The following is a 144,179-nucleotide window of genomic DNA, read 5'->3' as shown; positions in this document are numbered from 1 at the left end:
AGTCTAGAAATTTGGGTATTGCAAAGATAAGGCTGGGTGAATATAGTTCTTTTTCACAGGAAATAAAGCAGAGCTATGTTTGTCAAACATTGAAATTAACAAGGTTATCTAGGCCCAATCAGAGAGTGGTTTGGCGATCACAATGTAGGTTGATCAAGGTTATTGATCTGTGAGTTGTGATGGTTTATGTGGTGCAAGGCTTGTCAAGTAAGAAGGGATAATATAGTGTATACTGTCATCAGCCAAATTTATTGGATTGGTGGTCAACTGGAGCTGGTCATTGATGTATAGAAGGAAGAGGATGGGTGAAAGAACAGAACCTTCTGGTACCCGAGAATTAGTTGTATAGTTAGAAAGTCGGGAACCATTCACCACCATCAAGCAGAATGTGCATCCAATAAAAAAACTAGCAACTCAGTTACAGAAGTCACAGGACAGACCAAATGATGGGAGCTTCTTAGTATACCCTTGTTCCAGACCCAGTTGAAAAGAAAGCCTTCGAGACATCAAGTGCAACCACCTGGTAGTCACCAAACTTTTCCATGGTATTTATACAGAGGTTTGTGAGCTCCTGTTGATTATCATTCATGAAATCGATACTGGTGGTCATTTGTTAGTTGGGTAACTTTAACATAGTAGTTGTGTGTTGATGGTTTTCTCCATTACTTTGGAGAGGATTGAGGTGACAGAGATTGGTCAGCAGTTTGATGGTAAGCATTTTTATTTATCACCCCTCTTGGTAATGGGTTGCCATGGTTTGATTTTTAGGGTATAGGGTAAGTAGATACCAGTGGAGTGATAGACCATAAAAGAGTTACATAGAACAGGGATCAACTCTATCTTCAAGACTAATCTTCAAGACAGTTGGAGGAATGCCATCAGGCTCAGTGGACTTTTAGTATATAATTTGGAAAGGTTTTTCTGATGGCTTTCTGATGAAATGTCAGAGGAGGCATTGAGTATTGTATGTTTGGAACAGTTAGGAGACAAAATCATCCATGCATACATCAGAAGAAAAATACAATGCTGGGAGATTTATTTTTTGTTTAGTTTTGTGCATGATGACACAATAAATAGACCTAGCTCGGTGCATTAGCAGTGTTAGGCAGAAATTATCACTAACTGCTTCGGCAAGAGACCAAAAGGCATGACTGCCTTTGGACCATGACAAGTTTCCTTCTTCTGGCTCTTTGGAAATGCATTGATAATTTTCTTGCAGCCACTTCAATCTTTGGTGTAAGCAGTGAAGGAAGGTGGAGTTCTTGATAATAGCCAGTTGTAGCATGCTTGGTCTTCATTTGTACAGCCTTCGTGCATCTTTTGGAGAAACAAAGCTTACTTATGAAATGGGAATTTAGTGTGAAATGGAAAATATGTGCTTCCATACTAGAGAGGATTGTTTTCGTCATTCGGCACATATTTGCGTGGGTTGGAAGGCCAAAGGATCACTGCATCAAAAACTGATTTTCAAATAATCCAAGGAGAATGAGGCATAGAAGTCTCAGAGGTTATCGCACTTATTGTTTTTATAATATCAAATTGATCCACCTCAACCACTCTCCAAATTCTCTGGACGAGTAGTTGAAGAGTGGTTGAGGTTATCTGGTACTCTGGTGGGCATGTAAACAATTTGTATAAGGTCATTTGTAAAAGTAAACATTTAAGGAAAGAAAGTTGAAAAGTTCAGAGTTGTTTATGGCTTTAGGAGAGTAATAGACAGCACATATGAATTTGACAAAATGAAGTAGAGAGAGTTTTTCAGCCAAAGAAGATCATAAGTGGGAGATTCCAAGTTGAATGCCCTTTAGCATGGCATTACAGAGTGAATGTGTGTGTTCCAAATGCCACTTTTGTGCTGAAAGGAGTCAAAGAGTGCTCACTTGGAAAAGTTGAAATGAATAATGCTCGAAGAGAGAGCAGTTGAAATTTGTGTTTCTGTCAGAAAAAGCAGGTAAGCAGGTGGGATTTTGCAGACTGGAGTTGGAAGTGGATGCCATTGAGGTTGGAGCCAAGGCCATGTACATTGGTTAAGTGGATTTGGAAGTATGTAGAGTTTATTGTTGACCAAATAGGTCATATATCTCTATGGAGAAATTGAACTTCTCTTTCCAAGATGGCTATTACTGGCACTGGATTTCTGATTGGTATTCCTCTGTTGTAACTGATATTCCACATTTCCTTGCCTCTTTCTCTGAAGGTAAAGTCTCACTGAAATTTGGAAAGAAGCAACTTTAAGGTTGTTCACAGCTGTAATTAATTCAGATATGCTCGCCGGTGTAACACAGATTACTTTTACCACTCACAGGGAGGTTTTCCCATGCCACATTTTTGGGTTTGTGGGTTTGAAAACATGGCCCCTGGTGTGATTTTCCTGGGATCGAAACTCGATTTTTTGTTTATTTTGATGATGACATTCTTTAGCATTTCGGAAGTGACAAAACACTTTCAGGGACATTTTCACCTTTGATTGAGTTCTGCACTGTTGACATGATGAGGCTACAGAGCTTGTGGTATCAATGGATGGTGATTTTTTATTGAGGTGCTGATCTTGGATGTTCTAGCTTGGCTTGAGTTAGTTTGATTTTGTGGGAGAAAGTTTTATCGATAGCAACAACGTGCTGTTTCAAGCTTACAGTGCATTTTTCTAAGCTCAGGAACTGTTTTACTTAAGGGAGGCAGAACAGACAAAAGAAAGGCTTGTTCAGAAAGGCTTGTACAAGAACTTTATATATCGCTTCATCGATTTTGGTCATATGTAATATGTAGCTGTCAGCCTGTGTACTTGTGAAGATACTTCACGTACAAACTTTGTTTGCTTACACTTGGGTAAAGGATTAAACAAGAATACACTTTCTTGGTAATTATCATTTAGCTGCTGGCCTGTAAAATCATTTTACTGCTATACCCTTGAAATGGAGGAGGGTAGGGGGTCTTTACAGTGTGTTTGGTTTACTCATGAAACTGCCACCTACACTATTATCTAAGATGAAGATGGGGGGATATGGCGAAACGTTCCTGTGGGAACCAAACATAGCAGCAGCAGCAGCAGCCAGCCCAGTTGGCCAAACAGTTAACATATCTGCACTCCACCCAACAGGCTGCAGGTTCAAATTCCGCCATTGCCATGGCTGCTTGTGATTGCCTTTTAGGTGAGAAAAGTATTTCATCATTTGGTGTAAGACCACCTCCCTACTTATTGAGGCCTGAAATGGCTTGAAAAGTTTCACGTTTTGTCTCTGGAGCAGAGTTTCCAGACTATGTAAAAAGAAATAATAATAAAATCTGCTAACACCTTTTATTCCCTTATAAGGGGTAGGCAAGGCTGTTTTAGCACTATCTGACTTTTGTAGACTGACTGGACAGTTCAACCTACACTGGTAGCCAATCAGAGATAACTAGCAGAAGACTGTTACTAATTTTAAGCAGCTTCCATTGAAGAGACTGGCGAACAAGTGCTGCCATCTCGTGGTCTATAGCTGTAACACTATGTTGTCTGAAGTAGTGTGGGTTCTACTGTCTATTTTGTTCAGTTTACAGGATGAAAAACCTGAGGTTCCAGGAGAAAAAAACTCTCTTGCCCTTGTCAGAGACAGACTAACTTGGGAACAAGTCCAAGAGAAGCTTAGAGAAAGGTCCTCTGTTTGGCGACTAGGATTGAACTTAGGTATTTCTTTGAGCTGACTAGCGCTGACGAAGGACATGCCACTTCTGCTGAGCTACACAGTCCTAAATAATAATAATAATAATAAATTCTTAAAAATCCATAGCCGTACTGCAGGAGTCATATATACAGTATATAATAAATACTTGATGTTGTTTGTGGAAATGGGCCACATTCTAGAAAGGTGAAGTTGGCTTTGCTGAGACAGACATGTTTTGCATCATCAGCCAATTAATGGTCCGTTTCTGGAATAAAGAAAGAAAGAAAAATTTGTCACTTACATAAGAGACCTGACTGGCTCACTTTCACTTGAAAAAGGCTTATGAAAGTTGTTTACATTGATTAGATTTGAATCTAGGTTTTTCAAATTAAAGAGAAAATGCTGTGTGACCTATTCAACTCTACTGCGACACTTTCTGAATTTCTGCATCTGTTTGTGAAAATCGTGATTTATTAGAGTTGTTCAACGAAATATATAATTATTTATGGTTAGGAACACGAGGTAGTAGCAGTTGCCCGCCACACTGTTATCACTCGGAAGTTTGCAATCTTCTGTAGCCTTTAATACTGGTTCTAAGAATTGGAGGCGGCTGCTTTATGATTTCCTAAACGGCTAAAACAGTTCTACTTTCTACGGGGAAAGACATTGGCATTGGTGAATCTTCTTATTGATTAATATTATAGTCATTATTTATATATTTCTTTGAGAATATGCATGCAATTTTGCTGTGGAAACAATCCATATTTGTAGATAACTTGTTAAAATTAACAGGAAACTTAGCACGGAAATTGAATTTACTTGAAACGGTTAGTAGAATTAACAGTGGCAGCCGTACATGAGCACTGCGACACTGCACCACCCCCAAGGCTAAAATGAAAAAATTAAATTTTGTTTGTGTTCATAAAGAATTACAATGCTTACAACATTATATAAACGCAGTACAACATGTTAAAGGTTACAGCTTATGTTTTGACATCGATTGAATAGTTAATAATTGGAATCAGGGCCGCCGAAAGGGGGGGGGGTGACATGTGAGACTTTTGTCATCGGTCGGTATCGAAAAGGGCCCAACCATCGGGTCCCGACGTGTCACATAACTATGTTTATAATCCATGGTTTTAATTCTCGTAATAATACAACAATGATAAAGGATAATAGCGTATCGAGAATGATACTGTGTTTTGTTTTAGACAGATTGCATTCATAGTAATGTTCCCTGCCAAAAAGCTTCGTTCTTGTTAGTATTTTGGTAGACGAAGGTTTTGTGATTATTTGTAAAGTGTGCAACTGTATAGCGTAGGCCGTGCGCTAAAAAATAAAAGTAAGAATTCTTATTAATTTGATTTTTTAATTATTAAAATTATATTTTTAATTTTATTCGTATTTTGTGTGGTATGTATTGTATCGAATTTTGAATTTATTGTACACTTTTTTTTAAATAAACGTTTAATGTTTTATATGACTTTTTTTTTATTAAACAAAAGTGATGCACTTTTTTAAGTGGGGCCCGGACCACAGACCTGTCACGGGCCCGAAAATTTCTCCTGATTGGAATTGTTTGATTAACGCTTTAGATTACGAAACAAATGCACTGCGATCTAACGCTGATATTCGTTTGCTCTTGTCATTGCACGTTACGTCATTCTCAACGGTAACTGTTCAAACGGCAGTGTATTTTTGGTAAGCTTACCACCTTATTTCTGTGAGATATGAAACTTTTATTATTGGTGCTGTGCCTGGTGAACTATTTTTTGTAAATCTTATTTTATTTTGTTAAAATAACATATAATTATTTATTTATTATAAATACAAGGCTGAATTATGACGAGTGTCACTGTTGAAAATATGAAAAGAATAATATTTTTTTCAATTATCGTTACATGAAACAAATGCACTGGGATTTAACGCCGATATTCGTTTGCTGTCGTTGCACCTTACGTCTTTAGATACACTGCCGCTTGGCCAGTGTATCTTATGCCTGCGCTCATTGTTACTGTGAGATATGAAACGTTTATTATTGGGCATGTTCGTGGTGAACTATTTCTTTGTAAATCTTATTTCATTTTTGTTAAAATAACATATAATTATTTTTTTAATTAATAAAATATACTTGATATGCAAAAATATACTTGACTTTGAAATTATTTATATTAAAATATTTTCATATAAATATATGAAAATATGAAATAATTATATTTTTTCAATTACGTTACAAATGCACTGCGATCTAACGCCGATATTCGTTTGCACTTGTCATTGCTATTGATACGAAACTTTTATTATTGGTGTTTGTTCGTGGTGAGAATGAAATATTTTTAATAAAGCAATTTTTAATATATAAATTTATTTATTAATAAATTCGTTACTGATTAAGAATTTTTTTTTTTTTTTTTTGGTATATGCAGCACCCCGACTTAAAATTTTCACCGCACCGGCCGCCACTGAGAGTTAACTACATTCTGTTTAAAGTGTATATTGTATTTAGTCCATTAGCAAAAAAAAAAAAAAGGATGGTACCATATAGAAACAACACAACTGTGTACTTCACAAGTGTGACTGAAGCCTAGTGCTGACAGGAGACAAGCGATCTGTATTACTCCCTATTCACAGGTCGATGATTTTTAACACCTAAATTTAGTAACATTTCCAGCTGATTATCTGTTTTCGGCTATAAATTTTTATAGCCGAAAACAGATAATAAAATGCTGAGCAATAAACTATTATCAGCTCGTATTTATAATGCCAACATTCAAAAGATTGCTTATTTTTCGAAACGATAGTTGCGTTGAAAAAGTATATATACTTGACTTTGAAATTTAGCGATTATCAGACAAGAAGCAACTGTCCTTTCACATAAAAAAGTAATCGCTTTTTTTTTTTTTCATTGGAACATCATCTTCATATAAGGGTGTATTTCGATTGTTGTTGCTTAACACTGTGATGAATATTGAAATGCCACACGAAAGATGAATTCCTTCATCTGTTGTCCTCAAACAATTTTAAAAACGGTATCCTTGTGATCAATATGTCTAAAAAGACACTATCTTGACCATTTAAGTTAAATTTTGAGAGAACTGCTGTTGTGTATTCACCATTGCGACAACGTTAAATATGTTACTTGATGTACACATACTGGCTACTGAATTAGAAACTTTTATTTAATACCGTGTTGGAACTCCTTTTGCCAGCATTACAGCATAGATTCCACAAGGTATTGAACTGCATCTGCGTCTAACACACGCACACGCTAGGCGTTCACCAGACAGTCCTTTAACGGGCTCAGATTTGACGAAAGAACTTCGCTTCCGGATCTGTTTTTTTAATATATCCCATACATTCTCAATGGGGTTCAGATTCGGGCTGTGTGGTGGCCAGGGAAGATGGTGGAAGTCGATGTCATGTTTGCTGAACCATTCTTGCGCGATGGACAGTAACATTATCATCCATGAAACAATGTCACCTGCTGGATAAAAAAGTCAACATTGCAGGATGGACTTGATCGGCAACAATGTTCAGATATTCCTTGGAGGACACCCGACTCTCTAGCATTATCGGAATCCATTCCTTACCAACAGAACATTCCCCACGTCATCACGCTACCCCTAGTTATCTTGAGTTATGTTTACATAAAACCTGGTTTCTTTGCTTTATGGGGCTTCTTCCAAGTTCTCTGCCCACCGTCGGTAGAGAACAAGATGCACTGTGACTCGTCGGATCACATGACTTTTTCCCACTCACAGTGTACTTGACGTGTTCCAGTGTAGACGAACTTTCCGATCTCTTTGCAGAAATCAGTGGTTTCCGTAGAGGCATGCGACTGCAAATACCAATCCTCTTCAATTTCCTGGCATAGTTCGGTGAAATATGGGTCAGGAACAGACTTCATGAAATGTTTCGGTCAGTTGTTGCACACAAGAAGTTCTGTTTGTTCACATACAACAGCTTTCTCAGACGATGTTGATCTCGTTCCTGACAGACTGTCTTAGGACCACAGTTATGTCTCAGACAAGCAAAGCAATTTATTTTTCCACTGATTAAACACCCAGGATATCTTACTTTTTGAGAAACCAGTCAGCTCTGCTGTTTTCAAAACTGTGGCTCCAGCCAAACGGTCACCCATAATGAGCCGTTTATCGAACTCCGAAAGATCCTTTGTTTCCCATTGGAATTGATATTATTGACAATTACTATCCAGCTACATTCTTAAACAGTTGCCTAGAATATATGGTGACGCACGAGACCAAGTACATGTTTATAATTCAGTGGCCAGTATGTGTACATCTGATGTATGAATTTAAAAAAAAAAAAAAGTTCTGGTTATCTTTAAATCAGATGGTCTATCTCGAAAGTCGAAGGTGTTATTGTAGACATTCCAAAACTTTTTGTAGATGATATTTAAGGCAGAGAAGATAGTAGCATTTAAAGTAGCGTAATACTAACATAATTTCAATTGTGATCCAATTAAATAAGGTTTTTCTCAGCAGTATGCATTATATTGTGCTAAACGGTTTCAGATGCTTAGTTTCAAACTAACTGTTCATAGGAGAAATTTGTTTTTCATTTCATTATAACAAGTCAAATATTCTGAAATAATCTTTTATTTAGGGGTTGATAGATAAGCAGTGATTATTCGAAAAAATAAAACAACTATCCATTTACAAATATCATATTAGCAGATTAAAAATTTGTGACTTTACTTATTGGCAGAATGAGTCGCGCTGCCGCTCAAAGCCCTTAGTTGTGAGTCCGAATGCCACTGTGGGAATTGATGTCTTCGAATGTCTGTAGATGAATTTTTATCCCGATGTGAGATCGCTCTCCAGTTTTATTGGAGGCTTGAAGTTTCTCGAAAAATTTCCAGCTATAACAGGGTGTCCCAATTATCTAACCCTTGGCTTACCCACGGTACTAATGTACGATATGAATACAATCTTTGTAGGCGAGACTCACATAAGAATTATATTTACTTGCAGATTCTATGTGTAATATAACATTCTAATTCCAAACGATATTGTCTTATACTTTGTTCTGAGTTACCTCGATATTGAAAACCGTAAAAAACATATGAACCGAAGCAATTCATTTTTGCCTTTTATTAGTATTAGTACCACGTTTTTGGAATCTCAGACGAATTTTCTACAGTAATTAAACCAACATTTTGATCCTGGATGGAGACACTTGATAAAATTAAACCTGCAATATACATCCTTTTGAAAGAATGTATATTGCATTATTAAAGGATAGAATAATGCAATATCTATCCTTTCGATGCTGTTAAATAAATGAATGTTAAATGTTCAAGATATTGAATACCATAGGGATGAAGCCTCAGCTTTGTCATGTGCTTTCTACAGCTGACCCAGAACACGCTTTGCAAATGAGACATCAGGTGTTAGGGATAAATCGGAACTGTTACACGGTTGCTATGATATAACGGAGAGAATAATCTGTGACCTTCGAAAATGGCATTACATCCTAAACATCTAAATACAGTAGTAACCCAAGTGTGTCAACTTGTCTGAATACACCCAAGACCTCATTAATCACACACATGCACGTGAATGTGTAAACATGCACAACGTTCTAAACAATGCAACATAATTGCATAATAGTTGTCACCTTTGTTAACCCTTACTGTTTTGACTGCTAGAGCATGTTTACACCTGAAAACGACCTGTGCAGTTAGGATGAATTGTCGTGTTGTCAATTAAAATAAATATTATCTTATCCCGGTGTTCTCCATTATAAATTCTTAGTCAACATACGGTCACGTTCGGCGAGTGTGATGGGTCGTTCACTCCAGGTAGCACCTGCAGTGGACTCTCTCCTTCTGCTTCCATCTTAGTATGGTATCGTTGCTTGTTGACCTGGCATTGCCCAATTTGTTAATCTGGGTAACATATTACACACACAAACACTGCTTTGAAAGAAATGAACGGACAACCCCCATGAGTAAGGTGCCATGTAACCAGTCACGTTTTTGGAGGTGGTATAAACTGGAGGATTACGATGCTCCCAAGTCGGTGCAACTGCGTCTGAGTGAAATGGCTGCGAGAAGAGAACTGACGGAATTTGAAAGAGGCGTGATAGAATGCCATGCTGCAGGCCTGTCTGTTCTGCAAATTGTTGATTGACAAATTGGACCATCCCAGGTCAATAATCAGTGATACCATTCTGAGATGAACGCGCAGGGATTCAACTGCATTTGCTACCTGCAGTGGTGTGTGGGTGGCGCTTCTAATCCACCATACTCACCGAACGTGACCTTAGGGTGCTACGAAGACTAATACATAAACACCACTATTCGTCAACCGACACATTAATTGCAGAGTTCCGGGCATAGACTGGAAGATGAATCTGCACAAAAATTCAGAACCAAGGCTCACAACATGGGTTTCCATGATAGGACTGCAATATGCATGCTCTATATTAGCTGAACCTACATGGAGTGTTGTCTTCAGTGGTTCAAAGAGCATGTATAGTGGAAGCTTGAAAAGCGTGTTATAGAGCTACGAATCCCGCTGTACCCTCTACTGAGCAGATGGATGTCTGTTACCAGAGTGCGCAGAACGCACTATGAAATTCGGAAGTGGTGGTTTGATATGGTCCTGTTTTTCTTTGTTTGACCTCGGACGTTTGTTTGTTGTTTCACGAATATTGAACTCCGAGGGTATCATAAGGCTGCTGCTGTGGCTGCCTCGTTTCTCTACAAGAGAAACTTGACTGGCCTCCACAGAGCCCTGATCTCAACCTTACTGATCATCCGTGAGATGAACTGGAGCATTGGGTGAGGTCAAGGGATGTCCTCCCCACAACAGCACATGACCTCATAACATGCCTACATGAAGAATGTTCCAAACTTTTCATTGATTTTTAGCCTACGCTTGTGGAAAATATTCCCTGTAGAATTGCTGCAGTCATTGCAGCAAAAGGAAAAGCTACATCTTAAAAAGGTGAGTGCCATAGCTGTTTGTTTCTCACACTGTAGTGTTCTTTAACTTCTTTCCAAGCAGTGTATATACATACATATCACAAGCACGAGAAATAGCAGAACGTATAGTTTTTTTTTTTTTTTTTCTGTGTGTATGTGTCTGCTTTGTTACTTGTTTTCACTTTGACTCGTTGAATGTGAATTGTCCATAAAAATGGAAGTCAACTTGGTAATTAATTATAACCAATATTACAGCGAAAGAAATAGATAGAAAGAGAGAGTTAATTTGCTTTCATTGGGAATAGAGCCAATACTAGTATCCATGTCCACGAGGAAGGATTCCACCACCTCCATATGAAACCGGTTACTTCAATTTCATCTGAATTCCCTTATAAATGTTCTTGTTATCTTAGATGCGATTCGAGCAGGGTGTACCAATTGAAGAGCAAACATCGCGAATTCTATGGAGAAACTAAAGATAGGATAACAAAATCTAACTGCATTGAACAATCGGACTACTGATTTCGGAAGGTCTCTCTCTCTCTCTCTCTCTTAAATGGTCAAATTCTTATTTTCATGAGATTCGGCAAAGCTGTGACTTCTAGCATTTAAGAGAAATTAAACTTTAACTTTCGTGTGTAAAATTTCATATCTCATCAAAATGTTTAGTTTCCTTTGAAAAAAGAGACGCTGTAATGAGATTTCTTGCTTGAAAGGAAAGACAAGATATGTGTATATATTAACAAATAAGAGAAATTTATTTTAACATTCCTTCATTTCTTGAGTACAGCACAAGAAAATTTGTTTCCACCAAATTTAATTCAATCGAAGCTTTCATTTAGTTTGTAACGAAATCATCACTTATTTAACTGCAAAAGTGGGTTATTTATCTCATCTTACAGTTTAACAAGGTACATTACTTTTGAAATAAAGATATTTAATTTACAGAAGTAACATTCAATGAAAACATTGAATGATTCATGAATTTCATAAACTTTCCAACTTCCAGTTTAAAGCAAGAAAAATCCAAATGTTTCGAAATAAGACTTCTCCAGCATGGCTGACAGTCTTCCATAATCTTTGATTGATGTTACTACCGTACTCATCGATGGTATCCCAAAAATATTGAAGAGCAGACTGCCCAGAAGTCCGTATCATTTTATACAGCTCACGAATGATATCTTCACTTGTAGAACTCTCAATATTTATTGAATACCGAATCCATGTTTCTGATTCCGCAGTTTTATTACTGATTGTGTCCACCGAGGGTAGTTTCGTAATCAATTGAAATATGAGGGAAAAGTGATAGGTAATAGCATGACTCGCCGTAGCTAAGATACCCAGTTTAAAATTAACACCATATTTCCGAAAACATCGCTTTTTCTTTTTCATTCTGTGTATTAACTTCTCACATACCGCTGCACTTTCGGCGTAAGAAAAAATAATTATATGTTTACCAGATGCCAATGTTCTCCGCGTGCAGATGTTCATGATTGAAACCAAGGAATGTAAATTCTGTAGACAAGGAAACCGACTGTTCATCTCTTTCGCAAAGGCGGACAGCCTTCGTAACTTGAGAGTTATGTTGTTCCATAAATAGACTGTTAGCCATTCCGATTTAAAGCAGATGGCGCACCAAATAGAAACTGTTAAAAGCGCCCCTCTATAACATGCAATTCTCCACTCATTAGTAGTGAAGAATTCTCCGCATGAACAAGTGATCTTCAACAGGTTTATTGTGAAGGATTCGGCTGTAGAACAAGATATTAACCATATCTTGCTTTGGAGTGCTTTACTTCCTTCTTTTGCCACTGTTGAGAGTAAGTTTACAGCTGAAGAACTCGTTGACGAAATTGCCTTGGGCGCATCCTTTGTTAACAAAGAAATGTATCCAGTATTTGCAATGGTCATTTTCTGTAAACTGCTCTTGAGAATATCTTTGTACAAGTGAACAAGTCTGGATTTCTGTTCGTTGAGAAATTCCTGATCTGCGCTAGAAAATTCCACTTGTTTTGGAAACTCTTCTTCGTTTAGATTTACTAACCTCCATAAACTACCACCGAGTATTTCACTTCGTTGGCAACCTGCTATCCACGCACTTCGCGTCAAAATTTCACCACTTCTGCAAGCCATTTTCCATATTGTAATATTAACTTCTTCTCCTTTTGAACAGGCACGAGTCCAAACATTATAACCAAAATTCTCACAGCACGTACAAGTTGTTTTCCAAACAGTATCTGTAAACGATTTAATGGCGCCTGCTGCATTTAACATCCGAGAATCGAGTCGCACTAGCAAGACTGTATTGTGAGCCAACACTTTCCAACAAGTGTTAGCTGTCCCCCATAATCCATTATTAAAAGAATCTCCTCTAAAATACACCTTTTCCCAGATTCTACTATTAAGGAGCTCTCCCCTGCAGTACATAACTTCCCAAACACCATTGATGACGTATTCTCCACCTGAATATGTGAACTCCCATACTTTACCATTTACGTATTCGCCTCCAGTGCATGCTGCACTACACACAATGCTAATCAGTTGCTCTCCTTTGGTAAACACCAACTTCCTTATTTTATTTTGAAGAGCTTTATATTTTTTACGACTGTTCCTTATAGAAATCATGCTGCAGAGTTCTTTATGTATATCACCATGATTAATAATAATAATATTCCACTAGTTAATGTAACAGTTTTGATTTTAAGGCCTATCTGGAGTTAGATCCACGTAAACGGATCCCACATTCTGATTGTGGAAAATATCAGTTCTTTTTCTTCTTTTTTTACGTTGAAGAATATTTGGAATTCACATTACCGAGAATGTATTTAAAAGTGTATAGCACACCTTACCTGTTTCAAGTGGGAAAACATTAAACTGCTACGAGTGCGTTCAGATCTAAGGCGATATCCAACCAGAGCGTAAAATCAATATATTCAAATTCTCTTCTTACTGTACGTAGTTAAATGCCATAGTCAAGGATACGTTTTAAACTCTTATCAACTGAGAGTTCTCTAAGAGAAAGTTTTTAAACACCTATAAAAATAAATTTAGCAACTGTTCACTAAGGGGAAGTACGACTAAAGGGATGGGTTTCATTTTTAGAGAACACAGATGCAATAGCACACGGGTTCGAGTAAAAAGTTCTTTAAAAACCTACTTTAAATCTCTAATTATATCTGCCGTTGTAGAGGCGTGAATCCAAGCACGATGACGTTGCTGTGGTCTTTGAACCATTACCTTTATCCCGTTCCTTTCTTTGTAAAACTAAACATAGATTGTGATTTTGTAACAATGTCATTTTGTAAGTCTGCTGTCACTTCTGCTTTGGACTTTACACCACGTACTTTGATCATTTTAATGGTGCAATCTCCTCTTCCATTTCCATCTGTTTCGAAAAACATTCCACCTATTTTACATGTCTGTAAGCAATGATGGTTTTCATCCAAATGATGCAATCATAGCTGTAAATTGCCTACTAGGAAAGATTGTTGTTTATTTATTTTATTTTTTAAATAAAACCAATAGCGCCTCGAAGCGTTTCTTAAACAAAACCAGATGACTGTTGGCAGGAATAAAGCAGTTTTATGCATTACATCATTACCTACATAAATTATCTTCTATATTAATGTAACATTAATATACAAGGTTACAGTATTTATATATATTATTATTACAGTATTAATATACATTATATTAACTACCTACATTGCATATTCGAAATAAAATTATTCAAAAGTGTTTGAAATAGAAAAGAGCCAATCAAAAATACTTAGAATTTTATACATAACTATGTAGGATATTGGGGTAACTTCACGTCGCCTACCGGAAAAGGTGGAAATATAACTCATTCTGAGTGCACTAATCTAAAGTATAAGAAGTGGCGGCTCGTGGCTTGAAATCGTGGGGATGCTGCAACTTTCGAAATATACGTACATACTGTAAGTACGTGTATACGTGTTTGGATAAAATATCAAAATTATGGTAAAAATTAGAAAAAAATTAAACATGAAAAAATATTGTTTATTATCGATAAAATTATACAGTTTGGTATAATTCAAAATTACTTAAAAATAAAATCCATTATCATAACCCCAATAATGTTCTAAAATAAAAACTATAACAAATGTTATGTCTTTAATTATAATCAGGGGTGTAGTCGGGCCAGGGCGACGCCCTGGTACTTTTTTAAAACTCTCGAAAGTTTTTTTACAATTCATTATAATAAATTATAAGAATTATAATAATGAGAATTATAATGCATTTCCAGCGTTCGGTCAAAAAATAGCAGCTTGTCGCTCATGTCATTTTCGTTTCAGAAAACAAGGCAATCTCTGTACCACATGACCGTCGCAATAATAATAATAATAATACTGCACATCGTGCTCTGGATTTTTGTTTCCGAGGTAGAGCCCTGGCACTATTTCTTTTAGGACTACACCCCTGATTGTAATGTCCAAATATTTAAAGAGACGGAGTAAACACGATAAGCACTACGAACACTCTACTACTGACGCAAATTGCATATAAACAACAGTGGAACTGCGCGACGGCCAGTGCCGCATTACGTTAATAGCTCGCATCTCACTATGACGTGCATATGCTTGCGCGCGTAGTAGCAATATGACACTGTGGAAAATACAGTGCTGTTAGCGTCCTTCGCCCTCCTAAGTGCTACAAGATGGATCATTATTTTTTATACAAAATAAGAGAATTGTATAGGATTGTTGATGATAAAATTAAATATTACAAGCAAATATAAATAAATTAATAAATATATTTATATATCGGGAAAAACTAGGGGTGCTGCAGTTCCGCAGTGCCTATGCACGAGCCGCTCCTGAGTATAAGCATATTTTATCCTCCGTTTCATTGTGAGAGAAATGTGTTAAAGCACCAAAAGTTGCACACTGAGTTCTACAAATTTAGTATGACGCCATAGCATCATATGAAATGTCATCATGCATCCCAAGAAATAACATGGAACCTTCCAAGTGGATGATATTCGAATGTCACGGCAACTCTGGTCACTATCTTTAACGTATAGGGCCTTGGGTATCTGGAATTCATTCATCAAAGCCAGACCACGAATCAGAGTGTGTACACAACTGTTTTAAATGGTCTTCCAGTATTTCATTTCTGTAGCACAACAATGAACCTTGACAAGCGGCCCTAAACATGCAAAGATTCGTCTAAAACACCGCCTTTCTCTAGTTTGATACCAGATTTGACTCCCCATCCTTCCTTTTCCCGGTGCATTTAAATACCGAAAAAAAAAAAAAAAAAAGGAACGATGTAAAATCAGATCGAAGAAGAAACTATTCCTATTTGTACTTGATATACAAGTGAATTTACCATAAGTGTTGTGCACCTCGAAACAGACTTACCAGTGAAATCTAATAGTATTTCTGATGTCACTCTTCATAAATATGATTTTTTTAATAAATTCAAATACGAAATGATTTAATAGAATGAAAGGTTATTTTTGTTTTCATTTTTTTTTTTATTCGGAGCTCGTTTGTTCAAAAAACTACACACCAATAAGCGTTAATATAAATTTAAAAAGCTAATTATTATTATACTTAGACATGTACTTCGTCTCTGAATTTGCAGATCACTGAGAGGGAAGAATGAAACATAGATTTAATCTACAACAATTAATAAACTTGGTATTACTAAACTGCTAATATGAAATACGGCAATCATAAAATTGTGCTTAGCAAAATAAAGAGCCAAAAGGCTTCAGTTCGGCGATTCAAATTATGTAAGCAAACTGGATATTAGATCCAGCATTATTTCAAAGTCGAATGTAGAAACCATGACAGTTTCGTAAGGTAAGTTGACCGGAAAGCTTACGAGAATACACTCACTCCCCGGCATTCACGAGTTACCTTAGTGTGAACTACTTATAATGTAGGTGCCGCTCAAGCGTCTGTATATTCGCCTTTTATTAGTCTATTTTGGACGGGGTTTCACTAACTTGTCAGCTGTTTCGAACTGGTTGGTTCTCTTCAGAGATCAGGTTGAAACCATAAGAGAACAAAATAATCCTGGATCTAATATCCACTTTGCTTATATAATAAAACTGTGCTTAAAATGTTCATATCATTTCGGTAGTGATATGGTCCGATTACAATTAAAATTCAGGTGGTTTTAGAACTTAAATCATAGTTTACAGACTTTAAATCTCGGCATGGTTAACGAAGATGATAACGCATCTGCTCCCCAACAAGTGGTAGATCTCGAATGGGTGCGAACGTCTGGAGATGGGAGAGGAATCTCATTGCCTGGTATGAGACCAACGACCTTTCTTACTGGAGGCCTGAAATGGCTCGAATTTCCATGTTTGATTTCTAGAATAGGAATTCCAGATTATCTACCCATTAGCTGTCCCACAATACTAATATACTATGGGTTTATAATCTTTCGTGCAAACTAAATATTTCAACATAGTTATACGCATACTTACAAACGAATTTTAAAAACTAAACCATTTTTATTTAAATTATTTCAACATATAAAATGATCAGTTTCTGCCTAATCGTTATCTGCAAGTTCCATGGTTATACATCCTCCCCTAACTTTATCAAAGTACTGAAAGATATTTTATATAAGATTAAAGTTGACGATGTTATCATAACTGAAGATATGAATAGAGAGTTGCTAAGAAACAGAATCTGCTCTGAAAGTTCTATTAATTTACAAAACGTTAAAAAAAACTGTATTGGAGTTGATCCGAGAACACAGAAAATAAAATTTGCATTATTCTCAGTTTACTCCATTTCTGAGTTACCCCTTCTGCAATGAAACATTCAACATATCATTTCTTCCACTGCTGGGGTTTAAAAAAACGTCGAAATCAGTTATTTAGATATCCAAATATCGTTCAAGTTTGGTAAACTTTGGAACAAAAACTAATTAATAAAATAGAAAAAATAGCGCCTTTTATTTACAATAGGGAGTAAATATAGTTCATTTAGTCCCGAGAAACATTTTGAAGATAAGTGTGAGTAGTCAGTCTTTATCCTTCAGCTTTCACTCATAGTGAGCTTAAGTCATTCAGTTGAACATACTGGCTGTAAATCCTAGCACTCGTATATGGCTTGTAATTGTGCGAATTCTATGTGTGATTTTTGCGATGTGGGGTTAAAACCGAATTTCTGGGAGAGAAACTGACTTTCCCTGCCGATGATTTCTTAACTTGGAAAAGTTAAGAAAGCGTAGAAAAAGTTCATGTAGTCGGCAGTTACAAACAAAGCTACAGTGATCGTTCTTCAAAGCCGCCCAGAGCTGTGAAACCAAATATTTTCACAGAGCTAAACAGGTACCAAAAAGTAAACAAATACCATAAAATTAAAATATAAAAAATAAACCATCTCCTGTCGAATCGAATAGTTAATCCTTAGCCCTGTAATCTGTTATATCGTTTATTATGTTTATTTTCGGATCGGTTTGTCTATTATCTTATTAAATGAAAAACCTTATATTCCTTAAGGAAAACATCTTTCCATCTCCATATGAGAATATGAGGCTAACTTACCTTCAGTTAAAAAGCCTTAATAAACATTCTTTACGTCCTAGATTGGATCGAACCAAAGTCCAACCAAACGATGTTATCAGTAACCCACGGAGGTTCAGTCTACAGACGTGCATTATCATAACAACAAAACTGACATCGATGGATTCGAGCACCTTATTTCAGCCAAAGATGTTAATTCTTGAGGACATTCTCGACCAGAAATGTCATATGGGTGCAAATTTCAACGGCTATGGAGCCGTGGCTATTTGACCATTACTTTATTCAACTTGATAAAATATATTTATCGGAGGAAATACACCCTTTGTCTAAAAAGAAACCGAACTTTCGAAAATAGAAGAAATTAGTGACGCCACCTGTTGTATCTTTTTGATGTCGAAAGCCGCAACCTTCATTAGTGTTGTGTCAGCTGTTTATGACATTTGTTTCATTAGAAGCTGAGTTATAGTGCCAAGAGAGACAGTAATAAATATAATAAACGTTCAAAAAAGCCACGGTCAGTTTATTATTATTATTACGTGATACCTCCAGGGAGTCCAAAGACTCATCGAGGGAGGGCATCTACTCCACAACTCTTCGTCTCCACCACTCAATCCACCAACTACAACTACGTTCATCATCTACACCAACGCCATATACTGCCCACAACCACCACTAGTATTTTCACAGACAACCACAAACATCCATGCCCACGGCGGCATGCGAACCCACAGCCTTTTGGCTAGAGAGCAGATATGCTAACCACTAGGCCAACCAGGCCGGCGAGTTTAGATGCACATTCCGACTGGTTGAGATATAAAAGTAATTTCATCTTCACATTTACCATTAGGTCGGATTCTCGATCCCAGTAAATCATAACTTTCAACTATTTCTATTTTATCTCCTTGTAATTATAAATTCATTTAAATTGCCAGAAGCTATCACTTTTGTTTCGTTGATGATTAAATTAAGTCCGGCTTTGTTAGTTTCCGTCTTAATCAATGGAATCAACCGCTCAAGATCTTTTCTGCCAGTAATCTTAATTCTATCTGGCTCTTTGTCTAAATCAGCCATTCTCATAACATATTCACCAGTGGTGTAATTAGAGTTTTTGCCGCCCGGGGCGGTCCCTGAGTTTGCCGCCCCTCTCAATAGACACCAGAAATACTACAAAAAATCAAAACGACGTATAGGGAAATAAATTAAAACACTATGTTTATTTTTGAAGTAAAACTTTAATTACGACATTCTAAAATGTTATTTTTCTTTCTTTGCTGTTAGCAAAATGGTCGATGTCATTGGCGAAGTCTATTTCATAGTAATGTAGGTAATTCTTAATCAATTGTATTTAGAAAAACTCCTCTCACGACTAGCAACACAATTGTGAGGAAAATTCGCAGTAGTATTACAATATTTTGAACTGAGTTCTCCAGACTGTATTTTAGAATTGAGTGCAAAAGTCCAAAATATTTCAAAGGAGGGGCGGACCGCCCCTCCTCTAGCTACGCCTCTGATATTCACTATACTTGTAAATATTAGGAAGGTAGGGCGACAGTATACAACTCTGCCGCACCCCTTGTTCCACTCGAACACTGTCTGTTTCTCCAAAAAACTTTTTACTGAAGCTCTCAAGAAGAGTTGTCATACAGTTCTCTTGAGAGAATTAAATGTTTAGGTATTCCCATTAATCTCATTACAATCCACACTCTATTGTGATCCACATAATCAACAGCTTTCTTATAATCAATAAAAACAGATGAAGACCTTCTGAAATTCTCTTGTTCTTTCCATAATCCATCTCATGAGTGCTATTTGGTCTCTAGTTCCTCTACCTCTCCTAAATCCTGCCTGTTCTTGTGGCATTTCTCTCTTCATATATAGCTTCAACCTTTATTGGATGACTTCCAGCATAGCTTTAATTTCATGTGCAATTAAAGCGATGGTTCTATATTTCTCACAATTTCTAGGATTTGATTTTTATGGGATTGGGATGAATACTGATGTTTTTCAATCTCTAGGCTAATACATTCTTTTCCAAACCTGTTGATCTATCTGCTCTACTTTGTTCTACTTTTTTTTCTGCTTGAAAAACAAATCACAGTGTATAATTTCCGGGCCGACTCTGGACTCCCACTAAGTAGCAAAGGATGTACATCAAAGATGCAGCATGGAATAGGACAGAAATGTATATTTTAAAGAACAAAACAGCCTCATTATCATCGTTAGTTTTTGATACGTCCCCTCACGGAGAAGGGTCTTAAAAGACCATTGAAGGACCTTGAAACCATCGACTTGCGATGGTCTTTTAAGGTCCTTCTTAATGCCTCAGTCCATCAAGATCTTGCGCTTTCTCTGACTCTGTAAAAACACATCCCCAAGACGCGTTTTTCTAAAAATTAAAATTTGGCCATTTCTATTTTAATGTTTGGGATTACTTGGATCCCACTCGATTTTTATGTTTCAATCACTAAACTGAAGAGTTGAAGCCAACACATTTAACAAAAGGAGCCTTCCTAAACGTACTGATTAGGGATCCGTATTGATAATGAATAAGAGTGAAGATAGTGTGTACACGCCTCTCACACCCGATTTTACATCAAACTATCTTTCAGCATCTTTTTAGATTCTAATTACTGACATATCACTTAAATATAGACTATATTCTGTTGTATAATATGCATTTACACCATATAATTATAGGATTTTGTAGTAATAAATTAAAGACTTAATTCGGTATGTTAGTCAAGTAAATAATTGGAATAACTTGGATCACACTCGATTTTTATGTTTCAATTAAATAATTGTTTAATTTCCGACATGTTTCACTGACTAATATCTGTCAGCATTTTCAGGGATACACTGGTAAGCAATGGAAAGTAACAAAAACTAGGAAACTAACCGACAATTCTAAAAATTATATAAAGTTATCACTGTGAGTGATACAATACGCGTGTCCCAAGTACATTTTATTTGTTGAGATATTTATTGTAATTTTCATGAAAGTTCATTTCTTTTTGGTTAAATGATCTGATTAGAGTTTTCCATATATCTGGTAGGATTAGACCTTGATTCTTATTTAAGTTACCTGTTGAACTGGTGACTGTAGCTGCTTCTTTGAATGTTCTGGAATGGTAGTTCTCTTCTATGTAGGGCATATGACTCATATCCCATTCAATATTATGGTTGGTAGAGGCGAAGTGGGAAGAAAGTCCTGATATATCTTGTCTGTTATTCCTTACATAGCCTATGTGTTCTTCTTTCTTATTTCAAAATTTCTAGATGTCTGTCGATGTAATTTATGCCGCATGAACAGGGTATGCTGTAAACTCCAGAGTATTTGTAGTAAGGATGACTATCTTTCAGGGATCTTATAAACTTTTGAATGGTCTCCATAGGTTTGAATGTTACTCTGATATTATATGGTTTTTAGAAGAAGAGCTAATTTTTTGGATATGGCACTAACAAATGGGATTGTTATAGAACCGATGTATTGGGTTTCATCTCGTTGTCTTTATGGTATGTCATTAAAGAGAATCTTGTTGATGAGTCTTGTAGAGTAGCCATTCAGCGATAGATCTCTGGATATTTTCATTAATTCTTCTTGCAAGTCGCCAGAGTTCTGTGGTACACTGTATAGCTCTTTTATTAAGCATATGGATAATGCTGAGTTACTTGGATATGTGGTGAGAAGAATCGAAATGGAGGTAGCGTCCAGTGTTGGTAGGTTTTCTATATGCCGACAGGTTGATGCTGTTGTCAGTTTGTTTCTTAATAAGGACGTCTAGAAATGGAAGTATTATCTTTTTCTAGTTCCAATGTGAACTTGATAGTGTTGTGGAAGCAATTAATTTTGTTTATATAACCCATTAATTCTTCTTTTTTGTGATTCCAAATGATGAAGATGTCGTCCACATACCTAAACCATGTGGTTAGTTTAGGGGTAATTTGGGATAAAATTTGAGTTTCCAAATTTTCTAAGAATAGGTCGGCAAGAAGGAGAGAAAGGGCTACCCATGGCTTATCCAGTAATTTGTTTGTAGTAGGTTTTTTGCCATGTAAAATACTTCGAAGTTAAGCAATGCTTGAACAACTTGGTGATGTTTGGTGGGAACAAGTTTTCTAAGATGTCGATGACTTCTGAACTGGAATATTTGTGAATAGGGATGTGACATCCAGGCTAGCCATAATATTATCTTCAAAGATATGGGTGTATTTTAATTTCTCCAAGAAATGTTGGGAGTTCTTGATATAAGAATCCGTGTTGTTAATGTGTTCCTGTAACAATATCCAGAGATCTACCCCTAAATGGCTACCCTACAAGACTCATCGACAAGATTCTTTTTGATGACATATCACAAATACAACGAGATGATCCCCAATACATCAGTTCTATAACAGTTCCATTTGTTAGTACCATATCCAAAAAATTAGCTCTTCTTCTAAAACCATATAATATCAGAGTAACCTTCAAACCAATGGAGACCATTCAAAAGTTTATAAGATTCCCGAAAGATAGCATCCTTACTACAAATACTCTGGAGTTTACTGCATACCCTGGTCATGCGGCATCAATTACATCGCACAGACACCTAGAAGTTTTGAAATAAGAAAGAAAGAACACACAGGCTATATAAGGAATAACAGACAAGATATATCAGGACTTTCTTCCCACTTCGCCTCCACCAACCATAATATTGAATGGGATATGAGTCATGTCCTACATAGAAGAGAACTACCATTCCAGAACATTCGAAGAAGCTGCTACAGTCGCCCGTTCAACAGGTAACTTAAATAAGAATCAAGGTCTAATCCTACCAGATATATGGAAAACTCTAATCAGATCATTTAACCAAAAAGAAATGTACTTTCACGAAAATTACAATAAATATCTCAACAAATAAAACGTTGTACTTGGGACACGCGTATTGTATCACGCACAGTGATAACTTTATATAATTTTTAGAATTGTCAGTTAGTTTCCTAGTTTTTGTTACTTTCCATTGCTTACCAGTGTATCCCTGAAAATGCTGGCAGATATAAGTCAGTGAAACACGTCGGATATTAAACAATTATTTACTTGACTAACATACCGAATTAAGTCTTTAATTTATTAATACTAGTGGTCAAGAAAAAAGGTCATAATAATAAGGATTTTGTATAGGTACCTTGTTATATACCTTTTTTTTCCCCCCAGACATATGCAACTTGAAAAAAAATCTTCTTATCATCTTGATGAATTGTGGACTATTGTTCTTAAAGTTAACTTTAAGAACAATGAAATTATATGACAGAATTTATTACACCTGTGGCCTATCAGCCACAATCAGTGCTATGACTAGCAATGTGCTTGGTGGGTCCAGCTTATTCATCCCCAAATTTCTCTCTACAAAGGGAAATTTCTCTCTAAGGATCACATTAAATTAGCGTTTCTTTATTTTTGTGAGAACTCGGGGAGCCTACATTAAAGTTATTATATGACTGAATTTATTACACCTGTGACCTGTCAGCCACAATCAGTGCTTTGACTATAATGGAATTCTAGAAACAACACTAAATGTCTGATCGTACTTGGTGTTTCTGATTGCTTTTAAGCCTGTCTTAGCTGTTGCACATCTTGGTGACATTTTCCAACGACAACAAATTACTCATATGACATCAGATAAGTTTAAGATTCCACTGATCCTAAATGTAACTGATTGATGACCTCTAGTGTCCCTCGGTTTAACACCTTTTTATTGTTTTACCTCGATCATTCCTTTTGGAGAAGTGTTCCATCATATTTGAGAATATAATGCGCAATATTTAGCACTTCCTGGAGACGGATAGAGTACTGAAAGAAGAAATTCAAGGCAACGAATTCTCCTAATACCGTACAGTGTAGCCATCTATTAAGGCAGCAATGTCATCACTCTGAACATGTGCTTAGTGAATGCCCAGTGCTAGATAATAAAACACTTTTCGACTTTGCACCAAATTCGCTAGATCATAAATCTGTTAGCAGCAGTTTCTTTGAACTATTTATAGGAACAGTGAGAACCCATACAGATATCACATGTCCAGTAATTATATGCAGTGTTATATATTTAGCCATAATTGCTTATGCTGTCCTCACCTTGAGTATCTAAACCGCACGTGGCATGTAAATTATGCAGAACCATTTGATACATTGTATCATATGACATTTCACTTCTTCAAAAAGAGTGATGGGTGTTTGACAAAATACAATCTGCAGCTCCAGCAACTCAAATAATTTTTGATAATGAATAGCTGAAAGGGATAGCAACGAACCCGATGTCTGACTGACTAAATGCATTAAAATCAAACTGTATTTGTATCTTTGACTGTATTTGCAAGATTTTAATTACAAAATTAATAAATTTATGCGTACATGAGATGAAGAAGTCCTTTTCCTCAAAAAATATGTGTGAAATGCAATCCCGAAACTACATCACAGATCTCTTTACGAACAAAGATGTGCTCTTTTTATTATAGGTTCTTTTTTGGTTTTTGCACTTACTAAATCTGCAATATGGCGACTATGGCAAAAACTTCACTTATGCTTGTGTTCCTTAAAGCAGAGTTTCAAATTGACTTCTACTTATTTCTTTATAATACTATGTGGAACAACTCTGTTAAGCGTTATCGAAGAGCATAATCCAAAATACTTCGTTTAGATGCCACACTTTCGATCTGTGAATGGTCTTCGTCATACACTAAGCCATTTCCAATTTACTTGGAAAAGCGTTTAGATTATGATGCCCTCTGTGTGTCGACACAATAACTTCTTTTTGCATGTTGCTAGCTTTTACAAAGCGGTTTGTGACAATAATGTCGAAAATCTACCAGGCCTCAGCCCAATTTGCTCTTAATTCCATCTTGCAAAACTGGAATGTTTCGTAGCATAAATCAAAGCACTCCTGCGACTACCGTACTCTGAGGAAAAAATATTATTTCACGGAAAAAAATGCAGTAGCGCGAGATTCTCACATATGATTTTGGTATTAAACTCCATGGAGAACTGACATTAGATTTTACTTTAAAAATTTATTTCAGTGTTGGAGATCCTGTGCATACGACCTGGCAAAAATGTTGATTCGACTTCTGAAATTTTAGCGCCAATCCTGTCTAGGGTTGAATGCTTTGATCCTTTGTTATTTTTTTGAGGAATACGCTAAATTGCAACTCTTTAGCTTCTTCTATTTACTCTTATTGGAGAAGCTAAATTTAATAACCAATGTCCTTCACTTAGCCGGTAATGCTGAATCTATGATAACGTTAAGTTAAAGTTGATGTATGTAACCAGGTTGCTTCTGTCCATATCATTAGCGTGTGGGAATTGGCTCACATTTGGATTCCAGATGAGAAACAACAATATAGAATCAATTCGAAGATTGAATTTAAGCGAAGCGAGACATTTTGACCAGAACAAAACTATAGTGATTCTAAAGTATATAATAAAAAAAAAAATACAAATCGTTAATAACTGACAAACACCCAGCATAGCAAAATTGAATTCACAGTTACAAATAATGGCTTCAGAATTTTTCTAATGCATAAAAAGTAAGTGTATTTATTTAATAAATTAACCTATTTTAAGAATACATTGTAGAGTTCACTTATATATTACGAGAGGACCTGAAAAGTTCTCGGCCTCGAACATAGATGGCAACACTATCGGCAAGATTTATTTTTTCAAATGTGGTACACCTGTCATAAGCATCCATGTGAAATTGCAAGTCATTCTATCAAGTACAGTAGTTTGTTTTATACAGCTGTCTGAAGCAAAAGGGCTGTCTGTATCCCTTGGAATGGATAAAATTGAGTATCGTGCGCTTATAAAATTCTTTGTAAAAGAAGGTTTAGGCCCAAAAGAAATTCATTTCAAGTTCATAAAGGTTTATGGGCACTCTTCTTCGTTTTCGACAATTAAGAAATGGGCTGCCGAGTTTAAATGTGGTCGTACCAGCCTTGATGATGATCCACGTGAAGGACGTCCAAAAAGTGTAACAACACTTTTTGGACGTCCAGAAATCATTTATTAAGTGCACGATGTGGTATTGGATGACCAGCGAGTCAAAGTGCGTGAAGTTGCTGAGAATATTTCAAAATTATGTGTAGGATATATTTTGTATGAAGAATTTCATATGCAAGATGGGTGCCACGCTTGCTCACAGCAGATCAAAAACGCACTCGCATGAATATCTCTGAACAGTGCTTGGAGCGTTTCGTGCTTGGAGTGCTTGGCCGCCCACGCTTCCGAAGGCGGAAGCGTGGGCGGCCAAAGAAGAGATGGAGGGAGCTGGTAGAAGAGGACTTGAAGATGAAGAACTTGGATGTGGTGACAGCCCAAGACAGGAAGGTGTGGAGGAGACTCATAATAAACAGTGACCCCACTTAAGTGGGAGAAGCTGCAGAAGAAGAAGAAGTGCTTGGAGCGTTTTAACAAGAATAAAACTGATATTATGCATCGATTTATTACTATGGATTAGACATGGTTTCACCATTACACATCAGAATCCAAACAGCATTCAAAACAATGGGTTTTGAATGCTATTTGGATTCTCTGCAGCGTCAAAGAAGCCAAAGTCGGTTCCATCAGCTGGAAAGTTCATGGCATCGTTGTTTTGGGATTCTAAAGGTATTTTGTTTATTAATTATCTTGAAAAGGGTAAAACAATAACCGGGATATATTATTCCGATCTTTTAACCAGACTAGACGAAAAAATTCGTGAGAAAAGAACCTGTTTGCAGAAGAGAAAATCATCTTTCATCAGGACAGTGCACCTGCTCACAAAGGTGTCTCGATAATGGAAAAATTAAGGGATCTGCACTATGAATTGGTGAAACATCCACCCTATTCCCCAGATTTGGCTCCCTCTGACTTCTATCTCTTCCCAAAACTAAAACTCTTCCTTGCTGGTCAGTGTTTTTTCTTTGAATCAAGAGGTGATTGCAGCTGTAGAGGGGTATTTTGCAAATCTTACTGAGAACCACTACAGGGACGGGATAATAGCGCTGGAGCATCGAGGGAATAAACGTATTAGTCTTAAGGGAGATTATGTTGAAAAATAAAACTAATTTTGAAATTATAAATTCTTTTTTTCATTGTTAGGCCGAGAACTCTTCAGCCCTTCCTCGTATGTTATGAAATCATGATGCTATTTGTCTTATGCTAGTATATTGTCTAAATAGTTGTGCGAGGGGACACTAGATGGCGAAAGTCTCTTTGTAAATTAAAAGCGTATTGGAGAATACCGGACACGGGTATAGAAAAGGGGTAATGACCATTTGTTGAAATCTATCACTCATAAACCGATTTAGGCAACGAAAAGATATTGCATTTGGAAAACTGTTGAGTTAACTTTCGGCTGGTTTCTGAGTTGGTCACTCTTTTCCTCATGTAAGCGGGTTTTTTTCATGAACGGTTTTTTTTTTTTTTGACACTCAGGATAAACTGTAAAAATATATTAACACATAATACTATACCATTTACGATTAGGAACACAGTATGACAGTAGTTGTCTATCTTGTCCAAGTGCATTTTTGTCTGTGCATGCCAACTAGGGATCGCACTAGTCTTCTAAATATCACGAAGGTGGGGATATGCTGCCAATCAGTTTCTACCAAGTTAGGACTGGAGAGTGCTGTCTACTTCCTTAGGAAGAAAATCAGAACAGAGGATTTATTTATTGAACTGGAGTTAATTGTGAACCTCATGTAGCGATCGCATATAGTTACAAAAAGCAAATCAAACAACTGTCCCACATCAGGTGGGACATTGCAGAATTATGATCATTTTTAATAGAAAACACGAAACTCCCAGGAAATATGCCACATTTTCAGACTCAGTCACCCTTATTCGCTACTATTACATGCCCATAGCTGAACTTCAGTGCCGGATTACCAAATAGGTAGAGTATGCACCGGCTATGCGTCCCACACCATTTAGGGACCCAGAGACAAGGATCAAAATAATATGGATTTGATATTGAAAGAAAATTACAATCCTCAAAATTAATATCCTCAAAATATCCTGAAAGATTTGAACACAAAAAAAATTTAGGAGAGTGAATGTTTAAAGTTTTGTTTGCTTATTAAAATTAATGATTCCTTACTTTTTGTTTAATAATATTTAATAATTATTGTTTAATAACATAATGTTTATTTGTGTAATAATAATAATAATAATAATAATAATAATAATAATAATAATAATAATAATAATAATAATAATAATAATAATAATAATTGTTTGTTTGTTTGTCTTGTGTAATAAAATTGGTTTATTAAAATTGTTGGTTGATAAAATTAAAAACGTATTAGGAGAAAATCTGCGAGGGGTTCCCCGAGATTTCAACTGCCTAAGTGCCTCCACAGCATTTAATCCAGCACTGCTGAACGTCACTTACATTTGACAGCGTTGGATGAATTATTGGAAAGAATTTCATTCTCACCGTAAAAGGACTACATTTACGAAATTCTTTAACGCCTTTTTTATTCCAAAAGAGAGTAGATGGCGCTGTTTTATTACTAAATATATGTATTAAATATATTGGAATTCTTCGGATGTATTTTTTAAGCAAACTGTGTTTATAAATAGCATTTCTTTAATATTTATTTTATTTTAACAAACAAACATTCAAATATTAAGTTATTACTAAATATTTGAATGCGATGTCGCATTTTGTTGACTTAATATTTACAGTTATCAGTTCTTATTAATTCGAACTTGCAACAGTTAGCTACCTAACACTGCACAGACACCATTCCCACGTGATTCTTTTCATTTAGAGTCTTCCGCGAAGACTCATGATGAATGTCTGCAGAGCTTCCGTTACATCATGAAAGGCCTGAGCAGTCAGTTGAAAATGAAAATAAAATAGCTAACAGCTGGAGTTTCCTTATTTCTTGTTTTCTCATTAAAAAATGACGGTATTTGATGAGAAAGACAAAAAGAAATAAATGCATAACAAATATCTGTAGGACATTTTTAGTCAGTTCGATTTACAAGAAATAAAGCATTCTGTTTTTTATGAAAACTAAGCAGATAAAATTAAATAACATTTTGCTGATTTTTTTTAAATAAACGGAAGCTACAAAACTAAGAATGGGAATGAATGGGAGTTTTCTACCTTGTTTCCAATTCAAAACAGCAAAGTTTAAATGTTCAAAATTAGTTTCTGAGAAAATTATTTCAAAAAATAAATTTTCTCCTAAAGTCTTTATTCCTCATAAAAGTACGCTAAGGTTCGTTTCAAGTATCCATTTGATGACAAGGGAAAAGTCTCCATTCTTCACTGATAGTGAGCACAAGCCATTGAAGATCAAGTTTTTTTATGGAGAGAGAGAGAGAGAGTACTACAGACTCCAGTTTATTACCCTAAACACTAACATTTTCATTTTATTTTCTGTAACAGTGTAACTTCTTAGTCGATTTTTGAAATATGTGGTTCAAAACTCGAGTTTAAAAATTCTGCTTGCTTATGTGCCAGACGTTGACTAATTCGGAAACTTGCCGAAGAAAGGCTTGGAAAAAATTCCTTTAAATCGACTACTAGCATTGAACCTGTAACCATGTCTTCCTTTCAGGGATCTATCTCTGTAGATGTAAGAGAGGTTAACAGGGCTATAGAGCAAACTGAGAAAGTTATTAATCATATACTCTAATATTTCTTTTGCTTCTTCAAAGTTGGCTTTGTAATTGCTCGTTTTGTCATCTTTCGTTTGCTGTGAACTTTAAAAGTTCCAAGATTGTGCCATTACAGAATGGACGGGGAACCAGAAAAAGAACAATAAGTCAGATTTACAAAAGTTTTAATTATTTAATTAATAACAAATTTAAAATTTACAGACGACATTGCTTTACTTGCAAGCACGGAAGAAGATCTACAACGAATTTTTGATAAAGTAAAGGAAGATGCATGAAATTTGGATTAAACCTAAATATAAACAAAACAAAAATTATGCAAATAGGAAAAAGAAACACTAATATGAAAATTGAAGTTGATAGTAAGAATCTTGAGCAGGTAGAAAACTTCAACTTCACCGGAGGAGTAATTGAGTACAATGGTGCAATTACAAAAGATGTAAACAGACAAATTAGGCAAGCATCCCAAACTTTTGGACGACGAAATAAAATATGGACGTCAAGAGACATCAAACAAGCAACAAAAAGCAAGAATCTATGAGACATGAGAAAAAAATGATTAACTACTGAAATGGGTTGGCTAAAAGATTACTTGGAGTATCTCTGCTGGATAGACTAAGAAACGAAGACAAGGAAACGACTTAAACAAGAAATAACAATAATAGACAAAATTCAAGAAAAAAGACTACGTAGGTTTTGCCATACAATGATGGAAAGTAAAAGATCCAAAGGGTAGCCCAGAATTAGATGGACAGACAAAATAAAAGAGGACCTGAAAACCAAATCACAAAAAAGCAACACCAAACTGAACAGAATTGTTCGGACTCCCCAGGGACAGACAGAAGTGGAAGAGTTCAATCATCCACATAGATAATATAGATGATGGAAGAGAGAAGAAGAAGAAGAAGAAAAAGAAGAAGAAGAAGAAGAAGAAGACAAAAGTTTTAAAAACAGATCAATTACAAACCAGGAATAGTAATAATGTTGAGTGTAAAAATTCCCTCATCTGAAAAGACATGGATAATAAATTTTTTTGTGTAAAATAATTTGGAACAGATATAGTGGATCTGTATCCCTATAAGAAAAATAATCCTCTAATGTGTTTCTCTTTCTCCAAGGCAAAACTCAAAACTCTTCAGCTGCAAGTAACTTTGAAACTTGCCAGATAACCAGATTCGTCATCAGAGTTTGGAGGACAACGATCGCCATATTGTGAGGCTAAACTCTAACTGGTATTATTGTGTGAAAGAGTTGCAAAAATTCAGTTGTCAAGTTAAAACGAATTTAAAAAAAAAAAAAAGCGTTGCGTGCTCAGAAAACTGACTAACTCAGTATCCCGGTAAAAATTTAATATTAACATTTCTCTTCGTTTTTAGTAGATTCTAATTCAGGTCTTTTTCGATCGAAGGATACATATCTTATTGTTCTTCCATCTGCGGCAGAGGCATTCATCAAGGTAACAGCTATTTATAGAAAGAAAAGGTAGAGAAGTAAATGGGATATAGAGATCTGACATACTAGGCTTTAGTATGCAATGATTATTATTTTTCTGATACAAAGAATAGAATGCAAACATTTCAAAAACCAGCATTCGTGCTGATGACGTAACAATTCTGTAGTTTAATTGGACATGTTGAGGAAACATTAGGCGTGATATTTAATTAGTTCAAAGGAGGAAAAGAAGGTAAGAGTGGGTTGGAGTTGGATTTTAGCCAATTAGGTAATAATGCGAGGAAGAACAAGTTAGTTAAAAGGCTATCATGAAAGGTCCACTTGAGTTAGTAGAAGTGGCTGAATAACTCATAACGTCATCATAAATATATTTTAGATAGGCTATAGTTATAAAAGACAACAGAAAAAAAAAAATTAAAAATTAAATCCCCGTGACATATTGAAAACCTATAGTTCATTAGTTCCAGGACCGGCTAAAGAATAGACAAACTGAATATCTTGTTCTAGAGATCAAATTTTTTTAAGCTATTTCAAGCCTCCAGGGTTATGAAAACCATAACACTACAGATATGTAATAGAGTGGAAATGTTTGTAAAGTTACCTCACAGTTACTGGATGTGCTAATATTGCTGTTTGGCTAATGATTACAAACATCTGCCCAGATTAGATAATTTATTTATTATTATTATTATTATTATTATTTTTATGACAGCGGACTCGGCAATATCAAGTATTTATTTCAATCGAATGTTACTTCTGATACACCAGTGATGACGTCATCACAAATATCTAGCATTCGAAATATTAACTGCTTTATGTCGGGGACACGTGATAAAAATATTTGCGAGTTCTGCTTTGCAGCTCACTTTATAGGTGTCTGATTTTCCAGCAGGTAGCGCTCATCTAAAGTAATTCGAAGTCAAAAACAAAAGCATTAAATAAAGCAGACGAAAAAGCAAGCAGCTGTAATTTCAGCTGTCTGATTCGTTAGCCATCGTTAGAGGGTGCGGAGTCATTGCTAGAAATAATAACGTCGCTATTCTGAATAATGCGTGTGTCGGTGTACAAGTTATGCTTCGAAGCTAGCGGCATTGATGTGATTAAAATTCAGTGTATGGTATTTAGGATCTCTATTAAACTATGTTGAATCATTTTTCAATTTTGTTTCAGTGTAGCCATCTTATGGAGCAAAATTGTCTGCGTGCTACGCTAAGTTCAGCTGTAATAATGGTGTGTTCTATACAATAATCTATTATTATTATTATATTATTATAAACCATGTTCTTTATGATTGGTTGGTATCAGATTATGTATCTGGTGCTTTTTTGATAAACATACGAGTTATTATTCTGAAATATATAGAAAATAGAGAGCTGTCATGACATGTTCCCCCCCCCCCCATTTCCTTTATCTATTTACGCATGTTTTTATCTGTAAACTTGTCAGCCTTACTCACGCTGCCGTACTCAATACTATTGAATACAATAGTGCATGCGAAGTTGTCTGATAATCAAATTCAGACAATTAATTTTCCCCCCCGACTTGTAGGGTTGCCTTCATCGCGATTAATGTGTAGTGATGAAATCCTTCTGATACGTCATGTCCCTTCTTGTCATGTGACCTGGTTACGCAACCATCAGCTCGTCGATTGTACAACGAGGAGAAATAGTTCTTACTCCCAAAGCCGTCATATAAAAATAATCGAATTATTTTCTCCTTTTCAAGTGTGTTTTGTATTTTCAGTCACAATGAACCTGTTCGACGTCTACATTCCTAACTGGACTCTGTTTCTTTCCATCTTGCTGGTTATTCTGACAGTTTTGTATTTGTAAGTAGAACTTTTCGTAGCTAATGTTATTATATGCATTTTAAGAGACCGCATTACGGCTTCTCACTACAGCGTCATGTAACATATTAAAGTGTAGCACGGACTGCTCATATATAAAGATTAACCGTTTTGTTTATAATATTTATGGTTACGATGGGGGAAAAAAAATCGGAGCATTTGAAAATTTTCGTATATAGTAGTCCCCTTTTATCCGCGGGCGATACGTTCCAAGACACCCCTCGGATACCTGAAGTAGTACCGAACCCTATATATACTATGTTTTTTTCGATGCAACATCATCATCATGCTTGTCAAAGATTTAGGCCTAGAGTGGCGTGTTTCGGCCTTAGAAATAATCATTGAATATCTTCAGAGGACGTCCTGGTTTTCTTCTTATTATTATTATTACTAGGGGGCGGAGCCCCCCCCCCCCCCCGAGTTCCGGACTGGTAGACCGGTTCTCCTTGAATTCTGATGACTCGAATTTTGAAGACTCGACACTCAGGGTAGCCCCCGAGTTTCAAATAACTTGACAAAAAACGTGACACAGAAACGTTACAAAAATAAGGCTTATCATTTTATATTATAGAGTAGATATAATATAATATAATATATTATATTATTATATAAGAACTTTACGGCTTCTCTTTGGCATATCCGAACTGCCGTCTTCACTACTCTTTTGGTTTGGGGCCATTTATTAATTAAATTAGGGTTACTTAAACACAAGCACTGCGATACCGCGACAGTCGATCTGATAATCGAGTACTCAGAACGGCGCACAATTTAAAAGTTATGAATTGTCTATTACTAAAAGAAAGAGCCATACGGCTTAATTTCGGCGATGTAAAATTACATACGCAAAGTGGATATTAGATCCAACATTATCTGAAAGCCGAATGTTTGTAGAGCCTATGAAAGCTTTGTAAGTTGAGCTAAGAGCTTACGAGAGTCACCTTAGCTATTTAAGTCAAATAGTGCAAGCTAGGGCAACTAGATCCCATTGGAGACAGAAGTTACATATCTCGGAGTGAAACTAGACAACAAACTCCTATTTAGCAACCACATCAAACTAACAGGAGTGAAGACATCCAAAGTAATTGTACAACTCTATCCCCTGATCAACTGCAAAAGCAAATTAGATCTACTAACTCTGTACAAAACTGTAATTCGCCCAGTTATCACCTACGCTTCTCCAGCATGGAGTCATACTTCAGAAACCAACATACAAAAACTACAAAGAATCCAGAATAAGTGCCTAAGAATGATCCTGGATGCTCCATACATAAGAAACTCCCAGATTCATTGAGAAGTAAACATCCCTTCTCATCTCCGTGATTTAGCTGAAAAATTATTTTCCAAGGCAACCCTGCACTCAAATCCACTGATCAAGCACGCTAACAACTACAGTGAAGCAGTACACTGCAAATATAAAAGACCAAAATCAATTCTAGTCATACAAATTTTGTAATGAGGACAATAATGCAGGTATTACAAGCATTTTAACATTTAATTCACTAGAATTTTTTATTTATTTATGGCAATTTAAATGCTTTGCATGTTCACCTAGAATCAGTTGCAGTATAGCATGTGGAGGGTGTCTTGAGGTGTCAGGAATTCGCTATTTTTGTGATAAGAAAAACCCAAATTTTGTAGTTGTTCCTTCTTTAGTGAGTAATATGTGTTCAAATCAACCAGGTGGGGTGCCGATGAACGCAAAAAAAATCATTTTTTATCCAGGTTAGAATCATTTCCAGCATCATCCCCAATACAAAGTTGAAAGGAGAATACTTAAGTGTAAATAAGAGATAACTGAAATACAATATCGCCATATTTCAACTGCCACAATGATGGCTAGTATTAGAGAGAGGGATGCAGAAGTAAATTAAAAAAAAATAAAAACCAGCTAACGCCTTTTATTCCCTTATAAGGAGTAGGCACGGGCTTTACACCTCTAGCTTTTGGAGACTGAGTGGGCAGTTCAATCTCCAGCGGTAGCCAATCAGAGATAGCTAGCCCATGTCTATCTAATTATAGAAGTCACCGATGAAGAGGCTGGCAAACAAGTGCTGCCATCTCTTGGTACCTAACCCTGACAAGACATAGATGTCATTGTCTGAAATAATGTGGGTACTATGGTCGATTTTCTTCAGTTTACGGGATAAAAAACCCGAGTTTCCGGGAGGAAAAACCCGCTTGCCCGTGATCGACTAACTCGGGAACCGGTTGAAGAAAGGCTTAGAAAAATTTCCTCCAGTCGGCGACTAGACTTGAACTTAAGTCTGACTTCGAGCGACCAAGCGCAGAGGACGCAAGTGCCACTTCCACTGAGCTACACAGGCCTCTAGTAAATTTTAATTAAATCACAATTTATTAATAATGATATTATTTTATCCGTATTATTTTATAAAGTATCTACATAAATACTGTAGATGAGAGTTTGATGACATTAGATACCTTCTAACTTTCATCCTCTGTCGTGCGGGAGTGATTTAGAGTCAAGAAATGGCGGCAGTTAATACAACGAATTCTAAACAGCTCTATCCACATCCAGTCATGAGCCCAAAACATTGTGACCCCTTACTAGTAGCTTGTTTTGCGTCGTTAGGCCGAGATGACCACTTAAACCCTTGATATTGACTCCACTGGACAACAGAAAGTGTCCCGGAACTCTGTGGATCAACTAGACAGAATAACGCCCTGGAGGTAAACGTCCGAGCGAGTTACTAGCATTTACCGACGGATGCTAAGCCGCCATGGGAGCACACGGAATACTTAGATATGTGCTCTTCGACTTATGATTTTACAAGGCAAGCCTTGTGCGACTGGGTGTTGTTTGGTTGGAGGAATCCAGAGAAATAGGGTCACCTTGTTACTATGCAGGGCAATAACTGGTCCGAAATAGTTGTCAAGCAAAACTTACTGGTCAAGGTGTGTTCAGTGGGGATGAGAGGACACACTGAAGTCCACGAAAACAATACCCATCAGTAACGTCACTTCCCGCCTGTTTCCGGTCAACCTTACGCTCTGGTTGATCAGAAACATGCCGCTTGATCATATTTTGGCTTATGATTATGCACTATCTACCAATAATTGTCCGGACACCCCTGTTATTCGAAGTTATGGAACATTCCAGGTTTGTTAATAACATAAAAACCGGTGTACAGATAGTAGGAAACAGTATTTCATCATAGTAGTAGTTGAATATCGGTGGTATGGCAACACGACATGAACTCAGTGACTTCGAGAGAGGTGTCATCGTGGTCTGTCACATTGGTGGCATGCCCATACATTGCCGCACAACTGGAGCATCCAAAATTAACGGTTGGCGATGTGATCAACAAATGGAGACATTCTGGCATCACTAGTGCAGAAAAACACGCAAGGCGGTCCCCGAAAGATGAGTATTAAAACAGGTGGCATGCAAAAACCCACTACAATCAGCACAGACCATCCGTGATGAGTTCCAAAGTGCCAGTCACACTGTGGTTTGCACTAATACTCTACAAAAAGAACTACATTTACTGGGTTTCCACGGAAGAGCAGCAGTACAGAAGCCAAACATCACAAGAACGAACAAGGCGGTTCATCTGGACTGGTGCAAAGAACGTGTGAACTGGACAATTGACCAGTAAAAACAGTACTCTGGAACGATGAATCAAGGTCACCTGTTTCCAGTCTGATGGCAGGTTGTGGGTGTGGAGGCAGCCTGGTGAACGCTTGTTACGACAGTGTGTTGTACCCACAGTAAAGTTTGGTGGAGGGGAGTAATGGTGTGGGATGCATTCAGCTGGTTTGGAGTGGGATCACTGGTCGTCCGTGTTTCCACGAAGACAGCTGAATACCTTGATATTTTGAATAATCAGGTGCGACCTACATTGTGGAGTGAACCCGTGTTACTATCAAGACGTTAATGCCCCATGCCACAAAGCTGCAGCTGTTATGGAATGACATGAAGAGATGGGTGTTAAGCAACTGTCCTGGCCTCTGCAGAGTCCTAACCTCAACCCCATCGAACACCTGCGATGAATTAGAGCGGCTATTAAGGTCCAGAGTAGCACGTCCTCGATCTGTCACTAAACTCAGTGCTGCTGCGATGGAGGAATGGAGACAAATTCCACCTGATGTCTGTTGCACATTGGTGGAAAGCTTTTCTCAAAGTGTGCAGGAGGTGATCAAGCCAAAGGTGGCCATACCCGATATTAGGGTTCGTCTGTTGGTATCAATTGCAAATTGCTAAAGTGTCCGGACAGTTATTGGTAGATAGTGTATGTGAGTGAGATTGAAGGATGCAGTCTTTTTTTCTTATACTTCTCTCCAGTATGTGGCGCATGTGTTCAATGGCATTCAGGTGCACCAGGACTTGGAACAAATCCTGAATCATTTTAGAACCTTTCTAGATGGATCATGGATGAATGCTATATGATTAGACATGAATCATGGGGCTTTCGAGGAGTGAACCATTAAGAGACATTACAGCACGTTTGCCCTCCTCCTTCCTTAATAAGAGCATCCCGTGACTCACAAGAAATCGGTCACCAACCTGAACAAGGAATGTATTCTTGGATGCGCTTTTGCTGACACATTAAAATGGTACCGTTTTTAGGAATGTCCATGAATTGAGTCTGTTACTCTTTCTCTACTGCTCGTGGCAGATTGTTTTTGTATGAATGCTGTTCATTAGTAGTAAGTGGGGTTTATTGAGATAATCCACCTTTTTTTCCTGTCTAGACACTAATGTGCTTAGTTGTTAATAAAATTAACCAGTGGTTTTATTGTTAATAATGTGTATGTGATAATACGTGTATAAATATCAAGGAATTCAATTTTTATTTACATTGAATCAAGTTATTTGCTAAAAGATTTTAATATCTGAGTGTACAATGGAGTATAACTCCAGAGATCTTTTCATAAAAAAACTTTACATCACCTAGTAATTAAATTACTAGGTGATGTAAAGGGGGGGGGGGACTTTCCCCCTGGGAACGAGTGGAAAATTCCAGAAATTATAATCGTAAAAGTGATTGAGATGTGTAACCTTACATCCCTGACCATGGGACGCTTTGTCTATCTTAAAATTTTATTACAGGTTGGCCGGTTTCGGCCCTCGGCGGGGTAACCATAGAACACGTGTTTCATCTATTGCAGCAATAAAACACGTGTTCCTGTTTTTGGTTCATCTTTTTCTGATTTATGAAAAAATGTTCATTACTGTTGTGAACAGCGATGTTTCAATACATAACAAATGATTGTTACACTGCGTGATTCAAAGAGTTCTGCAAAATGGCCATCGAAATCATATAATATATGTCAGGCGGGATTGATATGTATGGCTTCAATTGCTTTGACGTACAGTAAACAACATCAAAATTGAAAATAAGTAGGACTAACATTCTCTTTAATTACAGAAAAAAAAATCCAAACAATTAGTTTGATAATAATTTGACAAAAAGTACTACTTAATTAAGGCTTCGAATTATTAATAATGCGAAACCTTTCTCACAACAAAAGCACCTTTCGATCAGGTATAATTAGTGTCTATCAGGAGATTTGTAAGCTAATATCTAATGATATTAGCTTATTTTTTCTGTGAATGTAACGTGATTTATTGTAGATCCACAACTGAGCAAACATTAATGTAACGAACACTGTCACCATCTGGGAACAGTGTTCAAGCTAACAGTAGAGAATAAAATGCTCAGTTTGCATTTGAAACTTTAAGAAGTCGAAGTAATAGTTTTTTTTTTTTTTTTTTTTTTTTTTTTTAACGAACAAAACTGCTTTAAAAATGAGACCTTCCTCTTCTCTGGTTTCATAAGAATAGTAAGAGTAATTATGAAATATAAAATTAACGAAATGTTTTGAATTTTGTCTTCACACAGTCATTTATGATTTACGTCCAGTTGGATATTAAAAATTCTTTGAATTTTACCAAGACGGTTTATACATTGTTAGCAAACTAACAAACTGTTTCTCTAGATTTACAGAAGGTCATTGACCTGTAAATTTAGAAAGTTTCAGCTGAAACTGACACTTGGTTTTCACGAGGAAGAATAGTAGAGTGGAGTGTTGGGATACTGAAGACGATAAATCCAGCACTATCTTATACTGTATATTCTTTCTTCACCATTGGACATTGTAGTCTAATCCTTTTCCTGGAGATTTAAACATTACTAGAATCAACTAAATCCCCAAACGAATGTGGACAGTTACGATATATGATTTTTTCTTTCAGTTATACCACGCAGAACCATGACTACTGGAAGTCAAGGGGCATTCCTTATTTAAGACCATATCCAATAGTAGGATCGATCTTTGAGATGTTTGGTCAGGTAAATTTATTTTAATTCTTTGAAAAATTACATCGTGAAATTCTGTATGACCTTGAAGGCATTGATCTTGCAGTATCTGAATTATTTTTTTCTAATATTCATTCTGATTCACTTTTATTTTGCAGCTTTTACATGAAAAACATATGAGCTTGTATAAAAAACATGGGCGGCTATTTGGGTAAGTTGAAGCTTCAGTTTATTTCATGAAAGTAATTAACGTGAAACTAATTATCATTAATGAAAATAATTTTTGAAAAGAAAACCTCGTTTGTAACGATGGTTCCTGCAGTCATGATAATGTCTCCTCTTGGCAAGCGCAGAGCATATCAGCATCGGTAATAATTCCGTACCCTTTGCCACTCAACAGAGCTTATCCCTTCCATCATCAGATAACTGCATTGCAGTTATCTTGAAAAAAAAAAAAAAAGCCTCCAGAACACAGCTGAAAGAAGGAAGGACTTTTTCCTTTCTTGGTATTGTTTTTTTTCAACTGGAGATGAATTAGCCTATGTCATCAGGGTAGCAAGGTGTTTCTCTCGGAATGTCGGGTTTATCATATCGCACACAGAAAAATCAACGAGAGAACACACGCATTTAAACAGACAAAATTACTATTAGTGGATGATAATGCAATGTATTGGTTGAGAGATAATGTAAAATGGATAGTGATTTATGTAATGTGTAAGTAATTTACAGTGCCCTCGCATGGTGAGTCCTTGGACTCCATGGAGGTGTGACGTAATAATAATATCCTTTTGTTATTGGTAGTAATTGGAGTGTTAATAGATGGGAATTTGAAGTTCAGGGGCCATGTGGCAAAAATTGCAAATACAACTCAAAAGATAATTGCAATGCTGAAATGTTCACATGTAAAGATAAGACATTTGGCTTCTTTACAAGGCCTTGATAAGACCTCACTTGGACTATTGTGCGCAGGTCTGGTCTCCTGGTTTCCGTTGTGATTCTGATGTATTGGAGAGAGTACAAAGAAGAGTTTAAATTGATATCAGGAATGTGGAATATTGGTTATGAAGACAGATTGAGAATTTGTATACTGCAGACACTAGCAAACAGAAGAAAGAGGGGTGATATGATTGAGACTTACAAACTTCTGAAAGGGTGGTACAGGATTTCAATTTTTTTTTTTTTTTTCTTATGTTGGGTCCATATACGAGAGGTTGGTCTGTCAACCTATACTTCGTTAGTATCGTATGTGGGTGGTGGGTTGGTAAAGGAGAAATTTGTTTACATTTGATTTAAACACCTGCATATTGTATTCCTTGGGAAATACATCAGGAGGAAGACTGTTCAACAGTACCGCAGTACAGGATGAATGAGGAGGAAAATAAACTTTTTCTGTGGGTTTCAAATGTAAAAGGATGGTTGGCGGCAGGTGTACGTGTTTCAATGGGCTTAGTACAGAGTGGGGGAATTATTGATGCTGTTTCAGATGAACATTTCCCATGAAAATATTTATAGAATATACAAATTGCAGAGACCAAGCGTCTATGTGAAAGTGAGGGGAGCGAGTTGGTGAGCGATGGGTCATTTACTAGTCTAATTGCTCTCCTCTGGATTGAGTCAAGGATTTTCAGGGAGCCTTTAGGAGCTCCACTCCAGATGTGAGTATTCGATAGTTGGGCGGATCTGTGATTTATATAGTGTTAACAGCTGTTTAGAGGTGAAGTAGCGTCTTGAGCGAAAGAGAAAACTTTGTTTTTTGGAAGCTGAGGATGCAATGGTTGTGATGTGTTTATGCCAGGAGAGGCTTGATGTCAGGGTAATTCCGAGAAGAGAAATTTCGTCTTCTCTGTGAATTTGAGTGTTATCGAAAACAGTGCTGGGGGAAATTGGTTTTCTTTTTTGTGAGAAATAAGACAGAACTGGGTTTCACTAGCGTTGAAGTTGACGAGGTTATCTGAGCCCCCATTGGCGGATGGCTTTGAGGTCGGAATTAAGGGCAGTGGTGGTTGATGTTCTGTGGGTCGAAGTGAGTTGTGTAGAGTAGGGTTTGTCAAATGAAAGGGTGGAATGCAATGTGCTGTCATCTGCAAAACTGTGTATTGGGTTGGAGGTCAACTGAAGTAGGTCATTGATATATACAGAAGGAAGAGGATCGGTGAGAGAACTGAACCTTGTGGGACCCTAGCATTAGTTGGATAGGGAGCCGTCTACCATTACACATAGTGTGCGTCCAGACAGGAAGCTGGCAATTCATCTGCAGAAGTCCTGAGGCAGTCCAAATGATGGGAGTTTGCTTAGTAAGCCTTTGTGCCGGACTCGGTCAAAGGCTTTGGTGATATCAAGTGCAACTACTTGGGATTCACCGAATTTCTCCATGGCGTTTGTCCAGTGATGGGTGATGTATGAGAGTAGATCTCCTGTTAAACAGCTTTGACAGAATCCGTACTGGTGGTCGCTTAATAGCCGGGTACCTTCAAGGTAGATTAGGAGTTGAGAGTTGATGGTTTTCTCCATTACTTTAGATAGGACTGAAGTGAGTGAGATAGGGCGGTAGTTAGATGGCAGTAATTTGTCACCCTTTTTAGGAATGGGTTGAATATAGGCCAGTTTCCAGGCTTTTGAATATATACACCAGTAGAGTAAGAGAGTGTGTACAGATGGCATAGGATAGGAGTCAGTTCTGGTGCGTAGACCTTCAGGATAATTGGAGGAATGCCGTCAGGGCCAGGAGACATTTTTGTGTCTAATTTTGACAACAGGTTTATGATATCTTTTTGGCAAAAGGATACAGTGGGCATTGTATGTTGGGCAGTTGGAATGACTGGGATGAATTGATGGAATTTCAATTTATAGCGGGAAAAGGACGAGAGGGCTTCCTTGGAAGCTGAGAATGAAGGCCGCCAAGAAGGGTGTGAGGGATAGATTTTTCTCTCAGAAGGTAGTGCATGGTTGGAATGGATTGGCTTTGGATGTTGTGAGCGCAAGCAGTGTGAATGAATTCAAGAATAAGTATGCCAGCTGGTGTGTGTAGTATGTGGCCTCCTCGATAAGTCTCTGACTCCTTGGAAGTCTCTCTTAATAATAATAATTCCTTCAAACATGCTGTGTATATTTATTATTATTGTTGTTATTATTGCTGTACTACTTCTACGTCCACTACTACTATACTGACACCTCCGAGGACTCATTGCGGGCGAAGTGTCATGTAGTAATAAAGAACTGCCTGATAAAGCGATGAGAACAAGAGTTTAGGGCATCTACAATAGGCTTTGTGATGTCTAACAATGGTCTTCTACGATGAGTTTTCTGACTCCATGAAGATCATGAGCAAAAGAATAATTCATTTTAATAATGAAATTTAAGTGAAATCTAATGTAATTTCACTAATTTAATTTACTAATAATGATTAATTAAATATGTATAATGTGTATTTTTTATAATTAATTTGTCAATTTTTAAATTTCTATTTATTTTACCCCAGCTGATAATTTTCACATAAATTGGAAATAAATATTTTTAAAAAATTATTTTAAAATACGAACATTTTCAACGTACATTTTTTCGTATAGAGGGCGGATTTCCAAGAGATATTATCACACAAGTGACGCACGAAATTGGTTGTTTTATTTGGGGTGAAAAATAATTTCTGTTGTCAATCATAAAATTTGATTATATTGTCAAAAAGCATGGATAAAAAAATCTAGAAAACTTGTCATTTTTTAATATTATGTTAAACATTGACTGTGGGTGATTCAGGTTAAAGGATGCTCTGATTTTGGAAGTGATTTTTCGGCTTGCAGTGTACTTCATTGTGGAATCCATGTAAATGAATGCAACAAAAGGAAAGTTCACTGAGCACAGTTCACTTAGATTGAAATGAATAGAAACTGAATCCTCAAACACCGTTTATTCCCACAAGGAAAGTGGAGCTCTTTATGTCCAAACTAACTTTTTCGAAGAATGATAGCCAGCTGGACTCTACCTTTGCAAATCCCTGGCTTATCAGTGATATCATATTCTCCTGGATGGGGAAAAGACCTTCCATCTCCTGGCCTAAACCCCAACACGTATATGTTATCACACCGCAAGAAATATGAATTTCTTGCGGTGTGAGTTGGTGATAAAATAAAATAAGTCTACCTGCCAACACTAACGAAAATCAACTGACTCCCGAAACTAGCTGAAAAAAATCCCAAGAAAGAATTCCATAGTCGGTGGCTTGAACTATGAAACTAAACGTCATTTCCACATGGCTGTACTACATTTAATTTTGTTGTGAGCAACTCCACAACGCTCAATTTATTGTCAGAATGTTGGAAGTTAAGCCTTCTTGGGCTGGTTTCCCAGATAGTTGATCTCTGGCACTGGCAATTAGGGCTTTTTTGTTTGTTTGTCTTTTCCACCCAAGCTCACACTATTTCATATAATAACGTATAGTATTAGGGTTAATGCCAGAAATGGCGGCAGTTGTCTGCCCTACTCTCTTGAATGCTTATTAAAACAAATAAGTCTTAGACCAACTGTTTTGCGGTTGTAATGTTGGAGCAAAGCTGTTCGGTTAGTTAGGGCTAAATGGCCTTGCTTACTCTCTTTGGAGAATAAAAGGCGTTAACTAATTTTCATTTTAAAATTTATTTTACCATCGTTACTTATTTTCGTTTACATTTCATATTGTTCACTGAAATTTTAGTACAGTCATCCCTCGACTTACGTCTGGGTTCCGTTCCATCCGGCAGGACGTCAGTCGGTCGAACGCAAGTCGATACATTAAATCAACAGAAGGGTTAGGGACTTAACCGTATTAATTATACTGTCATTTTAATTTTTTTTAAAACCTTATAAAACTGTACGGTACTTTACTGCCACTAAAAAACAGGAGAATAACCAAATCTTCCTCCACAATCACATCTTCATTACCTTCCCTATGTGATGGACCAGGCTGTGGATCTTCTGGTGTAACCTTTCTTTGTTTTTTTGATGAAATTGTCCAATGTGCTTTGCTTATTCCTCTTTTTCTTTTCATCATAAATTTGTTCATAGCAAGCAAACGCATCATGTACTTCCTACTAATAAGTAGCGTTCAACATTGGGGTCCATGTCTTCAGCCATTTTGAGAACATCGCTAACTACAGAGAACAAGACCCTTCACAGTGAATTGTTTACTACTGCTTCTTGTTTCACATTTCCCTCTTCCTTTTCTCGTTCTTCCTCTTCTGCAACATTGTTCCTCCAGTTCGACCAATTCTTCATTGGTCAGCTCTTCAGAAGCACTTTCTGTGAGTTGATCGATGACATAAATCATTCACTCCAAGATACAGATTATTTGTTAGGCCCACTATTTCTTCACTCAATTTACAGAGGTCTTCATTTTTTTTCAAACCTTCCAAAATCGTGCACGAACCTTTTTAATGTATTTTCCATACCACTCGAACATTGAGAGGTCACTTCGTCCCAAGCCACAACAATATACTTAATAGCATAAATATTTAATTTTCCAGAATTGCATGAGAGTCTGGTAATTTCCTTCAGTGACAGGAATGACTTGTGAAGAAATTATACGTAGATGATAAGCCTTAAACACTTCAAGGAATTCCTTGATCTATCGGTTGGTTCAATGAAATAGTGTTTGGAGGGAGAAAATATGACCTCGATCTTGGGGTGAAGATCACCGATGTAAGACGCATCTAGAATTAAAAGTTTCAATTCTACATTTTCTTTCACACAATAGCTTTCCATTTCACTCTCATAACAGTTGATAAAGACATCCGCAAACAATTTTTGAGTCATCCGCGACTTCTTATATCTCCACTAATTAGCTGGAAGAGTATGCTTCCTAATGTTTTGAAGGCTCGTGGATTCTCGCTGTGCCTTATCACAAATGGTTTCAGTTTATATCCAGTCACATTAACCACTAACAGAATTGTAATACAGTCTTCAAGAGCTTGAAACCAGGCATAGATTTTAGCTTTCTTGCGAATGAATTTTCCGTTCAGGTATTTTTTTCCAAAACAAGGAGGGCTCATCCATATTAAATATTTGCTGTGGAATTTTCTCCCGCAATAATTTTATCCAGTTTCTCCACAAACTCCTTGGCAGCATTCTCAGCACTTGCAGATTCCCATACATTTTCACGTTATGCAAAGCAAATCGCTGTCTGAATCTCATGAACCAACCGGAAGACGCGTTAAATTCGTAGTTATAATCCGTCCGAATGCCGAGGGAGGTTGCCGCTGAACGCGCTGTTGCCACAGTGCATGATGCATTGTTCTAAATAGAAACCTTTTTATTTTACGCTTGCGTCTTGTTCGAAAGTATAGTCGAAAATGTTATTTATTCTCTTATGGGATCACGGACGTATCTTCGAAAGGACGTAACTCGAACGGACGTAAGTCGAGGAATGCCTCTATTTGTTTTTCTTTTTAGTTTGTTTGGAATTATTAAGTGTAACGAAATATTTTACACATGACCGTGTGTTTTAGTCACAAGTTACTTGTGACAATGTTTTTGTACTGAACTGCTAAAGAATATTACTAAAATAATTTGCATGAAATCAGATTTGTATGCAAGCAAAATTCACTTCAGGAAAAGACAATCGTATGCACTCATGACACAGACCTTATATCTAGCTCTTCTGCAGCTAAACTAAGTTTATATAGTTAGCTTCACTCATTAGTGCAGATCGCATCCACTTTCTGTTTGTCGTTAAAACAGACCACCAGAATAATGAAACCCCTCTTTCGGATAGGTGTACTTTTCTATTTTCTTCCTCTTTCTTTATTTTTATCCATCATCTTTGCAATAGACCAGTTGAAAATTTTTCAGCGTTTCAGATTTAAAACCAGTTGCTTCCAAACATTAAAAAATAACATTTTATAAAGTTTTTCTTTGCACTAAATAATATGATATGGAACACTTCTAACATCTCCCCGATACCTAGCTGGTAGACCAGTTTCAGCATCCTACAACTTTTCGTTCATTTTTTTATTCTAATATTCAGGAGAGGGTTGCAAGGGCTATTGAGAAAGGAAATCAGAATTTTATTTTGAGCGAAGATCCTGTTCAGTACTTAAAGATGCTTGATTTTCTTCATGTTTTCAAGTATAATAAGAAATTACAATTTTTAATTAAAAACCTGTGTTTTCTATCAAAATTACTTCTTGCGTGAATTTTGGGACACCCTGTACAATGCCCTTTCTCCCCAGTCGAAATCTTGAGTTTGGTCCCCCATACGTTATGTATTCGTCCATTTTGTGCGCGCGCACACAAAATGAACTCTCTGAGACATTGCCGATGTCAAGTACCAGAGGAACTCCACATTGGCATGCTAAGATACGTTGCATAAAATGATGGCCACAGACGAATTTAAGCTTAAGTACATAATATTTCGTATGTTATCTTTTAATTGTGAAATTTGATGCACTGGAAACGATCAACTTGTTAACTTCCAATTCATACCTGCTTCTCCCAGCTCCATACATTCCCGTACTTTACAGAAAACATTGTTACTATAAGCAGATCTTATTTTATTTTTTATATTTTTCTAGGGCCTACGAAGGGTCCAAGCCGACTCTTTTTCTTGCTATACCAGACCTTTTGAGACAAATCTTGGTGAAAGATTTCAATTCCTTTCCAGGTAGAAGGGTAAGTTATTTTCTATTTTTTTCTACATGCTGGAGAATCTTAGTTATGGCAATATCAATCAATTAAAAAAAAAATAGAAATTTCGGATAGAATTAAATACGAGGTAATTGCAAGTGTTGCACACCTGCAATTACCTCGATACATGATATTTTTTATTTATTTATTAAACGATATTACTACTATAATGTAGCAGTCAGAAGATGAAATTGTGTAGTTTATTATTTGCTTATTTACATTTACAAATATTAGGAATTCACTTATAATAAAGTTTTGATTTTTAATTTAAAAATAAGGAAATATATAATACAAAGCATGCGTTGGTAAAAACCAACTATTATGAAAATATGACAGCCTCTGTAACACTAAAAGAAGATAGGTGTCGTTAAAAAATTGGAGTCAAATTATTATTACCATAATTCAAAACGAATTTCATTATTAGTTCGTTTTTTGATTTAAGGATTAAAACGAGTAAAAATATATATGCCTACATGTTATGATGTTATTTGTCGGTCTATATTTTCTTGTCTGTTAAGTTTGGTAGCTATGGTGTATATGGGAATATACACCATCCTGGTGTATATTTATCCTGGTTTAAACCAAGATATTTTCTCGTAGTGTCTGGAAAAAAATATCAGCAAACGTTGTATTGAAAATTTGTTGTCTACACTATAGCGGTTTTATGGAAACGCCCCAGTTACTCCGTTTCATAGACAAGATGAAATGGAAACACAAGGACTGAGTAATACATCTTTGATTTGAACTCCATCAGCACCTATAAAGAATTAGAATGCCAGCTGAGGGTAAGACCAGCATATCTTAAGTCAGTACAGGAACCTACGGCGACTCTGGTCAAATATTTGTCACGCATATCAACAGTTAGTGGGAAATACATCTAGGAGGATGGCATTTGGTATCTGTCAATGTTGGACCAAAGAAAATTCACCATATTAGAATTTTTTTTAACTTATTGAATCCGTTGATAAATAGTGCCGTTCTTGTTCTTTTCGAAGGGTATTTTAACCTTAACCTCTTTTCCAACCTGTGAGATACTCCTTAGTACAGCTCTAAGGGGAGATCGAGAGAGAGAGAGAGATTGGGGGGGGGGTTATATTTCTAAGATATTAAGAAACAGGTTGAATACATATCTAAGAAAATATGTCTCTGTCATAAACGAGTATCAAAAAGTCATCTCATTGTAATTATTTATAAAGCTCTAATATTTCTATTTCTTATGAGGACATCGTTATCCCTCTGGGAGTGCTGCTTGTTTGAGAGTTTCAGTTTGGGATTTATTTGTTTCCGGGATTAAAATCCTTGCTGCATTTCAGATCGTTTGGTGAAGATCAGAAAGAGATATCTGAATAAAACTCTATTTAGTCATTATTAGAGGCATATAGCCTGCAGAGAACCAAAAACCGGTTAATCCTGTAGATAAGATTATGTTTACAATAAAGAATAATAATAAAAAAAAATATTTAGTCATCATGATTATAAAGAAGCTTCAATCCTATCTATCTATCTATCTATCTATATATATATATATATATATATATATATGGTATATATAGGAAGTTTTTTACCTTGGTAATAATATATGTTAAAGATGCCAAGCTATTTTAAACCTGGTTTTACTCCATTTCCCTAGTAAGCAAACAGACAAATAAGTCAAGTTTGCGCCTGCACGTAGTGCAAGTCTAAGTGACCTGTAAAGTAGTGCAAGTCTTAGGCAACTCGTGGTAAAGGTAGAATAAGCTCTGATCACTAATCTTAATATTTACCCTTAATGCAAAACCCATTTCCTTTAGGAGATGTATGATGCTATGCATCAAATGCAAGGGGCCACTACCCAGACCGGTTTCGGTCTGGGTAGTGGCCCCTTGGTAAAAAAACTTCCTACCCAAGGTGAAAAACTTCGTACATCTATCTTTCATCCTGAGATTTTTATTTAATAAGGTCAAAGCACCTTATGGTAACTAATTTGTTTTGATAAAATACTTATAAGCTCTGTATTACTTAGCATTATTATTAAAATTATTATTATTATTATTTGACACCTCCAGGGAGTCCTAAGACTCATCGAGGGAGAATGTGTCAACAGCGTCGAACGATTGGTTCCCTTCGAACTACTGGTATTCCTAAGCCTGGCTCCCACTGATGAGACCTCAATAAAGGTCGAAACCGGTCTGGGTAATGGCCTCTTACCTTGAATGCAGAGCATCATACATCTCCTAAAGGAGATGGGCTTTGCATTAAGGGTAAATATTAAGAATAGTGATCAGAGCTTATTCCACCTTTACCACGAGTTGCCTAGCTTGCACTGCTTTACGGGTCACTTAGACTTGCACTACGTGCAGGCGCAAACTTGACTTATTTGTCTGCTGCTTACTTGGGAAATGGAATAAAAACAGGTTTAAAATAGCTTGGCATCTTTAACAAGAAGATGATTCCAACCCTATCACTCATATACAGTTACCATTTATCAACTCTCTTACCCCAAAACTATCTAGAATTATATATATACACCCCTCAAAACTATCTAGAATTATGAAGAAATTCAAAATAAAGACCGACTATACTACTCTGCCAAAACTTCGTTCTTTTCTGAGTCGACCAAAACCAAAACACAACTAACTGCATTTTACTGGTGTTTATAAAGTTATGTGCGACTGTCGTCGGCCTTATTTTGGCCAGACAGATAAATCTGTTTCACTTCGTCTTGAGGAACATAGACGTGACATCTCCTACAGTAGAACACGAGCGAGTGCCCTTTCAAGTCATGTTCTCTTCTCCGCAAACTCAAACCTCGAAGAACGGCCACACCAAGTTGATTGGGACCGCACAACCAATTTATATATATGCAAGGATGAATTTGAAAGACGAATTATCGAATCAAAAGAAATAGTTCTGGACCCTTAAAACTTGACCAACAATCTAAGCTACAATTTGCCTAATTCCCATAGCGCAGTAATCCAGTACTAGCGCTCTAAAATTAGCGGTCACACAAATTCAACGCATGCCAACAGTAGCACGCGGTCACCTATTCAAATATGACTCTTACTATTCTGCTTCTTCTTTTTATTAAGCTGGAAAGTCCATGTTTTTTACCTTATTATTTTTATAAGTCTTATGTTATTTCTTTCTCACCTGAAGAAGTCGGAACACCAATGAAACTAGTCGTGATGTATTAAAGGTTTTTGTTATACTTTCTCGGGTTCTAGTCAGTTAAATTTTAATTTTATAAATAAATAAATAAATATATATATATATATATATATATATATACATGTATATATATATATATATACATATTTATTTATTTCTTAGATTGGTTAGATTCCTTTCTTAGATTTCTGAAAGCGAAGTATGAACATTATAACATTACCGCTACTTTAATATTTATTTCAAATATTTTCCTTCTAGAAATGACATTTTTCACTTGATTTTTTTCTTTTACAGCTCTTCAGCACTGGAGATCCCTTACTGGACAATATGCTGCAAAATTTAAATGGAGATCAATGGAAGCGAGTAAGGACTATTGTAACCCCCTCTTTCACTTCCGGAAAGATGAGAAAGGTATTCCAATGAATCTCTGTTTAGTCGGTATGAAAATAATAAAGCAATACGTATGTGTCGATGTTTTCTATTTTAAATTAGTATTGAGAAAACCAATAAAAGTTGTTAGAATAGCTCGGTGATTTAATTTCATCATAGATAAGCTCATGAAAAGCATAACATTTAATAATAATAAGCTAATGCCTTTTTATTTCCTTATAGGAAGTAGGCTAGGCCGTTTAACCCTATCTAGCTTTCAGAGACCGAGTGGGTAGCTCAATCTCTACTGGTAGCCAATCAGAGATAGCTGGCCCGTGACTGTCACTAATTATAAGCCGCCACCGATGAAGAGAGTGGCAAGCAAGTGCTGCCATTTCTTAGGGTACCTAACACTAATAGAATATATTACTGTCTGGATTAATGTGGGGAGAAAAACCCGCTTGCCCGTGCCAGAGATCGACTAACTCGGGAACCTGTCGAAGACTGCCTTAGAAAAAGTTCCTGCAGTTGGCGACTAGACTTGAACTGAAGTTTATCTTCTGTTGGCCTGTTGCAGAAGATGCAAGCACCACTTCTACTGAGCTACACAGGCCTTGCATAGTATTTGTACAATGTTTTTTTATTATAGTTCTTTTGTATATTGTATCGTGTAATGGACGAAGGTTTAGTCTTGAGTCTCGAAATTCCATTGAGGTATCATCTAATAATAATAATAAATCCTCTGAATGCCTTTTATTTCCCAAAGGGAGTAGGCAAGGCCGTTTATCCCTAACTTTGAAAGACTGGAGAAGCCTGACCCACCTGTTGGTCACAGATAGTTGGCCGAAGGCTATTGTTGATTTCAATAGGTATCCTGGGAGGAGAGTACAGAAAACAACTGGCGCCATCTAATAATCCTTACCCGTCTTCTAAACAACTTAAAATATCATTTCAGAAATTTTAAGTTACTTTGAAGATGACTATACGTCAAGGATTAAGGATTTAAAGAATTTATAAAAAACTTTATTAAGTTTGTTTGCATTTTGAATTAACGAACAACATTTAAATGCTTAGTATGACACGTACTTTGTCGTGAATATTCTTTTTTCATTTGTAGCTTATTTTAATCGGAAAAATTTATTCTAGATGACCGCGATTATAAATGACTGTGCTGAGACTGCTGCGAAAAATTTCATGGAAGCTGCAAGAAAAGGAGACTCTGTAGACTGCAAAAGGTGGGTGAATAGTTTCTTTACAAATTATCTTAGCTGAGATTTTTGACTGATAAACTGTTTACGTAAACCAACTCTTTCTTATCATTTAGATGCAGATGACGAAATATAAATATAAATTTGGTAGCAAATCCTTATTGTTTAAATGCAACAGACGATCATAATAGGATACCAATACATTTTAATTTCGACTTGAGGCGCCTCTTTGGTGTGTAATGATTTCGATATTATGATTGTCTGTTTTAAAAAGAACCAAATGAAAGTAGTACGGTAGGTTAATCCAAGTGATTTGCAGCCAAACACGACCTGTACCGTAGTTTCCCAAGTAGCGGGCTGAGTCGATTTCAAGTGGATTACGAAAAGGTTAAAATAGATGCGGAAATGTTTCCAAATGACAGTTCAAGTTTTCATGCGATTTAAGTGGCATGTATCATTAAAAGTTGAAACTAGGGATTGTTCCTGTACAGTTTAATTGAGAGACATCTGTAGCTGAATTGTGACATCTCTTTGTAGAGGGTAACATATCTGGAAGTGCTGCCTGTCTTTTGAAATGAAAATTGTTTCGACATACTCGTTAAAAGGGGTTTCATTACCTATAAGAGTACGGTACTGTCATGAGCTCAAAAATAAAGTATTATTTAGAAAATAAAACGAATGCGAGAATTTACAAGTAAATGGGGTTTTTATTTACTATAAAATGTGTGTACAGATACAACTTGTCTATGAGGACATTTTTCTTGGTCCAAATCACCCCGTGATCTTGATTTTGCGACTTAACGAGATCCGAATAATAAACTAAGTGGACTGATTTTCCTGTAACATTGGTGGCAGCAGTGATATAAATGTACGTATTCGATAATGACTACATAAGATGTAATTAATGTAATGATCACGAATTTAAATTGTTTTCGGATGATTTTATAGAAACAATTTGCCTATTTTCTCCTCTAAAAATGGATAACCAAGTTTCAGAGATTGCATATTGACTTGCGTTATTAGGTCTGTTAATTCAGCTAGAATTGAAAGGCCATGACTATCTTTGGAGTCGAGATGGAACGACTGCTAGGACTTGGCAACGTTTTACTTCAGTTGTTGTGCTAGTGGATGCACTGGATGAAGGAATGGAGCCCAACTTCTGTTGCTTGCTATGGCGATATTTTTACTAACTTAATTGCTCTTTTCAGAAAGTTCACAACATTATTTGGTTTGTTCATGCAATTTACCAAGAACCACACGAAAGTTTGAAGAAAATACGGGAGGAAAAAATGGTTTCATAAATGCATCTATTAGTTATTCCTGGATTCTAACTGGATGGATTTTTTATTACTTTAGTATTTGGAATCCTTTAAAAAATTTGTCAAGCTATTTCAATTTTTGTTTCTTCTGGATCATTTGAAAGGCTACAAAAACTATCAAAATGATATATAATAATTCCACTCTCTGGCCTGATGGAATTTTATAGTAGTGACAAAATTGGGACAAACAACATTTTATGTGTAAAATGCCACAAGTATAATGTTTGACACATTCACCGGATTTCTTCACAAGTACAACTGATGAGTAGAATTCTTGGAATAATGAAATTAATCAAAATACCCTGTTTTATAAGCTTCACCTCAATACTATCATGGACGGTGTTCGCACTGATTAATAAAGAAAATAACGAATATTAATTTAACTTATTTGCTGATATTACATCTTCAGAGTACAAAACAGTTTTTCACAGTACACGAAGAGCAACAATTTGCATAACATGTCATAATTGATGCCATCTTTGTTGGATACAGAAAGGGAAAAAAAAAGTATTAATTTATCTTAAAATGACTGTCTCCCATATTTTGAGTGAATTGATACAGGCATACTTGTTGAGGTTTGAGGGTGTTTTAAAGTTGTTGTTAATTCCAAAAACAATCCCTGTGACTTATAATGACTTCTGTGTAGCATTTTTGTTTTTTTCCGTTTGATCCTATCTGAAGGAGCATTCAAGGCATAGTCTGCTAGTCCCGACTTGCCATAACGATAGTGTCGAACGTATTTTGTATGTTCTCCAAGAATGCTGCTGTTTTTAAGCCCACTTCCGTACTGCCGAAAAAATTTTTTTCATAGGGGCTTTTCAACCAAATTTTGTCATACACAAAGGGATTTTCCTCTCCCACAAACTTTACTTTTCTTCAAAAAAAAAAAAATTGCTCTCAAATACAAAAAAATATCATTCTGGAGATACTCACTTAATATCCCAAGTTTCTTTGTCATCGTCCTAAACCAACCGCTGTTTTCCGTGTCTAAAACGTCTCAAATGTCTTATTCAGTTAATGGTGTCAAACTGCTGATATGTCATTAGACATTTGCAGTGAGCTATTTTGCACCATGGCAATTTTACATGGAATACTAAAATTAATTCGGTATCTTGATAAGCTGTACTAGAGGCCGTGATATTTTAAATTAAAACCATGCTCTCATACTAATTGCTTTTTTTTTTAATCATTATTATTATTATTATCATATGACGTCTCCATGAAGTCCCACCTACAAAATTCATGTTCTATCTGCACCCCGTCTCCGACGCACTACACGGCATTTTTCTCCATGCTTCTTAGACAGGGAGGAAATGCCTTGATGATGTACTTAATTCTATCTGCATAGTGTATTATGTTCTGTAAATTACGTGTGTTCACCTTGCCGGTTTTCCTGTTTTACGGTATGAAAAACCAAAATACCAGCAGGAAGATAATCCTTCTACCTATGATACTGCTAACTCATCTTCAGTTGAAAACTCCCAAATAATGGTCATCTGCATCCTAGACAGGATTCGAAGCCAGGTATTTCCAGTCAAAGGGCCAGTGGCGACTTGTACATAAGCACTGCGACACTGCATCATCCCGAAGGAAAAAAAAGGAAAAAGTTAAATTTTGTTTGTGTTTATAAATAATAACAATGCATACAACATTACGTAAATGAAATACAACATGTTAAAGGTTACAGCTTATGTTTCGACATTGATTGAACAGTTAATAATTGGAATTGTTCGATTAACGCTTTAGATTACGAAACAAATACACTGCGATCTAACGCAGTGCCGGAATTATCACGTTCGGCCAACTGCAGCTAGACTCTCCGATATTCGTTTGCGCTTCTCATTGCATGTAACTAATGAATCCGACACTGCTCAACGAGCAGTGTCGCTACAGATAAATAGTACGCGTGGGCGCGTTATTTCTGTGTACGAAACTTTTATTATTGGTGTGTGTTCGTGGTGAGGGTGAAATATTTTTAAAAAAGCAATTTTTTCATCATCATCATCAAATTCCACATCAATACTAACTTCCTATCTACAATTTTCTGTCAAATCAGTCTGTTACTTGTCAAGACTCCAACCTTATCAGATCTTATATTTCTATCTCTTCTATGGCACCTTGTACCGTATCAATCCTCCTCTATCTTGGTCTTCCTCTGGGTCGTTTTCCTGCCAACCTGGCAGAGAACGCTTGTTTTGCTAATCTTTCCTCGTCCTTTTTTTTAATGTATAAATTTTTTAGTAATTTTTTCAATATTTAAATTTTTTTATTAATTAATTGGTTACTGATTAGGAAAAAATTTATTATTTTTCTTATTTTGTATATGCAGCACCCTCATTTAAAATTTTCACCGGCTGCCACTGTAAAGGGCATCATTCTCACCCTGAGCTACCGTGGCCTCTTTACACATTTTTTTTTTTTTTTAATCTCTCAGTTGTGTGCGTGTATTCCCTGTTTTGTGGGAGTGGGAAAAACTACCTCGAGTTTACTTGAATCAAAAACTATGTTGCCGTCAGATGAATTTATGATAATTGAATTCACTTTCTTTTAAAAATGTACATCAGGACAAGAATCGAACCTGGATCTTTTCCAAATTGAAAGGGACAAGTCCAGTCATTCCTGTAACTGCGCTACTTAGGCTTGCAGTAAAAACTTTTAATTAATGCATATGACCAAACTTGCAGTCCAACATAAATCATCTCATTTTATCTCTTTTAACATCACTCCATTATTATCTGTATATTGTTTTGCGTGGTATTAAAACTAATTTTGTTTGTTTGCTTGTTTTGTTTTAGAATCTTTGGTGCTTTCACTATGGATGTCATCAGCAGCACAGCTTTCGGAGTGAAGATAGATTCTCATAATGACCCCAACAACCCCATGGTGGCCAATGCCAGACAAGTTTTTAGTAGAAATGTCTCCGTGAAAAGTTTAATTCCCTGTAGGTATTCAATTCGATTTAATTAAATTCACACACACACACACACACACACACACACACACACACACACACACACACACACACACACACACACACACACACACACACACACATCCCTATATATATATATACACACATATATACATACCCTCCCTATATACATATATATACACACTCCCTATATATATATATATATATAGGGAGCCCCTAGTATGTGTGTGTATATATATATATATATATATATATACATACTAGGGGCTCCTCCCCCTGACGCCTACGGCACCCCCCCCCCGAGTGTTCCGGACTGGTAAGTAGGTTCTCCTTGAATTCTGATGACTTGAATTTTGAAGACTCGACACTAAAGGTAGCCCCTGAGTTTCAAAACGTTTCAAATAACTTGACAAAAAACGTGAGACACAAAAACATTACAAAAATGTCTTATCATTTTATATTATAGAGTAGATATATTTAAAATGATGATTTCTTGTATTAACTCGGAATTGGAATATGTTCTTTTTTTTTTTTTTTTTTTTTTTTTTTTTTTTGTACTGACTGAGATTCAAGAATTAGAACAAACAATTAAATTTATTAATTACGCAACATGTTTCATCGGAGTGACCGATGAAACACACACACGCACAAGTGTGTGTGTGTGTGTGTGTGTGTGTGTGTGTGTGTGTGTGTGTGTGTGTGTGTGTGTGTGTGTGTGTGTGTGTGTGTGTGTGTGTGTGTGTTTACTTGTGTGTAAAGATACCAAGACATTTTAAACTTGGTTTTAATCCTTATCCCAAGTAAGCAAAACCATGATTTGCGCGTGAAATATATTCACGTCTAAGCTACTTGTATATAGAGGCTAATGACTTCGTATCACTTGTCTTAGTATATATATCCCATAATGCAAAGCACACCCCTTTCGGACGTGTATAATGCAATGCATAATGGGAAGGGCCACTACCCAGACCGGTTTCGACCTTTATTGAGGTCTCCTCATTGGGAGCCAGACCCGGGAGAGATACCAAGTGTGAAGTAAAGCAGAAGTCATATACAGTATATTTCAAAATACAAGTAGCCAAAAGGTGCCTGACCTTATTAGTAAAAATCTCTGGATGAGACAAAGATGTACTAAGACAAGTGATACGAAGTCATTTGCCTCTATATACAAGTAGCTTAGACGTGAATATATTTCACGCGCAAATCATGGTTTTGCTTACTTGGGAGAAGGATCAAAACCAAGTTTAAAATGTCTTGGTATCTTTAACCTATATAACCCCTTTCGGACGTGTATAATGCAATGCATAATGGGAAGGGCCACTACCCAGACCGGTTTCGACCTTTATTGAGGTCTCCTCATTGGGAGCCAGACCCGGGAGAGATACCAAGTGTGAAGTAAAGCAGAAGTCATATACAGTATATTTCAAAATACAAGTAGCCAAAAGGTGCCTGACCTTATTAGTAAAAATCTCTGGATGAGACAAAGATGTACTAAGACAAGTGATACGAAGTCATTTGCCTCTATATACAAGTAGCTTAGACGTGAATATATTTCACGCGCAAATCATGGTTTTGCTTACTTGGGAGAAGGATCAAAACCAAGTTTAAAATGTCTTGGTATCTTTAACGTATAATACACCCAAGGTAAACTTTCCGTATATAGGTGCGCTTCCTGGAAACATGGATTTCCGATAACTGACTTTTAACCGGAAACTGTATTTCCTTCACCTGATAACTAGTTATACAACACAATAATCTATAACACTGCCAAAGTCATTCTGTAACTGTTAAAAAGAAAATTCTTGATTCTAAATTGTACTGTGACCATGTTGAGCATTGTCAGACAATGCCTAGTTATTTTATATAAATAACTGGCTTAACTGGTTTACTGCCGTAATAAGCGAAAATAAAATAAAAATAAAATCCAACAGGTTTCGCTATCTAAATATATGTTAGCTTCCTCATCTTAAGATATCGGTTAAGAAAATGCAAAGAAGAAAGCTGTATACAAAGAAATCGTTAAAAATATGAACTCTGAAAATGCAAATCTGTTTTCTGATTTTCCTTTCAACATTTAAAATAGCAATTTTTTTTTTATTTCTTTCCAGTGAATATTCCTCAATAAATTTAATTTTTTGACGACTGGAATATTTTATTGTTTATGTAGTGTTAACTGTTTTTGTAATATCACTCTTCAGCTATCTTCTTGCATTTTGTAAACTAGCATCCTAACCTTGACGAAGAGATGGCGAAAAAAAATGTTTGGTTATTTTCTTATTTGTTATACTTATTTGTACAATAAATCAAGTTATTATATAACCCTAGATCAGCATGTATATTATTTATTGTTTTTAATAACTAAATTACTGGGCGTAGAGATTCCAATCATTTCTATTTATTTAAGAATGCAATTTAAAATAAACAGATATTTAAAGTAAATATTTCGTTCCTCCAGCAGAATTCCAAAATTATAAGTGTATAAATTAAATGCCATAAATTGCGAATAGTAAACAGAGTAGAGTGCCCTACCACGGTGAGTCCTTGAACTAATTGGAGGTGTCACATAATAATAAACTTAGTATAAAATCAATTTTATAAATGTTAACTATTTACGCTCAGATGTTTAGATACTATAATTGCATTTGCTAGTTAAGTCATTTTTCCAATGGTTATCATTTAGTTATGACATATTAACTCCGACATTACATGGATTTCTTCGTAAACTATATAGCGATTTAAAACACTGCGCTGTAAACAAATCAAAAGATTGATATATTTCGAGTGATGTAAATATCATACGATTATTCTGTTGTTATTATATTATTCTAAACGTGATATATTACTTTTTATTAATTTATTCTAATACAATACCACTAAAATGTGCTGATTTAATATAGTTTAGATAAATAAATTACTTATTACGACAACTAAAATTTAAAATTTGTCAATGAAAATAAGCAACATACACACTAAGCTTCGTTCTTGATATAGGTGGCGCTTAAACATGACGTTTGCTTCTGCGAGAAGGCTAATTTTTTGCAAATGTAATAATAATTCCAAATTTAACTCTTCTGACAGGTTCCTATAAAATTAGCCAAAATTATTGAATATAAATTTATTTCTGCTCATGACAAACTTTAGCATTTAGGACTATGGAGGATTATCTAAATTGCATATTGGTTTCAATTATTTATTTCTTTGCGAAAAAATGTATGTTTTTTTTCAACATTACTAACGAATAAATTTATTTATTTGACTTTTTTTTTTAAAAAAAAAAGCTTTGTCCCTTTATACATTTATTGAAATAAACTAGCATAACAAAGAGTATATAATATTATTAAGAATTCAATTTTTTAAATATTTTTAGTCATTTTTCCAAAACTGGGAAGGTTGCTCAGAATAAAATTCTTTAGTGCAGAAGTCCGAAACTTTTTCCGGAATGTTGTATTGCAGGTGATCGAAGAAAGAAATCAGAGAAAAGAGGTGAGACCTGATTTTATTTACGTACTAAAAGTGAACTATGATTTTCAGAAATGGGATGATAACTCTGCTTAAGCAGTGTTGACTGGAGGAAGAGATGAGTGCTATAAATCTGCTAACACCTTTTATTTCCCAAAGGAAGGCCGTTTTAGCCAATTTTTGGAGACTGTAGGGAAGTTAGTCTCCACCGTAGCCAATCAGAAGTAGCCCAAATTATCAATGATTTTTAAACATCTCGTGAAGAGAGCACGGCAGATAACTGCACCCATCTCATTCTCCTTAACACGATATATTATACTCACAAATCGCGTGGGTTCTACAGTCGATTTTATTGAAGGGATGATCATATTTTAAAATGTCTAAAATAAGATTAGTAGTCGTGGCTTAAGTGTTGAGCTCAAAAGTGATATATTTTGGCATTTTATGTGCTTTTTAGAGTTTTACTCACATAAATGACAGTAGAGTTTCGAATGGTGTTTAGTGTTCTTCAATGGCCAGGTAGATATCCCAGAAAATGCAGTAGATCGTATGAAATGTTAGATTGTGTTCGGCAGTAGCCGATTATATTCCTTTGAGGCCCTAGGCGCAAATAAATAAATATAAACGTCCACTAAATTTTTAGAGGCATATTATCTTTTTGCTACGTAACTTTTGAGGCCCATCGAGACGACGAGGCTCTAGGCCCGCGCCTATTGGGTAATGCGATACTGGTTCAGATGAATATCGTCATTTTGAAGAAAGAAATAGTAAAAAAAACCAGACCAGCTGAAACGCGTTTATAAGTATTTAGGAAATGTTATTTTATGACTTTTTCTTTAAATAGTGATTTGGAAATGGAGCTTGGCAACCCAAACTCTTGACTTGGAATACGTTTAAAGAGATTCTCTACAATTATGTATCCAATGTCTTTCAAGTAACAATACCCGAGGTTAAGCGATTTTTAGCCTGTTGACAGAGTTAATAGTGCTTCTGCTTTCCGTAAGTCAAGGCGGATCTCAGATGAATGCGCAAGGGTTTTTCCACCCAGAAACTCTGGTTCTTTGTCATGAAAACAGGCAAACCTGCCAGAAGAATACAAGACAGTGGCATGATATATTTAGTTAAAAAAAAGTTTTCACTCTCTAACTACGAGTAAAAAAGGTTTTGGGTTTTCGAAACGTGCTACTTCCATGGATTGGGAATGCTTTTAGATGAAGCCCCTGTTTATTCAGGTTTGACAACGTTTCCCGTTGAATTCATGCTGAAATGAAGAATTTTCGACTTATCTTAACCAACGTAGGTTTACAATGCCTTTATAACTTTAAATGGATGGGACACACAAGTTATTTGCATGGAAATCCTAGTCAGTTTGTAAGCATATTTTAATCACTTTAATATTTACCACATTTGATTAGATTTTATCTCATTAAAAAAGAAAACGAATAAGCTAGTTAAAAAGCCACCCTTCATTAAATATTAAAACATCATCTCCAGCTTTATCGAGTTCGCATATCACTAGCGTGTACGAGATGCGTTGGTCTAAAAGTGTTGGTAAATATTCCAGATGTCCGAATGATCATGAAATTAATTTACTTTTGGAATTTTATACAATAGATTGAACCTTTGTGTTGACGACTGGTATAGCCGAAATGTATTTCTTTTCAGGCAAAGAGTGATTTCCTTGAATTGATGATGGATGCAGCCAAAGAAGCTCCACCTGTGGAAGACAAAGATGCTGATGCAGAAAACGAGGACGAAGAAAACAACCGGAAGATGTTCCAGTATAATCCTCATTACAAGAGTAAGTAACATTCGAAATTATTTATCCGAACCTGTCTAAAATTTACGTCAAGGTAAAAGGCCCTTAATTTTATTGAGTAACTGCGAGTCCATAATTGCTGATGTCTCAGCAACTGCGAAAAGTTCTGTGAAAACAATTGCAATAAGCTGTAATGTTATAAGTTGAGAGCTCCTCTCCCATTACTACTGCCAAGCGATTACCTTTCTACATGAGATGTTAATTGATTGGTAGGTCGGTTGTCATTGATATGTAGACCTTTCAGCGCACTTCATCTATACTCAAATGAAATATATGACTGATGCACACCAAGCATATATGCACATTCCAAAACTGGGTTCCGAATTATGTTGAACGCATGAATTTGAAATCAATAACTGAATTCAAACAGTCCTCAGAAGATGCATGCGTAGTGTAAACCGAGAAGTTAGTTGTTATATACAGGGTGTTCGGGATAAATTTGACATATTTATAATTAATTATATTTTTCCGTAAGTTACATGTATTAACACACACTTCTCTTCATTTAAAAGTTTGGACCCTTCTTCATTCATATACAAGATGTCAGAAAGGATGGATAGCTGGAACCCACCTGAATCATGGAAGAGAATAACTTGTATCATGATAATTCGTGCCCGCCATCAAAATAAGGATATTACGACTGCTTCCCAATGCTCCCTGAATACAGTAAAAACAATCAGGCATGAACTAGAGACTTGCAATGGTGACTACGAGGATGTAGCAAGAAGAAAGATCCCTAGCAGACGATCTGATTGCGTTCGTACAGCAGAATTCCTCGCAAATCTGCAGGAACAGGTGTTGAAGAACCCTGGCATTGAAATTCCGGCTTTGTTCGTGGAGTTGCTAACTGTAGTCAAGCCCTGGATAACAAGGGTAGCCAATGGTAGGCCGTATGTATGGCAGCAGGATTCGGCCCCTTGCCACACCTCTGGGAAAAGTCAAAAATGGTTGTCTGAAAATTTCTACGACTTCACCAGTCCAAATGTTTGGCCTCCAAACTCCCCAGACCTTAACCCCATGGATTATTTTGTATGGGGCGCAGTTGAAAAAGACACCAATCGCACTTCCAGTAATACAAAAGCCCAGTTAATGGATAAAATTAAAACAGTTTTTGCGGCCCTTCCCAGGGAGACTGTAGCATCAGCTTGTTCGAGGTTCCGAAGCAGAATTGAAGCTGTGATCGATGCTAATGGTGGTTATTTTGAGTAAATCTTGTTGATAGTATTGTAATTAACTCTGCCTGTAATGTTTTTTTTGTCAATTCATTAAATTTAATAGATACAAAGAAGATTTTCTTTTTCCTTACGAAACTGTCAAATTTATCCCGAACACCCTGTATATACTTGTTCGTATTGCAGGAAATATTATTAATAATGGTGGAGATTTGCTTATTTTATTTCGTTTAATTATTTTGGTGAGCACATTGTGATCAAGACTTGACTGACAGACGAAAATATGCTTACAGGAACAGAATGCTTGGAGTATAATATCTTCAGGGTAAACAGAAGATGGAAGGAATGCGTATTGCTAATGATGCGGAGAAATTAAATCTTTCGAAGGCAGTAAATCCATAATGAAGGTAGTAGTGGTAACTTGCGGTGAGTTTGAATCTATCTAGTAAAGGATAGCAGCCTGAAATTCTGGTGGTATAAAGGTCTTCAAGTTTAAAGGCAGGTGACTATGCAGGTTATTGATAAATTACTTGTGCATCTACGAGGACCATTGCTGTTTAATTTGTACCTAAATGATATAGGAAATAGCCTGAAAGGAAATATTCAGTTATTTGCTGACGATGCGAAATTAGGTAGAGTAATAGTTAATCAAGGCGATGTGGGAAGCTTGAAGGAAAATTTAAATATCTTGTCAGTGTGGGCAAAAGATAATGGGTATCAGTTTAATGTAGAGAAATGTAAAGTTATGTATTTTGGGATAAATGGATTACAAGCTGTGTATCACATTTAGGACATTGTACTCCAGGAAAAAGATGAAGCTAGATATTTATTGGTAGTGGTAAATAGAGAGTTAAAGTTTAGAGGGTATATTGCTAAGGTTGCTAACGTAACCCATAAGATTTCTTGGCTATTGAAGAACACATTAATTAGTGGAGATAAGGAAGTTGTTATCCCTCTTTATAAGCCCTTGATACGCCCACATCTGGATTACTGTGCTCAAGTCCGGTTCCCTGGATTTATTGGAGATGTGAAGCTGTGAAGAAGATTCGAATGCGCGGGACCAAGATGGTGAGTGGCCTTTGGAATGTTCCTTATGAGAATTGAAGGTGTGTGAATTGCAGTAGTTGGTTGATAAGAGAAAAAGAGGGGATATGATAGAAACATTTAAGTTGCTTAAAGGATTTTATAGGATAGATGGGGGGAAAATGTTTCAGCACTTGGCTAGAGGGACCAGAACAAGAGGTTATCCCTGGAAGTTGAATAAAAGTGTGGTTCGTAAGGGTGTGAGGCCTAGATTTTTTGCTTGGAGCGTTGTGAATGAGTGGAATGGGTTGCCAGAATCAGTCGTGAGTGCTTCATATGTTAATGGGTTCAAGGAGAGGTATGATAGATTGTGTCTCCTGCGATGAGTCTTCGGAACGCCATGGAAATGCCCGTACATACCCGTACAACAACAGCAACAACAACAACAATAATAAAACGAAAAACAGAATTATTTATTGAGGTTTAGTGAGTGTTGTTAGGAAAGGTGTGGAGACTGATTTTATTTTTTCTATCTCGGCGAATGGTAAGCGTGGAATACGTTTCTGAGATTTCCTTATAATAATAATAATAATAATCACGTGTATGATTTTAACGTAACTATCAATTGTGCTATAATTCTAATTAGCATTTCTTATCATTTACAGGTCTCAGTCAGGACGAACTGCTGTCCCAATGTTTCCTTTTCTTCATCGTGGGATACGACACAACTGCTTCCGCCCTTTCTTTTATGGCTTACAACTTGGCATTAAATCCCGAATGTCAGGAGATCCTTTTACAAGAAGTTGATCGCACTCTCGAGGAAGAAGTATGTGTTCTTGCCAGTCACCACTTTATCTATGATTTACTTAAAAATAACAGTTTTATTTCTGCATTATCGCGTCCGAAACGATTCTTATCGTCATGTCAATCCTGTAATCAAAGTCTATATTTGTTATTGGCTTTAATAAAACGAGGACTTTGAACAATTGGGTATATTTGCTCACCAATTACCTACATATCTTATCGTTGTATTGATATAAAGCAGGATAGCGATATTTTCAAGGTCTTTCTCTCTCTCTCTTTGTGTGTGTGTGTGTGGTATTAGTACTTTTATCGGGATCACTGTCAAATCTTTGTCCTCTAGACAGCGTCCATTTCTCTAGTCCGAAGACAATTGTGATACAAGATTGATTTAATGATTAAGCCATTCAGTTATGAGACCGTTAAATTTATAAAATCAGTGCAATTAAGTATTTGTTACTTCCTTAAATTTAAATTGCGTAATACTTTTAATTGTGTGATACTTTGGATACATTCTGACCCATGGAACCATCCACTAAAATTTGTTGGAAGTAAGTCAAGAAAAAATTACAGACTGACTCCACATTCCAGTGTTATCTGTCTTCTTATTGGGTCCAGAAACTTCTTTCTAACTGCAAACATAAGACCAACACGTGTAGAAAATCGCTTGTTTATTAGTTAAAGCAATATGGAATTTTGGAGCTCTAACAGCCTGAAGATTACAGTTTTCCTTTCCGAAACAATCAGTGGGACAAATGATTGGTATCCGGCTTTGCATTATCACAGCTTAAATTATTCTGAAGATTTAGTTGGGTGTCTGAATCGGATTTGGATCCTCTCGCTACATTTTTTCTGTTATGATAGACTCAGAACTTAGGAGCTCTGAAGGATTCGAATTCTGTGACATCAGTAATAATGTATTTCAGGGTGTGCAGTTTTCTGCTTCTGCAGTAAGAATCAGCAAAGTGTAGGATGTCCATTAAAATTGCAGAAGCGGAATTAAGGAGTTCAATATAATTAATGAACAATTTTATATTCTTGAAGTTTGGTACTTTCTGAAAAGAAGTGTATGAGCAATTGTGCGTTTCTCTTTAAAGAGTTAAAAGTACAAAAAAAATTCTTTCTTGGACCTGAGCAATGTGGATCGAATCCAGAGGATTTTTTTATTATTAAACGTATGATTCAAATATAAATGACTGTGATCTGCTTTACGCTTGTGCGTAAATCCATACGTACCATGCGGGCATTCGAAACCAAATCCAATGGAATCGATTGTTAATTCTCATTCCCGTGGTCTCCTGTGTCTGCATATTGCGCGTGTTCTTCGGGCCGGTTTGCCTGTTTTACGAAAAACAGCATAATCGAAACTGACCGAACTACGTAGTCTCGTATAAGAATATAATAATTTTAATTTTTAGTAGCAGTACTTATTTTATTATGTAAAACTCTCTCTCTCTCTCTTTCTTTCTTTCCTATCCATACCCAGCGGTAACATGATTATTTTGTCTACTTGTTACTAGGGAGAATTTAACTACGATAGCATTCAAAAGATGAAATATTTGGATTGTGTAGTTTCCGAAACACTTCGACTGTTCCCTCCGGCTGTAGTGTAAGTATTTTAGTGCTCTACACTCGTGTGAGTAATACCGTTACGTTCAATCTTTTCTATGAAAATATCTAAAGAAAGTTCATATTAGGAATTATACTTTAATTAATGAACAATTTTATATTCTTGAAGTTTGGTACTTTCTAAAAAGAAGTGTATTTTCATCAGACCAAAAAAGACCATATATAAGAAATCATCATTCATAAGAAATGCTAAACATAAAGTTATTACATTTAATATGGAAAAAGGAAAGTTAATTATGCTGTTGCCAATGATACCATCTCAACCCTACACGGACGAGTTGTTTTGGATCAAACGTGTGACCTTGCCACGACTCATTCAGTGGGTTGAAATATATTGCACTCTTTCGTTCAACATCTATCAGAATGTTTTGTGAAGCCTAAAAGAGAAAACTAGTTTTTCAAATTGCCTTGACTATGATAGAATACCTTATTTTTTTTTTTTAAAATCTCTCATGATGTAGAATAAGTGATCGCAGACCAAAATATCGCTAACATGCATGTTATGTCTTAATTTTGTCTTCAGAACTGCAGTAGCTTGTAGGATGTCCCGGAAAATCTGTTAATTCTATTTTAATTGGATTTCATTTAATTCTTTGGTAGACACAGTTATTTAATGGTTAAATAATAATAATAATAATAATAATAATAATTATTAAAATCAATATGATGGAATTAAGAACTTGAATTTTAAGATGGGGAAATGTCTTGTATTGCGTCAGTTTGGATTTGGTCAATCATGAATATGTTTAGGCCTTTCAATGACGTGCTTAATGATATCAAAAATCTACGACCTATCTCCATGCTTTGATCCACCTTTAAGCTCTTTGAAAGAATTCTACTTAAAAGAATTTCACCACTCATCGAAAGAGCATTCCCGATTGAACAAGCTGGCTTCAGGCCGGGAAGAAATTGCTGTGAACAAGTCCTGGCCCCGAGAACACGGATTGAAGCAGGTTTCTAGAAGAAACTTAAATCCGAAACCAATTTCATTGACCTAGCATCAGCTTATGACACAGTCTAGATCTAGATTATAATATTTCCTAAACCTAGGAAATATTATAATGTGCAAAAAAAATTTCCAGCTTTTTGAATCCACTCTCTCTAACAGAAAGATCCGGGTCCATATTGGTAGAAAAAAGAGCAGTCCCTGATTCCTTCACGGTCTCCCACAGGACTCTGTGTTAGCCCCTTTACTCATTAACATCTACATGTATGACTTACCAAATACCAGCTCAAAGCATATGTACACCGATGACCTAGCGTTCCTACATCAATCTACCTCCTTTGCCAACCTGGAATCAACCTTGAACACAGACCTGAACATCCTGGAAGAGTACTTGAAGCCAAATCCAACAAACATTATGTCTATGGCATTCCATCTGAACAATGCAGAGGTAAACCGACTCCTCAACCTTTCTTTCTGTGGAAAAATAGTAAAACACGAGCCTCTTCCGAAATACCTTGGAGTGAGCCTGGACAGAAGCCTAACCTATAAAAGGCACATCACCAACCTGTCCAACAAAATTAAAACGAGAAACAATATCATTTCAAGGCTTGCTAGAACAACCTGGGGTTGTGGTGCAGAAGTCCTAAGGTTGTCTGCCCACTAGCGCTCGCTTTCTCTGTAGCAGAATACTGTGCTCCCTGTGTGGGATAAAAAAGTGCACACACTAACATTATAGACACCCAGCTAAACTTTACCATGCGCACAATTAGTGGGACAGTGAGAAGCACCCATCTCTCCTGGCTGCATGTCCTTTCTAACATTGCTCCACCAAATATACGGAGAAGACAAGCCTCGATTAAAGAATTTAATAAAACAATGAACAACCCATTCCTACTCCTGCACCAGACTCTCATAAATCCAACTAGTCTTCGTCTAAAATCTAGAAAGCCTTTCTGGTCCATGGACGAACTCTCTTCAGCTTCTCTGCCATCAACACCTGACATGTGGAGAGCATACTGATCCAACGATCTCCCAACAAACCGCTTCCTGGTAGAAGATCCCTGTGCTCTGCAGTCTGGTTTTGCTCTTCCTAGGAAGATTTGGTCATCAATCTACGGGATCAGTACTAACCAGGGCAGATGTGGCTACCGACTACATAAATGGAGGCTGTTAGACCACTCTTATTGTGATTGTTGTCCCAAGTCCCAGAGGATCACTCATATTGGGAATGGCTGCCCAAGGAGCCAATTTCATGGTGGTGTCCTACAGGACATCCACAAGGTGACGGATGAGGCCCTGGATTGGCTTTCCAGACTGGACATTGACTTGTAGCTGTTTTGTATTCTTTTTTCATAAGAATAAATAAATAAATAACGTGCTTTTCTATTTTTAAAGGGTTAAAACACTACTTGTTGCCGAAAATTAAAAGCAAAACTTATAGTTTTCTTCAGGTTGTAACTGATCTTTGTCTGAATGCAAAGGTTTTGGATTCAGACAAAGTCTGAATTATTGTCTTTATTTTACTTGAATCGCGAGAGAGCATTTCTCAGCACACCATCCTCCAACCACTCCTTAATCGTACGTCTGCCCGATTATAACATAACACATGACAGATTTTTACTTCTTTCACCAATAATTAGAGTGGATTTTTTTTTTTATACAGAACGCATTTCAAGATAAAATATAAAATTTCAGATAATTGTATTTGATCATTTTAATAGTTTCTTTGGAATTTCATGTTGAATGCCACTGTAATTAGTTAAAATGCTGGAATTATTCTGAATTCCTTGCAGCTTAGAGCGAAAAGTGGGAGAAGAATATAAATTGGGCGATACCGGACTCGTCTTACCCAAAGACATGATAGTGGCGGTTCCAATCTATTCCATCCATCACGACCCAGAATATTATCCTGATCCTGAAAAGTTCATTCCAGAGAGGTACGCATAAGAGTTAAGAATTTTTTTATCAACGTCTATTTTGAAAACATTTCTATTTTTGTCATATTTTTTTTTTAATTTTAACTGAATTATAAAATTGTATGTGCTTACGTGATATGTACTGTATATGGATTTAGGACTATTATCGCAAACCTAGTAGATTCTGCGTAATTGTTAAAACTGAATTTAAATTTGGAAGTGGATTCAAAATCAAAATGACAACTTTTTCTTTCTTTCTTTTTTTTCCGTCAAGATTTACTCCCGAGAACAAGGCTAAACGACATCCATTCACGTACATGCCATTTGGAGCCGGACCCAGAAATTGCATCGCTATGAGATTCGCATTGATGGAAGCAAAACTGTGTTTGGTAAAAGTACTGAGTCACGTCAGGTTTAGTGTTTGCCCGGAAACCAAGGTGGGTATTATAGTTAAATTTTAAGAGAAAATTTAATTATGAAAATTATAACCAAACGAAATTTCAAGACATTTGATCCTAGAGCTGAAAATCTTCTTCTTCTTAACATGGATTTTAGGCCATGTGGCCTGTCCTGATCTCATGCCATCTCTTTCTTGGTCTTCCGATTCTTCTTTTTCCATTTATTTTGTATCTGTATAATATTTTTGGTAGTCTGCTGTTGTCCATTCGATTTAAATGTTCTGGCCATTTTTGTTTATACTGTCTTATGTAGTAATTAATTGGTTTTATTTTCAAGGATTGTAAGATTTCTTCATTTGTTTTGTGGTCCCACTTGGTATATCCAGCTGTTTTTCTGAGGAACTTCATTTCTGCTGTTTGGATTCGTTTTTCATCTTTCCTTTTCATGGTCTACGTTTCGCTTCCGTATTGTAGAGTTGGTTTTGACAAGACATTATATAGTCTGATTCTTGTGTGTTTTTGTACCAGGGATGGCTTAAATATATTATTTATTATGCCATTTACTTTGATAAAGTTTGATATTTTAGTGTCTATGTCTTTTTTTTCTTCGTATGATAGATCACATCCCAAGTATCTGAAAGTATTTACTTGTTCTAATATTTTATTATCCATCACTATTTTACTTCTTATTGGGTTTTCTCATTTGAATGCCATTATTTTTGCTGTTATTCTTTAGATATTGTCATATTATATTGTTCTGATATACCATTTAATGATTTTAATGATCTTTGTAAATCATCTTCTGATGTAGCTAATACTATTTGATCATCTGCAAATAGTAGTGTATCGATCTTCATTTGTGGGATAATTTGTATACCAAATGGGTTATAGTGTTTCCAGATTTTTATAATTTTATATATATATATTGAAAAGCAGAGGTGAGAGAGTACACCCTTGTCGTACTCCTCTTGGTCTATCTTTCCATTCTGAGATGTGTTCTAATTTAACTGCTATTTTATTTCCTGTATATATTTCTTGAATGGATTGTAAAAGTTGGTTTGGTATGTTTAAATCGGTTAATATTTTAAACAATTTTTATCTAGTTTTGACGATTTAGGACTAAAAGTAACTCGTCGATTTCATTATTTTATAACGAAAAACGCTGTAATTAAAAAGCACTTGCAGTTATGAAGACTCAGTATCGATAAAAATCACAGTTTTTATCACTCCTCTTCTCTTAAACTGTTTCAAGATCAATTTATCAGGAGAACCATAATATACCAAAACAGGCCAACTAGCTATAGAACACAGCAATTTAGCAAACAAATAAAAACATTTAAAATATTCAGTTATTACGGGTACATTATCATTTCTGACAGAAATAAATTACTGCCAGAAATTTATCTAGAAGGTTCTGAATTCCATTAACTGCTTGCTCTATTTTAAATTTATTATCATATATTTCATCAACATAAAATAAATTGAGGTTGCGCGCGCGTGCACACACTCACATGAAATGTTACAATATTCGTTGACTAACCATTATTCTTTCTTTCTTGACAGGTGCCTCTTGAATTCTATTACGGCTCAGGTCTTATGCAGCCCAAAGCTGTGCAGTTAAAAGTGGAGATCAGAAACCACTCCGATGAGGTTTCCCAATGATTGGAATTCCAATTTAATAAAAAAAACCGGTGAAAAACCACGGGATGGTTCTGCATATAATTTTAAAGTCTATCCAATTTACATGAATTTTCTAGAAGAAAAAAATTCATTTGTTTAAAAGCAAGCAAATAAAATTAATTAATTAAAATAAAACTGATGTTAATTATATTCGGAGTTGTTGGAAAAGACGTTAGCATTATTGCAGAATGTTGAATTGCACATCACTTGACTACCTCTGTAATTAGATAGCTTTTTTTTTCTAATGTTTTTATATTCTTTGTATATGGACAAAAGTGCTCAATTGTCTTTCACTGTGATTTATCTCATGCATGTCAAAGTAAATTTTGTTTCTGAAATTTACGAGTAATGAGTAATTACTCAAATACCTAATAATGCCACACCCATATTGAACAAATCTGACCTTTGTCATGATCGTAGGAATTGAGATATGAAGGATGAAAGGGTTGAATAAAGAAATAACCAAAGTCATTGTCCAGCGTAATATCCAACCCTTAATTCAGCTAATCGGTATATAATCAGTATCCCCAATGAGGGATACTGATTCGCCCAGTTTCTTTAAGAATACTAAGACATGAATTTTTTTTTAATTTTTAATATATTATTCACTTTATTTTCTGTTTTTAAACATTTATTCAAAAAGAGTCATCAATTATGAAAGACTCGTCCAGATGTTTTGCTAGGTATTTTGATATTTTGATTTTTTTTTTTTTTTTTCAAACTTTACTGTAAAGTTAAATAATCGATTTTGTTGTCAGTTAATTTATTGCAGTGTTTCCAAACTTTTCCTATTAATGCAGTGGCGGGCACATACACATTACTGAAAAAAAAAAAAAAAGAAAGAAAGAGAAAAAGTTATTTATTACTTTTCATTACAAAGCATGCTATATTTTTTATGACTGTAAAATTACCCGATGCGTTATTTAATACGAATCAGAATTCTTTATAATAATTTTTATTAGTTTGTTCGTTTTTTACAAACAGAATAGATCTTGATCAAAAGATGACGCCATTTCTACTCTCGAAATGTCTTGTATAAATTTTATTCTTCAAAATTATAAATAAACACATTACTGTTTATTTATAATTATGATGAATAAAATTTATGCAAGACATTTATATTTCTAATTATATTTATATTTATTATAATTATATTTATATACGCAATGCGCACCGTTTCCATGACAATCAAATAATACATTAAGGAAGTAAGACTCTATTTAGAGCCTTATAAGGAAGTGTAATGGCGTTACGTCATTTTCGGAGATCAATGAGCGCTCATTTTATAAAATAGTTGCAAGAAACGGATTAAGGCTTAAACGGATTATGACAGCGAAAGGAAACATGTCACCATGAAATAAGTGGTGATGGAAAAGCAAATATTTATCTGTAAGCTTACAGAAAGTAGTGCGTCATAGATTGCAATTATTCAGGAAGACGTAGATTCGCATAGTGACGTATGACAAACATTTCTTGAACAGACTGCATTATTATAACTATAATATGGTATTTTATTATATTATAGTTATATAACTATAATATAATATTTAACACGCTTATTATTGACAAGCATGTTTTAAAACACAATTTCTTAATAGCTTGTATTAATAATCAAACCGGATATTTTTGAAACGAATTAGCCTTGAACCAGAATGTTAACACATCGCCACCAGCGTTGACAGACAAATGCGTTGTGGCTGTTTCACTAATTTTACATAACTTTTTTTTTTTTTTTCTGTCAGTAGGTCATGAAGTATTTCGAAATGGATAGCAAGGTGGAAAATGCTAATATTTAATAAGTTGCTTTTTGTGGGCAATAGTACGTGAATTGGCTAATGTGTTCTTAGCTGAAATCCGTATTATATTATATTACAATTCACTTGTGTGATCCAAGTAAGGGAATATAATCAGTTGACCGTAATGGCGTTAAAAAAGCAGCATGTCGAATGGCATGCTGCTTTTTTTGTGTGTGTGTGTGTGTGTGTGTGTGTGTGTGTGTGTGTGTGTGTGTGTGTGTGTGTGTGTGTAGCTTCGCTATTAAAATGACAATATAAACACCATCCATGTAATTCTGCGTCATACGAACAGCTAAATAAAATGTGCACGTCATCCAGCTGCTGTTTTATTTCCTCCTAAAGTTTACAGAATCGTTTTTAATATTGTGATTAAACAGCCAGCCAGCCAGCCAGTCGGACTGGTTTCAGACTGTATATTATACATTTACCTTTTCTGTTATTATATACTCGAATGCAAGAGGCGTATCGGGCTGTAATTTAGTAGCGTTATTACGCAATTCCGAAGTCTGCTTAGTCTGGGTTATTTTTATGGCTTGCCTAAGAAAAAAAAAAAGCACTTGACTACAAATCTTATTTGTAGTCCAGTGCTAGAATCTTATTTGTAGCACCAGGCTAGAATTGGAATATTAAAAAAAAATGAATTTGATAAAAAATCGAAATTAATTAGATTTTACAAGTACTTTCATATTTCAACCTTAACCCACGCACGGTATTAAGTATAGGCGGACAGCTTTCGTGTGTGGGAGTTTTAATATATAAATACTGCGAACATGAGTGATTCGCATTGCTGTAAGATACCGTGATGATGTTCTAGAATTTCGATAATTACTTGAAAATTATGAGATGTCAAATAACACTAATAAAGGGATTGTTTAGGGAATGACAAGCTGCTTTAGTTCATATTTCATGATTTTGTAATAATGAAAACCACAGATTTTCATTAATGATTTAGAAACCCTAAATTTTAGTAGCAATCAAGATAGCGGTACATCAATTGTTTTGCGCATGCGTTCTAGTGTAAAATGGCGTTCGTATGGTAACAGAAAAGCCTTTTTTTTTGTTACCATGCGAACGCCATTTTTTTTTTTTTTTTTGTTTGCATGTAAGTTTCGTCTTTATATGCTGCTGTCTTGAGGGAGGGGGGGGGGAATAAAAAAAATCCAAATAAAGAGGAACCAGATTTTTTAATATTAACATTAGCATTAACATTAACATTAACATTTTTTAATATTAACATTATTAACAATTTTTCATTAACGAAATCTTCGAAATTTGGTTGAATTTGTTGAGCTGTAATTATTTTCAATATTGCTTGCCCATACCGGTCTGTTAATCTTGATCTTTCCTCAGTTTTATTATTCCTTAAAGTTGAAAATAGCTGTTCGCATAAATATGTGCTACCGAACGTAGATCAAATACGCCTAATTGCACATAACACATTGGGGTATCGATCGACTGATAAATAATTATAGAACTTTAGAATTCCAACATCCACATATTTTTGTTTCAATACGGAATCACACTAAATTTCGATTAATTCCAACTGTAAATTGTCATCAACAGTTTCGACATTAATCGATAGAGGAAAAGTAAATACGTGAAACTGATTTTCATATTTCTTAAAATCTAAAAAGCCTGTGTAGCTCAGTGGATGCGGCGTTTGCATACCATAGCACTTCACCGCACAAATGAAGACTTGCTTTCGAATCTAGTGGGCGACTAGAGGAAATTTTTCTAAGCCTTTTTTCGACCGGTTACCGACTTAGTCGATCTCTGGCACCGGCAAGCGAGTTTTTTCTCCAGAAAACTCGGGTTTTTCGTCCCGTAAACTCAAGAAAATGGACCGTAGAATACAAAAAAAGATATTGTGTTAGAGTTAGGGACCACGAGATGGCAGCACTTGTTGAGCTGTCTCTCTTCACTGCATGTCACTTAGTGATAGCTTTGGGCCAGCTATCTTGGCTACCAGTGGAGATTGGATACCAGAAAGTTAAATAGGGCTAAAACGGCCTGGCCTACTCCCTATACGGGAATAAAAGGCGTTAGCTGATTTTTTTTTCTTTCCAATTCATTTTCTAATAACTTAATTTGATTGGCATATTCTGAAGATTTCAATTTCGGTGATTTTGTTAATAATGATTGACAACATTCAAAATGGGATAAATTTTCTTTTTGAATTTGTTTTTGCCAAAGTAATTTCTGTTTCAAAATGTTAATATTGTCAAATAACATGGTAACTACTTGATGTTTGCCTTGTAGCTTAAGATTAAGTTGACTAAGGTGACTTGTAATGTCAACTGAAAAAGTTGACATTATCCATTGATCATTCTTTAATATTTCACATTCATAATTTTTCGATTAAAAAAAATGATAATTTCGTCCACCAATTCGAAGAATCGCTTTAAAACTTTATGACTGGAAAGCCATCTGATTTCTGTATAATAAGGTATATCCTATATTCACTTTCTGTATCTTCTAGAAAGTTACTAAATTGGCGATGATTAAGGCCCATGCGTACAAATATAATTTACAATTTTACTGACATTTTTAGGACATGTCCAATATTGAAAACTTTGGAGCCTAGTGTTTGCTGATGAACAATCCAATGAAAATGTTGAAAATTATTATTACCTTGTTCTTTGAATTTTTCTTTTAAATTTGTAACAACTCCTTTAACAACACCAGTCATGGCAAGAGCACCATCAGTTGCAAGCCAAACTAGCTTTTTTAGCGGTAAATTGTATTCATTCAAAACTTCCATAAGGGCGTCAAAAATATCAACTCAGTGGTTTTATCATGCATAGGAATATTTTCTAGAAGTTCTTCACTTACTTTTAAGTTCATATCACATCCACGAATAAAAACAGCCAGCTGAGCGATATCCTACATCTATACTTTCATCATTTGCAAGGGAATATGTCTGAAATGTTGGAATTATTGATTTTAGTCGATTCCTTAAATTCCCGGCTATATCATCAATTCTGCTAGCAGTGGTATTTCGAGATAAGCTTATATTTTTAAATTTCTTTAATTGATCAGGACACAAGGCTTCAACTGCTTTAATAATACATTCGCGAATAAATTCCCCTTCAGTAAATGGTTTCGACTTGCTTGCAACAAATAACTGGTTTTTTACCGTAGCTCTATTATCTTCAATAGGTAAATACACTTTGTTGATTTTGAAGTGTCAACTTTAATTCTGATAATTTATCTTTACGAAGTTTCGCCACATATTTCTCATAGTTTTCTTTATGATTTGTATTGTAATGCCTTGTAATATTATATTCTTTGCAAACTGCAATAGAGTTTCTACATATCAGGCATAATTTTTTTCCCTTGAATACAAAAATATTGTAACTCCCATTTTTCTTGAAAACTACGATGTTCTTCTTCAATTAATCGTTTTTTACTCATACTGGTTGAAGGTTTCGACATTATTTTTTATAAATTCTTTATTAGTTATAAAGAAAACACTACACTTTCTTACGACTTGAAAATTGCTAATGGCTAGCCTCTGATTGCTGTGATCAGTGGATGTAGCCGTGTACGTAGACTCGCTCGTTAAAATTCGGTAAATTTCAAAATTTATGCAGTGGTGTAACAAGAGTTTTTGAAATGACAAATAGAAGATTAATTCCTTTAGAAATTGCAGGGCAGTTTGGCATATAAAATAATCTGAAGTGGAAATGTTAAAAAAAAAAATCAGCTAAAGCCTTTTTATTCCCGTATAGAGAGCAGGCGAGGCCGTTTCAGCCCTAGCTAACTTTTGGGGACTGAGTGAGCAGTTCAATTTCCACTGGCAGTTAATCAGAGATAGCTGGCCCAAGACTATCACTAATTAAGTGGCACGCAGTGACGAGAGACGGCTCAACAAGTGCGCCATCTCGTGGTCCCTAACCCTATCACAATATATTTAATGATAACAAAATAATATGGGTTCTACGGTCGATTTTCTTGAGTTTACGCGACGAAAAACCGGAGTTTCTAGGAGAAAAAAACCCGCTTGCCTGTGCCAGAGATCGACTAACTTGGGAACCGGTCGAAAAAAGCATAGAAAAATTTCCTCTAGTCGACGACTAGATTCGAAACAAAAGCTTCCTTCATGCGGTCAAGCGCCGTGGTGTGAAATGCCACATCCACTGAGCTACAGGAAATGTTAATTTTTTTAAATATGTTTATTTAAATCGGTGTTATCAAAATTAAATAACCATATTGGTTACAAAGTTTGGCGGGCCGCATGTTACTTGGGGGTGGGCCTTATGCGAGCTTCGGGCCGCGTGTTTAACAACCCTGGTCTGAGGATGGAAGACAACCGTCGCCTTCTTCTGACCATAACATGCATCATTGTATAAATAGTGTCGTTTTTACTGCAGATTTTATTTAGTTGCAGGATTAAAAATCCGAATGCTATGAAACAAACATTTCTGCAAGCTCAGTAGACTTTCTTGAACATCGCAAGTATTTTAACACCGAAAAACTCAACATTGAGTAACAGATGGAAGTTCATTTTGACTGTGTGTGTGTGTGTGTGTGTGTGTGTGTGTGTGTGTGTGTGTGTGTGTGTGTGTGTGTGTGTGTGTGTGTGTGTGTGTGTGTGTGTGTGTGTGTGTGAGAGAGAGAGAGACTGTTTTTGTTTGCTGTTGATTTTTAACTGCTAAAGATTGCGTTCTTAGACTGTGTTATAGAATATTTAGGCGAGCTGAAATAAACTGTTAAACTGTAATTGAACTACGAACTACCGTTGAACTATTGATCAAATAAAGGTTAACTCAACTGTAGTTGATTTGAACTTGATACTGACCGATTAGCAGTTGTTAGCATTTTAATAGAATTACTAGAATCATTTAAGTTACAAGGAGTAGTTTTCAATTACTGTTTCTATAGTAACGTCCCCATGTGATTAATTTCATGAATTTCAAACCAACTGTCAATGCCGGAAGAATGAAAGGAATTTAAAAAGTTCACTGTGGCGCCATCTTGTAGACAATGTGTTTGCATTAACTAATATTTCGACAGTACCCACAGTCAGAGCATTGGAAGCATTATACTTAGTGCGAATTGATGTGGTGGCTACGGCAAGTCTTCATCAAGCATGGTGATAGTATCACTCATGTTGAGCCGAATGAATACACTTAGTCCTATGATAATACACTTAATCCTATGTGTGTAAGACAGCTTAAATAGGTGTTAATTTTGGAACACAAGTTTAGAGCACAAGTGGGAGGACACCGTCTGGAGCAGGAGCCTTATTAGCTTCAAAATGCGGAAGTTTTTTACTGTCCTGGTAAAAGACCAACGAAGCAATATTCTCTTTAATAATTGCCAGTTCTTCGGGGGCGCAAATTTCCGTGTGTGCACCAGCATGTGCTCACCAGGGGCGCGCGCCAGCCATATGTGCAATGTGTGCGACGCACACAGGCGCCAGGATAGTAAAGACGTCAAAGAGGAGGAAATACTTAAAAAAACTTAAATACTTTAGTTGGCGCCCCAAACTTTAGTTGGGGCGCCAACTAAAGTTTTGCACACAGGCGCCGGACACTACTGGCGCGCCCCTGGTGATCACAATATCCAAGGTGCCAAGACAAATTCTTAATTGTTGTTATTGTTGTTGTCTTGTCCTTTGAAGAGTCTTATATGTTTCCTAGATGTGGGGGAGGGAGAAGTCCGATCACACCTCCTCGTGCCCCCTCCCCCTGAACCCTTGAAGCTCTTGACCAAATTTCTTAAGGTCCAATTTCAAGTTGACTAACGTGGCAACGGCATTCAATTTTCCAAAGAAGAGTCATAGAAAGATATCAACTCTTAATTGAATACGCCAAAAACGGATCATAATATTTTTGTTAAAACGATCGTGTTCGTTGTTAAATATTTCTATAAGCGCGCAGTAGATACTTGGAACTTTAAACTTCTTTGGGTGATGGACTCAGTCCTTGACTCTTCATCCCTTCATCGGAATGTTAGTTTGTGGGTGACGGGATTATTGTGGGTTAATTACCCGCTCTTTGTGAGCATTTTATGCTGTATCAGCTTTCTCTTGCGATGAAGTATTTTGGTTTTCTGTGTTTGAAGTGATCTGAGGGCTTGTAGTCTGCTGCTTGTCGAATTATCTGATTTGGGTGATTATCTGTGACTGTGAAGAATTTTTCTGCAATGCCTATCATGTAGGTCTTGATATCTAGAAGTTTCTCGGTGTAATTAAAAGTTTCTGGTGAACCAAGGGGCATGAAACGCCATTCTTAGACATTTATTCTGGATCGTTTGTAGTCTTTGGATGTTTCGTTTAGTCGTGTGTCCCCAGATGGGTGAAGCGTAAGTTAGTTGGGATCCTATCACTGATTTGTAGAGGAGAATTTCGTTGTTTATGTTTAGGAAGCTGGTCCTATTCAAGAGTGGGTAAAGCTGTGCTATGTACTATATCTGATTAGCTTTACTGGAGATACTATTTATGTGTGTCTTGAAGTTTAGGCATTTATCAAACTGACCTCCTAAATATCTGGTTGAGTTGTGCCAAGGGATTGGTTTTTCCAAACATTTGTATGGTTGTGCTTGGGTCTGCTTTACTTCTGGTTAAGAGTACTCCGGAGGATAACTTGGGGAGATTTGCCATGTATATGGAGAAGAGTAAGGGAGATAGCAAAGAGTCTTGGGGGACTCCAGTCGTAATTCTTCTTTCAGTGGATCTGATTCCTTTGAAAATTAGATCATAATGCCAAATTCTATCAAATGCTTGAGTTATGGCCAGGAAGACTGCATCACCCAAGGTTATGGGCCCATTCATAACCTTGGGTGATGTATTCAACGACTTTGAAAATTTGTAGCGTTGTGGAGTGACGTTTCCTAAAGCGGAATTGTTCGTCATGTATGAAGTGGTTGTTTTCTGCTACCTCTTAAATACGTGTGAGTATATACATTCGGCTATCTTACCTACACATGATAGGAGGGTGATAGGTCTATAATTCTGAGGAAACTGTGTGTTTTTTCCAGGTTTTGGGATTAGGAAAGACATCTGCGATTTTCCATTGTTCTGGAAAGTGATTAGCCACATGATGGCATTGGTAATGGCCACTAGATGCATAATACCTTTGCGTGGGAGTAGCTTGAGCGCCTAATTTGTGATTCCATCCAGATCCGGAGCCTCTTTGTTATTTAGTTTTCTTAAGATTTGATATATTTCTATTGGCGATATGGATTTGATGTTGGATGGGAGCGTGGCGTTCTGAGTTATTTTACGTACTTGGGTGTGCATTTTTCTTATGAAGTTTATATTTACAATGTGATTATTGGGACTACATTGTCTTTCCAAGCTGCAAATGCTTCTGCCTTTTCTTCATCATTGCAAGCTATTCCATATTCACCTTGGATTGGAGGACGAGTGTTATGTTTTGAGCGAAGATCTAATAATTTTCCACAAGGATTGATCTTTCGTGTTTAGGTGTTGTATGTTGTTGTTCCAAAGCTGGTTTCGGTGATCCTTCAGAGCATACCGAACCTGGTTCGTTGCTCTGTTGGTTGCCTGTTTATCTGCGGGATCCATTGTTCTGTGATATTATCTTCATAAGCTGTTTTTTTTTTCTTTTCTCGGATAAAAAGTTTTATATCCTCTGGGAGATCATTTGGCGGTGCACGTGCGGTTACATTTGTTACTTGTGATATTGCTGTTAATATTTGTTTTTCAAAGGATTTAACTGCCTTTTCTATTTCTTCAGAAGATTTAGTAATATGTGGTATTTGGCCAAAGTTTTCCTGGAAGGATGAGGAGATTCGTTTCCAGTTAATAATTGTGGTGGTATTTTCAGTTAAATCTTGTTTGGTGCCTAGTTGCAATATGATGGGGTTGTGATCAGAACTCAAGTCATTAACTGTTTTTTAATATCGCTATATCTAGTTCATAAGGACAGCCGGTTGCTTCGTAGTGAGTGGGTTCTGTGGGTCCTATTACTGTTATATTTCTTGAAGTGGTGTAACAGGTGAGTATTCTTCCGTTGATATTTGAGTTTCTGTTATTCCAGACTGACTGTTTGGAATAGCAGAAACTGCTATTCCAAAGTAGGTTTTCTTTTGGACTTATCCATTAAGGATTTTGGACTTATCCATTAAGGATTTCAGAGAACAGCGACTGCGTGTGTCTTAAGGTGATATCTTTGGCTTCATGAGTTGCGTTGGTTTGCCGGAGTTCAGCAAGTATTTCTTCTATGCAGTTGTTATATTCTGTAGGGTAGGTTTGTTGTGAATGGTTTATTCTTGGCTTTGGGTCTTTTTGGTAGGTTGGTCTTGCTGCCTCAGCGTATGTCCTTCCGTCCGTTGTGGAGACAGTGGTTTGATGGAGGATGTGCGTTCCTGTATGGGCTGATTTGAAGTTGTGTCTTCTGGTTTTGAGGAAATGCTATGCAGCCCCTACAGATTGTGGGGGTGTGCGTCTCAGCAATTTGCGCACTTTGCTGGTTGTGTGTGGTTTTTGGCATTCAATTGTTGCATGTTTTCCACCACATTTAATGCATTGATAATCTGCTTTGCAGCAGCATTGTGAATGGCAACGACGATGACATCGCGTCGTCATTGGTTTGTGTTTTAATGATTCAGTCTTTATGATTAAATCACAAATAATTGCAGATCGTAGATGTGTTTCTGGTCTTTGCTGATTTCTACCATTACTAGAGGATATGGTGTTTTATCAGCTCTATTTATACGGCGGACTTTAGTAAATTATTTATCCCAAATTACTTACAGCTGCACTAGAGGAAGTCTCGAGAAACCTTGATTGGGAAACAAAAGGAATAAACATAAATGGAGAAAGGCTGCATCATCTGAAATTTGCAGATGATATTGTCCTGATAGCGGATAATCTTGAAGATCTGGAAGAAAGGCTAAATCAGCTGAATGAAGCCTCCAGAGTAATTGGATTAAAAATAAATAGAGAAAAAACAAAAATAATCATGAATAAAGAAATTAACCATAGAACTGTGAAAGTTGAAAACCACTAAATAGAACAAGTTACTTCATATGTATATTTGGGCCAACTGTTATCCTTTGAGGAGTGCCAAAGAAAAGAGATTGAACGAAGAATTCATTTTGGATGGATGGCTTATGGGAAAATGAGAGACATATTCAGAAGTGACATCCCTATGAGTGTAAAAAGGAAAGCTTTCGACCAGTGCATACTTCCTGTCCTAATATAGGTAGGAGAAATATGGACTTTAACAGAAGCCCTAAACAAAAAGCTGAGAACAACACAACATCGCATGAAAAGAAGTATGCTAAAAATAACATTAAGAGATAGGAAGACAAATACCTGGATAAGATCTCAAACAGGTGTCATGGATATTGTAAAATACATTAAATAGCCTAAGTGGAGATGGGGTGGTCATATTGCCAGATGCAGTGACGGGAGATGGACTAGAAAAACAACAGAATGGAGACCAATGGATGGAGCAAGACAAAGAGGAAGGCCGAGAAGAAGGTGGAGGGATGAACTGGAAAAATTGCATGAGTGAGATGGATGGGAGAAGCAGAAAACCGAGTGATCTGGAAAATCATGGGTGAGACCTTCGTCCAGCAGTGGACAGAACCAAAAGGTTGAAAAAGAAGAAGATGGTGTTTTATTAGCTTTATGCATACGACTGACTTTAGTAGGTCTGAAGCCTTTGCTTTGGAGGTCGAACGTGATTTCGTTTGTTGTAATTGATTCTGTTACCCCTCTGAGCACAACTTTTGAGATTCTTTTCACTATTGAGAGCAAATGTATGTATGGAAGGCCGCTATTATCCAGTGATTTGGTTAGTTTTCTGTAATCGGTCGAAGTTTTTAGTTGGATACAAATTCCTTCTTCTGTATTGGTGGCTTTCGTAAATGATATTTCTAGAGTTCGGAGTGAAGTGAAATTGATGTCCAGTGATTTTTATCCCTTAGGATGACTGGAGATATTATTATCAGTCTCCATTTCTACTGGTTGGGTGCTTCTCTAGTCATCATCAGTTGCATCAGTCTTGGGACTGGTAGCTCAGCAGCAATTTCCTCCATTCCGCTCTGTCATTGGATTTCTTCGTAACCTCCTGGTGACTCCTCAAACCCGTGCTGTTTTGGACTTGGTCAAGAAAGCTTTTCCTTGGTCTGCTTCTTCTTCTTTCCCCCTCTATTTTGTCTTCAGTTATTCTTTTCACAAGTCCATCATGTTGAAGTATATGTCCAAACCACCTGTCCCTTCTAATTTTGATCGATTTAATTAGAGTTTTTGTTTCGTTTATCTCTCTCAGGACTTGTTGGTTTGATTTTTTTCTCTAGTAACAGAGATGTTTCTCTTCTTATTTTTGTGGTTTGGAATTCTTCCTGTATGTCAGCTGTATTCAATATATGGTGGGCATTGCTTTTGGATATTGTCGCAACAATATCCCAAACTTTAACGCATTTGCAGCTTTGATTTCGACTGATATTTTGAGGGTTTAACGCATTAAACCCGCTAATGTGATATTTCTCCGATGAATGTTGCTCTTTGTTTCGTCTGTTATGACTTGTCAAATTGCGACCGATAAATGAATACTCTTAAATCTCTGTAGCTACAAAAAAATCCATTACTATTTTCAAATAAGTGATTGTGCTGAACTGTCTGAATAGCAGATACTCGAAACATTTGCCTCTGCAAGTTGCTGACGTCAGCATTAGTTCACGTACACGGTGAGGGTCAAACTAATTAGTGTATTATGTCAGATGGATTAGCGTAATATCGGAGTGAAGACGTTAAAGAAATTACTAACTAAAATAAGTGATAAATATGATTTATCACATAATTCATTTTTATAAATTAGAAAATTATTAGCTGCCAATTACCAAGTCTGAGAGCCTGTGTAGCTCAGTGGATGTGGCGTTTGCACACCACCGCGCTAGGCCGCACGAAGGAAGTCTTGGTTTCGAGTCTAGTCGGCGACTAGAGGAAATTTTTCTAAGCCTTTTTTCGACCGGTTCCCGAGTTAGTCGATCTCTGGCACGGGCAAGCAGGTTTTTCCTCCCGGAAACTCGGGTTTTTCGTCCTGTAAACTCAAGAAAATCGACCGTAGAACCCACATTATTTCAGACATTAAATATATTGTGTTAGGGTTAGAGACCACGAGATGGCGGCACATTTGAGCCGTCTCTCTTCACTGCGTACCGCTTAATTAGTGATAGCCTTGGGCCATCTGTCTCTGATTGGGTACCAGTGGAGATTGAACTGCCCACTCAGTCTCCAAAAGTTAGATAGGGCTAAATGGCCTCGCCTACTCCCGTATATACGGGAATAAAAAGGCGTTAGCTGTTTTTTTTTTTTGATTTTACCAAGTCTGAAAAAAAAGTTTGTGCGCGAATTTAGTAGCCGAAAAAAATAAAGCTATCAGGATGATAATTAATGTGTTTTTAATTTCATGCGTTCTTCTGATGGTTTGCCTGTCTTAGAGGAGGAAAATATCTAAATTCTGGAGGATGAAAACCAGAGTTAGAGCCTTTGTAGCTCAGTCAGTATAGACGAAGCTCTTCAGTCAGAAAGACCTGGATTCGATTACCGTCAATGACGTGAGAGATCTTTATCTAGTTTCATTCAACCAAAGATGAGTTATTTAGGGGTTTTTTCCCACCAGGAAACTGGGGTTTTTCCTTCCCGGAAATAGGCAAACCGACCCGTGAACGCATGCATCTACAGACATAGGATACACCGGGAGGCAAGGGACTATGAATAGAAAATCGTCGACACCGCAAGGTAAAAAAGAGGAGGGAAGGAATAAGATTCTGATTATGAGAATAGCAAACTCACCTTACTCGTACAACATCGGTAACTGGGATGCCCTTTGGTTAGAAATTCGAACGACATCTAAGATGTGAACCCTTTGAAAGCTTCAGGTGTGGTGAGGGAGCCGATCTCATGTATAGGTGAAAGAGATATGTCTGAGGGTAACTTGGATATTTATCATTCTTCACAACAGACAAAATGGCCAGAAGAACATACGCAGTGAACAGATATAAATAATACACTGACCCACATCCTTAATTATTCGCCCATATTTCAACTCAATCCAAGAGCAATTCGTAATGTAGAGATGCAAGCGAAATCATGGACATAGTTTTAAACCCAATCGCCATTTATTTGGTGCAAATTTATTCTTTAATGGTTCAGTGAGTATGCCAATGCCTCTCTTGTAGAAAGTGATAAAATCTACCCTACTTCTTATTAAGCATTCAAATCAGCTTTTGGTCTGGGGAATGGAATGATACACCCTGCATGAGCTCTTCTGAAGATGCAGCGGTTTCAGCTTTTTCTAATCAGTCATGGATGACATCATAAGCTATTCAGTAAGAAACGTGACGATCTTCAGCAAATCAGTGAATTACGTCATCTCTCCCACGGTACTTATTTTAAATTCCGTGGGCGAACCGAAATTAGACAACTGGGAAATCTTGACCTAGGGACCAAGCATGTGAAATCACAAGCAAAATAATGTTGACCATACAACCAGCTAAGCAGGCTACAATCTCTCTGTTCAGATAGTTGCAGATGCTCATACCATAATTAAAAATTCTTCTTCTGCCGTATATAGTTGTGTACGTTAAATGTTACTTGGTGAGTCATTCTTTGACCATACTAACATGAAACACCATATTTATCATTTGCTTCATGATTACAACACACCCATTTGACTTCCGTTTGCATGTGTTGAAGATTTTTCGATTCATTTTTTATGTACACTTTACAAAATGACGTCCAGAACAAAATGTTAACAACCAGGTATCAGAAGGAGTCTGTTCAAAGCTTGAAGTTAAAGAACGCATTTCCATCTTTTTATATAATAAGACATCCAGCTATATTTTTTAGACTTGAAAGTTTTGTATAAAGATTAGGTGCGCCATCTATTGGGAAATATAGTAATGAATTTTGCTATGTCCTACAAAGAATCTTTAGCTATTTTACTTGCACATATCAAATACAGGAGTAATGGAGATGACAGATATGAACAAACTGGAAAACTGCAGGTTTAAATAATTTCAAAGATTGAAAACTGAATGAATATCAGCAAAAGAAATTCTTTCTGTATTTCTGCTATTTATTGTTTATTTTACTTTTTTTTTAAATATTTCATTCCATATATATATTTAAACAGAAATTTCCGGTTGATGAAGAGTTTCAATGCCCAGCTATTTGCGTTTGATGTCTTTTCTGGCTTCCACTTCCACGATAACATTTTTTGGAGACAAAACTTGTGGATTGACGAAGAAGTCAAGTGGAATCTATGGGTTAAAAAAGCATCAGAAACAGTAAGAAAGTTTTTTACAGTAAGAAAACATTGCATTTTTCAATATAAATAGTAAAATGATACGACGCCTGTGTCGAATATTATAGTTCCTATTTATTCCCCTGATAACTGTTTCCAGAATATAAAATTTTATAATTAATTTTTAGGAATATGTTACTTATTTTTATTTCTTATCATCACCAGCGAGTTAATAGGCAACATTGCTGTGAGTCCTCTACTCAGTTAACGTCTTTGTTTTGTGTCCACTTCGATGCTTTCTTGTTGAAAGTTGAAGTACATTCAAACGTAGTCCTTCAGAAAATATCCTCTGTTATATACATAAGTACTTCCAAAAATTGGAATGAAATCTAATTCAAAATCTCTTATGTTTGGTTAGTTTTCAGTACTAGAAAATTTAAACAATTCTGGTCCCCTCTCTCTCAAGTTTTTAAAGAATTTTAAGATAACTGCGGAAGTTTATTAAAACAGAAACCATTATTTTTAATTGGATGGCATGTGTGGCTCAGTGGAAGTGGCGCTTGCATCCTCTATGGTAGGCGCCTGAAGATGGACTTCAGTTCAAGACTGGTCACCAATTCGACCAAAAATTGTTGGTATAAGTGAGACAGAGTTGAATGCGAAGGACATTGTGACAAGAACAGCGATTGAGGATATGTAGTCTTTCATGAAGACAGACAGCAAAAAAGGGAGGAGTATTATTGATTATAGTAGAGAAGTTGTGCCCATCTTGGGTGGAGACGCGAGGAGGAAATACTGACAGTGGTTTCGAAGCAATATGGTGTGAAGTGGAGGTGGACAGGATAAAATGTTTAGTTGGGTGTTGCTGTAGACCTGGTAACGAGGAAGGCAGTAAGAAGGAAATATTTAGACAAATTGGAAATTGGTCAATATTGGTAATAAGAAAAGGGTGATCATTATGGGCGATTTCAATTATGGTAATATAGACTGGAATGAAGAGATAGCATCAGGAACCAATCAAAAACTCAAGAATGAATTTCTTGAGTTTTTAAGGGATAACTACCTTAAGTGGTACGTAACAGAAGCCACATGCGGATCGAGGGTCTTTGGATTTTATTATTTCATCAGAAGATATTGTTGCAAATGAAGTTTCACATCTTTTTTCAGTTGGAAAACTGACAATGAAGTGATTACTTGGGTGGTGGCCAACTATATCAGGACTTTTCTGAGAAAGAGTTATATGTCAAACTATAAGTCAGGTGATTATGGCAAACTCAGAAGGCAAATGCAGCAATATCATCGAACAAGGCATTGGATGGGAAGGAAATGAATGCTGCTTGGTTTATACTCGGGAATTATCTGGCAGAGGCAATAACTGAGTGTATTCCAAAGGTCAGGTGATTAAATAAGGTAGAAGTAAAATGGATGAGTGAAGAGTGCAATCTGGAAGAAAAAAGGCATTGTGGAGGCAGCACAAGATGAGTAGAGATAATCATATGAGTACAACGAGCAAGCAAGGAAGGTGATTCACTTAATAAAGATAGCAATAGTGCAATATTAGCTGTAGTTAGCAAATGACGCTAAAAGAAATCCTGAAGAAAATTTTCGATATGTGGCCAGTAGAAGGAAGAATGATCGGGAGGATGATGTTGGTCAGTGATAATGGGAGGATGATAAACGCTGAGGAGGATATAGTAAAGGTGTTGAGTGAGTAGTTAATGCAAGACGTGAGAGCAGTGGAAATGGGGAGAGGAACTACTGATGGCGAGTTGAGTAAATTTGATATCAACTAGCCCAATGCAATTGATTGTACATCACTGCATGTCTGAGGGAATGTTCCTTGGAGCTTTAACGTATATATTAACAGCTTTAACGTATATATTAACATGAGTCTTAGATTAGCCCATGTGCCAAAGGAGTAGAGAAATGACAAAATTGTTTTCCTTCATAATGGGGTGATAAGACTAAGTCTTGGAATTGGCCAATCTCCTTGTCTGAAGTTGTGGTCAAGGTGTTGGAGAAACTAGTGAGGACAAGGATTCAGAATTTGTTGGAGCAGTAGAACTCTCTTTAATGGTTAGCATGGGTTTGCTAAAGGAAGATTGTGTTTTAGCAATATGCTTACTTATTATTACAAGATTGCATTGGACAATGGTAATGCGTATAGAGTAGTATATTTAGATTTTGCAAAGGCTGTCGATAGATTATCACGTGACAAACTAGTAATTAATTTGGATCGGACAGCGTTGGATAGTAGATTAAGGTATCACTAGGTTGGAAAGTGATATCCCAGAAGCGGAAAGGCACCGGTGGTGTGCTCCAGGGACATGTTTTGGATTCATTGTTGTTTGATTAGAAAGAACTTAAATGATGATTTACAGTTGTCTGTAGATGATGCAAAGTTGGAGAGAGGTATGAGAAGTAGAGTGGATGTTGTAGAGTGGTTCCTAACCGAAACGCAATATATTATTGTCTGTTTGAGTTCTACGTTTGCTTTTCACACTATTTGCGTAGGAAAACTAGTTTTCCCACGCAAATCATTTATTCAGGGAGAAAAAACCGCTTGTCTGTGCCTGAGCTTGACTAACTCGGGAACTGGTCGAAGAAATTCTTGGAATAATTTCCTCTAATTGGAGATTAGAATGGAACCTAGGTCTTTTAATGATAATAATAATTTGATTAAATTTTAATGATAATGATAATTTATTTATATATGCTTATGGCTACATGAAACTGGTAAGTGAAAAGTGCAATCACGATTTCCAGAAACAAATGATGAAAATCTTAACATATAAAAGTTCATTACATAAAAGGCATAACCTGCTTTGTAAATCTTATCTATTTTTTTTTTTTAAATATAAAGCAAAAGTAACTTGTCATAATCAAGCAAGGGAGAAGTATCGTCCTGCTGCACCAAATATGACAAGGCTCACAAAATAAAAGTAGCTGTATCCAAGGTTTAAGTAGAGAACAGTTGCTTGATCCATTAGAGGAGGCCCATTTCACACTGTTTCATCATCTTCTAACATGAGGAGGAGTTCTGCTGATACTATGACGAGCACTATGAGAGTAACTACGAGAATAACGTCTTTGTGGTGAGATGGGACTGTGATCTTCTGTTTCCTCCATAACCACCACCACCACCATCATACTAATTACAAGTCAAGGTCCAGGCTGGAAACCCAATTCAAGGCCACATCCGCCATCTTGTGGATGTCCTGTTGGCCACCACCGTGAAATTGGCGCCTTGGACAGTCGTACACAATATGAATAATCGTCTGAGCCACGGAAGAATAATCACAATAAGGGTGATCTGACAGCCTCCCATTTATGAAGAAGGTAGCCACATCTGCCCAGTAGTTCTGATCCTGTTTATGGATGACCAAGTCTTCTTAGGGAGATCAAAACCAGGCTGCGGAGCATAGGGATCTTCTACCAGGAAGCCGTTTGTTGGGAGATGGTTGGAACAGTGTTCTCTCCATATGTCGGATATTGATGGCAGCGCAGTTAAAAAGAGAGTTCGTCCATGTACCAGAGAGGCTTTCTAGATTTGAGGCATAGACTAGGTGGGTTTATGAGAGTCTGGTGTAGGGGTAGGAGCGGGTTGCTCATTGCTTTATTAAATTCCTTAATCGAGGCTTGTCTTTACCGTATGTGTGGTGGAGCAATGTACGATAGAACAGGCAGCCAGGAGAGAGGGGTGTTTCTCATTGTCCCACTAATTGTAGAGTTCAGCTGGGTGTCTATAATGTTAGTGTGTGTATACGTCTTTCCCAAACTGGGTCACAATATTCTGCTGCGGAGAATGCGAGGGCTAGTGCAGACGACCTTAGGACGTCTGCACCACAACCTCAGGTTGTTCTATCAAGCCTTGAAATGATGTTATTTCTGGTTTTCATTTTATTGAAGAGGTTGATGATGTGTCTTTTATAGGTTAGGCTTCTGTCCAGGCTCACTCCAAAGTATTTTGGGTAAGGGTCATGTTCTACCATTTTTCCACAGAAGGAAAGGTTGAGTTGTCGATTCGCCTCTGCATTGCACAGATGGAATACTGAGGACACTGTTTTCGTTGGATTTGGCTTCAAGTACCACTGGTTGAAGTACTCTTCGAGGGTGTTCAGGTCTGTATTCAAGGTTGATTCTAGGCTGGTAAAGGAGGTCGATTGATGTAAGATCGCTAGATCATCGGCGTACATATACTTGCTTGATCTGGTATGAGGTAGATCATACACATAGATGCCAAAAAGTATAGGGGATAACACAGAGCCCTGAGGAAGACCGTTGTGAAGGAATCTGGGCTTGCTCTTTTTTCCGCCAATATGAACCCGGATCTTTCTGTTGGAGAGAATGGATTCAAAAAACTGGAAAGTATTTTGCACTTTATAATATTTTCTAGCTTTAGGCCCGTAATCCAGACAGTGTAATAAGCAGATGTTAGGTCAATGAAAGTGGCTCCAGGCTAGGACCTGGGCACAACTTCTTCGTGGCCTGAAGCCAGCTTGTTCAGTCGGGAGTGCCCTTTCGATCAGTGGTGAAATTCGTTTAAGGAGAATTCTTTCAAAGAACTCAAAGGTGGTGCAAAGCAAGAGATAAGTCGCAGGTTTTTCCATCATTTGGATGTTTCCCTAGTTTGAGCACGGCAATTATTCTGGCTTCCCGCCACAGCTTTGGTAGTTTACCAGTCATGATGATTTCTGAGGAATGGGAAGCCAGCCATGTTTGGCTATGTTGACCAAGATGTTTTAGGAACTCAGGGAATATAGCATCCACTCCTGCAGCTTTGCCATTATTGGTAAGTTTTAAGGCTATTTGTACCTCTTCCCAAAATATTGGGTGTATAAGTTTAGGAAGCTCGGGTTCCGTCTTCAGGATTTGTGTGATGGAAGCTTGTGCATGGAAGCAATTTTCCTGGTAGAGCTGGGATGAATCTTGGAGGTTTTAATTAAATGGTTAGCCATTTGATCAGGAGTTATCTCTGTTGTTTTGTGTGTCGTTCGCTCTGATCCACCGAATTTTCTCTAAAGTCACCAGCTTTTCCGACTTGATGTGAGGAAATCAAGTTCATTGATGGCTGAGATCCATCTTTCCTTTCTGTTTTTATCCATGGTTGATATCAGCTTCTTAGCAATAGCTGGATCTTCAGTTTCTCATATTTGGCTTGGAGTTCCCCACTTTCTCTACTCCAACATGGGATATATTGTTTTCTGCAGCCTCTAGGGATAGAGGCTTTTGCTGCAGATTTGAGTAGTTTAAGAAATCTAGGATAGCAATTAGGAGTGGGTGGAATTGCTCTAATGGTTTGCTCGATTTGTTTCTGAAATGCAGACCAGTTGGACCTGCGGAGATTCCATCTAACGATTGGTGTTCCACTGATGATTCTAATAAATAGAGATGTTTCTATCTCTATTAATGTAGGACGATGTTGACTATTAGGGAATCTGTTAAGGATGGTTCTGGTTGATGGAAGAGGGTGGTCTTCGGAGTCTTTAGTGACTGTGCACAGATCTGGGGTGTAGGTTCTATTCCATCTGGCTGAGTAAAGAGTGCCGTCCTGCTTGGCATCATAATTCAAATACAAATTACATGTGTCCATCCAGTTAGCTAGATTATTACCATCCCGGTTGTTAGAGGACAGCCCCACATGGTGTGATGGGAATTGAGGTCACCAACATAGATAGCAGGATGAGGAGGAGGTAGGTCCATCTGATCAGGTCAGGATTGCGATGGAGGTTTGTAGACATTATAGATGGTGATATTTTGAACTTTAATACCTATGGAGTATTTTGTATCAGGAACACTTTGGGTTATATCTTTGAGTCCAGGCCGGATATAGGTTGCTAGGCCATGCGTGAGGTGGCAGTTATAAGACACGGGGCCTGACACCGCCCTCTACTGAGGGCGGTGTCAGGCACATGGGTTTCCTGAAGAGTCGAGACATCAATTACTTTATCTTTGGCTATTTTGTCGATGATTTCGGCTTTGGATTTAGATATCCCTCCTATGTTTAGGGAACATATCTTGGTAGTGCTGCGTAGGGGACTATAACATATTCTTAGAAGCTTGGCCTCCACCTAAACAAGCTATGCAATCTTATAATAATGGTAATAATAATATGTGATCTCTGTCTTGTGATAAATATAATATATAACGAAATAATGGCAAGAAAAGAATGATCACTTACCTTTGTCTGAGGACAAACATGAAACCTAAAATGGCGCAAAGTCTTTATGAGACACAGCTTAACTTCCATCAATCCAAATCTCATCGCAATGCAATTTCTTGGGCCTGCTCCGAAAGGTAGATACGCATACGGATGATGGTCTTTGGTGTGCTCTGGTAGGAACCTGGAATATAAATGATAATGCACACTGCAAAGCGTTTAAAGTTTCTTTTGAAGAAACTGCTGGGGATTGTTATTGTTTCAGTTGTCAACGAAGATAAAATTTACGTCCCATAAAACGACACATCAGTTTTCTCTTCTCGTTAACTAAGAAATTAATGAAAAATGAATAAAGGTTAGCTAGGTTCCTTTCCGAAAGGAAATTATTCTTTCATCTACGAACTGATGAATTTAGTTGAGAGGGGCCGATGTATATTTTCCGACATACAGACAATTATTCATTTGTTCAATTGAATCATCATTTCATTGACAAATTTACTGTTTCGTTACATCGAAATCAAGCCCCAAAACATTAAATTCGCATCGAATAATTCTGAATTATTCTTCTTCAGTGTAACATTCAACAATTATTGACGAGAAAAATAAAGTCCACCTCACTCACCTTTCTGGTTGAAATTTCTCTGGGTCTGGATAGTAGTTTGGATCACGGTGAATAGCGATGACGGGGATGGTTATCAGCATTCCTTTGGGGATGGTTATCCCTGTGTCTCCCAACACGTAATCTTCATCAGCTACTCTCTCGAGTCTGCAAGAAATTTTTATATTGCAGCCTCTCTCTCTCTCTCTCTATGTCTGTGTGTGTGTGTGTGTGTGTGTGTGTGTGTGTGTGTGTGTGTGTGTGTGTGTGTGTGTGTGTGTGTGTGTGTGTGTGTGTGTGTGTGTGTGTGTGTATATATATATATTATAGGGTTAAATAGCGTTTTCTACTTTATTTGGGAAATCCAACGCGTTCGCCGAATTACATACAGTATAACAGAAATTCTATGCCTATATGTTTACTGTAAAGGCAGCGCTGACCGAACATTATTGTAAAAATGTTTTATTCAAAGCTTGCATTGCAGTTATTGGACACTGATCAGAAGTCAAAGTTATTTGCACGTAGTTGGAAGAGAAAAATACTAACATATCAGTCATATAGAAAACTCATGCGATCTTTATTCTTACTCAAATTCTTTGAAAATATCGTTTACGCGCACACGAACATTAAAATTTGTAGCGCTATCTTCGAATATGCAATTAAATATCTTTTCAATGAGTTGCTATGGTGAAATGCAATGAATAATTAACAACAGAAAGAAGGCACTCTCTCCAGTACATTTACTTGAATGTATTTATATCATGTATTTATTAACTTTTTTTTTTCATAATTTGCTCTTGTGTTTGTATGAATATAGAATATCCCAATAAAGCACATTCCTTCATATTCTACACCCTCTGTCCAAAACGAAAAGGAACTTTTCGAAAATAGAAGAGACTAGTGGTGCCACCTGTTGTATTTTTATTTTTTGTTGTCGAAAGCGGCAACCTTCATTAGTAATGTATCATCCGTTTATGACATTTGTTTCATTAGAAGCCGAGTTATAGTGCCAAGAGTGACAGTGTGTTTTGACGAACGGTCGGAAAACGAGTTCAAACAGAAAGCTGCGATTGACTTTTGTGTTAAACTTGGTAAAAGTTTTACTGAAACGCATCAAATGCTTCAAAAAGCATACAGTGATAATGCTTATCCCGTACTCAAGTTTACGAGTGGTTAAAGCCATTTCAAATTGGTCGTGAGCCGCTTGAGGACGACGAAAAGCCAGGCCATCCAAAAACTGGACTGAGCGAAGTTAACATCCAAAAAGTGCGTGATTTCATCAACGAAAACCAGAAATCGTCCGTGAGATTGATTGAAGATGAATCGGAGATTCCAAAATCAACCGTGCACATTTTTACCAAAAGTTTGGGCCTTCGTAAATTGAATTCGCGATTTGTTCCTCACAAGTTGACCGACGACCAAAATAGGTATCGAATTGAACACTGCAAGGACCTCATTAAAACCGCTCGTAAGCACTCAAACCTCCTTGAAACGATCGATACTGGTGAAAACGTGGTGTTTTGAGTAGTGGAGAACACCAGAAGAGGGGTATCCGAAAAAAAAAGGCGCTTGGAGAAGTCAAAAGTAAAGAAAATACTGATCTGTTTCTACGATTCCAAGGGTATTATCCACAAACAATTCGTTCCTCGTGGCCAATCGGTCAATGGTGAGTTTTATCTCGAAGTTTTGAAGAGATTGACAGCGAGAATTCGTCTCGATCGGCATGAATATCGTGACGAACGACTGTTCGTCAAACTCGGTTTTTAATGAAACAAATGTCAAAGACAGTTGACATAACACTAATGAAGGTTGCCGCTTTTGACAACAAAAATATACAACAGGTGGCGCCACTAGTTTCCTCTATTTTCGAAAAGTTCGGTTTCTTTTTGGATATAGGGTGTATATAACAAAAAAACTTAGTAAACGGATAGGAGGGTGACTTTCTTCCACTATAACAAGTCTAACTGTTACTGTTTATTTATTTCTTTTTTAGTTTATGATTATTTTTGGTCCGTGATCCTCCATTCTAAAATGTATTTTTTTTAAAGATTCCTAGCATTAGAGAATTTCATTAACAATGAATATCTTACTTGAGAAATTTTGCTTACCTGACAGCTGGAGGATATAGACGTAATGTTTCATTCACCACAGCAGTCAGGTATGGCATCTTGCTTATAACATCATAGTCCGCTTCACCCTATTAAAAACAGAGGTTGTGAATAGTATACGAGAGTCGATATAATATCGTCATGTTTAAGAATATATTCTTTAGAAATATATTCTTAATTTAGAAATATATCTTAATTTAGAAATATATTCTGTAGAAAAGGGAGTATGGAGTATATCAAGAAAACTGACGGTAGAACTCATACTATTTTCAGAGAGTAAACATAGGTGGCACTTCTTTGCACTGGATGCCATTTATAATTAGTGATAGTCTTGGGCCAGTATCTCTGATTGGTCTGGTGGAAAGTGAACTGACCCCTCAGTCTACAAAAGTTAGATAGGGCTAAAACGGCATCACCTACTCCCTTTACGGAAATAAAAGGTGTTAGCTGATTTTAGTGTTTTTTATTTATTATTATTATTTTGCAATTAACGCAGCAACTGGAGCTGAAAGGCATAATATATTCTGTCTGTTAATTGTGTATTTTATTCCAATGGTTTGCCTGTTTTGTGGGGTTTGCCTGTATAAGTGTTTGATAAACACTTATAAAGGTACTTCATAGACTACACACTTGATATTCAAATGGCATCATCGATGAGAATGAAGTACTACCTTTTGGAAGACCAACTCCTAAACACCGAGGTACCCATTTCTGCCGCCTCTATAAGAGATGTCAATAAAAGATTTCCCATCTGAATGCCAGATGATATTAGCGCTGTCAACAGAGATGTTGTTTGATAGGTGTAGGAATCAGACATCAAACCTAAAGACCACCAAACATAGTCAGTAAGTGACTGACCAGTTCAAAGGACAATCTTGGTCTAACCACAAAAGTATCAGACCACAGCAATCATTCCCCACACTCTTTTCAGAAATATTTATTGTCGTCAAAGCTAATGGATTAAACCTCACAGCTTACCGTTATCTGTCATTGTTTAAAAATGTATGTACTCAGAGTACATACTATATTTTAACGAAAAAATTGCGATAATATTGATTAACTATTCAATTATATACATACAAATAATTTTCGTATTCTCTATAAACAGAAAATAATATATAGTGTTAGGGTCAGGGACCACGAGATGGCGCCAGTTACTCTCACGCCAGATTCCCATTAAATATCATTGATTGTCTTGGCCCAGGAATTTATGACGGGTAGGAGTGAAGTTTGTCTTCCTACTTCCTTTGGGAATAAAAGGAAATCGGAATGGAATGGAGCATATGCAGACCAAATCGAACTTCATTTTCCTCATCCTCTAATTGTTATGTTTCGTTAGAAAATATTGATAATGACAGTCTTAGAGTTGACTAAATATAAGTGAAAAAGATAAGGAATTTGATAATAGTTTAAGTGTTTTGACAACAATAATAGTCTAAAGATGTCATTGATGATAACAGCTTATGGAAATTATAATTTAGTTTTACAAATTATACTTACGTATTCTTCGATAGCCTTATCAATTTCTTCGATCAGTTTCTCCTGGCAGTCGGGATTCAGAGCCAAATTGTAAGTAACGAAAGCAAGTGTAGATGAGGTGGTTTCGTACCCAGCAACGAAAAAAAGAACGCACTGAGCTACCATTTCCTCATAACTCAAATCTGAAAAATTTATTCAAAAAAACTGATAAATATCTGAAAAAAAAAAAACATTTTTAAAGATTTATTTTTATATACAGCAATACAACGCCCCCCATTGCATTTACAGAAATGTTTTTATTATTGTTAATTAAGACTATTTTATTGCAGAGGGCGTTAGCATTTTATCTTCGTAAACTACAAGTTTGCTCGTCGTTTGGCAACGTGAAATTAACCACATGGAGCATGCTCACTTTTATATTTTTTCTCTCCAGTGATGATCCGGCTATTTTCTTCCTCATGGCCGTATTCAGTATAACCATCCTTTTCAATGATGGGATTTTCATTGGCAGCGTCGATTAACATTTGAATCACATCTTCTCTTCTCTGAAATTTTTATAAAACAGTTTCTATAATGAATTATTATGGAACGTAATATTGTATAATATTTTTATAAAAATAAAAACAAATTGTTTTGTATTTATTTAAATAAATTAAAAACAATAAAATTATTAAATAGGTTAGAAAAAAATTCAAAAATAAATAAATCTCTTATTATATTATATTATATAAGTAATTAGCCTGGGAAGAAAGAAATACCAAAAATACTATTAATATGTGTGTGATGTTGTTGTATGTAGGGGTGTTATTATTATGTGTGTGATATTAGTGTGTATGGCGTATTGAGTGGTGTAAGTGGTTGTGTAGAGTGAGATACCCTCCCGCGATGAATTCTTAGCAGCTAGAAGATAAAGATTATAAAATAATACCATCAGCATGGCATGAAGAATTTCTTGAGATCGAATATTTTTTTGAAATTAATCTATGAAATAATAATTTGCAGATAGAGGGCGTTTGCTGTTACAGTGGTAGACTAGCAGAAGAAAGTGCGATTTATGATTATATTTATTGTTATTATGAATACGATTATTATGATATATATTTATTATGCGTTCTGATTGCAATTAATGATAAATTAATTACTAATAATAAATAAATTAATAATAAATTATAATTTATTATTGTTTATGGTTATGATTATTATTATGCTCATGTTTATCATTGTTTTTATGATTTTTATTGCATACGATCATTTTTATTAGCTAATTATAAAATCAGTTCCCGTTGATATTTTATTTATTTTATTTTTTTTTTTTTAAGTGGCCTGCAGTGTGTTGCAAACAAAACTGAATTTCGATGCCATTCATATCGCATATTTTCCGAAGATATTTCAACAACTTACTTTTCCACTTTCTTTTCTATCACGGATCATTTCCATCACAATCTCTGCGAAGTAATTCCATGATTTTGTATTAAAGTAGTTTATTCTAAGGAAATTTGCAAGAGATGATGATATAACTGTAAAAAAAAGGAGCAAATGACCGATTGACATTAATAGAAAATAAATAAATAAAAAGTACCTAAAAATAATTTTAACTCAGTAAATGCCTAAATTAAAAAAAAAAAAATTAAAAACGAACAGCGTCATTTCAGGTTTTGAAAATATTGATGATATTGGGAAAATATTGGGACTCGCCTTACCATCGGTGTTTCATTCATGGACCTTTGTCACTTGATTGTATATTTTCAAGAAGAAACACCAGAAATTCGTGGATAAATAATCCAGTTATATGTTCATGTAACATATATCTTCGCCTGCTGAAACGTCTTAGGACAAGTTCCTTGCATGTTGATGGGATTTCAATACGATTGATGCCACCGAAGAGGTGAATATTCTTCTCACCATACCACGGAAATGTCATGCCGCAAACAACGGCAGCCAAATGTTTAGTGTAATCTTTGGCATTGATCACAGAGGTGTGTTAATTACGCTCAGAGCACAGAAAATATTTCTATAAAACATTCAACGAATAAAATATGAAAGTTAATAAATAACGTTTAAAATCTTTACTACTCATAATACATTTGATGTTACACCTACCAAATAACACGGACCCCAACGGGACGGTTTCAAACCTTTTTCTGGCTTGTACAACAAAAGAATTGTTGGGATCATTGTGAGAGTCAATCTTAATTCCGAAAGCCACGCTGGTGATTAGATCCATGGTGAAAGCTCCGTATATCCTAAAGGAAAATATACATTGATTATATTAGTCACTTCCAACTTAGAAAATCTGAACTCAGTATTAATTAACTCTATGCAACATAGAGGTTGGACAGTAAGTTAGTGAAATAGGCTGGCAATTGATTCTGATAGGGTTGTTGTATGGGGAGCAATATCAGGGGAAAGGAAAGCTATTCTCCAGGGCTCCGTGCTGGGACCATTAATGTTCCACCTTTATATCAATGATATTGTTGCTGGAATTTGGGGAGATTTTCAGTTGTTTGCGTATAACGTTCTTCAGTGTAGTGTTGATGGTGGCTCTTCAGAAGATCTACATAAAGTGGAACGGCGACTGAGTACAACAGTTTAATTGTCAAGTGAGAGATTTGTACTTGGCGATCTGCAGATGGAGGAGTGCATACTGGAGAAAGTACGGAATCTTCAGGTTATAGCGGATCGAAATTTGAAATTCAAGGGCATGTTGCAAAGGAAGTAAAGAGAACACAAAGGATTGCTTCAATATTAGGAACACAGTAGAGATGAAATGTTGGTAGCGGTTCCATTGCATAAAGTCCTGATCAGACCACATTGGGACTATTGTACTCAACTCTGGACACAGCGGTTTAGAGAGGATGAAGATACTTTAGAGAGGGTACAAAGGCGGTTGACAAAAAGATTTCAGAACTGTGGAATAATGGCTGTAAGGACGTGTAATTGAAGTCGTGTAATCTGCAGAGTTTGGAGATTGGAGGCGAAGGGATGATATCATTGAAATGTTGAAGTTGTCGAGAGGTCGGATAAGAGAGATTTTCAGTGAAATAAAGAGGGTCAAGACCTAATGACCACCCTTGGAAATTATACAAGGCGTGATGATAAGAGGGTTCCGTGGGGAGTAGTGGGTGGATGAAGCATTTTCGGAATGTGTTGTGTATGCCAAGAGTGTGGATGATAGATATATGCCTGGAAGGGGAGTTGATCTTTGTAATATTGTATAATTCTTATGTAAATAATATATTGCATATGAACCTCTCTCTCTCTCTCTCTCTCTCTCTCTCTTTCCTGATTATATGGTCCGGATTGATTTATTAATAATAATAAATCAATCCGGACCATATAATCAGGGATATATGATCGACAGGAATTACCTCTCGATCATATACCCTTGGCTGGCATTTTTAACAATAATAGTGAAGTATTATTTGTATTTCGATCTACCTCTTTAGGTCAACTGGCTTTCCTTCCTTGGCAGCTTTCATAAAATTTTCCACTGCAGTGTTGGCGCACTCGTTAAATATTGGACACATCTAAAAGAAGGAATGTTTGAAAAATTAACAAATGAACCGGAACGTAATATCTAACGATAAAGTATGAGTTTAAAGAGACAAGCGGTAGTCATCTTTAAAATCAAGTTGTTGAGAATCAAGGCAAGTATATTGTATTTTCCAGTACGCACTCAGGATTTAATCTTGGGAATGGGGGGGTGGAGTGGATGATTTGAGAATAAGCATCGCATACGACCTATGACTGAGCATCTGCAATGATCGCTAATTCATAAGTAGTAGAGAAATAGAAGACACGACACAACATAAATTAAAAAATGAATTTTAATTAGGAAATGATTTTAGGAAAATTTTCTAGTATTTTTTCCTTTTTTGGGGGGGGGAGGGCCCCTGGTCCCCCTCTTGGTGCGCCACTGGTATTTTTGTCAAATAATTTCCGTAAAAAGCGTGTTAGTAATAAGGGATTTCTTGTTAAAACAGTATTTATCAATTAAATTTGGTGATTCTTTTTTATCGAAATTGTGGGGAACATATCGCATTGTAAGACGAATAAAACGATGGGTTTTATGGACTTGTGATTTTTGGATTGTTTGTTTACGAATTTATAACTATAATGAGAAAACAAATAATACATGCCGTTTAGAAATAATATTTAACAATTATCATGTCCGGATTATATAATAGCTAATTTTACAAATGAGTAGAAGAAATATCAAAAATTGCATTGATTTAAGTATGGTACCTTCTAAAAGCATTTTAAGAGTAATCCATGATATGTATCAAAGCCAGCTAAAGGATTATGACAAAAATACCCTAGTTATGAAGATGGTATATTAGAATCATTAATATATCAGTGTATGAGTGTGAGATCTATGACTGGTTTGTCTGCTTTTGGTTTCAGAGTAAATAAAACCCTTTTATTTATTCTGATAAACAATTTACATCTTTCTTAATATGGAAATCACATAATATTTCTATACGGACATATATATATATATATATATATATATATATATATATATATATATATATATATATATATATATATATATATATATATATATATATATATATATATATATATATATATATATATATATATGTACGCAAATTGACAACTTGTGTGCCTTTCCCAAAGGACAAACTTACATCAATGATTCTACCTGGGTATACGAAGTACTATGTTCTAGTAACTTACCTTACCATGGATTCATTCGTGGTTTATTAACTTACCTTCCTCATTTTCCCTGAAGTGAAAGCTGGAGTTACCAGCGTTCGAATTCGCTTCCAGTCTTCTCCACTTGCGTTGCTCAGCCTAGAATCTATGATGACAGATCCAGTTTTTGATTTCTGAAACAAAAGTAATTACGGAAACATTTAAAAATTAAATGATTATATTCATTTGAAATTAAAAACGATGTCTTTTTTAATCTGTTAATGGAAAGAAAACCCAATGACATAATTCAAATTCACAGCTTTTAATGGTCATATCAGTGGACTTTCAATGAATAATTATTAGTTTAGTTATTCACTATTGCAAAGCCAATGTTCGGCTGTATAAAAACTAAGATAAAAGTTCAGTTGTCCAGAGAGAGAGGGGCGTATTTGTCTATAATCCGTACTTTGTTAAGCGAAGGATATGTTATGATGAGCTAAATATCTTGGTCAGACATCTATAATTGTTTGATTTCTTTGATCACAGACACGGCAGTGACTTAAGGTAATACTATAGCAAGTTTCTCTCCACTCTCATTTCAAGAATTATGTCAAGACTCTAGATCAAGAACTACATCTGGGTCTCTTTTATGCTGTCTTGGCATCAAATACCTGTTGTGCTAGTATTTCCTCTCCCATTCTGTTTAAGCGCCCATACGACCTTAGAGTAGCCTTTTTCACAGATTTTTGGTTGCTAACGATGTCAAGTTCTTTCTTAATATCGCCGTTTTTAATATGCTATTGCCATTGATGTCATCTGTTTGTCCCTACTCTTTCCCAGGGATTTTATATCTACGGTCTCTAGTCTTTGGTCAAGTGTTTTACTTCTGAACCAGCTCTCAGATCCATAAGTTAAAACTGATTTGAACACTGTCTTCTATACAGCTAATTTAGTCTTCTGACTAATTTCTCTCTTATTCCATATGAATTTATTCAATTGACTTCCCACCATGCCAGCTTTGCTGATTCTGTTGTCTATTTCCATATTTAATTTACCATCTTCACTGAAAATTGTGCTTAAGTAGCTGAAATGGTTTACTTGTTCCACAGGTTCTCCATTCACAACACAGTTGACATTTTCAATGATTCTGCCTCTTTTCATTGTCTTGGTCTTATTATTTCTGACGTTCATACCATATCTACTACAACAGCTATTCAATTATGGTAAGGAATCTGCAGGCTTGTACTGGATTTACCTAGAATTAAAATATGTGTGAGAAGCAAAGAGCTAAGACTACCATCTTCAATTCTGATATCAGGTTCAATGCCCCCCCCCCAATCTCTCTTTTTCTCTTAATATGACCTGCAGTATATAGATGATCAACAACATGATGTATATTAAGAAATACATTTTAAGAAAACTAAGAAAAATAAAATTAATTAACAAAAATTAAAGACATTATTTTTCTCTTATATGCAAGATTGTAGATTTATCGTGCGTTAATACCTCGATTAAATACTCAGTCAGTTGGATGGAGTGCTTTGGATTAGAGATAAAATGCATGAAATCAAATCATTATAACGTAGGGAATTTTTGAAAAGCTTTAATTTAAGTTAAGCAAACCTGTGGTTTGCTTAAATAGGACTGGACCAATTCGCTCATCCATGCGCCCATGGCGAGCACCTTCGGACTGGACAAAATTGGATTTTTTTATTTAATAAAAAATAACTTTATAAGCAATCTTTTTTTTTTTAAAAAAAATTAATCAATCACATAAGACTATGCACAATATAATGGACTATTCAAGTAACAAAAAAATTATTGTAATAGATCATATTTTCCAAAAATTCCATGTTATTTTCACTGTTCTTCGTATTATTTTTTCCCTTACTGACTTTTCCTACTTGGAAGGATTCTCACACAAACGAAATGTTCTTGTATTTGTTTAATTCATCAAGACGGATATGACGTTGTGTTTCCATGGCAATAGTCGGTAGAAGTTTTACTCAATTCTTGAATTTTGAAAACGAAATGGACGAAGGAACAAACGATAAACAAACTATGTATTTTGATACGAATGTTCGTATCTAATAAAACAAATAAACACTCTTTCTTCCTAAATATGTTAAATTATATGTTATATATGTTATTTGCGGTAAAGAAGCATGGGGAAATATTAATAGCGTGACATACCCTTCTACCAGTAAAGGAAGGAAAATCTTTCACCAATATCAGCTTCACAAGTTCTGGATCACCAACTGACAGAGATGGTTGTTGTCCTTCATATTTTCTGAAATCAAAATAAAACCTTTAATCAACTAAGAATAGCCATATCCTTGTGGATCAGTTCTTTGCCAAACATTAATACGAATACAATCACTACAACATTATTACAAGGGAAAACATATTAATATATACCACTAACATGAAACTGTTAGCAATAACAAAACATCGTGTTCGAAAAAAAAAGAAAACAAAATCGTACTAACTTGTTATAAGAATTAAAATCCACGCAAATTATTTCATTGTCTTAAACCACTTCAGATAATATTTAAAGGTTCATTTTTTCCTTTTTTATTTATATCTAATGTTTTATATTTATTTTATTTTTATATTTGCAAATATAACTATTCATATTTATTTATTTGTTTATTTGCTGGGTGTTTTTCTTACGTAGTTTTAAACTACTTAAGTGCAGTAGAAGGGTAGCCACTTCTGACAAGATCAAGATCGAGATAAGATAAGGATTCGTGACGTGATTGGTTGTTGAGATGATGACGTCATTGGGTGTGTGGCGTCATGAGTTTGGAATGTTAGGAATTTTTCTGGGGGACCATCTGTGTGGGTGACGTCACGTTGTTTGTTTTGTTCGCGTATAGAATTCTGGGTGATGATTAAAGATAAGATTCGTGTCGTGATTGGTGGGACACTTTGAACAAGATCAAGATCAAGATAAGAAAAGGAATCGCGTCATGAATGTTTGTTATTATCAGATATAGATAAGGGACGTCATTTGTTAGTTGTAAATAAGTGATGGAATTTGTTAGTTGTAAATAAGTGACGTTATTGTTTTGAATGGAAAATGATATTAGTGGATAAGGATTCGTGTCGTGATTGGTGGGCTACTATGAACAAAATAGGGGAAGGGTGAATGGAGAAAGCGATGTCAGTGTCTTGGATGTGTATTGTTATGAGTTGTAGATAAGTAAATGGTTTGCGTATGGCATTATGGGTGATGGATAGTGATAAGATAAATATTTGAAATGTTTGGAATTTCACTGATGGCCCACCCCTTCTGTCGGGGACATCACGTCCAGTGTTTGGTTCACGTAAAACATTGTGGGTGATATTTAGAGATTACTCGTGACGTTATGTGTTTGGAAATTTCTGGGGAACATATGTCTCTCTGTGATATCACATGGTGATTTGGTTTGCCTATGGAATTGTGGGCGATGTTTTTGAGATAAGATATCTTGGAATTTTCCCAGGGTGACACATATCCGTCATTGTCATCATATTTTGTCTTTGGTTGTCTATAGATGACTGTACTTATTTTTCAATACATTTTGAAGTATTTCTTTCCTGTTAAAGAGTGGGTAAATTCTTAGAGTAGAGTCGTGATGGCAGCAGTGATTAGTCTTTTCTGAATAATTTAATTATATGCTGGTGTCCCTCAAACACACACTTTTTTTGCAAGGAAGTTATCAATATCAGTTGGAGGTGACATCACTAAAAGAAAATTGGTATATGACAACCTATTTTTCGAATTTATGTTATCTTGTTTACAAATGTTTGGGTATTGGTTTTTTTTAGTTTACTGTGAAGAGAAAAACCAAACAGCACTTAAAAAAATAAATTAAAAAGAAACGAGACTTAAAGGCTTACAATAACTTTTTTGTATGTAGTCTAGAAATTCTAATGATAATTTAAATTTACTTACAGTCTTTCCAGAATGACTCTTCTTAATGCAAATAGATATTCCAAAATAGTTGAACTTTTATCCACAGCAGAACACACACAAAAACACAAGCTTGAAAGAACGAAATTTCTGTAATAATCTGAAAAGCTATTTAACGTTTGTTCCCTTGGATTTTCTGTCCGTTTGGTACACCTTAATTCCTTAGCATTATAATCTAAGAAGAAGAAGAATGAAGGAAAACGAATATGAAAAATTGACAGTGGGTGAAAAATAGGAATTTTCAGTTATCATTGGAATAATTGATTATCAGTTTTTTTGAATAAGAGTTCAAATTTATTTCCTAAAGAAACTTGTATTTCTGATGGAATTATTTTAATATATGCATTGACAAAATCACCTTGTAGTTGGAATGAATTACCTGAAAGAGTTAAAAAACAGAATTCTTGGTTAATAAAATATAACCATCTGTTGAAGTGGGAAATTGGTTCACTATCTCTGGACAAACTAAGAAATTGGATGATAGAATCGACATGCAAATATCAAATATTACTTGCCAAAGGAAGAGAAAAATCAAAAACATTAACAAGATTAATAGGAAGACCTGTTCTTGATTTAAATGGAATTGGATGCTCAAAACGTGAAAATATAACGAGTACTTTTGAAAACATAGTAAACGTTTCTGTGCTTTTAATAATGCTCAAAAATATATGTATTGGTTTTCGAAAAAATAATAATGTGACCCTTAATATTACTACAGTAACAAATTCCTAACAATCACAAAGGATGAAACTTTTAGATGAGAGACACATTGTCGAAAACCACATGATAACAGTTCGGCAACCATGGCAAGAACCTTCGAACAACAGCGCAAAATTAACAAGCAGATTAAAGACCAAAAAAATAAGATTGTATTTTTCATTATATTTATTTTCTGTATGTTAGATTCATTAAATACATTTATAAATAATATTTCACTCAAATAAAATGTGTAAATTAATGTTATTTAATTTACTTGTAAATTAAATAACATTATTTAATTTATGTGCTATACAATTTTAAGTAAGACCATATATATGGTCTTACTTAATTTTTTTTTCTTGTGAAATTTCTTGCCACAAATTAAACAGATACTTTTCTTTCTTTTTTTTTTTGAAAATCCACTCTGTGAATTAAAAGTTATTGTTCATGAAAACCCTCAAATATTTCAAGAAACTGTGTCAACTCTTGGAAAGCAAAAGGAATCGAGTATTAAATTAATAGCCAGAATTTTAGTAGAGAATATTTCACCTGAAAAGTGACAATTTATTTATTACATATGTTGATACCTGCAACAGACTAGAAAAAAAAGTCATACTTAAAGTACAACTGTTAGAATTTGGTGATTTTACAGTCGCAATTGTAATACTGAGTAGTCTTATTTTTACTTAAGAATAATCATAGGGTACATACATACACCAGAGTATTACCATGGGCTACATTAGCAAGTTTTCATGTCTAATATTTGTGGTTGAGTGACATCAGCATATAATTATTCAGAAATGTCTAAACACTGGTGCCACTAGACTCTACTATACTCTAAGAATTCCCATAGTCTTTAGAATATGAATATAGAATAAAATATGTATGAGCTATGAAAAAAGGAAAAAAGTGTGTGTTTGAGGGATGCCAGGATATAATAAATGCAACTGTAAGCAATTGATGATTTTATATTTGAGCAATATAAAATATACATTTGTAACTTAATGAACAAACATGTGTGCTGTTGTTGTTGCGTTTTTCAATAAAGTTTAAAAACATGTGACATGCAGTCGAAACGTTTTTTTTTCAAAACTTAACACATAATATTCCATTAGGGGAACTGAAAAAAAGTAGGGAAACTGGTATCCTGTAATTAATTCTTTTAGAAATTTGTCTAATGCTAACTATTGACATTGTTTGAGATATCTGTAAACATTTAAGTTCACATGTTCGAAAACCCCAAACTAGTAATCTCTAATAGAATGTTGGTGTCATAAGAAAGACTGTGCAAAACATCAAAAAGGAGGAAATTGAGTCATGAAAAGACACATTGTATGCATACCTTAACATATCATACAGTGTAAAGTTTTAAAAGAACTAATGTTCCCATGCTCAGAACAAGAACTGAAAACAAATCACTGGATATGAGTCACTCCGTTATCTACAAACAAGACTAATGAAATTAACAGTGTGGGAAAATAATACACACACACTATCTGCATTGAGAGATGGGAATTTACCAATCGCTGGCGGATATATTAGTCACGAAAAGACAGTTTGAGGTTACACTCACCACCTTGGGAATAAAAAGATATGTATGATCGAATGCTAAGAAATTAAGTGTACCAAATGGACAGAAAATCTAAGGGAACAAAAGTCAAATAGCTTTTCAGGTTATGGCAGAAATTTCGTTCTTTCAAGCTTGTGTTTTGTGTGTATTCTGCTGTGGATAAAAATTCAACTATTTTGGAACATCTATTTGCATTAAGAAAAATCATTCTGGAAAGACTGTAAGTAAATTTAAATTATCATTAGAATTTCTAGACTACATACAAAAAAAGTTATGTAAGCCTTTAACTCTCGTTTATTTTTAATTTATAATTTTAAAGTGATGTTTGGTTTTTCTCTTCATGGTAAACTAAAAAAAATACACCAATACCCAAACATTTGTTAACAAGATAACGTAAATTCGAAAAATAGGTTGTCATATGCCAATTTTCTTTTAGTGATGTCACCTCCAACTGATAGTGATAACTTCCTTGCAAAAAAAATGTGTGTGTTTGAGGGACACCAGCATATAATTAAATTATTCAGAAAAGCCTAATCACTGCCACCATGAAGACTCTAAGAATTCCCACTCTTTAACAGGAAAGAAACAGCCCAAAATGTATTGGAAAATTAGTAGTCATCTATAGACAACTGAAGACAAAAAATGATGACAATGACTGATGTGTGTCACCCAGGGAAAATTCCAAGATATCTTATCTCAAAAACACCGTACACAATTCCATAGGCAAACCCAAACACCATGTGGTATCACAGAGAGACATATTTCCCCAGAAATTTCCAAACACATAACGTCACAATTACTTATCTCTAAATCTCACCCACAATTTTTAAGTAAACCAAATACACCACGTGATGTCCCTCACAGAAGGGGGGGGACACCAGCGAAATTCCAAACATTCCAAAATATATCTTATCACTATCCATCACCCATAATGCCATATACAAACCATTTACTAATCTACAACTCATAACAATACACATCCAAGACACTGACATCGCTTTCCCCATTCACTCTACCCCTATTTTGTTCATAGTATCCCTCCAATCACGACACGAATCCTTATCCACTAATATCTTCCTTTCCATTCAAAACAATAACGTCACTTATTTACAACTAACAAATTATGTCACTTATCTTCATCTGAAAATAATTCACATACACATCACGATTCCTTATCTTATCTTGATCTTGATCTTGTCAGAAGTGTCCCACCAATGACGACACGAATCCTTATCCACTAATATATCCCCCTTTTCCATTCAAAACAATAACGTCACTTATTTACAACTAACAAATGACATCACTTATCTACATCTTATAGTAACAAACATTCACGACGCCATTCCTTATCTTGATCTTGTTCAAAGTGTCCCACCAATCACGACACGAATCTTATCTCTAATCATCACCCATAATTCCATACGCGAACAAAACAAACAATGGGACGTCACACACACACAGATGATCCCCCAGAAAAATTCCTAACATTCCAAACACATGACGTCACACACACACAATGACGTCATCATCTCAACAACTAATTGCGTGACGATTCCCTATCTTATCTCGATTTTGATCTTGTCAGAAGTGGCTACCCTTCTACTAAGTGCTAAACTACATTTCACTATTTTTCATGTTGTCCAATCACACTTCACAACTCTGACCTTCCACAGTAAATATAATATAATGTAATATAATATATCGAAAATGTAATAATAATAGATTTTCGCACAGAGATTTATGTGGTATTGAATTGACAACCTGCAATATACCTGTATAAATCATAATATCTTTTTATATACAGTGTAAGTATTAACAATGAAAAGATGAATTTCATATATAAACTATAATAAATAACACAAAATATCAAAATAACTAAATCACACATTATAGAGGGCGTGTTTATTAATATATATATATATATATATATATATATATATATATATTTTTTTTAATAGTATCACTTACCCATACAAACGGCCGTATTTTTTATATCTTTCCGTTTCAACTTCCAGCATAGGCTGAAAAAGATGCAAAATTGGAATTGAAGTATTTGTTCACTTAGTAGACGTTACTTAAAATACATTTCTATTACTTTATCGTCAAAACAAACATTAGCTCTTTTATGTGTGTATTTGACCAGACGAGTATCGAAATACTTAATATAGAGGGCGTCTGGTAGGTTTATACTGATACCGGAATATCTTGTTCTTGAATTAATTTAATCAATAGATTTCTTCTTTATTTTTATTTTATTTTATTATTATTTTTAAAACATTTTATTATGTCTCAGTATAAATTACAACAATAATAATATTTACAGTATTTACAATAAGGATTATACAGAATTTTTGAATTTATAATAATAATAATAATAATAATAATAATAATAATAATAATAATAATAATAATAATAATAATAATAATAATAATAATAATAATAATAATAATAATAATAATAATAATAATAATAATAATAATAATAAATAAATAAATAAATAAAAAGGAGCCTGTGTAGCTCAGTGGATGTGGCATTTGCCAACCATGGCGCTTGGCCGCACGAAGGAAGACTTGGTTTCGAGTCTAGTCGGCGACTAGAGGAAATTTTTCTAAGCCTTTTTTCGATCGGTTCCCAAGTTAGTCGATCTCTGGCACGGGCAAGCGTGTTTTTCCTCCCGTAAACGCAAGAAAATCGACCGTAGAACCCACATTATTTCAGACATTAAATATATTGTGTTAGGGTTAGGGACCACTAGATGGCGGCACATTTGAGCCGTCTCTCTTCACTGAGTACCACTTAGTGATAGCCTTGGGCCATCTATCTCTGATTGGTACCAGTGGAGACTGAACTGCCCACTCAGTCTCCAAAAGTTAGATAGGGCTAAATGGCCTCGCCTACTCCCCGTATACGGGAATAAAAAGGCGTTAGCTGATTATTATTATTTTTTTTTATGTCTCAGATGAATTGCATACATGGTTGCTGTAGTAATTATATATATATAATATTTATAACGCATTACAAGTGTGTATAACAGATACTTGCAAGTTAATAATTTTCTTCCTCGAAGCTTAGCAGAGCTTATCTGAGGAAGATAATAGATGATAGAGGGTGGTGGTTTCATGGTTATGTTCCTATACTGGTCACAAGCCAGGTGTTGATTTTACTGTTTGTTGGTACATGCTTGGAAGACTCTAACTGCTATTACAATTTAACTTTTTTTTCTTTTTTTTGTGCAAATAGGGTTGGATTTAGACATGGTGTGTTTGTTTCTTTGTGTTCTTGTAGTGATAGTTTTTGAGAGGGGGGTGTCATAGGTTTGTGTGTGTGTGCATGTGTGGTGGGGGAGAGAGAAACAGGAATTGCTCTAATTTTCATTCTCGCTATATTATTTATATAGTGCCTGTTTCAGCTCTCTGTATGTTCCTAGGTTTCTGTTATCGAACGGCAGTTTGTATATCATGTCAGGTACGTAGAAGTTTCGGGTGGCTTTGCTGTGTGATTGTTGTACTTATATGTTATGTAGTTTGTTGACCGTGGTCTTGTTATTTGATATGTTGTTCTGGTTACTCTATATGTTGGGCTGTAGTAGTGTTTTAACATGACTGTGTAGTGGCATAAGTGTTTCACCTTAAATATTTTGTGTTTTGTCCATGCTTCCTGTATAAGAGTGGGTTGTTCCCAGAATATCAGTTTTATCATTTTATCTTGCAACCATTGTGACCTGTTAAGTCTGTAGTCTGTGCAGAATGCGTATGATGTGATTGTATATCTTAAAATGTTTTCACATAATGCTTTATAGATTAGTATTTTTATGTGGGCTGGGGCAATGTCTTTTAATCTGTATAGTTTGCTTGCGATTATCCTAAGCTTGGTATGTAGGTAGTTTGTATGACTATTCCAACTTTCATCAGCATCGAAGTGGAGTCCAAGATAGCGTGTTGTTTTCAGCTGTGTGATGGTTGTGATTTTAGGTTCTGCATTTTGTGTATAGGAGGATGAATGTTTGATAGTGAGATATTTAGTTTCTATGGGCAGTGTTTGGGGGTTTTTGAATACCATTAGCTTTGTTTTTCCAGGGTTTATATATATGCCGTTTTCGGTTAACCAGTTAGTGATTTGATTGATGTCGTGTTGCATATTTTTGTAAGCGATATTTGCATTGTTGCGAATGGATACTATGGCCGTGTCGTCTGCATACTGGAAGATTTTACTTTTTAGGAGGAGCTGGCTTATGTGGTGTGTGTATATGTTAAATAGAATGGGAGATAGGACAGCTCCTTGCGGTACTCCACAGGTTACATGTACCTCTTTGCTGTATGCTGATCCTATACGTGTGATATGGGTAAGTTTCGTTAACAAGGTTTTATGTGTTAGTGTGTCAAATGCTTTTGTTAGGTCAATGAATACCACTAATGTTATTCTGTTTTTATCCAATGCAGCGTTTACTTGATCTGTGATATCGTCCAGGAGTGTTGCTGTTCCTTTATTTTTTTGAAAGCCATATTGTGTTTTGGGTATGATGTGAAATTTTTCAATGTATGTGGAGAGTTTCTGATGTATAATGCGCTCCTTTGGTTGATTACAGGCAGCGTGGCGAGAGGTCTGTAATTACTTATTATGTTTCTTTTTCCCTGTTTGTGTATGGGTGTGATTAATGCAGTTTTCAGTGTTTCAGGTATGTGTCCCTTTTCGAAGATTTTATTTAACAGTTTTTGTATAACTGGAAGTAGGTCGGTTGAGTGTTTCTTGATGTCTTTTGGTCTGATTCTGTCTATCCCCGATCCTTTGTTAGGATTGATTTGTTGAATTGCCAGTGATAGTTCTTCTTTTGTTACTGTGGGGAACCACATCGGCTGGGTTGCTCGTGGACCTAGTGGAGAATGTTCATTTGTATGAGGAAAAGTTGTTTCTTGTCGCTTTTGGACAGAGTTCACGAAGTGCTGATCAAAGTTGTTTGCCAATTGTTTGAGGGATTTGGGATCGCAGGCAAAGCTGTGTTTTATTGTTTCTGAGGCAGTGGTTCTGTGTATATTGTCCAGCATTTCATTAATCAGGTGCCAGGTTTCCTTTATGTCATTCTGAGCTGTTGTTAATTTGTTGCTGTAATAGTTTCTTTTTGCCGTTCTAATCTGAGTTGTTAGGAGATTCCGTTTTCTTTTGTATTCTGCTTTTAAAGCGATATTGTTAGGTGACTTCTTAAGTTGTTTCCATAGGGCATCTTTTCTATGTATGTCTGTTAGTATGTTGTCTGTTATCCATGGATTTTATTTCGTTTGGGGGCGTATTTTTATTTTTGTTAATGCTTTGTTATATATTTTGTTAAATGCAAGTTTAAGATTATTATATACAGCTTCAGCAGAGTCTAAAGATGCTATCTACATCCAGTCTGTTTTTCTGATTTCATCGTTCACTATTGCTTCGTTTACAATGCTATGATACTGTTTTGTAGTCTCAGTGATTTTTATGGGTTCTGGTTCAGTGTGTAACTGCAATGCTGTGAAATAATGGTCTGGCAGTTTGCATGTTATGACGGCTGCTGTGTGGCTGTTTGGAGGGGCCCTTATATTTATATGATCAATGCAGGTTGAGGATGTTGTGTTTCCGACTATCTCTTCTCGTGTATACGACTGTATGGATGGGGTTATGTTATATAGGTCTAGGTATTGTTCGGTGTTATTATTTATGTTCCTAATGTTTATATTAATGTCTCCTATTATTATCAAGTATTTTGAGGTGCCTACTTTCGTGGCTGAAAGCCATCTGTTTAGTTCTTCTAGGAATTCTGTGGTGCTTAAGTTGGATGGTCTGTATATTGCGTTTAATATCAGGGAGTTTTCTTGTTTGGTGTTTTTAATTTCGATGCATATGTTTTCTGCGTATTCCAATTTATAGTTTATTTCTGTTACTTCTAGTTTATGTTTGGTAAATATTATTATACCACCGCCTCGTTTTGTTTGTCTGCAGTGTTTGTATTGTTGGAAGTGTGGCATTTGGTAGGAGGTTGCCTCTTCGTTTGTCATAGATACTTCAGTCAGTATTAAAATGTCTATTTCGTCTATATCTTCCTTCAGATAAGCTTGCAGGGTCAGCCAGTATTTTTGAATGCTTCTGATGTTGACGTGGAGAATAGATAGTCCTTTTTGGGGGATTGTCAGTTGTTTCCATTCTGTTATTGATTTCAGAATGTGGCAATTATCATGTTCCGGAGTGATTACGTCTGCTTGATGGTCTGCATTCATGTTGGTTGGTGTGCTGTTCCTTCTTTACGAGTTGTCAATATTCCTTTCAATGTGACAGCCTGTTGAGGTCATCTACGGATTTTATTTCGATTGGTTTTGCGTGTTGTGTCTTTCTAAGGAATATTTTGCTCTCTCTTATCCATATAAACTGGTAATTGTTTTCTGTTTTTACTTTCCTTGCTTGGTAGAATATTTTCTGATAATATGGCGTAAGGTATTGGGACAAGTATATTGGGGTATTGTCGTGGTTTCCTTTCAGATCCTTTACTACTGGATTTTTAATCCTGCTAGCTTTTATAAGGGTAGTTTTTGTTAGGCTGTTGGTGAGTCGCACTACGACGGGAGAAGGACGGGTATTATTTTCTCTTTTCCTTTTTAGTGGTAACCGATGCACTGACTGGATGTCTCTTAATTCAATGGGAGAGCCGATTTTTTGGCTTAGTTGTATTACGGTGTCTCTTAGATGTTCCGTAGCTATTTCTGGAAGACCATTTATGAGGAGGTCATTTTTGTGCTGCTGTTAGTTTGAGAGCTCGTACTGTTGCTTTAAAGAGTTTAGTTCTTGCCATAGGTCCGTTGTCTCTTTAATTAAATTATGCTGTCTTTCAGTTAGCTCTTTGACGCAGTTTTTAATTTCCCTAACGGTCTGTAACATACCTTCTACCAAGTTATTATTAAATTTAATAAATTCCTCATAATGGTTGAATTTTTTCTGTAATTTGTGCGGTATGTTTTTGAAATAGTTCTCCAACAAAATCGATTAAACAGTCTTTTAGGTTTTGTAATCTATTTTCAAGTATCAAACATTTAACAATAATGATAATAATAATAATAATAATATAAAGGGGTTCTTCCACTCTTGTTTGGGAATAAAAAATTTTACGGGATTTATGTTATATCAATATACTGTATATTTCTTATATCTGTGGCAAAACTGCTTATTACAGATTTTAATTTAAGCACAAAAGTATTACTGAAACTGCAACGCAGTAAATGTGTTCATAATCAATTTATGAATGCCATCTTCATCCGATTTCCTTTCCCCCCCCCTCTCACTTCCTGATAGTCAGCTGATCTAGCTGCGAAGCCCTAAGCGAAGGTTGCTCTCAAGTAGAAAGAAATTGCTTACTCTTCCAACCCTAGAGGTTGAGTGGTTTGGAACTAAAATAAAAATAATTACAACCAGGGTTAATGTTAGACTATGATAGTCTGTTGTCTATCGGATCTACATATTGTCAATGACAGTGAAGAAATTTTGTTTATTTCTTCTGATTGTTTATTTTACGCCAAAAATGAAATAAACTAAACTACTCAGTGGTAGGTGATTCTTTTCACTGTCATTGACAATATGTAGATCCGATAGACAACAGACTATCATGTTGTCTATCGGACTAAGAACTGCAAATGTGTGTGTATAAATACATCAATTAATCGAACAAGTCAATGATTGTTTACCTTTCGAAACATCGGCAATGTTGACCCAATTACAGGATAGCCTTTAATATATGGAATTCCAATTGATTCCCAGTAGGCGTCCGATGTGTTCAAGTACCTTTAAACACAGAAAACAACAACTGAAAGATAGCATTGCATAATATTATAGATTACTACATTTCTGTATATATACATAAACACGTAAACTTCATCTTTATGGAATTAGCTCTCATTCTTGTTTTCAAACCTTCACTATGGTAAAGAGATTCATCGAATATTATTCTACAGTACGCTACCATGCCAAATTTTGTCCTGTTCATCGCAACTTGCACGTATTGCGTATTTTTTATTTTCTGTTTGTTTAAGCTAGTCCTGTGAATATGATTTCGTTGTTATTAATACTATTGTGCACCACAATACAAAATGTTATTCATCTCTCTCTGTATTACACTGGAATTCAAAAGCTAAGCATTCTTAGCTGTAATCTGAAAACCATTTTCATGACTACATCCAGATGTGGACATAAATTTATTGCCAGCATACTAATAAATTACTATACACAAAAAAATGTGTTATAAATTTCGTACAAATTACATTGCAATAGATTTTAACAAAAGGTATAAATTTCCTAAGGACATAGTTAAGGAATTAATGTGCAGTGCTTATAGAAAACTATGCGGAGGAACATTTCTGTATGGAACATGTCCACCCTGAACTGTGATGCAGCTCTCACAATGTCTTATCTTGCTTAGTACCAAGTGATTCAGGAGTTCTTTAGGCAAACTGGCCCACTCCTCCTTCAGAGTAAGGACAAGGCCCTGTTTGTTTTCTGGAGAGGAATTCCTAATACCAGTGAGTCTCCCTATTGTCTCAAACGTGTTCCGTAGAGTTGAGATCCGGGAAGCGTGCCGACCACTTGATTTGATTAATATCCTCGGTGTCCACAAGTATCTCCATTGCTCATGTACCATGTGGTGAGGCATTGTCATACATAAAAATGAATTCTTCGCCTACAGCACCCACGGAACAATCGCACATGACATTGAAGAACTTCGTTGAAATATCCTTCACTAGTCATAGTCCCTTTTTCCAGCACTCGAAGCTCGGTGCGTTTATTAAGAATCGCCGTATTCAACATTCTCGCGGTGGTAAGCAGTACCACTTTCATGCCAGACCAAGTGTCGTCTAGAATAGGCGGAAAGACAAAAATGACTCTTATCTGTAAAGAGTACATTATCCCATTGGGGTTTGTCCAATTTTTATGGATTCATCACCATTGAAAACGTGTTCTACGATGAGCTGTGTACGAGCAGACTGAAGGCCTTCGGGTGTATAGGCAGTGGTGAGCTATGGAAATTTTAACAAAGGGCTGGCATCGTTGAGCAAAAAAAAAAAAAATGACTAACTTAGCCCTTATAATACTTATATTACGATTTTGTAGTAGACTTCTGATAGATATGATAATTCTTGTCGGATAATAATCGTTAATGCCAGATCTTGTAAAAATTCCAAATGGAGAAGTCGGTTTAAAAAGCCCCTATATTAATCGTTCGATGCAAAATGCTTCATAAAGCTGGGTAATTTCTCTCCACAGCAAGAGCCGTTCGTAAACTGCAGCTGCCCATCGGGGTCCAAACATACAGCCGATCTTTAAAATTTCGACACCAAGGTCTTTTGCAATCGTCTTTAATTCTCGTTGATTTTTTGGTGATTGATGATAAAAAGCATAAAATTTATCCATTAATATTTCAAAATGATTTATTTCTTTAACGTTTTTTTTATCGAATCATCTAATGCTAAGTGTAAACGATCAGCGCAATGCCAAATCACAATGTTGGGAAATCTTTGTAGAAGTTTGATTGCAACACCTGATTTGTTTCCTAACATTACACTAGCTCCATCAGAACAAAATGCAATCAGATGATTTTTTAAATAGTTACCAGAAAATCCATATGAATTTAAAGTAGCAATTATAGTGGCATGTATACATTCCGCGGTGGTATTTTCTAGTTCTACAAGATTATTAAATAAGAAGAACAAGGAGCTTGCAAATTTGAGAAAAATTTAACAAAGGCTCGTGCGAGCCCCTTATACCTCACCACTGTATATAGGCCTATTGTCGCAGACGTCTTGTCACAGTTTTCGAGATATCGGCGCACCTGTGCTTGAATGAAGCCGACTTTCAAGTCCTGCCGTGGTGCGGGGATTACTTTTTGCTGTTATAACCAAAAATCTGTCTTCATACTCCGTGGTAGAGTGAGGGTAACCTCTTAGCAAATGTCTGGAACATGTTCCATTGGTTACAAATGCTGCAAAGAGCCTGAATATATGTGATATTCTAAACTCTCTGGCAGTAGCAGTAATTCTGCAATTTTCTTCAAGCTTTTCAATAATTCTTCCCCGCGTGAAATCGTCTATATGATATCTTTAAACATTACAGAACATCCAATTTTGCAACTTTATTCCTTCACGAGAAGAGATTCCTTTAAACACAGTTCGTTTAGCGCTGACTGTTTCCTTTTATTCTGTTGAGTGCTACCACGTAACCCCTTTTAGCGCGATTCGAAAATTTAAATGTGTACCGCTTTCTACTCAAAATCGTCAGTGGTACAAATTTTCACAAGTTGATTTTACGGTTGTAATCATCAGGGTGATTGTTCGTCCTTAGATTTTGGACACCAGTGTATGTGAAATTATAACTTTATATTCAGCTTCAGTTTCTAAAAGAAACTACAAACGTACCGTCATTAAGGCCATGTGCTTTAATAAAATTTACAGTTTAAATAATCCCATTCATGACGTTCTGGGGATCTAGTATTTTCCACAAAGAGATTCTTAATGCACAATGTATTTCCAATCGGAGGTTTATTTCCGATCTAGAAACTTTTCTTGTTAATTATATCCAAAAACCAGGCTAATGTTTCTACGAATTATATTCCTTAAACATATATAACGTCTATAAACATATATAATGTCTTGCATCCTTGTGTTTCTCCAGACAAATTTTTTTCCCAACCATAAAAGAAGCAGAACTTCTCTCTGCAATAAATCAAATCAAACCAAGCAAAGGCTCAGGAATTGATGGTATCAGACCTAAAGATATAAAGCAACATGCAACTAGTTTAAGTGCTATCCTACTAAAATTAATAAATAAACAATATAAAACAGGACAGATACCAACTATGCTAAAGACCGCCATAATAACACCCATATACAAACATGGAAAAAGAAATTTAATCAGCAATTACAGACCCATAGCAACATTTCCAATTATCCACCAAATTATGGAGCGGATCATACTGAAGAAACTCACAACCTACACTGAGATCTTTCATATTATCCCAAAACACAATATGGTTTTCAGAAAATAAGGGAACAACATCTCTTTTGGAAGACTTTACAGACGTAATTAATACCTCCTTAGACAAAAGCAAAATTGCCATGGTAGTCTTTATTGATCTAACTAAAGCATTCGCTACACTTACACATCAAACCTTGTTAGAAAAGCTGAGGCATGTTGGAATAGACGGGCCTCTTCACAGGTGGTTTACAAACTACTTTCAAAATAAAAAGCATATCACACGTATCGGGTCAAACCGAAGCAGAGAGCTACAGTAACCTGTGGAGTACCACAGGGAGCTGTACCCCAAACCTATTCAACATTTACACGCACGATATTAATCAGCTACCACTCAAAGGTAAGATATTCCAATACTCGGACGATACAGCAATAATATCTATCCATAATAACACAAACATAGCTCAAACAAATATGCAACATGACATAAATCTGATCATAGACTGACTCAGGAAAAACTCCATGCACCTAAACTCAGAAAAGACAAAATTAATGATATTCAGAAATCCACTGACTCGACCAGTTGATAACAAATATATAACCACCCAAAATTCACTTTCCAACATAAAAAACACAAAAAACAGCAAAACCACTACAATCACTCAGGTTGAAACGATATGATACCTTGGAATTTACTTCGATGCAGATATGAACTGGAATAGCCACATCTACACAATAAACTCAGAACAATAACTGGCAAACTCTACAGGTTAAAAGACATAGTTTCCATACGCCTAGTATATACAAAGCACTATGCCAAAATATACTAAGATACGCTATAACAACGTATGCTTTCTGTGCACCCTACAAATTAAATAGATTAATGTCGCTACAGTACAAAATGATAAAACTGATCTTTTTGGAAACAAAGAGAAAATAACGACCTTATATACATTGCAATGTCAGAACATAAAATACTGACAGCAAAACATTTATGTCACTATGCAGCCTTGCTAAAACATTATTTCGATGCCAACTACAGGACAGTCAGAAATACATACCGTATAACAAGACCTTAGACAACTAATTATATCACATATAAATACAATAATCACTACGGAAAGGCCACGCGAAATTTCTACATCCGAGACATGATAAACAAATTACCTTTTGAATACAGAAACCTTACAAACTACAATAGCCTGAAAAGAGCTCTAACGACATACTATGAACAAGAAACACGCACCCAAAATACCATACAAACTTAATGAAACACAATATATTCGTTCAGGCTTCCAGTTCAATCATTCCAACGCATCAATACATTCCAAGTTATTGTGTTTGTATGTATGTGTGCCTGCGTGCGTGCTTTGTGTGTGTGTGTGTGTGTGTGTGTGTGTGTGTGTGTGTGTGTGTGTGTGTGTGTGTGTGTGTGTGTGTGTGTGTGTGTGTGTGTGTGTGTGTGTGTGTGTGTGTGTGTGTGTGTGTGTGTGTGTGTGTGTGTGTGTGTGTGTGTGTGTGTGTGTGTGTGTGTGTGTGTGTGTGTGTGTGTGTGTGTGTGTTAATGTGCGCGCGCGCGCGCGAATTTCTCAATCATAGATTTCGTAGCTTCCCAACACAAAAAAAAGAAAACAATAAATAATAACCAACTGGTGTCATTCTCAGAAAAGCTTACATATAAGCTTCGAGGATGAAAGGAGAGAAATTAGTTCTCATCCAAGATGTATCATATGTAACCAAGTGCATGTAATGTACGTATCACATGTAATCCGAAGTATGTAATGTATGTATTATATGTAAACAAATGTACGTAATGTATCATATGTAACCAAATGCATGTAATGTATGTAATAACTGTAGCAAAAGTATGCAATATATAGGGATTATATCCATTGATATTGTATATATAGAGTGTAAAATTGCAAAGAAACATCTGTAATAATCATCATTATGAATATTATAATAATATATGTTGTAAAAAGTTATTGTTATTATTATTATTTAAAAAAACTTTATCTACGAGAAAGTATTTGTTATGCATAATTATCTTCATATAATGTATATAATTTATCTGAAAAATAATAAAATGTTAAAAAATGTTAAAAAAAAAATTTATTATCTGAGACCTTCAGGGAGTCAAGGACTCATCGAGGAGGTTATAAATTACCGAACCCAGCTATCCTACCTACCCTTGAATTCATTCGCCCTAGATGCACTCACTACCCGTAAGGGAATTATTCCACTCACTCACTGCTCTCTGGGAAAAAACCTAGCTCTTACCCCTTTCTTGACTGCAAATAAATTTAACTTCCATGGATGCCCCCGTGTTCTCTCCCCAAGTTCCATATAACGAGAAGTTTCAACAGTTGAAATGCTGTAACACCCATTCAAAAGATTATAGACCTCTATCATATCGTCTTTCTTTCTCCTGTTAACCAGAGTCTGTAATCCACATACTCACAATCTGTTCTCATAATCTGAATCCCATAATCCGGATATAATCTTCATAACTCATCTTTGCACCCTTTCCACAGCTTCGTTATCCCCTTGGAACCCGGGAGACCAAATCTGCGCACAGTAATCCAAGCGTGGTCTTATCAAAGGCTCATAAAGAGGCAAAATTATTTCCTTATCCTTACATGTAAAGGTTCGCTTCAACATAGCAATTATCCTCTGAGTTGTATTTGTAACATTTGCTATGTGACCTTTGAACTTTAAATTCTTATCCACCAATACACCCTTGATCCCTTGCCTCCTCAGTTTCTTGTAGCATAACCCCGCTAATATAATGTGTCGTTGGAACTCTAATCACGCCAAAGTGCATACCTTTACACTTACTAACATTAAACTGACAGCCATTTTCGTTTGCCCAGATTTCCAGTCTATTCAAATCATTTTGTAATTGCTGAATATCAGTAGCATCCCTGATTGCCCTACCTATCTTCGCATTATCAGCAAACAATTGCAAATCTGATGATAGACCTTGCTTGATATCATTAATGTATTGATTGAACAATAATGGCCCAAGGACTGAACTCTGAGGTACACCACTGGTTACCTTAAATATGGCAGATTCACACCAACTGTATACCACTTTTTGATATATGTCTGTCAACCATCCCCTGATCCAAGTCAATAGATTACGTTCCAATCCCACATTCTCCAGTTTACACAACAGCCTATCGTGTGGTATCCTATCAAATGCCTTAGAAAAATCTAACATTATCATAGTGTATCCATTTCCTTTATCCAACTTGGCTGTAACATTGTTATAAAATATGAACATTATATATATATTAATTAACATATTTTATTCCCATTATAGGAAGTAGGCGAGGCTACTTTAGCCCTGTTTAGATTTTGAAAACCGAGTGGGCATTTCAAACTCTACCGGTAGCCAATTAGAGATAGCTGGTCAAAGACTTTCACTAATTTTAAGCGGCATCTGGTGAACAGATGGAAAACAAGTGCCGTCATCTTGTGGTTCTCAAGTCTAACACATCTCTGGTATAGGCAAGGCAGTGTTTTTTTTTTTTTCTGTAAATCTCGAAAACTCAGATTTTTCATCAACCGTTGGATCCACTCCATTTCAGATAATAAAATATTGTAGATCTTGAAATAATTCACAAAATTCAAAATGCTGTTTTGCTGCACTTTCTGCTTGGGAAGTATTAAAATTATTAGCCTGCCTTACGTTTACGTAAGGCAGACACCACTGATTTAATTAATCTGTAAAAACTAAACAACAGAAAAATTTGGACTTCTTACCAATACAGTGTCATCAAGATAGCTGCTACACACAAAACCCAGTTAGGAAGCTGACCAAATCAAACAGTTCCATATTCAAGAGTGTTCTACCAAAGGGAGGAAAAGTACAGAGCTTTTGGCAACTCGTATAGTTAAATATGACTTCTCCATTACTTCTGCTTTAGTATCACCATCTCTGGGTCTGGCTCCCACTGAAGAGACCTCAATAAAGTTTGAAACCGGTCTGGGTAATGACACTTCCCTTAATGCATAGTATTATACATGTCTGCAAGGAGATGTGCTTTGCATTATGGGAGATACTAAGACAAAGCGTGATGAGAGCTTGGTCCATCTTTACCACGAGTTACCTCAGTCCTGAAGATACTTCAAGTGCAAACTTTGCTTGCTTACACTTGGAGAAAGGATTAAACTAAATTTGTAGTCTAACGAAGTTGAAAAAACTTCCAACATCAATCCTGACTAACTGCGTTCTGTCGTTGAACATACTATGCAAAGAAGGCAATTTGTGGCATGTCGTGGAGGGCTGCACAGTACAGCCCGTGAATGCATAATGGCATAAATAAAAAAGGTGTTATTTATGCTAGTATCGGTATTCACCTTACACACACACTGCAAAATTACTACATCTCCATTCGGTACATCATACAGCTCCCCTGGTAGTGAATTTTGGAACTACTTCCTGCTGATATCGCTTCCGCATGACGCACAATGTATTCCTGCAAAGTGTTTCGTAGCATTTCGACCACTGGGTGGCGTACAAGGCCACAGATCAAAATTATTTTGATAGATTATCAAAATACTTTAATTTTGGTCATCTTGTATTAGCAGTTTATTTGTTATTTTGTTCGCATGTTTCGAAGCCGATGTATGGCTTATGCGAAAATGAAGAAGTATATAATACTAGCTGTGATGGTGGTGATTATGGGCAGTAGATGGCGTTGATGTATGTGATTAGTTGTAGAGGTTCTGTGTAGCTAGAGACGGAGTGTTGTACAGTAGGTGTCCTTCCGCGATGAGTCTTCAGACTCCTTGGAGGTGTCACGAATAATAATAATAATAATTAGATTACTTTTTTTCTTTCAGCGTATGACTACTTTAATATCGGGCATTGTTATCGCCGCGTATGGAGTATAAGATCCACAAAGTTCTCATTGGGGCAGCATATGAAGTTTGGTTCTTTATATTGTTATTTCATTGAAGGTTATTTAATAAAAATCCATTTACGTGTAACATTCATTTAATTGATAAAAACTGAACAGCAGAAAAATTTCGCTTTCTTACCAGCATAACGTCACTAAAATAGCCAATACACACAATAGCCAGTTGGGGATGCTGACGATATCAAACAGTTCCATTTTTAAAGGTGTTCCGCACAGCTCGCCAGATATCCTGTAATAAAAATAACTCAGCACTCAGCTCTAAAATCTGAAGGTCGATTTTGCTTCTTGTTTTTTTAATTAACGACGAGGATATCAATTTACAGACTGCTTATCTTGTCCCGTGATCATTGTTATCAATGTGCGTCATATGTAATCAGTGAGTAGAGGTCAAACTTACGGCTTCTCCCTTTTGCAAATCATTAAAATAGAATGTTGGGTAGGGGGGAGACTACCAGAGCATTGTCAATGGAAGCAGAGGTTATTTCCATAGTGCTATACGTCTTGAAGTCGTATATCATAAAATATTAACTTTGTTTAGTATGCATAATTTAAAAATGTATTGTTTCAGAACATTAACTGTTATGGCATCTGCATTTCAATGGATACTATTTTCATTTTTCAATTTTTATTAACTGAATTCTTCAGTGAGCTTTCTTGTGTTTCTTGTAATTCTTTTGAAATCTATCCAATCGGCAAAATCATTAATTTAATACGTCATCTGCACATAAGATGCACATAACAAAAGAAATGAAAAACACTCCGCCACATTCTAAATTATATATATACATTTTTTTAAGATGTAGAATTACTCTGTAAAGATTATGTGTGCCATCTAGCGGGAGAAAAAAAATAATAATAATACAGAAATTGTAAAAGGTAGCTAGAAATGCCCTTCTGGCGAGAGGATTACTTAAAATAACTGACTCCAACCATCAGGCTGCACTGAAATCCAACTGTTGGCATGAGTATTTCTGATTAGGAAATTAATTTTATCGTCTAGTTAATTTTTAAATCAAATTATATTTAATATAAATTATATATTAGTCTGTGTAGTTCAGTGGGTGTGACATTTGCATACCACGGCGCTTGACCGCACGAATGAAGACTTGGTGTTTCGAATGTAGTTGGAGACTACAGGAAATTTTTCTAAGCCTTTTTTCGACCGGTTCCCGAATTAGTCGATCTCTGCCATGAGCAAGCGGGTTTTGTTTTTCCCGGAAACTCGGGTTTTACGTCCCGTAAACTCAAGAAAATCGACCGTAGAACCCACACTATTTCAGACATTAAATATATTGTGTTAGGGTTAGTGACCACAAGATGGCGGCACTTGTTGAGAAGGCACTTGTCTTCACTGCGTGCCGCTTAATTAGTGATAGCCTTGGGCCATCTATCTCTGATTGGTACCAGTGGAGATTGAATTGCCCACTCAGTCTCCAAAAGTTAGATAGGGCTAAATGGCCTCGCCTACTCCCCCGTATACGGGAATAAAAAGGCGTTAGCTGATTTTTTATTTTTATATTTAAATAAATAAAATTAAATTAAAATTATATTTAATTTTTATTAATAAAAATCGAATAATTCTTAGGTCGCCCACTGTTCAAGAGTACCATAGGTTTTCAACCTTTTTTGTGTGGGAGAAAATAATAAATAAATTTTATTATATCTCAATATCTTCTGTGTGTTTAACCTGCACATGTCGATAACCTGAACAATAGTAATGAAGAGGAGATAAAATATAAGAACCATCTGAATAAACTAAAGTAAATTATTTATTTTTTCTTTCTGAAATATTTGACACCAAATTCAGTCACATTTGAATTATGTGATATATATAGATAAATAAACTAAAATATTCATTTTTATGAGTGTTTCCTGTTCAACTATTTCACTGTTTGATATCTTTTCTGACTTCCACTTCAAGAATAATGTTTTTTGGAACCAATACTTGGGGGTTGACGAATAATTCAACTGCAATCTGTAGATAAAAAGAAACATCAAAAACTGGTTTTCCATATTAAAAAAAAAACACATTGCAATTTTTAATATAAATAATAAATTTACAATACAACATGTTAACTTAATTGATTAGATATTATAGGCACATCACGCTTATAGTTCAGGCTGTTATGTTCGTATATATATGGAATGATAAAGATGCATTTTCAGATCCCCAGGACAGCTTGAAAAAAACTGTGACTCATCGGTGCCATATAGGAGGAAGTGATTAAAGAAAACAATAAACCGATTTATTTGTAGCTGAAGGAAAACAAGTGATACAAGTTGGCATTGGTGAAGAAATAGACGAAGGTGGCCCAAAGTAACTGATTAAAATTTTCATGCCTAGAGGTGAATTAAGGAATGCTGGGAAACAGTTCGAAATACCTATTGAACATGCATAATACTCATGAGAAAGTGATTAAAGCAGTCCTTTACAAGAAAAAGGGTTATCTAATTATTAGTCGTCGGCTTCTTTAATATCAAACAATTTAAGGGAGTTTTCTCGTGCAAGATTTCAAATGTGAAAACAGTATTCTCAAGTTAAGCACATTGCAATATTTATACAATGTTACTACTTTTTCTGAGTGATCAAGGGCATCAATATTCTAGGAGAGCAAACACCCCATGGATGTGATGTGTTTGTGATAGGAAATATGAAAGGCTTCATTTAGTTCAAGAACAGAAATTTTAAATATCATCAGAAGTTAAGAGGAAAGGATGATGAGACAATCATAGGTCATGCTAAAGATAGCATGATCAGTTATTATTTACATAAATAAATAAATAATCCGCTAACCTTTTTAATTCCCCATAGGGAATAGGAGAGGTCGTTTTAGCACTAACGTTTCTGGAGAGTCAGTGGGTAGTTCAATCTCCACTGGTGTCCAATCAGAGATTGCTGGTCTAAGACCATTACTACTACTGAGCTATAAACAAATGCACGAACTAGAGCATTTTTAAACAATCCATCAGGAATGAGACTGTTATGATTGATTTATTAAACATGTTTCAAACCATATCATAAACTGTTTCGAAACCGTAGACTGGGAATGGTGAGTGTAGGTGGTGTGAATAGATTCACGGCAAGGTATGAGCTGGTGTGGGTTACGTATGGCCTCCCTCAATGATTCTCTGATACGTTGGAGGAATCTGATGAGAATTATAATAATAAATTGTGGTGTGTCTGTATTGTGTTAACAATAATATACAAGGAAATAGCGGCAAGAGGACCTCAGACTTACCTTTGTCGGAGGACAAACATGAAACCTAAAATGGCAAAACACCTTCACTAGACACAGCTTAACATCTATCAATGCAAATCTCATCGCAATGTGCAATTTCGTGGGCCTGCACCGAATGGTAGATACGCATACGGATGACGGCCTTTGTTGTACTCGGGTAGAAACCTGGAATATGAATTACACTACAGATTCCAATTATTTAAAAAAACTCCATGTTTATTTAAGTTAAGCCTGGAATAAATCTAAACTACGCTTCTTGGGTTTAACAATCAACAATGATTAATAAGAAGAATAAAGTCCAGCAGATTCACCGTTCTGGTTGAAATTTCTCTGGATCTGGATAGTGCTCTGGATCACGGTGCATAGCTACTGTTGGAATCGTTATAAGCATTTCTTTAGGGATGGTTATCCCTGTGTCTCCCAACACGTAATCATCATCGGCTAATCTCTCGAGTCTGAAAGAATTTCATTTTGCATTAAAATGAGCTATGTACACGTGTGCAGTCTACGCTGGTAATGCATTTCAAGAAACAATAGAAATCAAATATATATCAAAGAAAATTCAGTATCAGAAATCTTCTCACACGTGACACCTAATGTTTGCCATTTTAGGACATCGCAGCGAATCAGAGAGCTTATTTTGGTATGAGCATGGTAAATCGCTGAAAACAGAAATTGTTTTGTGTTAATTTATTCTGTTTTGTTTAGTCACAAATTCTTGCTTCTTAGCAATCTCCGAAAGAGGATTGACAGAAGCAAAACAGAATTATAAGATGAACAATACGTGTTATAATTGCGCCTTGTACAAAGCTTTTTATTAGCAGGTGTTTCCGCTGAAAAATTGTTCTACAGGGTGGCCGTATGTCACTAATGGGTTCAAACGTTTTATCATTTCTTTATTTATTAATTATCTTTATTGTTTTTTAATATAATGAAGTACAGAACCCAGTGATTTTTTTATTAGTTATGAAATGTCTTCCATTTTCGGCTTCACAAAAACACGGGCCCTTTCTACGGCGTGTTTCACGACAGCTGTTAATGTGTCTGGCTACAGCGTCCTAATTTCTGCACGAATGTTCTCCTTCAGTTGGATTGTCTGGGGCTTGTTCACATACCCCATTTCCTTCAGGTAGCACCATAGGAAGAATTTGGGAACCGTCAGATCTGGAGAACGTGATGGCCAAGTCATTGCAAATCTTCACGAATATCGAATATAGTCGATAAAATATAGAAGACAATTGAATGCTGATTTTCAAAATAAAATTGAACCTTTTCGTTCGTTGTTTGGTTGTGAACGTTACCATGGTTAATTTCCAAAATGTTCCTTAGAATACCTGAAAAACTCTAAAATGAAAAAATTAACAATCAAAAACGTTATTCATATTTTAAAACCGTTCGTGACTTTTGTACCGCTCTGTTTTATATTGGTTTATCTGCTATTTATTATAAAGAAAGGTTAATAGAGCTACAAAGTAGATATCATTCTATTATTCATCGCTTGGATGCAGTTATTGGACATTGACCAGAAGTATTTGCAAAGGTGTCAATGTTTTCATCTTCCATTGCGAGCAGTATTGGAAGAGAAAAGATTACCATATCAAAGATGTGGTGGAATATCATCATCAACACGAACCAATGGACACCAATGGGCTCACTGCCCGTTGATGTCCGATGCGTCCTTCACTTTCTTTTTCCACCTTTCTTTGTCCAGTGCACTGTGTCGCAGTTTCTGTACACCCATTCCACACCAGTCTTTTATATCGTCTATCCATTCTCTGTATGGTCTACCTCTTCTGTTCACACCATCCATAATACCAAACATGAATGTCTTTATCTTCCGGTCTTCACGCATTCTGCGGATGTGTCCAAATAATTGCAGCTTCCGTTTTATGATATTTTGCATTAGATTCTGTTTTGGTTGTATCTTCCAATACAGCTCTTCATTTATGATTTTCTGTACCCATCCTATTCTTAGAATCTTCCTGTAAAAAGTTTGAAAGAACGTTTTACAGATTCTTGATTCCTTATTTACCCAAACAGTACACCGCTGAAGATGCATGTTTTCAGTACTCTTAGTTTTGTTTGCAAACTGATCACTTTACTTTTCCAGATGTTATCCATGGCCTTCAGATTTGTTCTTCCCTTTGCAATCCTGATCTTTATTTCTTTTTTACAGTCCAAGTCATACATCAGTTTACTTCCCAAATATGTTAATTGTTCTACATTTTCTATATCAGTTCCATCCACTTGTATCTTTTGTTTCATGTTCTTCTCATCAAATACCATTGTCTTTGTTTTTTCCAAGTTCATAACAAGTCCAAATCTCTTCCCTTCCTCATTTAACAGTTTCAGTGTTTTTTGTAGTTCTCTTTTGTCTTCTTCAATAATAACAATGTCATCTGCGAATCTCAGATCGTTAATTCTCATCCTGTGTACTGATATTACTTTTGCATCTTCCTTCATTTTATCCATTGCTCTTTCTAAATGTGCAATGAAAATGCTTGGTGATATTGGGTCCCCCTGCCTAGTACCTCTGCTTGTTCTAAACCATTTCCCCAAATCATCACCTATTCTGACTGCTGCAACTGTATCATTCTTGTAACAGCTCTTAATATAGCTATTAGTTTTTTATATTCTAGCACTGCTAATGTCACTTTCTGGTCGATACTCTCAAATGCCTTCTGAAAATCAACAAAACAGGTTTATATGTTTTTGTTTTTTTCTCCTAGTTTTCTGTACCATTAACTGCATATGCAAAATCTGTTGAATTGTGCTTCATTCTTTCCTAAATCCTGCTTGCTCGTCTGCAAGGTATGTTTCCAATTGGGTTTTCAATTTTTCTGTCAATATCATCATCATGTCAAAGCAACTGTTCTATACTTTTTACATTCTAGCTTATTTCCTTTCTTGTATGATGTCACTAATATCGATTTCACTCACTCCTCATAGTTGGAGCATTATGTAACCATACTTTCGCCACCATATTTTATCATTTCTCCAGCGATGTTATCATTACCAGGACTCTTGTATTTTAGCCGTCATATTGCCTTTTCTACCTATCCTATTAAAATGTCCATATCATGCTCATTACCTGGTGGTGATATCTGCTTCAATTCTTCAATCAGTTTCCCAACGCTATCTAAATCCAGTTTTCCTTCATATAACTCACTATCTTGTCCACCGCTGTACAATTTTTTCTTTATTCATCAATACTTTGCCTTTTTCATCTTTAATTGTGGTCTGTTTTGGTTGCAACCTTCTGTTAATGGTTCGAATCATTTTGTTCACCTCCCTAGTTTTATGCTCTCCATAGTGCTGTTCTGTATTATTGCATTGGACTTCTAAGCATTTCATGTTATGCATTCTGCCTGGTTTTTCACCTTCTATATTTCTCTTCTATTTGTTCTGATGTATCCCTTCTTACCTTCAACATTCTCTTCTCCTGTACTAACTTTAGGGTTTCTTGTATAATCCACTTCTTCTTGATCTTCTCTTCTTCTGGTATTGTTTCTTCAACTGCATCTTCTATCATCTTCATTACTCCTTTCATTCTTAGATTGAAACTTTTTTCTATGCCCACACTTTTAAGTTTCTCTTCTAACACGGTTCTGTGCCTTCTTTCTATTTCTGCTTCACTTATTCTTGCTGTGTCTCTTCGTTTCTGATGATGGGGTTTATATTTTGTTTTCAGTTTCAACTTGATGTTTGCAATCACTAAACTATGGTCCGAGTCAATAACTGCTCCTCTAAACGTTCAACACTGCTGTACCGATGTTATCCATCTTCTTTTAATCGTAATTATATCGATGATATTCCTGGTTTCCCATTATTTGATCGCCACGTCCATTTTCTACGCTCCTTTTGTTGGAATCTTGTGTTACAGATCATCATCTCGTGGCCACAGCAAATTCTAGCAATTTTTCCCCTCGTTCATTTCTTTCGCCGAAACCATATTTTCCCATGACTCTTTCCCAACCATCATTATCTATTCCAACTTTGGCATTCCAGTCTCCTTCAATAATTAGCACATCTTGCTTTGGTATTGTTTCTGTTGTCTCTGTCAGCTCTTTGTAGAATAAGTCAATATCTTCATTTGTGCTGTCAGATGTGGGTGCATATATCTGGACTATTGATCTATTAAATGGTTTTGTTTGAAATCTTGCTACTATGATTCGTTCATTGACTGGTTTTTAACCTAACAGTGCCTCTCTAGCTCTTTTGCTCAGAAGGAAGCCAACTCCCGCTTCGTGCTCGGTGTCATTCCCTGACCATATGACTTTGCATCCATTTATCTCTCTTGATGATGTCCATCGCATCTCCACCAATCCTAGTATATCACACCGATATCTCTTTATTTCCTAGCGAAGAAATTCTAGTGGAATATCGTTATGGTTTAATTCGCATGGTGGTTTGAAAATGAAGTTTTGCACATAATAAAATTTATTGAATTATTTATTATTATTATCTAAGGAAATATAGTTAAATATTCTCTACAGTGAGATGGTTTAACACAATTCAGTACTAACTAATATAAAAACTTGCAGCAGAAACAAATCCGTTGTGCAACATGCTTCATATAAACTTGTATTTATTTCACACAGAACTATATGAAAAAATTATTGTATATCATACAAGATAATTTTTTGTGCTCATCTGAAACCTGGCGGATATAAGCGAAGTGTTTCATTACCCACAGCGTTTACCTAGGACATCTTAGTTATGACGTCATAGTCTGCTTCGCCCTAGTAAGAAACAGGTAGTGAATAAGGTTGACAATGTTTATCAATTTTTAAATAAATGTTTTATAACCTAAATCTCCTTTACACTGGATTTAGTTTAAAGAATATGAAGTGTATTGTTTGAAATAAATGCTACAGCAACTGAGGTTATAATTTCAAGTGTATTAAGCATTTTGATTACATGTGTTCTTTGGCTCGTTTTCCTGTTTTGCAGTTGAAAAATTCTTCTGATTCCATACCATAGGCAGTATTTTGAATATGAGGCAGTATTTTGGAAGATAAATTCCTGAACACTGAGGTATATATTTCTGCTACCTTTCTAGGAAATGTGATCAAAATAGTTCCATGCTAGACGACATCAGTGCAATTCGTATGCGTGCTATTGACTCTAAGCACCAAGTTCTTCGGAAGCAGACAAAGATTCTTCATTCCAGCAAGTTCAGTGTCATTATATTTTACCTTGAAACATCTGAAACGTTGCGAAACCGTCCAGAAGTTAAAACCTATCTGACTCTATGTCAATCTCCAAGTTTTGGGAAGTCATTAATCTTAACTTGACATATTTTTTTAAAAATATCTCCACAGAACCTTACAGTTGTACCTTTATCTCCGTGATCTTTTATTTATATTTGTTTTGATGTGCCTAACCCTGAAGAAGCCACCAGTTCTATTTGAGCTAGTGAAACGAGTCAGCGTAATTTATTTTTGAAACGACTAATAAGTTCCTGTATTTTATGAATCGTTTTAGTCTTAAAACGTTTTCTATTTATAATCCTTCCATCAATCGAATCCATTCCATAGGTCTACAAACTACATACCATTCCATCCGGACAGCATGCGCATTGATTCATATTTCTTCAAAATTCCTCACTAACAATTTTGCGTTGCAGCCAATTCATGTAATTTTTTATACATTTTTTCAATGAAATAAAATTAAACCAATATGCATGATGAGTATCTTCAAAGCGTATATTTGTCTGGAATTAATATAATGTATGATCAGTACTAATTTTTATGCAGCATTCTAGAAACATATCTTGGGTCCTGAAGAAGAAGAATGAAAAAATAAAAACCTAAAGTGTATTTTTTATGATCTTGTCGGATCCAATATTATTTTAAACATGACATAAGCTTATATTTTTCAATTTGCTTCTTGCTTCAGTTTGCTTTCTTTTCCAATTTTTCATTGGAAAAGGAAGGTATTCTTTAATAAATAAAAAACAAGAATAAATATGGCTTCTAAATCCTTTTCATGAATTTTCTTGAATTTATGGGCCAAAAAACCCGAGTTTCCAGGAGAAAAAATCTACATGTCTGTGCTAGAGATCGACTAACAGGAACCGGTCGAAAAACGGCTTAGAAAATGTTCCTCTAGTCGGCGACTATATTTGAACCGAAGTCTTCCTTGATGTGATCAAGAGCCATGGAGGGTAAATGCCAATTCCACTGAGCTACACAGGCTCTCTAGGAAATAGACCCTCGAACCCACACTATTTTCAGACATTAAAAATATTATGTTAAGGTTAGGGACCACATGGTGGCAGCAGTTATTAGCCATCTCTTCACTGCATGCCAATTAAATTAGTGATTGCTTTAGGCTAGTTATATCTGATTGGCTACCAGCGGAGAATGAATTGTCCACTCAGTCTCCAAAAGTTAGAGCGAGCTAAAACTGCTTGACCTACTCCCTATACTGGAATAAAAGGCAATAGCTCATTTTGAAGTCTTTTATTCCTAAAAAATAGTAGAAAGGCTTTTAGACCAAATAATTTGAATATCGGCTGACTGGTTATCTCTACTTTGATTACCACCCAATTACGATGGATTTATAGACAATATGAATGAACCGTTAAAGCAAAAATAGGCACTATAACTGTTGCCATCTAGTTTTCCCAATCTGAACTAGTATATTCTTGTAGAATTTTTTTTCCATTTCGTTACAAATTAAACTTTGCAAGTTTAAATTAATTTGTAATTGTGTGAAAATTTTCTACATCCATCACTAATCCAGAGGATTTTAATAATAAAGTTATTTTTATAATAATTTTAATAATAATAAAATATTATCATTATTTTAATAAAATAATAATAATAAATTTTTGCTACTTGATATGAAAATATATGGCTTGTGAATTAAATCAACTTTCATATCGCTTCTGGATCTAGCTCCTAGTGGGTTCAAAACCCAAGTATATTCTGGAAGTACAAAATAAACAAACTTGCATGCTCTTGCCAAAGATGGACGAACTTCGAATGCTTAAAGACCTCACTGAAGGTCGAAATTGGTGTGGACAGTGGCTTTCCCATAATGCATAGCAGTATACACATATGTAAGGAAGAGTGCTTATATTATGGAATACTGAGGCAATTGGTGTGAAGTCATTAGCCTCTATATACAAGTAGCCTAGAAACAAATACTTTCTTTGATTACACTTGGAAAGGATTAAAAGAAAATAATTTCCTGGCAAGTTTTACTTAGTATATTTTATTTGGTATTATTTGGTATTGGTTGAGTGTATTTGACTATTAAATTTTTGAGCTGCTCGGTTCAAAACCCAAGTATCTCCTGGGAGTACAAAATAAACAAATTTACACATGCCAAAGATCAAATAACTAGAAATGCTTAAAACAAATCTAGAATACATTAAAAAAGTTAAAAAAAACTAAAAAAAGTTAAACTGCGAAATAGCAGCTGAAGTCTTCCAAACACGTACAAACAGTAAAATCAACATCCGGATTGCCACCGGTATAGAAACAAAACCATGAAACCACCGGCAACTATTATCTTCCTCAGATAAGCTCTGCAAAGCTTCGAGGAAGAAATCAGAAATGCCCTAAAGGAAAGAAACAAAGACAATTATTGTAGTAATTATTATTATTATTATTATTATTATTATTATTATTATGTGTAATATCATTAATATAATATTACTATGTAACAAGCAAAAATAGTGTAATAAAACATTATTATTATTAAAAAATTATGTAAATAATGAATTTACATTATACAATAGTGAGAATTAGGAAATATAACATTTTAATTGCATATGTGTAAATACTGTTGTATAATCACTCTTTCTCAAACTTTGAAAAAAAAAGAAGTAAACTACAACATGTAATATTATTTAACTTGTGTAAAACTGAACTATATAATTGTAAATTATTACTGTGATTATGTTAAAAAATAGCAAAAAACTATGATATCATCAATATTATTGAAATTTCATTATATGCAGCACTTAGTGCTGAATCTTGTGTGAAATAATATACTGAATGTTACTCAAGATGATTATTGCATATGTGTAAATATTTGAGAGCTCAACAAAAAAATGTATTATTATTATTATTATACGAACCATAATGTCAAAACAGACATTATGGTTCCCAACCATAAAATAATCACAACTTCTCTCTGCAATAATACATTAAATCAAATCAAACTAAACAAAGGCTCAGGAATTGATGGTATAAGACCTAAGGATATGAAGCAACATGCAACTAGTTTAAGTCCTATCCTATTAAAATTAATAAATAAAATATATAAAACAGGACGGATACCAAGTATATTAAAGACAGCCATAATCACACCCATATACAAACATGGAAAAAGAAATTTAATCGGCAATTATAGACTCGTAGAAACATTACCAATTATCACTCAAATTATGGAGCGGATCATACTGAAGAAACTCACAGCATACACAGAGACCTTTCATATTATCCCCAAAACACAATATGGTTTTCAGAAAAAGAAAGGAACAATATCTCTCTTGGAAAACTTTACAGATGTAATTAATACCGCCTCAGACAAACATCAAACCTTGTTAGAAAAGCTGAGACATGTTGGAATAGACGCCTCTTGAGAGGTAGTTTACCAACTACCTTCAAAATAGAAAGCATATCACACGTATCGGGTCAAACCGAAGCAGAGAGCTACAAGTAACCTGTGGTGTACCACAGGGAGCTGTACTCTCCCCAAATCTATTCAACATTTACATGCACGATATTAATTAGCTACCACTCGAAGGTAAGATATTCCAATACGCAGACGATACAGCAATAATATCCATCCATAATAACACAAACATAGCCCAAACACATATGCAACATGACATAAATCTGATCATAGACTGACTCACGAAAAACTCCATACACCTAAACTCAGAAAAGACAAAATTAATGATATTCAGAAATCGCTGACTCGACCAGTCGATAACAAATATATAACCATCCAACATCCGCTTTCCAACATAAAAAACACACAGAACAGCAAAACCACTACAATCACTCAGGTTGAAACAATACGATACTTTGGAATTTACTTCGATGCAGATATGAACTGAAATAGCCACATAAACTATCTGCACAACAAACTCCGAACAATAAGTGGCAAACTCTACAGGTTAAAAGACATAGTTCCCATACGCCTAAAAACACTAATATACAAAGCACTATGCCAAAATATACTAAGATACGCTATAACAACGTATGCTTTCTGTGCCCTACAAATTAAATAAATTAATGTCGCTACAGTACAAAATGATAAAGCTGATCTTTTGGGAACAAAGAGAAAATCACGACCTTATATACATTGCAATGTCAGAACACAAAATACTGACAGAAAAACATTTATGTCACTGTGTAGCTTTGCTGAAACATTATTTCGATGCCAACTACAGGACAGTCAGAAATACATACCATATAACAAGACCTCAGACAACTAATTATATCACATATAAATACAATAATCACTACATAATAGCCACGCGAAACTTCTACATCCCAGACATGATAAACAAATTATCTTTTGAATACAGAAACCTTACAAACTACAATAGCCTGAAAAGAGCTCTAAGGACATACTACGAACAAGAAACATGCACCCAAAATACCATACAAACTTAATGAAACACAATATATTCGTTCATTCTTCCAGTTCAACATCGCATCAATACATTCCAAGTTATTGTGTGTGTGTGTGTGTGTGTGTGTGTGTGTGTGTGTGTGTGTGTGTGTGTGTGTGTGTGTGTGTGTGTGTGTGTGTGTGTGTGTGTGTGTGTGTGTGTGTGTGTGTGTGTGTGTGTGTGTGTGTGTGTGTGTGTGTGTGTGTGTGTGTGTGTGTGTGTGTGTGTGTTCGTGCGTGCGCGAATTTCTCAATCATACATTTTGTAGCTTCCCAACACAGCAAAAAAAACAATAAATAATAACCAACTGGTGTCATACTGTGATAAGATTACATAAGAGCTTCGAGGATGAAAGCAGAGAAATTAGTTCTCATCCAAGATGTATCACATGTAAAGCAAAGTATGTAATGTATGTATCATATATAAACAAATGTAAATAATGTATGATATGTAATCAAATGTATGTAATAACTGTAACAAAAGTATGCAATATATACTGACTATATCCATTGATATTGTATATATAGAGTGTAAAATTGCAAAGAAACATCTGTAATAATCATCATTATGAATATTATAATAATATACGTTATAAACAGTTATTGTTATTATTATTATTTAAAAAACTTTATGTAATAGAAAGAATTAGTTATGCATAATTGTGTTTATATAATGTATGTAATTTATCTGAGAAATAATAAAGAAATAAAAATAAAAAATAAAAATATTATAATAGTATGCATATGAATAGGTGCAAGGTAATATCGCTGCTCTCGTTTTTTATAGTTTTAAAGTGGTTCCAACTCCTGTTTTTAATTTTAAAGTGTTCTCAAGTAACTCTACTTGTCACGCTGAAGACAGTGATATAAAATTCACCGAAATCGGCTAAGAAGAAACCAAATTTTGAAGTGGTGAGAAGTGAACAGAGAGGACCACGGTCAACAGCGAGCAAAGAACAAAGGACGTCGCCATCTTTACAATCACACTACAATTACTCAAGGGAAGAAAGGAAGTCATGAAGTGCATCAAATGCTTGAAGGATTTATTGTCCGACTGAAATCAAATAACCTGTACAAAATGCAGTAGGATTCTACACTTTGCATATGTCGGCTTTTCAGAAACAACCCTACAATGTAAATCCAATGCACCATGCGAGGAATGGAAGTGCCTACTCTGCAGGAAGAACAAAGAAATTCACCCTAAGGCGGCCATCAACGATGCAGCCGATTATAGCAGAGGCAAAATCAGATGATGAACTGAAGAGAAAAAAAATGCAGGTGAGGCCTATAATTTTATCTCTTTAAATATACTAATAGAAAACAGTCTAGAGACTATAAAAGCCAGCTTAGTAGATGTTGTGAAAGAGCACTTTGACAAACAGAACGAACAAATAACAAACAGATCTAGTGAATATGAAGATTTGATCAAACATAATAATTTAGCAGTGATAGAAGTGTTGCAAACGGTATAAGTCATCAAAAGCAGCATTAATGCACTGAATGACAGGCAACACAATTTGATGAAAGAAACATCCAAACTCCGTGAAGAACTTCATTCGTTAAAACTACAGTACGAACGTTTAAATCAGCAACAACATATAGAAGATCTTGTCATAAGCGGTCTTCCTGAAATTGCACCTACAGAAAACCTCAGAGACGTAGTTTTAAAATTAGGCCATGCAATTTATATTCCCGTACAGCTTAACGACATTCAGACCGTAAATCGGATTCCTAGGAAGAGCAAAAAAAAAAGGCTTGCCACGACCTGCACCAGCCGGTCATAGTTCGTCTTGCAAGCAAGTCCACAAGTGACAATCTCATAAAAGCCAGCAGACAAAAAAAAAAAAACAAGTTGCCAAGGACTTGAATGCATTGCAAGACAACACACCAATCTTCCTATCGAAATATTTAACACCATTCAACCAGAATCTGTTGTACCAAGCAAGAAAAGCAAAACAGAAAAATATTACCAATTTTTGTGGATCAGAGATGCAAACATATTCTTGAGGAAGTCACAAACTTCAAAACCGATACAAATTAAAAGCTTAGAAGAGAAAAAACTCAGAAAAAGGTCACAAAAAAGTCTCCTAATTAGTTCAAAAACAAGACCACAATAAAAATGAATGTGAACCACCAAGACAGATGCGATAACGCCAGAACATACCGCCTATTTCACTTTAATCAGACTTTTCAGATCATTCATTTGACCTCCCAAACATCAGTCTACTTCCAACACAGCAATCAAATCGATAATAAAAAAAATACATATGTCTAACAGGTGTCATCCTCAGATAAGCTGATTAAAAAGCTTCGAGGATGCAAGCTGAGACATTACATCTCAACCGAGATCAACAGAAAGAAAAAATTAATTATTATATTAAAGCACTTAAATACATTAAAAGCAAACATTGTAAAATATTTATAACTTATTGTTATACTATAAATGCTCTTAAAAATAAAAAAAATAAAAAAAATTAGCAAGCATAAATATTTAAATATTTGTGTATTTAAATATGGATCCACAAAAGTGAATTCATATTTAAAGAAAAAATATTAAAAAGAAAAAGGATACTTTAAACTGGCAAAGAATTTTGTACAGAGCAGAAAATGTAATCTCTCTTAATTTTACATATGTAAATATGTACAATTTTTGTACTGTATGATGATAATAGAAAAAATATTGTTAATATTATAATAATATACGTTGTGTAAACAATTATTATTATTATTATTGCGATACACAGAATTCTGAGCATTAAAAACATGAAACACTACATGATATTAACAAGGAATTACTTCAACATCACCTATCGAAACAACAGAGACACATATCGTATAACACGACCTACAACAACTCTCTACATCCCCACACCCTTCAACAACTCATACGGTTCTTTTGTGAGTCACATCAGATACCCACGCAACTCAACAACCTACCAAGAAATTTAAAACACGTAGATAACTACAGAACATTAAAAAACGAACTCTGGAAAATATACAAAGTTAAGAAACCATTAACACTAATACACACATCACAAATCACCAGTATCCAATGCATACATCCGATACATAAACAGTAGCAACAACACAAACACTAAATCCCACTCTCTTCATAAAAGCTAACCCAAGCTTCGAAGTAGGTGGGATTAACTTGCCTCGCTCATCTACAAGTGATCCTGATAAGCAAATGCAGAAATTTGTTTGTATAATCACTCTTTCTAAAACTTTGAAAAAAAAATTATACAAAAAATGCTGTATAATCTTTATTGTTAATATTAGAAGAACATGTGTTGTAAATACATATAATATAAAGGGGCAAAAAAAGTATTATGAAAAATTTTTAATTGAAATCCGATGTAGGACTTGCAGTACTTAGTGCTGAACTCTGTAAAATTATAAGGTGCAATGTCACACAAGATGTTTATTGTATGTCTAAATATTTTAGCAATCAATAAATTATTTAAAAAAATCAATTAATGTGAAAATAATATGAAAATAGAAAAATTGTTATTTTATACATGATGTGTAAACAAGCAAAGCAATGTCTGTAATAATCATCAATGTTAATATTATAATAATATACGTTGTAAACAATTAGTATTATCTTAAAAAAATATTACGTACGTGCACGTATCTGTTATGAACAAATATATTCGTGTGATATTATACATAGTATATATAAATTATAATTATTATTGTTAATAATGTGGACAAAGAATTCCCAGATATTTTTGAGAAAGAATGAAAACAGTCGAGTATACATAATTACAAGTGAATCCGACTTACACAGCCTACCAATATAAAACACTAACTCTCTACATCCTTAGGAATAAGATTAGAACTTATTTAAAAACTATATAATGGAGATCTCAAACATAGGCGAACATATCCAGATAACATAAACTTCAAGGTCTTTGACTCTTTGAAGAAATGATCAGACAACATTTCCACCAATACCAACTTCACTATCATACACACAAACATAAAAAGTATAAAAAAACACTGGCTTACATTGATAACACAGCTCAATTATACCATGATAAACATAGATGCGCTAATACTAATACGAAGTTGCAATAAACGACAGAGAAATGTACGCATACAACATAAATAATTGTCAAACCTACAACTTATATAGACCAAACAAAAGAGGAGGTGGCATTGTGGCATTTATCTAAGAAAAATACAATGTGACAGAAAATCAAACTCACCTCAAACATGCGGAAACACTAGTTTTGGAAATCACAAATAGCCACAATAATATAAAATACACAATAAACACAATATACAGACCCCCAGATAATAATCCACTCAGTTTTCTTCACGAGTTAGAAACATGGCTAAGCGGCATCGAACCGCGAACAACACACAGGCTCATCCTAACAGGAGACATTAACATAAATACTCTTGACCACGCTTCTTCAACCACTAACACATATCTTGATATACTAAGTCAGTACAACATAAACCCTACCATTAACTCTCCAACAAGAGAAGAAATACTCAATAACTCACTAACACAATCATGCATTGATCATATCAACATACGGGCTCCCATCTATACATATACATCTTCAGTAATTAAAGTAAAAATTGCCGATCACTACTTTGTCTCCACTTCGTTCTATCACGTTTCCTACCCCCCCCCCCTCCCACCACCAGAAAAGTCGATAAAACTCGATCATAATAAAGAGCATTGTCGATAACCAAGTAAAAATACAGACTGGAATTCCCTACTTACAATAAACGATCCTGTAACATTATATGAGAATTTCCAACTAAAGTTCACAGAAATATACAAAAAAAGCAACAACGCCTACACAAACGAGGCGACAAACAAACAACAATCCGTGGATAAATGGGGACATACTAAATAGTATTACTGTAAAAGAAAATCTATGGTAAAAACTCAAAAATTCACCCAGCAACACACATTTACGAACATTATACAAAAACAAAAGAAATAAACTAACAACAAAAATTCGTAGGGTAAAAAGACGCTACTACTTCCAAAACTTCATGGAATATAACGACAACATTAAGCAAACATGGGCTACACTCAACGAATTAGTAACCCGAAAAAAGAAAACTTCAGCACAAGGTTTTATTGCAAAAAGCTTCGGTCACGACACAAACCAAGAGGAACTAGCAGACTCATTCAACCATGCTTTCATAAACAATATCACAGAACTAAAAAAAAAAGACAATCTACCAACGATCAACAAAAAACTACCGACACAAAGTCAACAACAAACTCTATATTTTCCACTCGTAACAAAACAGGAACTGAAAGAAGCACTCTTACAACTGAAACCAAAGACCACTCCAGGAATAGACGAAATAAGACTCACAACTAAAAACTGCACTAATTAATTACGCTAATTTACAAGCATGGTAAAAGAAACGACACCCAGAACTACAGACCAAATACTACCCTACCAGTCATCTCAAAAAGTCTAGAAAAAATAACACACACCAGACTACAGAACTATTTACAGAAGTACAACATCACCTCACAAAACCAATACGGCTTTCAGAAAACAAAAAGCACCATCACTTTATTAGAAGACATCGCCGACTCAATAAACAAAGCTCTCGATAAAAACAAGTACGCCGTCCTTATACTGCTGGACCTAACCAAAGCATTTGACACTTGAACACGCCATACTACTCACCAAACTATACTCAATAGGTATAAGAGGAACACTGCATACATGGTGCAGGAACTACCTCTCGGAACACATGTAACAAAAATAGGTACACGTCACAGTACAAATGAAACACGGTGTCCCTCAAGGCGCCATTTTATCACCCACTCTATTCATGGGCTACGCTAAGCGAAGAAGTCAAATATTTCAGTATACAGACGACACCGTACTACCAGCAATCCACACAGACATCAACACGGCTCTCTCCAAAGCACAACAAAACCTAAACGAACTCACAACATACTTCCACCAAAACGCAATTGTAATCAACGGCACCAAACACACAGATGTTGATAATACACAACCCAAGAATCATGCACCCCGCACCACTATCGATAGCACTGTCACACATACCGCTGCATTAACAACAAAAAACCTGTCAATGTCCCGAAATCAAACCTGTAACACACGCAAAATACTTTAGTCTCTACATAGATTGCCACCATAAATGGACAAAACATATAGAATACCTACCTACCAAACTCCGGATCATCGCAGCAGAACTCTTCCAAGTAAAAGACATTATTCCACCCAACATAAAAACACTCCTATATCACGGTATCTGCGAATCCCTACTCCGATACGATATAACTGTCTATACAAACACATCACACAGCCACCTAACAAAATTAGAAATATTACACAGGAAAATTGCATGAACAGTGATTTGGACACCTTACACGCAACAACCAATATCCGACCACCGCATGGCTACACACAGAATACTGAGCATTAAAAATCTGAAATACTACATAACATTAGTAAGGAATTACTTCAACATCACCTATCGAAACAACAGAGACACATATCGTATAACACGAGCCACAACATCTCTCCACATCCCCACACCCTTCAACAACTAATACGGTTCTTTTGTGAGATCACATCAGATACCCACGCAACTCAACAACCTACCAAGAAATTTGAAACACATAAACAACTACAGAACATTAAAACACGAACTCTGTAAAATATACCAACAAAGTTAAGAAACCATTAACACTAATATACACATCACAAATCACCAGCATCCAATGCCTACATCCCATTCATAAACAGTAACAACAACGTAAATATTGAAGGCTGATTCCACTCTCTTCATAAAAGCTAACCCAAGCTTCGAAGTAGGTGGGATTAATCCGCCTCACTTATCTGTATAAAAACCTTATAACCCATGACTGCAGATTATGTAACAAAACAGTTAGTAAGGAATATAATAATAACGAAGACACTGAAACACTGATTGTTATTATTATTATTATTATTATTATTATTATTATTATTATTATTATTATTATTATTATTATTATTATTATTATTATTATTATTATTATTATTATTATTATTATTATATAAGGTGCCTCCATGGAGTCAAAAGACTCATCACGGGAGACCTATCATTCTTCTCCTTAAATTCATTCACAGACAGACGAAATATTCGCAACCCCCTCTGGCAACGCATTCCATCCATTCACAACCCTCAAGAAAAAAATCTAATCTCAACACCCTTGTTAATCACACTCTTACACAATCTCCTAGGACGGCCCCTGTTTCTCTCCTTTCCTGCACTACTCAGAAAAAAGTAATCTGTATCAATCGTATAAAACTCCTTCAATAACTTAAATGCTTCTATCATATCTCCTCTCATACATCTCTCAGCTAGTTTTTGGAGCCTTCAATCTATCAATCATAGGAAGAATCACAGACCTTCAATCTATCCTCATAGGAAGCATTCCATGGACCTGCAACAATCTTTGTAACTCGCCTGTGAATCCTCTCCACGTTTCGTCATCACCAAGAAATCCAGCTGACTAGATCGGTGCACAATAGTCCAAAGTCCAATAGTCCAAGTCTTATTAATGCCTTATAAAGTAGGACAATCACTTCCTTATCTCTGTTTGTAAGTGTGTTCCTCAATAACCATGTAATTTGGTGTGAAGTTTTGGCAACCTTTGCAATATGCCCTCGAAACTTAACTTCTCTCTCCACAATAACACCCAAGTCCCTAGCCTCATCAACTTCCTGCAATTCAGTTCCATTAATTAATATAGTAAACAGCATGTGATCTCATCCTCCTGAAGTGCATCACCTTACACTTGGTCACGTTAAACTGGCAGCCATTTAGTTTAGCCCAAACCATCAGCCTATTTAAGTCATCCTGCAAGATATCCACATCATCTGAATCAACTATCGCTCTTCCCAGTTTTGCATCATCAGCAAACAAGTGGATATCTCCTTTCAAACTAATCCCAATATCATTGATGTACAAATTAAATAACAGAGGACCAAGCACTGAGCCATGAGTCACACCACTTGTCACCTGCCTTCTACTGGACTCTGCTCCACCATAAACCACTCTTTGATATCTATCCACTACTCATCCTCTAATCCAAATCACTAGTCTCGGATCCCTACCCATTTACTCCAATTTATGCAACAGAGTCCGATGCAGAATCTTGTCAAATGCCTTTGCAAAGTCCAGCAGGATCAATAAAAAAGGATTTCCTTTATCCAACTCCATTGTTACTTCATTATAGAAAGTGAACATATTGTTAAGGCAAGACCTACCCTTCACAAAACCAGGTTGGCCCTTAGAAAGTATCATATTACTGTCCACCCAGTCCTGAATTC

General features: G+C 35.7%; 2 protein-coding genes across 3 annotated transcripts; one reads left to right on the top strand and one right to left on the bottom strand.

Annotated features, from left to right (window-relative positions):
* Positions 1-32,393: 32,393 nt before the first annotated feature.
* On the top strand, positions 32,394-71,145 carry LOC150095750 (cytochrome P450 3A8-like). 2 transcript variants are annotated; one of them, XM_090410131.1, is made up of 14 exons: positions 32,394-32,435; positions 39,269-39,365; positions 39,491-39,543; positions 46,874-46,970; positions 50,427-50,543; positions 51,648-51,736; positions 55,824-55,969; positions 59,328-59,443; positions 61,085-61,220; positions 64,099-64,259; positions 65,755-65,843; positions 68,603-68,746; positions 69,000-69,162; positions 70,687-71,145. In XM_090410131.1, the coding sequence occupies exons 2-14, from the start codon at positions 39,354-39,356 to the stop codon at positions 70,783-70,785; spliced, it is 1,422 nt and encodes a 473-aa protein (XP_090266257.1). In that variant the 5' UTR covers positions 32,394-32,435; positions 39,269-39,353; the 3' UTR covers positions 70,786-71,145. The 2 variants fall into 2 exon arrangements, with proteins under 2 accessions (XP_090266257.1, XP_090266256.1); XM_090410130.1 differs by lacking the exon at positions 32,394-32,435 and adding an exon at positions 32,861-33,033.
* Positions 71,146-85,611: 14,466 nt separating this feature from the next.
* Positions 85,612-123,195, bottom strand: LOC150095749 (cytochrome P450 3A9-like). The gene is made up of 14 exons (XM_090410273.1): positions 123,081-123,195; positions 114,755-114,851; positions 109,028-109,080; positions 103,026-103,122; positions 100,910-101,026; positions 99,612-99,700; positions 98,274-98,416; positions 97,575-97,690; positions 96,586-96,718; positions 96,195-96,355; positions 94,695-94,783; positions 92,611-92,754; positions 92,010-92,172; positions 85,612-85,844 (listed from the first exon to the last, which is right to left on the bottom strand). Exons 1-14 carry the CDS (start codon positions 123,152-123,154, stop codon positions 85,752-85,754), a joined length of 1,569 nt encoding a protein of 522 aa, XP_090266399.1. The 5' UTR covers positions 123,155-123,195; the 3' UTR covers positions 85,612-85,751.
* Positions 123,196-144,179: the final 20,984 nt, after the last annotated feature.

This window comes from Typopeltis vanoorti, chromosome 20 (assembly GCF_054136105.1).
Source record: "Typopeltis vanoorti isolate ZY-2024b chromosome 20, IOZ_Tvanoo_1.0, whole genome shotgun sequence".
Taxonomy (NCBI): Eukaryota; Metazoa; Arthropoda; class Arachnida; order Uropygi; family Thelyphonidae; genus Typopeltis; species Typopeltis vanoorti.
This window is presented reverse-complemented; position numbering and strand designations above follow the sequence as displayed.

Excerpts from the sequence above, each read along its gene's own strand:
- LOC150095750 (XM_090410130.1), top strand. The coding sequence starts at position 32,954 with ATGAACCTGTTCGACGTCTACATTCCTAACTGGACTCTGTTTCTTTCC. Across the intron at positions 39,366-39,490 it reads TCTTTGAGATGTTTGGTCAG|CTTTTACATGAAAAACATAT; the intron begins GTAAATTTATTT and ends TTTATTTTGCAG. Across the intron at positions 69,163-70,686 it reads GTGTTTGCCCGGAAACCAAG|GTGCCTCTTGAATTCTATTA; the intron begins GTGGGTATTATA and ends CTTTCTTGACAG.
- LOC150095749 (XM_090410273.1), bottom strand. The coding sequence starts at position 123,154 with ATGGAACTGTTTGATATCGTCAGCATCCCCAACTGGCTATTGTGTGTA. Across the intron at positions 97,691-98,273 it reads GTTGGGGTCCGTGTTATTTG|TTATATCATCATCTCTTGCA; the intron begins GTAGGTGTAACA and ends TTTTTTTTACAG. Across the intron at positions 96,356-96,585 it reads TGGAGAGAAAAAATATAAAA|ATTTGAGTTATGAGGAAATG; the intron begins GTGAGCATGCTC and ends TAAATTTTTCAG.